This window comes from Plectropomus leopardus, chromosome 8 (assembly GCF_026936395.1).
Source record: "Plectropomus leopardus strain MGB_pleo_1.0 chromosome 8, ASM2693639v1, whole genome shotgun sequence".
NCBI classification, from domain to species: Eukaryota; Metazoa; Chordata; class Actinopteri; order Perciformes; family Serranidae; genus Plectropomus; species Plectropomus leopardus.
In genome coordinates, this window is record NC_142183.1 from 8,219,576 (window position 1) to 8,363,754 (window position 144,179).

At 39.2% G+C, this 144,179-nt stretch overlaps 2 protein-coding genes and 1 long non-coding RNA gene across 4 annotated transcripts in view; 2 read left to right on the forward strand and 1 right to left on the reverse strand.

Moving 5' to 3' along the window:
• Window positions 1-1,369: 1,369 nt before the first annotated feature.
• Window positions 1,370-43,236, reverse strand: glrbb (glycine receptor, beta b). The gene is made up of 10 exons (XM_042493316.2): window positions 42,815-43,236; window positions 35,652-35,790; window positions 31,532-31,638; window positions 28,866-28,933; window positions 21,098-21,324; window positions 18,623-18,705; window positions 17,890-18,030; window positions 13,568-13,720; window positions 7,729-8,021; window positions 1,370-2,819 (listed from the first exon to the last, which is right to left on the reverse strand). Exons 2-10 carry the CDS (start codon window positions 35,771-35,773, stop codon window positions 2,523-2,525), a joined length of 1,491 nt encoding a protein of 496 aa, XP_042349250.1. The 5' UTR covers window positions 35,774-35,790; window positions 42,815-43,236; the 3' UTR covers window positions 1,370-2,522.
• A 10,983-nt stretch (window positions 43,237-54,219) lies between these two features.
• pdgfc (platelet derived growth factor c) lies at window positions 54,220-120,146 on the forward strand. 2 transcript variants are annotated; one of them, XM_042493512.2, is made up of 7 exons: window positions 54,222-54,709; window positions 54,874-55,075; window positions 94,863-95,055; window positions 102,697-102,877; window positions 116,611-116,818; window positions 117,056-117,276; window positions 119,002-120,146. In XM_042493512.2, the coding sequence occupies exons 2-7, from the start codon at window positions 54,964-54,966 to the stop codon at window positions 119,113-119,115; spliced, it is 1,029 nt and encodes a 342-aa protein (XP_042349446.1). In that variant the 5' UTR covers window positions 54,222-54,709; window positions 54,874-54,963; the 3' UTR covers window positions 119,116-120,146. The 2 variants fall into 2 exon arrangements, with proteins under 2 accessions (XP_042349447.1, XP_042349446.1); XM_042493513.2 differs by having other exon boundaries at window positions 54,220-55,075; window positions 117,059-117,276.
• A 23,383-nt stretch (window positions 120,147-143,529) lies between these two features.
• LOC148188844 (uncharacterized) overlaps window positions 143,530-144,179 on the forward strand; it is a 13,450-nt gene continuing 12,800 nt past the window's right edge. The window contains exon 1 of the long non-coding RNA XR_015777122.1: window positions 143,530-143,595. This is a non-coding gene — a long non-coding RNA (uncharacterized LOC148188844). The remainder of the gene's footprint in view (window positions 143,596-144,179) is intronic.

Consider the following 144,179-nt stretch of genomic DNA (forward strand, 5'->3'; position numbering starts at 1 on the left):
CTTGCTTCATTAAGCTGAAGACAGATTTCATATGAGAAGTCTCACAATGATAGTCTGGGGTCACTTTCCAAACAGGTTTGCATGAATAATAGATGGCTGGTTTGGCTGGTGATGGCTGATTAGGAGAGGTCAAGCCTCGGTGGAAGAAGCAGCTGTGTTGTTGTGTGATGTGCAGGATGCATGTCGGCAGAGCGAAGGGGACATGCAGACTTTTTTTCAGGTCCCTCAAGGATTCAAATTACAGACACATGAATGTGAAAAAAGTGCACAGTGAAGTCTGAAAACCTTAAACTGGGTGAGTAGCGTTTAGAGGGATATAATGGCAAAAACTGAATAGAATAATAAATATTTTTTTTAGTGCACCTGAAAATACGAAACACTGTGTTTCCATTTTCTTAGAATGAGCTGTGTACATCTACACAGGGAGTGAGTCCTCAGACGAGATCGACACCAAGTCTTAAGATAAGCCCAGAACGGACAAACCAAACACCGGCTCTAGATAACATTCCCATTTTCGTGTCAGCCAATATAGTCAGCAGCCCCCTCCATGACAAGAGTGTCAGAAAAATACTTTAAAAACCTCCTGAATATCTGGATCCTAAGTTCAGGGTTCCCGCACATTTTCATGGACAAAATTTCAAAACTTTTCCATGACTTCTGAATGACCCAAAATTATTGTTCTTTTTTTGCGGCTCTACTCCCTGCGATTTTTCAAACATATCAGATTCAAACTCTATGCAAATATAATTTCAGCTAGCGGGCAAAACTGAGGGGAGAGAGGGAACGCAGGGAGAAAAAACTTTAAGCTGACAGCTACAGAAAATAAATTTGCCGTTATGTTACATTATGTGAACATCCTCCACAGAAAATTACTATTACAATGTCATTACACACAGCAAAATTTCATGACTTTTCCAAAACCAAATGATTTTTATGATTGCATGAAGTTTCCAGGCGTGGAAAGTGCGATTTTGAATTTCCATGACTTTGCCAGGTTTCCCATGACCATGGGGACCCTCCCTGCAAGTTATCAGAGAAAAAAGGTGAGCACACATTAGCAGGTAATGGGCCAGATACCCGTGTCCGCCATGCCACACAGCGTTGTAGAAACGCTGATTTGTAACATTAAACTTTGTTAGTCTGTGTTTTTATTGGTTTTAGTCATCTGGTCAGAGGAAGAGACCTCGGCGGATAACTCAGGTTTGGGTAAAAACCTCCTGAACAATGAACACACAAAGGAAATCCAACCCGTGAAAAGTTTCAGCTGATTGCAACCTGTAATCATCCGTGCTAGATGTCACTCAAAATCTAAATCTCACACACTGCTCTTTTAAAGCGTCACCAAAAAACAACATACAGTGTTTCATAATTTACATCTGTGTTCATTTTTAATCACGCTCAAATGGTGAAAAGTCATTTGATCATTTATTTAATCATTGCTTGTAAATTTCACAAATACATGGTCACGGCTCACGTGTGACCCATTTACACACGCTACAGGTGATTGATGTCAAACGTTACATTTTTGGAAAGGTGGCAGTGTCACATTACCATCTGAACAGGAACAGGAGTGTTTCACATATCCACATATCTTCTCAAGAGCAAATCATAAGAATAATTTAATAAATACTTTGTATATATCTATATATTTAGATTTTATCTTCATATACATGCAATTCTTTTAACATGCAATGTAATTACAATGTTACACTTTGTATTGAAGCTTAAACAAAATGCGCTACTAACTATTAACTTATTAAATCGCGGGAAGGGTAAAAATTAAGTAGCTATTTACAATTGCTCTTCTATAGATCTGTGCATCTTCAGCTTGAGTGTTACACCATCAATCATTGTGGATTTTTCAATACTTATATCTGCAATCCTGTATTATCCTCGCCAGTACCATTATCAATAAATTAGGTATTTCAATACAAGATGCTATATATCAATTTTAGGTAAAGAAATATTAAGTTAGAATCATTGTTTAGTACACAAGTGATGATAGTTGTCTTTTTTTTATGTAAATATAAATGTAATAATAATTCATAATAATAGATAGAAGTTTTGTTTTCTTTTTAGCAGTTATTTAGTATGAATGCATTTACATGCGCACTCGTGAGCATCCTCATCAGTTTGGCCGTTTCTCGTGTAAACATTATTTCCAGGTTTAAGAAACCTGGATCTGGTAGCGGGAGAGATAAAAACCAGGATACATTGGCATGTAAACACCTGATTCTGATTTCTGAACATGTGTTCATACAGAACATAGAGACGCACCTGCAGGCAGATGATCATAAACCTGGATTCTGTTATGATCATGTGTACAGAGATATGAATAACCAGCTTTTCTATGTTCTGTGTAAAAGTCATATTGTGAATATGATCAAAAACTGGATTCAAACCAGGATACCGGCGTGCAGGTAAATGCACTCAAAGCTCATTTTGGAATTTTAATTTTTTGAATCGGTTAAGAACTCATGGGATTGAAGTCAGGGGTTAACGATAAGATAATTTCGAAATAATCACAAGTATACGGACCAGTAAACCACATTGAAGAAGAGGAAGGAGAAAGGGAAGAGGGCTCGGGCATACAGGTCGACTCTTTTGGCAGCAGACGGGATGACCGGTTTCGGGGGAGGAGGTTTCTTGTTGTTCTTGGCCTGCGATTTGCCGTGAGCGCTGCCGATATCGATGGGCTTCCCGTAGCAGTCAAAGTTTGACAGCTCAAAGTCCCGCGGCAGCGAGCCCACGATGCTGAAGTCGTTGGTCCGCAGGTCTGATTTAGAGGTGCACACTTTCTTACAGCGAGTCTCTGCCACCTGGAGAACATGAGGGGAAACAGAACTGATTACTAAATTCTGCAGCATTTTACCTGAAACATATAACTCATACATATTAGACTAACAGTCTGCAGGCATCACCTTAGGCAGTGTAATCACTCCAAAGTGACTGAGCAGTAGACTGGGATTACTGTGCATAGAACAAAATGGCGCTTACTAAGCATCATCCCATCCTGCAGAATAAATATTCATTAAGAAAAACAGAGATTAAATACAGTCGTTCAAAACTTTATCCTAACTGTTAAGTCTCCAGTTAAGCATCACTTTTATCATGCACTGGCAAACAGTATTTTGTGGGAGTACAGTAAGAATGAAATAAAACCAAACTGGTTTGTGCTGACCCTCATTCATTCCAGCCAATTAAAACAATTTAAAGGTTTGTCCGAACAGGCTCATTTAGTTCATTTTTTTGGCGTTAAATTGTGTTGTACTTTATGCTTTACTTTTGGAGGAACAATTTCTTTAACAAAGTATGGAAGCTTTATTTTACATTTTTGTGGTGTACACTGTTGTTTTATGATTGGTAAGTATTTATCTTTTAAACCAAACCATAAACAGGAATGTAAGACGCTGCAATGTTAGTAATTTAAGTAGGTATGGGAAGTTCACCTGAATCTCATGTAACAGCAGAGCTCCACCAGACTTTTCCCTGCACACACTGTGGTGACAGCGAGCTGGTTGAAAATCAACAAAGTTTCCCTTTAACTGCCCATATTGCTTTTTTCTAAGCAACTGAATCTGCCATATTTTGCAGAGACAGACCTTCAGGGGTTAGACCAGCCTAAGACTCCTCCATGATTCAGCTCTCTCTGGCTTTGTCTTCTCCAAGCAGCAGGGTGTGTGACGAAGGGACCGCAGGGTACGATCATAGGTGTGCTAGCTAGCAGCAGGCTCTTTCAATGGCGCTGGCCAGCAGTGAGCTAGCAGCCAGTAATCGGGCCTTTAAGTCTGGCAGCCTATTTCTGTCAAGCAAAAGTGGCCATGGCTTCATGTACAGTGGGTCGGAGAAACAATACACATCCACCCCCACGACTACCTGCCTACGCGGACATCGTCAAAAAGCACCACTCACTGCATGAAATTATTGAACCACGGATTTGTTTGTCCACTATGACAAAGAATCCTATTTGACTTTCTGCTGGCATTGTTTCCATGGCACCAGCACGTAATCTTAACACATTACGAGCAACAATCATGTAATTTCAAGAGGTGGCTGTCATTTCACGAATTACTGTGAGAGCAGGAGAGAAGCTACACCATGCTGCATTTCCTTTTATCTCCTCTCTCTACCTCTCTACATTCCCAACAGGTGTGTCTTTGTATCCATCCATTGTGCGTGTGCTGTACTGTCACGTACTGGACGACGAGATGTATAGACACACGGATAGATATGTGCACATACCGCCCCGACAGATGGCACAGACAGCTGACTGAGCGCTTGTTGAACTGCAGCCATCTGACTGTCTATTTATGTCTATCTGCTTATTCGCTATTAATCACTCTCTCAATTTTGCTGTCAAATGGGAGGGAGTTTGAGAGTTGGCCAAATTCTCATTTAAAGAAGTATTTCACCGCCATAAAGAGAGTCCTCACATAAAACTAGGCTGTCTATGTAGTAGAAATATGCAAATACTTTTCAAGTTGGAGCTTCATGACCAGAGATAACAGAGAAAAAGGGCTGAGGCATTGTCTTTAGCTCAAAAGGTTAAAAACCTACAACTACCAGAATGCATCAGACCAATAAACAATCCTGTTGGTGGGTGATGTGACGCCATCGTGTTCATTCAACACAACAGAAGCCAGTCTGATCTCATAATACAGTTAAACGGTAGGCTACAACATGTTTCTAACATTTGAGGTGAGATATATGCAACGCAGTAACAATGTCTTGGTTTATTTTTGATCAGCGCTGCTTAGTTTTACCATTTGATCTCCGTTTTTTTGGGCTCCGTCTTCACTACGCAGGAAGCAGCATGTTGCCCGCTTCCTGTTCAAAACTCTGGCTATTACTGTGAAATGGGCATTAAAATATGTTTCTGAGAACATTTTAAGAGAGAAACAGGTAGCACAGTAACATAATCTTGTTTTGATACAAAACTGGATGCAAAATCAAACTCGGCAAAGTATCCCTTTAAATGCACTGTCACCTGCAAACTACTTTTTAAACAACATATATTATTAGTTGCTCTGACAAGATAGAGAGCGTTTTATCAACTCAGACTGCAAAAACTGGACCAACTCCCCATCTCTTACAATACTAAATGTAATCCAGCTTGTCCTTGGTTAACATCTGTGTCCTTCCTTTTTAGATTTCCAAACTGCACAAATCACTCTCTCCAACTCCATAAATCTCACATTGGCAAAAGACAACTGGATGCTCCACTTTCTCTGACTACTGTCTGACACATAAAGAAGTGTTTTGTGTGTACACAGTGGCAATGATGTCTCTTAGACGTCACATCTACTCAACGGGCAGGTTTCATCTGAACTGTGAGGAACATTTAAATGAGGCTGTTTAGGATTGCTGGACTCGACTGAAAGCAGACTGCACTTTGAAAACCCCAGTAAGGGATCTGTTTGATGCTGAAGCTTGGACAGAACTCACGCTGATAAATCAAATCTACTGTTATTTTAAGAGAGAAAAAAAAGAGAATTTAGGAGCCAAAATTAGATTTACTTTGTGCTCTACAATGTTGCCTAATATGGTTGTTGTCTCATCTGGAGTCCCGTATCTCCTCTACAGCCCCCTACGTGCTATCACAAACAGTGCTTTATGAGAACTATCAGCAAAAGGATGCAATTTAATGTTGTCCAAAAAAAAAAATTCCTTTCATCGACTTCCCTGAAGGCCTGCGGGGTGAACAGGATCTAATCAGACTATGGATGCTTACTCACTGAAGTCATTAAGCTCATTAGAGCTTCATTATTTTGATCTGGTTTTGACAAGAAAGCCCATTAAACCTCAATGGAATAATGTAATCCTCTCAAACCAAATGTGGTGTGGACTAACGTACACTCGGAGGTAAATTAATTTCAATTAGGCGTACAATTTAAAGACCCGTACAACATACTGCTCTCCTGATGTGCATGTGAGTGGCAGACTCGAGTCCTGACTGTGTGCACGAGTGTGTTAGAGACGATGCCGATTTTTAATGATTGGACTTCTATGTTTTGCATTTAGATGAGATCTCTATGCCTCACTGTTACAAACCTGCCTGAGGATGTTTCATCTGGAATATGCATTCTGTTATTATACTTTGTGCTGCTGCAGGTGACGTTACTCATAATCATGACCATATACACAATCATACAAACGCACACTGAGCAATCACAGAAAGACATTTTAAAAAGCACCAAAGCTGAAATGTTGTGGCAATAAACTACAGCAACAATACCCAAGGGAAGGCTCTTTTTTCACATTAATACATGAACTTAACACATTCTAAATTTAAATCATTTACATATGTGGGACTTTACGCGCCCACCAATAAATAGAAATTCAAAGTCAAGTCAGAATTGCGTGCAGGCAAATGTCTTGTCCAAATGTGCATATTTGAAAACGTACCTTTTTCTATGCGTTAAGGCTTTTAGTTCAAACGCAAGCAGTATTTTAGGTCACAAAAAAATGGATATTTTGCGAAACTCTGTTTTCAGCATTGGCTTTTAATGTGCGTGTGCGCCGTAATCTTATTTGTTTGGCGTCACATGAGGTGATATTTCATGCAATGGTGGACATGATCAAAATAGTGCTGGGTCTAAGCTTTACATGTACAATTACACAATTACTCGTCCACCAAATTGAGAAACAGAAATTCTGAAGCCCCATTTGTCCAAAAAATGTCCAATTGGACTGAAAGCCCATTTCTCCGAGAGCCCTTTATCCAAAAAACCACCCTTTTTTAAACTTTTTTTAAGAATACATGCTCCCTGAAGTTCTTATCCAAGCAGCGTTTGAACCACCAAACCCGGGTGTTCTTCACTGTCTCATCCTTGCTTTTCCAGTGACTTTTGTGCCATAAAACATGATTTTTTTCTAACCATTTTCGAGTGATTTTAGTGCTTAAACCTAACCATACATTCACCACAGCCTTGGCGACAAATGTAACATATCCATGGTTTACAGATCGGTTTTCCCAGCTAATGGATTATCTAACTGCAGCGAGTGTGTATTTTAGGAGAAATGGGACTGTGGAGCAATAGCCATTTGTTTTTGGAATAACAGGCTGTCAGAGGAATGGGCTTTGGGTCCAATGGGACATTATTTTGACTAACAGGGCTTCAGAATTTTGGGCAACAATAGGCAGTCCCCTCGAGGGACTAGGTCTTTGGCTTCTGCCCAGACATTTTCATTTTGACCATGTGCCCTCTGCTGAATATTACTCATCTATTCTGAACTGTAGCAGCAACATTGAAGAACGTTTTTCACACAGTGGCATGATATTATTGTTAATTTAGAAGAATCTGATTTGATATGCAGCATAGTTTTCTAAGAGTGGAGCATTTTAAACATTAATATTGTAGTCAGTCTTTTTTATTTCATTGTGGGAAGCCAAAATTGTGATTGAATTTAATTGTATTCGATTAGCGGTGAAGCCCTACAATGAAGATCCACAGCTAGAATCAAACCAGGGATGTACAGTATGCCTCTTAAGAAAGAGGGTGAAATCCCCAAAAAAAGTCAAAATTGTGGATGATCTTGAGGAAAGAACTAAATTGGACTTTCAGTCTTAATGGATATTGGGCATACCACTATCACTTCAAAAAGTAGATTTCACTAATGTATGAGGCATTCAGGACTGACTGAGTGAGGATATGTAGCAGATCTTGTAATTTATGAATGGTGACAAACACACAAACACACTCAAGTTATATAACCAAATCTACTGACGTGCAAGGTGCTGACATGAAGCGGCGTCCCTCCGGTCCCGTTGACCGTGTTGTTCTTGGCGGCAGGACTCTTCCCTGCAGCTTTCTCCTTCGACGCTATCTTGGCCTTCTCGGCCTCGATGCGCTTTGGGCTGTTGAGCATCACTTGAACCACGGCGTACTCCACCAGCGAGGCGAAACCAAACAGCAGGCAAGCGATGAGCCAGATGTCGATGGCCTTGACATAGGACACTTTGGGCAGCTCCGAGGCTAGGGAGGTGCACTCGGAGGACAGAGAGAGCACCGAGAGGATGCCTGAACAAAGAGGGGAGGCGATTAACCTTGGCAGATTGCAAAATGAAAGGAACTTGGATATTAAAAAAAATGGGAATGTGAACTTTTCCACCATCTGTTATTTAGGCTTAGGTGATATCAAAGTATTTTGGGATACCAGGGTATTAACAAATGTCGAAAGTACGTTTTTCAATACAGTCATAAATACAGGTGCTTCTCTTTCTATCAAACTCATTGCTTGTAGTGCACAGCACGCACCGACAGAGCTCAGTCTGAGGTCTCTACTGGTGGAACAGGCAGCTGAGCTGAGAGACACACAGACACCTAGTGGTGAAGGGAGAAGTAACAGGACTGTAATCAGCTAGCGGCCAGCAGGCAGAGAGAGGCTGTGAGGAATAACTGCATGTTTTTTACATCTAACTTGGAGAATTCAGGATTTATTTCAACCAAACCAGAGCTGGCGATTGTTGGAACAGAGGACGCACTAACTAGATAACTAGCCAAGTAAACAAGATGGTTTGGGTGACTTTTATTATGCTTCTGTCGAGTATGAAGGCTGTTAAGCCTCGTCAGTCTTCTGTGACTACAAAAAAGTTGAATTTATAAGTGTACATTTTTATTTTTCTGATTAAAAAAGGAAAATAGGTGTTAGAATATTACTTTTTAAACTTTTTGTTGGTGTGTATTAATTAGTCTGAAAAGCTGAAAAAAGCAGCACCATACATTTATATCATCAAATACCATATACCCCAGTGAAATTTCAGGAGGTTATGCAGGTATGAAATCTTGCAGACCCCCCAAGCCTACTATGACTTATACATCTCGTTTTTGATATTTGTCACTGTGGACACATTTGTCAATATTAATTGTTTCCACTGAGGAAAGGAATTCGATCCACCTACTGCAGAGAGAAAAAACTGATGTATTTCCGCTTCAAAGCACAAAGCGCGACACAAATTAATCCTCCAATGTGCACAAAAGTTATAATAAAGGCTCACATCCACAAGAGGTTTCAGAGAACATGACTGCAATTAGAAATTCATGACCGTTCCTTTACCTCCTTTATTAGGACATCTCAGAGAGCCCAGACAGCCTCTAATAGCAGTAATTTTAAATTGTTTTTTATCTCAGATAGCTAACGGGATTACAGGTTAGAGATTCCCCCCCGCACGGCGCAACTCTTTCAGGCTACAGCAGAAATAATTACAACCACTCTCTTTGGAGGGTATTATAAGCACCAATGAACGGCTTCACTCCCCTTTTTCCCTTCCTGTTAGGATTCTTCAGAGAGATAATAAATGCAATGACCGATGGGTTTTGCATCCAGGTCTCATTACGGTCAATCATCAAGGGAGGGTTCGTACAGGGTTCAGATTTTCTAATCAAACTGCTCATTTCTAACTGAAACAAACTGTTAACGAAAGATGCCCACCTATCATCCATAAAAAGAGAAAAAAACATGAAAAGAGGCGATTCTAAAATAGCCTTGTTTGCCTTGTTCCCCAATGACGCACCCCGCTCAGCTGCATGTACAAATAAACCTGCACTTTGTATCAGACCGAAAACTCGAAAAACATATTTGTGATGCCATGGTGAACCCATGTTTACTGTAACATTTGCTCAAACCCTCTCTGTGGACAGAAAACACACAAAAACACAGTTAAATGGACACACGGGCACATATATACACATGTACATGCACACGCACGCACACAGAGGAGCAATAAATGAGCGTCGTCCCACACCTAAATGTTGACTGACCTGGACTGATCCCATTTAGAGAGAAGTCAGAGGAGGCTTCCAGGAGGAGTTGGAGTGATGATGGGATGAAAGTGGTGATAAACAACTGGAAGGAGGACGGAGGGAAAGGAGGCAATGGACAACTGGAGCGGGATGACAATGGATAATCTTATCCATGCCGCCCTGCACACACAGAGGTGCCAACGTGATGCTGTTTTTGGATGACACTGACATATTACACACATGTTAAATAATGGAGGACGAAGAAAACATAAGACATGGATGGACATTTTCTGCAGCAAACGCAAGCTTGATTTGAAATGTTAATATCATAGTGTCAGCCTGTATGTATTGGGAAGGTATAGCATAGACAAATATCTTGAAGGAGCAGTGTGTGGGATTTAATGGCATGTAAAGGTGAAAACTGCAGATAGCAAAAAGCTGAAACTTATCCCATGTGTCAAGTGTGAACCCCGGTTTGTATTCCTTCAGTATTCATTGTTCAGAAGGTTTTCAGCAGGATCTGAATTATGTCCAGAGGTCTCTTCCTCTCCAAAACAAACCGACCAGATGATTTAAACCAGCAAAAACACTGAATAAAGCAATTTTCCTGTGTGTTCTCTTATGTTGTGTCCTTAATGAACATGATGCAAACGGGCATCAGTGACTGAATCTGTTTGATTGCATTGATCTCTTGTCCTAACTGGTCACGACTGTTGCAGTTTTAAGCTGAATTTTTATGGAAAGTCACACTCGCATTGAAAGTGTCAAAGTAGTGGATAAAGAACAGGTGATTCACTGGGTTGAACTGAGGAGTTATCTATATTTTACCAACTTATTTCAAAACTAAAACCTAAATAAGTTAGCATCTGGCTGGAGGGAGATTGCCAGGGGGCTGAACATTTCTAATACGCATTGTTTGGATGCTCCAGCCTGTTATCATTCTGAAGTCCTCAAATACCATCACTTTGTCTGTGATTTCTGCGCCAAAGGCGACCTTTGGCCGTGGTATGATGCACTGCCAGGTGGCATCAGTTTGTAATGCAGCCAAATGAGACCTTTAATGGCATTATGACACTCCACCGAATGGCGTCAGCTGAAAATGATGCCAGTAACAATGTTATATAAGGAGCTGGAAAGTCAGGTGGGAGGGACAGAAGTTAGATCTATCAAATCCTGGACTTTCACCCGAAACCTCAGTGTTTGCTTCCACTGAGAATGTAGAGCTAAACTATGATGTTTTGTCCTAAACTTAACCGTATGATTTTGTTGCCTAAACCTAACCATGTGCTTCTGTCGATGTCCCGGTGTTGGTTACAGCGTCCTAGAAGGTCAGTGCCAGACACAGGAGGATACTTCCTCCATTTGGGCCAAAGAAAAAGTATGAACCTAGTTTGAGAGTTTCTGCCCCTTTTCCATCCTGCAGGTGAAACTAGGCCTGAGCCAACAACCAGCACTCTGAGCAAGAGGGACACTAGAGAAAGCTCATCTGTTTCTTGCCTGTGATTTATTCAGTGCCTAAACAAAAAAACAACATGAATTAAGCACTAGCAGTACTGAACCACTCTTGCATTCCCTCCAGGCTCAGGCTAACAGCATCGTAATCTAGGTGGACCTTCTTCAGGTTAGACACACTGTGTGCTTCTCCAGTTTGGAAAAACAACCCTGCTCCTCCTGCACACCCTTTCATTAATTTGGGTTAATAGGGATCAGGTGTACCTCGTTGGCCAGCTGAGTTTCTCCTGGTTCTCTCTTGTTGCCTTCTCTGATTAACATAGAGATTTACCAGAAACACACAAGAGCCTGTACTTGTTTCCTGTTATCAGCAAAGCCTTGTAGCTGTGTATTTTAAACTTAAGTTGAATTGAGTAGCCAAACATTTACTAAATGTTGCTACATTTTGGCAATGTGGCTAAACAGGCATCACATCTCAGTTCAATAGGGAAAGTGGCTTGCTAGAAGGCTGAATCAGGTGGGATAATGCTTTAGATTTTGGGCATTTACGTAGTTCGATGTGTCTGAGTATGTTGGCAGATCGATGAAAGACATGGAAATGAAATCTGTTCTCCTTGGCTCCTTTCATATGACCAAAAACCAATAAATTTGAGATGGACCAACCAGCAAAAAGCAACACTTAAAAACCTGTATTGATGTTACTTTCTGTGTGTTGTATTCAGACAACTTCACAAATATTGAAACCTTCAAACCCTGATTTGCTTTCTTTTTGAAAACATCGGAAGTGTTGGAAGCAAGTTTCTCATTGCCAATTAGCAACCTGGCAAGAAATGTTCCACAAGAAATCAGTAGATTTGGATATTTTTAAAGCTAGAGAAAGATATCCAAAAACTTTTTAATTATCATATTATATTTAAAATTATTTTACAGAATTATTATTTGATGCGCCTTCTTTCAAACAGTTTCCTTGTTTTTTTTTGTTTGCTTTCCTTTCTTAAGTTTCCCTTTGCCTTTTCCCCACATTTTTTAAAGAAATAAAGCCAATAGAAGTATTTGGACCTACACTAGCAGTGCCGGACAGCAGATTCGGTGCTCTTGGCAAGCATTCCACTGTCCTGATCTGATGACGTTAATGCGACAGGCATTTGATAAATTATTGTTTTTTAAAAGATGTTACCAATTATTTTGAGATTTTACAATGCATGTCAGAAAAAAAGATGAATGACATCCTACTTCCCATGTCTTAGCATTTTAAAGACTTTTGAAAGATTTATTTAAGATATACTAACACCAATTAATGACAGATTAATGAATTCAAAGCCTTTCAAGACTTTTTAGGGATACATGGGAACCACAGACTGTATGTGTAGCTACCATGATGTCACTTACTGGGGTGTGGACGACTGTTTTTGAAGCCTTGATTTTAACATTTTGGCCATTGCCATCTTGTTTTTATGGAGCCAGGAGTGACCATATTTGGGCGAAAGGTTCGAACAATGAAGGAGCGAGGGATGGATCTGACTGGAAGACGCGGACACTATCGGCAGACAGTCTGTCACTCAAGAGGCCTCGCCCTTAAATATACGTAATTTTAAAACCTAATAAAATGTAAAGGGGTGAGTTATAACAAAATAAAGCCCGGTACAGTTGTCATGAGTGCTGAAAATAGCTATAGAGACCCACACTGTTCTTTGTACGAGGCTGTAAACATTGTTTATTTCTGCTTTAAAGTTGGACATTTTGGGGATTTAATTTGTTTTGGTGGCCATAAGAGGAACTTCAGTTTTTAGAACTTCTCCATTGGCTTAATATTTCAGCGTTGGTGGGAACCACTGTCTTCTTGGTTTTGTTTTTTTTTCTGTGCCCCAGTAAGCTTTCGGCTCCCGTCTGGGTCTGTGCTCATCTCTGTCGCCTTTGGGAAGATTCGCCACTGTACACTAGATAAGTGATTCCTAAAAGTACTAACTTGCTGTGGGTCCCATCTGTCAATTAAAGCTACATTTAGTGATTTATCACATATACAACTACACTGGACATGGCACCATGCTTGATAGATAAAGTCCTTCATGGTGTCAGAGTGATTGATGTTGTCGTGATGGAGATGATTGGGGCCACAATGTTAGTGATTCCTAAAAAACATATAAATCCTACAGGGAGAGTTTTATTTTATCAGCTCCATTTTTTTCTCCAGTGGCTTTTTACAGCAGAAATTTTCACACCTAATTACCTCAATAACGCTCTCACCCACCCCTCTTTTATCTAACGTCCAGCTCCGCACTCCACCCTGGTTAAACAGCACAAGAAATATTTACACATGATGTGTGTTGGTAAATGTCAGTGGAAGGTGGTGAGATTGATCAAATAATCCGTACCCAAAGGCACCCTGGCGGCGCTCGCATCAGGGTTGATCCAGAAGGACAGCCAGGAGAGGACTACGATGAGCAGCGTGGGGGCGTAAACACCCATCATGTAGAAACCGACCTGTCGCCTCAGGGTGAAGATAACCTCCACACATGTGTAGTACCCTGCATGAGGAGGGAGAGGATGGTCAAATGTGATTAAAGTAACTTCAGGGAGAAACACAGCTTGCCTTAAAATTAAAAAGTTGGAAGCAGGAAGAGTACACCTGCATCAAGTTATTGTGTTCCTCGCTGAGAATGAGATGACATGAGTTTACCACATTCCAGTACAAGTCCAAGAAAACCAAGACATCACCACTTTTAGCCATTGTTAGACGTTTTTAGCAGTAGCAGCTCATATCATTATGTGGTATTCTGGGCATACAAACACATGCAGTCTTTCCACAGATAGTTGGACAGTACTGTGTGTACAATTGATTTAATGAGACCAAAATAAAATGGAAGTGCTTAAATAGAATATTTCTACAGCTTTGACTACTCGTTACGTGTAGAGGTGCTTACTTGAAATTTGAAGTTAGGGTTGGTGAGGTTATTTTAGACTTTTCCAGAAGGAAATCCAACTTCAGTTGAAATATGCGACTGGAAACTCAGAAATACCAATGTCCCAGTTTAAATGGGGCACACCTTAAAAAACAAAGTGTAAAGCTCCTTTTAAATAAGCTGAATTCATTGTTTTCATAGTGGATTTTGAAGTTCCTCTCAATGACGTCGTCAGTGTTAGAAATTCCCAATATCTGTTTGAAATTACACGGCGGCTGTCACGTTTAAGCTTTCCATGATTTTGGCTTTTGACCAGGAAAATATCGTGAAGTATATAGTTTACTCTCTCAGTTCACAATGTTGGGTTAAAATATTAGAGCTTGGAATCACAAGAGGCCCCAAAATATGATATTTTCACGATACTTTAGTCACAATACAATATCACTGCGATTTTTGTGATAACTTAAAATGTTAATTTAGGAGGATCCAACCCCTAAATTGAAACAGAGCAGGTGAGAAAAATGGCCCTTTATGACTTGGTGTAAGAAATCTGTTTAAGGCATTTAGAGGAAAGGTAGCAGCCAGGTTAAGTCCTGTATCTGATCTGCCTCCTTTTGCCTCGGCACAAAGCGAAGCACAGCTGTGCGCACCATTAGTAACGGAGAAAGCCAAAGAGAAGAGAAAGACAAAGGTCAGTGGGGATGAGGACTTTAACATCATTTCAGCTAACTTTGTTAAAGCTCAGACCTGTTTGAGCACTCAGGGCAGCAACCCAAAAAAGCACTGCTTCCAATTCATAACATGCCGATTATGTAGAGACCTGAATGTGTCCTCTGCCAAACACTAAGTCCCTTTGTTCAGTGGATGGGGACATGTTTTTAGAAAATTATCATTCTTAAGAGTACAGCATAAATTTCCATTCATAAATGATCAATTATGACTGATCCATCCCTACTGGAAATGTGGTCTTCATTAAAGCAGTATTGAATAAACATTGATGCACTTCAGACCTCCTGCGGCAGCATTGTGTTTCTGCTCTTTGAGGCTGCTCGGCGGGTCCAATGGGATGGTAGAGTGGATGGGCTGAAGTAATATTTAACTAGCCCGGGGATCTCTGGGTGAGCTTTCTACGGCATATAAGGGCTGCCTGTGTCGCAGAGCAGGCTCGAACCAGTCATACACAGAGGTGATCTTTGTGTCTGGCCAGGTTGCCACGGCAACCCGTTAAAAGGCTGACTCATTGCCAGCAGAGTGCCTCCCAAGTGCGAGAGCGCTGAGGTCATACCAGCTCTGTTGGCTGATAGAGATTTTCCATTTCATTGCGAATGTCGTTTTGTGCTCGCGCTGGTCTGAATACACGTATGGCAAAGTACCAGCACCTTTTTTTGTACTTTTTATTATACTTTATTACGGGAATACTCAGTATTTTTAGACCTGCCAAGATCCTGGGGAAAAAAGTCAGCGTGATGTGTTGTACATTAGTCTGTCTGAGTTCATTGTGGCTACCTCCACCCTCCACCAATACCTACGTAGCCAAACAAAAATTCGTAAAATTGTGCAATGCAAATCAGATTTTCCATGGAAAGAGTAGCTTCCTGGCAATTCAAGAGCAAGACACACTAAAAAGTTGAGATGGACAGGAGAATACATTTGACTGCAACTATTCTGCTGTTCGACAATGGTGGCGGTAACCATGACACGTAGACATGTGCCAACAGAGGCAGAGACCGCCAGCGAATGATGTATGTAAAGCATGAAATAAGACATTAAAACTACAGCACTGCAAACTTTTGGTTTGACAACTGGCGACTGATTTGAAATACAGAGATATGTAAAATCAGTCTTTTTTTAAGCATAACTGTAATGTTTAAAGATATATAGTTAAACATGATGGTCTGACCTCCTGTAACAGAAAATAAGAAATGAACTGCTGTGGCCAATTTATTTTAGCCACTTAAAAAAATATTTTCAGTCTAAGAAGTTGCTAAATTTTTAATATTTACACATTAACCAATTGAGGTAGCAGTAGTATAGCATCCCCCATGTCCTAAAATGACCGCTTTTGTCAATAGAGTCTGGTGGTTTTGAGATAACAGCTTCAGTTTAGTATTGAAAAAAAAAGATGTATGACATCAAGGAGTGAAAGAAACCTAAATATAACGGAAACTTAAACATATATTACATTTTTGGGGTTGTCCTTTGTTCAGATGGCCAAAAACACAACAGCTGAGGCAGCGCTTGCTCCTTTTGTTTCCTTTTATGTATGTGACGCAGGGTTTTTCAACCCAAAAGTTATAGTGAAAAAAACATTGTGATTCGGCCAATAGGAAAGTGAAGTGCATACAGTTACTTTTTGTAACACTGAATGCAAAAACAGCTTTAGTTTGTTTACAAGAAAACTCTACAGGGCACCTTTAATTTTTCAACTTGAAAACATTTTTGAAAAACTTCAAAGAGCAAAGTTTTAATTTGTAATGTGTTGTGTCTTGTTTTTATGTTTTAATTTAACCATGAGCTCGATGGTAGCAAAGCTTCACAGAGGCTTGTTTTGCAGACTTAACCCACAAAATAACCCTAATTGTGATGTGATAACTTCCATATTGTTCTTGTCAGAGAGGAGTATCTATCGAAATGATCAGTTACTTCTTTCCACTCAGCTGTGCCAGAGCCAGGGCTGTGCACGCTGCCACAGCTGAATTAGACAGAACCATTATCAGATATATGAGTTGTTGTCCTGCAAGTCAAAGTCTCTGCCAGGACAAAGGAAGACACTTTTAGACCATCATTGTGAGCTGCGTTTTTTTCTTGTGGCAATTATTAATTCATATGGAGAGCAGAATAAAGCAACATTTTTGTCATGACTGAGGGAAGTTTTAAAAGACTGTGTGGATGTGTTTCTCTCTTTCACTTGACTGTCTGATCACACATACACACCTTTGTTCTCTGTCCTAAAAGACTGAATCTCCTCACTGCAAAATAATCCTCAGTTCATCTTTCCAATATTGTTATTTATTGAGGTGTTAAAATTAAATTTCCTTGAACAAACAGAAGCAGGAGATGGAGGTGTAATCGTCTTTTGGCCTTTACCAGCAGAAATAAAGAAGTCACACAGCATCGCCTCTGATAAGACAGATGAGCACAGACGGCAATGCTGTGTTGTGACGTTTGCCCGCTGCTGCTCGGCACCTGATCTGCTACGATTTCATCTTTCAATCACCGGCACGAAACTAATCCTACCTGAACAAAAAGACCCATCATCCTCCCCTGATTTTTCTGAAGGAACCTATAAAACAGCTTTTGTGGTGGCTACAGCTCACCACTGCACAGCTCACACAGAGCGTCCAACTAGTAACCAGCTGCGACCTTTTTGAGATGTGATAACATACAAAGTAAACAGAGTGTGCAGGAATGAGTTAACAATAAACTAAAAGACACTAACACTAACATTTACATGAACTACATGGGAAGCTTTGCACTATATGCATTTAGTTAAAAGGTGTGTTTACATTTCCTAAGACAGCCAATCATTTGTGCATATCTATGGTCTGAGGCAGTTCTAAATTTGCTGGCAGATTACTAAAAAATTAAGGTAAGAAAATATTACTCCATGCATTGTTTGTAAATGAAGCCCATTGAGGTTGATTAAAAAAGGAGACTCCTACTTTGTGCTAGATGTCTCTAAAAAGTAGTATTTTTGAACGATTTAACATCTAATTTCCTCACAAATAAGCATAATTGTGTTTTTTTTGTGTAAAAAATATGTGAGAAAATTAAACTCACGAAAAGGACAGTACCTGTTCCTGTGTAGAATTTGGTGCAGTTCCCATAATCAATATCTTCTTGTCTGATGTCAAACTGTGGCAGAGCGATGGCGTCCATTTGCACTGGGTCTCCTGTCTGCCACATAAACTGCAGGTCGTCTGTGGTGTAGCCAACTGGACAAAAGAGGGACAAAGGCACACAAAAAAGTGAACACGTATATCCAAAAAACACTGCTGAAACCACACTAGCGGTTACACAAATACATATGTACATACACAGTCAATGCCCACAATATCTGCTTGCACGTTAAGCACACTCAGAAACATACAATCAGAGTATAAAAATATAATATAAATGCACAGAGACGAGCAGAAAACTATACGTCTTGGCAGTCCGGTTAGCCATTAGAGGGAAATGGCTCGAAGTTATTTTGCTTATTCGAGTCTAAAGTGCTTTGTAAACAAGATGCAAAAACCACAGTCAAGCTCAATTAGCTGTGAGACTTTCACAGCAACCTTAAAATATGATGATTTATTCCACTTCTCTTAGTGTTCGCCACTGAAATTGGCTTCTAAACACAAGCAAAAAGCTTTCATTTAGCCCAAAACAACTATTTTACAAAAACAACAAATATATTCCCAACTCATAAATAATGGAGCTCACGAATTCAAACATGCAGATGAGTTAAAGTCCGACTGAAATCACGTTCACAGAGCTGACATGTGTGTTTTTGATATTACGGGGATATTATTCAGGAGAACTCACAGCTTTCAAGTTGCATTTTACACCTCTGTGTGTCCATCGGGAACAAAGTGAGATCCAGCGGACAGGAGAGGGTGACAGACAACCTGCAGGAAGATAAAGAAAATTCAGTTTTCCATTTTTCTTTTCTTTTGTCCACTTACACTCACACAGAGGCCTTGTTTGTATTACACAACTGTTTTGATATTTTATAGGATTTCAAGGTTTACCCTTGAGTCTTCTTGTTTGAGAGTTGCTCAAAATTACAGACTAAGTCCAAAAGATTATCTCTGAAGACGACTGAACACCAGAGTGTAGGAGTCTGGCTCCAACTAGTTGACATTGAGCTCCTTGGAAGAGAAGATATTTTTTTACCAAATGCTGTGCATGTCAACAGTCTCATTATCTTTCCGAAATACACTCTTGCAGCCCACAGCCTCAATGATTCATGACCCAGAAAAAATAAAATATATAGAAAACCCACATAATGCTTGTAAATTAGGAAAACAAGCCGTCCCTAACTCACTGAGATGCACACAGGACTAAAATAAATGTTGCATATTTTCAGGGTATTAAAAACACAAATGATCAGTTATTACATTATCATATTAGGGAGAATTATGGTCTCCAGGTAATAGTCGTATACATGCAACTAGGCCTTAAATCTCATGATGTGTTTGTTTATTCTTGTGTATACACGATTTTAAAGCTACATTAGGCAAGCTTTGGACTGAGTCTGATAATGATATTAAATTGCCATTTTGTTTTTATTTGGCACTTCACTCATTCTGCCTGACATCGTGGTGGCCTATTTTTTTTGTTTGGAGGACAGTTGTTTTCTTTTTACCCTCACAAATCAGTAGTGAGTGGTGCATCAATCCCATGACGTCTTTTTCCATCAATATGGAAGCTACTATAGGAGCGATACATTGGTCTCACGAAAACTAGCACAGCTGAGATTATATCATCTTTATTTTTCTGTCACTATTTCTTTATAAATGTAGCTATTTAAAGCCCCTTTCACACATCCTGAATTTATTTAGACATTAACCAGAGAACGCAAATGTCTGAATCAGTTAGAGCGGACATTACACTGACTTTACCCTGCCTGCTCCCTATTACAAAGTGTGTGTAATGTCCGATTGAGTCCATGTGTAAAGAGAGCAGGTCATTGTCTGGAGAATTCTCAGCAAGTCAGTCGGCGTGTTGATGACATTTTTGTCATGTGACTGACGTGAAACCAAGAGAAAACAAACCTCCAAGGGTGAAGAAGAAGGTCTGTGAGGGCTGACACCAAAGTTGGGAGGCAAATTTAAGGAACAGCAAGAGACTCGCTTGTTTATGACCAAATTATGAACCCAAAGACCAAAACACTGCAGTTACTGCAGCATACTTTTTTTGTCACTTACTACCTCCTGCACGGTCCACCCAGGTCCCAACCCTCATCTACACCAGTATTTCCAGTAGGTGAGAACACATCTGACACAGCCAGTCTCCTGTTTAGTGCTAGATGAATTTCATATGAGAAAAAATGAAATTATTGTGCTCTGATTGGTCAATTGTTTCTTAGATAATGTCCATTAATTGGCACCAGATCATAGACTGTACCAGACGAACTTGCAGACTGAATCACGAAGCACATCGGAGATGTCGGCTGCTATTAAAAGTTTTTGAAACATGCAAAATTTTATAGCTCCAAACGGAGTGAATATCTAAATAATGCAGGTTCAATTCAAAGACATTCTGAAATGTGACTTCGTAAAGTTCCCACATCAAAATGAACCGAGAGATGAAAGATTATATTAATTATTTCATTCGAGTGCATGGAGACTTTTCTGTGCTTAACAGTGTATTGTTTCAGTAAGGGTTCTCTGTGAGATATGGAGCTACGGCCAGAAATCAATTTCTCATAGTTTCAAGAGGGTAATTTTTATAGTTTATAGTTATTTTTTTTAATATAAAGACCACATAAAGTTACTGTGTGGATGATTTTTGAATTATAACAGACACTTTGATATGACATTTTACCTTAACAGTTACATAACTGTTCAAAGGTATAGTGTCGCTGTTCACAATAGCCAGCGAAAATCAAACTGAAAACCACCAATGGATTCCCTCTGATTTTTTCTTCGCAATATTTATGACTTTATGCGCTGTCTCTGCAATTTTTTGTAGCTTCTTCTTGGATGCGTGCTGCTCACATTCTGGCACCCGGTCTCTAGTCCGAACCTCACCCACACAGGAACATAATAACCACAGCAAAGTACGAAAAGAGTCTCTGCAGATAAATACACCACCACACACTTCTAGTGGTTTATCAGTGATGATTTAGAGGGATTACTTCTGCATGAGTCTATACATTGTTTTGTTTTTTCAGGAAAATCCTGCATACTTTGACTTAAACAACAATTGGAGCTTATTTATCTTTGGATAGCACATTAAATATTGGCTGCCATTTGCACATTTTAACAAAGAAATAATCAAACCAAAAGTCATTACCTCATACTGATGAGGACGTCCCCGTTACGGAAAATGAAGAGGAGAATGTTCTCCTGGGTAACATCGTGGAAGTTTGCGCTCTTCTCGTTGGCGAAGAACAGGTCGGGTTTCCAGAGACATTTGAACATTTTGGGATCGACGGTGAGAGAATCAGACTTGAAGTCCTGCGGTAGCTTCAGCCGGGGGTCGTTCCAGCGCTGCCGCAGGAAGATGTTCACTCTGTAATCCTGTTAGGGACAACAGATGAGCACAAACGTGGTTAATGTCTGTATCATGTTATGGACTCAAGTTGGGTGCTTTTAAAGGGATTAATGACCTCTGTGAATGGAAGTTGGTTAATGCTAATTTTGCATTCACATTTTGCCCAGATGGACGGCAACATGACGACTTGTTATTTTCAATCGCCTTTATTTAAGATCCTGCTCTATAACGCTGCAAGATTTGTCTCAAAAGAAAAAGAAATGAAAAATCCTCAAGACATTTTCAGTATTTACTCAAGTGCTGTATTTTAGAACAAATTTTAATTTATTTTCTTGTCATACCACTTTGTACTTCTACTCCACTACATTTCAGAGGAAAATATTGTGCTTTTTACTTCTCTACATCACCTGATAGCTTTAGTTCCTAGTTACTTTACAAATTAAGATGTTTACAAAAAACAAGGCATGAAAAAATTTACAAAATAAATTTTGATGTAAATTAATCTACCCAACATCTTATACAAGTACAGCTCCTGCAACAATTAGTCAATTATCAATTTTCCAGAAAGTTATTTGGAAACTATTTTGATAAACACTTTAGTTTTATATTTCAGATACTTCTCTGATACTGCTGGTTTGATGTACAGTTAACAGATGAGAAAAACGTGGATAGGACATGTCAGTCCCACAGTACTGACAGGTTACGTTTCATACTTCTTTGAAGTCACTGACAAGCAGAATTTTCTCACAGCAAACATCTCAATGATAACTTCAGCAGACCACTTGAATGTGCAGAGTGACATTTAACAGCTGCAGCGAAAACACTCGACTTCTACTTTCAAGGCAGACAACATACATACAACTACACACAGTCCAAGGGTCAAATGTTATCAATAACAGCAACATGCCATACAGCAAATGCCTCATTAGAGAGCTTATTAGTAAAAAAATCCACATTCTTTTGGTGGGAAAATATCACTCTGTGAGGGTTTGGGATGGTTTTTTTGTGTGCCTGCTTTGATGGCGTGCCTCACGCTGCTCTGGGACCAGGTGTTAGGAAGGACTATTAATGTTGAGTGTGAAGATGGATGACATGTCAAATAAAGCCGCCAAAATACCAGCTGTAGGTGGGTGTGGGTGTGTTTCTGGGTAAGAAATTAACTTCCACCTTCCATCCTTTCATTGTTCCCAGTTTTTATAATAAGGGTTGTTTTTTTTGATGCAGCTGCTCATGTGGAGTCTGCTAAAAGCCAGCATTTGTCATTGCTTTATGCTCTGCACTCAGGTGTTTTCAGATTGGTGCATTTTTTCTCATAATGAGGACACAGTGGATTGTTGGCATTCAGGAAATCAGCAGCAGGGACCATAATGGACCATAATAACATTCGCAGTGGGGTAAAATGGGAACTTTATGTTAACCTACTGCAACAGCAATAATGGAACTAAAAAGAACATATTCTGTCAGGTGGGTTTTTGATAAACCATTTTAAGGTAAAATTCAAATGAATCAGTGCAAGAAAATGCATCCCTTTTAAAGCACATATGTATTAAATATTGAATAACATGTCTACTTGAACCCCTTTTGAACATTATCAACCCATTTAAATGGTCGTTACTAGTAGTTATTGCTACTTTAAGTCACTTCAGATGCGAGAAAACTGCACCTACCAGGAGGCCTGAAAGTGCATCTATCCAATGTTGTGAAATAGTGGCTGTTTAGTTTCACAATGATCAGTTTAGTTTCACTTTCAGTTTTGTTTTGGCACCCAAACTATGTGGCAACATTTCGGAAAAGACCAAGGTTTGGAGTAAAATACGTGAGTATGTTTGCTAAATAACACGACATAACGTAAAATACCATGATGAACTAACCTACATCAGTTAAAATAAGTCAAGGTTGATGATTGGTTTCACATAGGACACAAACAGTGGTATACTGAGTCAAATCCCTGTGTTTGTAAGTCAAGTCTTCTTACACAGTCATTTATTGTGTTGGCCCGCCACTATTAAAACATGTGCTGCCACAAATAGATGTTTTTGTTTTTGGAGGTGGACTATTGGTCAGGAGCACTGTTGAAATATAAATGCCATTTCGTTACACATTCACCACACTCTCGGAGCTCAGAGTGCACTCTGGGCACAGACGGAGCAGTGGAGCACCAGCCCCGTTGAAAGGGAAACTTCTGCTGGGTCTAAAAGTTTGAATTCATTTGCAGAAGCTGCTCTTTTTGTCCATAAATCTGATTCGATCAGGTTTAAATGGATTGACAAATCAATTATCAATTATCGCAAGTCACAAACTTTTGCTGAGGAAAAAAGCACCCATAAAGAGTTTTGCCTGCCCTGTGCTCACTGACCTGCCAAAACGTCTGATTTTAGAGAGTGGGCGCAGATGCAAAGATACACATATATTATGATACAAAGGGAGACACCCATAAAGAAAGAGAAAAAAAGCTTAAGTTTGCTGTCAACACATGAGTCACAGATGCCACGGTGATTTTCAAACTCTCTCTTATTTTGGAATTGCACAGGCAAATATTTCTGAAAGAGTACACATAATGTGTTTGCTGGCAAATATTTTGGTAAAGCCAGATTTAGTGAGCAGAGTGGGTTTTGGTGTCTTGTTTATTTAAATTCTTTCTCTCACCTTTTGTAAATGTATGTTAACTATTTCCTGAAAAAATATATTCCTGCTGGAAACTGTAGTTACAGCCAGGTTTGACAGTGTGAGACAGCCAGCTGACCCAGATGTGGTTTTATAGTGCACCTGTTTTTCATGAAAGTACATTGTAAGTGTATGTATTTCTGTTTAAGCACTATCGTATCTTTATCTCTATTAAAGGTACCTGCTACAAACAGCCTAGTTGCCCGAAGAAAATGCTGGAATTTTACATCTTTTGCAAACAAAGAATACGTTATATTTGTACATTTCTTACATATCATATCAACATTTCTGCATTGACATAATTCTAGTTACATGTATATGAGCTGACTTTGTAATTGGGATGTAAGGGAAATGATTAAGGGTGTGACACCTAGGTAAGATGACTGCCAAGCTGCAGATCACTATTTCAGACTAACAAACAACAAAAGCTGATATTTTTTAGCTAAACATTGTTGGAATCTTTAGCTGCAGCGGATATGTTGAAACATTAATTTTCAACATATCCGCTGCATAAAAACATAGAAATATTACATATCTGGGATTTACAGAAACATAAAAGTTGAAGTCCTGCTCTCCTTTTTCCTTTCTGCTACGCAAGAACATTTTTCACGCTAAAATCTTTCCTTTGCACCAAAACAGCACAGACAGTATTGTATTGTGCAAGTGTTGACTGTGTTATTCTCATGTAAAACTGAATACCATACTGTATACAGTACACCAATTCCTTGGCAAAATATGCAAAAAAGATACAGTATTATTTATCCATGTAATTAGTTTTGGTACACGCTGATGCAAAATGTCCACGAGGAGACAAGAATGAAGAGACAGCTTTCCCTCTTTGTTGTATATACATTATGAATAAGCAGGAACTATTTCAAAAGCTCAGCTAACACCATTTTATACACAGAGAATTTAAGATGGTTTATAAATCCAGCCATAACCCAGAATGTGCTTTATTTTCCTGCCAGTAAACATTTTTGGGGAGAAGGCACAGTGGTCAAATTGTTGATATCTCATTTTGGAAAGCCTGCCGTCATTTCTATACAACCTAATTTTAGACTCCAAATGTCCAACTAGTCCTCGAGCGACAGCACGAATAGCTACTGCTGGCTCTTCACTGTCTGTCGGAGACGCGGGCCAATTCCCACACCTTCGCCTTTCTGAAAACCAGACAAGGAAATATATCTTCCCTCTGGCTCACCATCAAGCTGCCTGTGCTGCATTCGATTCCGGAGAGATTTAACACCACCGCTCGCTGTAATCAACCAGGAACACTCAAGCTGAGAAGCAGTAAAAGAAAACACCGCTATTATTTATTTCATCTCAAATTAGTCATCCGCTCCTGATGAATATAATCATAAAGTGAGAATAGAAATGTTAACTACAGTGGATGTGAGGTGGGGTTTTGCCCAGGGAGGTGTCAATGATGGGAGAGGGTTTCCTGAGATCAGATACCCCACAGAGTGATAAATTGCGGGGGAGAGGTGGCCAGCTGTCTCTTCCTTCTCCTCCTGGATTACGTTTTGAACCTTTTTTCACTTTCATTTTCTTTCTGTTTTTCGTTCAAAGTCCAGGGGGAAGAGGAAAGACGAATTTGTCATCTGGGAGTCCCCATCTTGGCTATCACTTGTTCTTCTCGATCGTATCTCTCCTTTTTTGGTGTTTCTCTTTCTTTTTTGTCTTACTTTATCACCTCCACTCTATATAATTTCCTCCAACCTCCCCCTGCTCAAGTTCCTCATTCCTGTCTTTTTCTATTTCCCTCCTTCGTCATCTTTGGTCCCCTTCTGTCTGGTTTGTCTTCATTCTGTGGTCTTTTTTATTTCACTCTTCCCCAAATTTTTAGGGATGTCCCGATCTTTTTTCCCCCCTCCATTCTGATCCCAGTCATTTGATATTGAGTATATGCAGAGTCCTAATACCAATACCTGTATTTACCTGTACAGCTGCACAATGCACAATTCAAGCACTCTTAAGTTATTAAAATTCATTGCAGTGTATATGCGGGACAGTTTAATAGCTCTGCAGTGCAATAAGAGAAAAAATCTGAACAGTTACTTAAACCTAAGGTTTTTTTTTTTATCTTACTTTTATAAAATAACAAAGTTAACAAACTAAAAATATTTGTTTAATGGCTATTCTAATTCTACTTTGTGCAAAAATCTTTTTAATAAAATAATCAAGTAACCGACCTAAAATGTCTAAAGTATTTGATCTCAAATTCACTATGTATAGCATTTAAACATGTACACAAGTACAGAACAGTACAGAACAGTATTAATGAGTAATATAATCCAAATTCCCCTTCAAAGTGGTGTTATAGTTTAACTTTATAATTTCCAATCACAACAAAGAGGAAAACGGTCACAAGTCCGCTTACAACAGCATTATAGTAAAACTAGTTCACTAAAAATCAACAAAAAAATTAATTCCCCTCTGTGTAGCAGCTTGAACATGAAAATGAAAACAGTTTCTATTTTTTGAAGTAGCAGCATTACAATAAACCTGAATATCTGCCGCAAATCATGCTCACCGTGTACATCATTACACATTACACATGCTCAAAATAACCGATTAATTAAAAAATGCATTGATCGGGCCTGATACCCATCCTTCCTAAACTTTCTCTGTCTTTCTGTCACTATCTTTCAATTTCTGCTGTCTGTCCCGTCCCCGTTTGCCTCCTTAGCTCTTATAAAACCTTCTTTCTTCCCTTCTCTTGATCTCTCATTTTCTCTACCCCTCTATTTTGCTTCCTCCTATTCTTTTTTTTTGTCTTCCACCATCCATGCACCCCCTGCTGTCTATACTTTGTGATTTAAGGATTTCCCAATTTCAGCATTTATCATCCTAATTGCTCTGTAATTGGTCATGGTGTGAAGCTCTCCACTGGAAGATTTTACAAGCGGACACACTCTAATGATCTGCAGCCAAAAGAAATATTTCCAGAGTACATTTTCATGCAGCTCCAATTCCACCATATAGGATCCAAGACTTTGTTCAGAGTATCACTCCTCGTGAAATCAAGTGGAACATTGATCACCGCTTTGGCCAGAGACACTATCCAAGACTCTGGGAGCAAAGGTCTAAAATCTAGCACTCTATCTGTTCTTGTTCCAGTATATTCCATGACTCAATTGTTCATGCAAGAAAAATATCAGGTTTGTGAGGAATGGCACTGAACTGGTCCTTGGCTGCCACACAGTTCACACATGGGTTGCATGTCTTTCAAGTCTTAAAGGCTGCTATGCTTTGCTATGGTTTTGTGTTTAGCTGTTTTGTTTGAGGAGCATTGAAATTGTGTTTGCAGCCCATCACAAGTTGAAGTCCTCTCTATCTGGCATGGAAGCCACTGACCAAACAGTGCCAGTACATTCACATTGGGGAGCAAATGGGATTTGATAGCAGTGCTGCATTTGATAGCAGTTTGACAGCTTTCACAAACACATCAAAATATGTTCTCATTTCAGTTTTTAGTTCAGTTATTTTTGTAAAAAATAAAAAACAAAACAGAAAAGCTCTGTGTTTATTCTTTGGTATGCCAAATCAAAAAGTGCAACTCTGGTTTTAGACTAAATCTGATTACGTAATCCTTTTGGTCAGACTGTTCTCCTGCACTGTTCGTATGAAAAGTAAAGCACCAGAATTTGTATATATTCCACACAATCATAAAGGCGGACCTAACATGACTAATGTGCTGACACGAGTAAAGAAGGAAGTGGTATGAAGGGTGAAAATCCACATACGGAGGCATTTTGGGATGGTGGATGGATCAAACACACACAGGACTTTCACACAGGAGACGTGTGTTTGTGTCTTGTGTGAAGTCAAGTGAACTTTGAGCTATTTTTAGGTACTCCATCACGTTGTCATGCTATGTTGAGTATGTTACTTTGCGTAAATTACATAAGATGTCAGCAACCAACTATCATTCTTAAACAAAACCTATATAACTCAACATTATGTAATGCAACAATGCAAAGTAATTTTACTTTCCTAAACCTAACCTGCATATTTATTGTAATGTGCATTACACAACATTACCTAACTGTGATTCTTTTCCTAAAGTATGCAATGTGACAACGCCTGACCATAATTCTTTTCCTCAACCTAACCAAACCAGTGGGGGTGCTAATTTGTTGGGCGACATTGCGGTAGATATCACACACACACACCCTTGTCTCATGATATGTTTTTTGGCTAGTATTCTGAATAAGACAAATATTGCTCTAATTAAAGGTCAAAATTTCAAACTAAGATTTGCATTGCTTTGAAGCAACAAGATTGCTGACCCATCTTGTTGCATATAAGTTAAAAAAGTGCCTGCATGATTTATGCAAAACAACAGACTGTGCTTTCAATTTCAGTTCTTTGGGGATAACACTCTAGATTTCATACTGTAAAACTGCACTATATCGAGAAGGTCATGAGACAGAATCAAGCATCAAACTGTGAAGTCTGCACTGCATTAATTTCTCTTACCTTGTCACATAATTGAACATATTTACTGAGACAGAGACACTTAATGTTTATTGGCTCCTCCCAGCAGCTTGAAATTAAAACACACCAGTAAGCCGGGCTCATTAGAAACCTTCAAGAATGTTCCCTTTATTCTTTCCTAAATGATCAAGAGTCGACCCAGCACCGTCCTTGAGTTTAATCTGCATTCAAACTGCACTTCTTTATCTGCAATTAAGCCATCAGATAAATGAGGCATGAAAACTCCGGTCTTCATAATGATTTACCACTAAATGGTCTGATACTGACTACAACACATGCTCACGCATCCTCCTTAAAAGTTGTGGGATGAAGCAGTGTTCAGCTCTTATCCACTACTTCTGACTGGCAGAAGTACTGATTATCAATAGAGTCAGGCTGAAATGGGACTGGACTGGATTCTCACCATGGTCGTTTCTTGGATGGAGCCAAAACTGTTGATGAAGATGTTCACTCGGTCTTCCACAGGAATTCCTTAATTGAGAAAGAGGAAAAAAAGAGTTTGTAGTATTGGGTCTGTTTGTTTAACAGCTGCTTTGCGATGAGTACATTTACACGCACAAAATATTCCCCTATTGTTTTATTTGATGAGGGTCATGTAAATGTATATTTTCTTTAGGATTTTCAGCTTAAAACATGTGGGTTATGTTGTTATTATTCAGGTTTGAATAGCAAAATCTGATCACGTATACAACCAACTCACCAACTGTTTGCAAGGCTCAGGGTTCCCACACATTTTACTGGACAAAAATTCAAATCTTTTCCATGACTTTTCAAGGACCCATAAAAAAAATTCATTTTGGAAAAGCACTCACTCAACTGTGTCTTTAGCACTTTCCAACACACACAAACACACACACACACACACATACACAGGAAAGTCCTGCTTCCCATAACAAACGTCGCCACACTGTCACATTTACACGTAACCTGTCTTTAAAGGGAAGACTTGTCCGGAATTAGTCATGGAAAATGAAAACCATGTGAGTTTTTCATGTGTATCAAGCAGCAAATTGTTTGTTTGAGTGAAACTGCTCTGTCCTTGCACAACACAACATCGATGCTGAGAGGATATATCGTGCAGCCCCAAGTTGACGTGTTAGAGCTATGACTTTTCCAGGCCTGGAAGACAAGATTGTGAAATTTCATGACTGAGGTTTTCCATGACCGTGGGAACCCTGAGGCTGTGGTAGAAATGCATACAGAAAAGCTACACATTTCTGGTCGGAACAAGAAACACACCTACTTTTAACCATCATCGAAGACTTTGATATCAACAGGTTTTTGGAGAGGATCAAGTATCACAAGACAAACCTTTTTAAGGAAGGGGCTTAAAGGAATGAAAGAGGTAGGCTGAGCTCACATGGTTCAACAAGTCCGCCACAGGTAGGAAACTTTGAAAAAATCCTATCTTTATGCAAACATGTAAAATGACAAGAGACTCCAGCCATTGTCCTTTTCCATATTTTGACATGATAAACGACATCGGACGAGTTAATCAGAGTATGCACAGCTGCATGTAAACAGGAGTATTAGTGGAATATTCATTTTCATTAGACATGTAAACAGCTTAGAAGGAATACCATCTTTTTCAGAAGAAGAACAAAACCTGGAATATTTTGTGCATGTAAATGAATTCAATGAGAGTGAAGCACAGCTGTGTTTGTAGCTAACAATAAGTGTCAGTTTGCTTTGTAAAGCCCTGTAAGTCTTTATTTCTAAATGTTATATCTGCATTAGATTGACTGCGTTGCTGATCAGGATTTGTGGAAGATGTTATCAACATTGCAAGGTAATGAAAACCCCCTCTCATCCCCTCTGCGAAGCTGAGGCTGTAAACATATATATCGGCATCTCTCTCCACTCGGCCTTTAACATAAACTAATGAAACCCTTTATGAATGCAGACTACTCTTCCACCTTTGAATAAATCATTTCCTTTGAGGTGTTTACTGGAGGCTTTTACAGGATAAATTCTATCATGCAATTCACAAATGAATGTGCATAATATGGAGGTGGCACAGAGCTCACAAACTCCATGCATTAATGCAGACAAGCAAGACAAACCAATATTCAGCAAACACTTCTGGTGTGAGCTTAAAACTCTCTATAGGGTCCATAAAATCTGCTCACCATTTTATAGGCCAGGGCAGAGTAATGCACAAGGCACAGTTTAGGATGTAATTTGGGAGATTATGACATGGATGTTAATGCACGGGGAGCTTTCAGCCCACCCTGAAATCAACAGCAGATGTTTGGCTGCTGGACCGGTCTCAGGCAGTCAGAGAGGGAGCGGATCCTGCTCACGATATATCAAAGATTGAGTCCCAGATTCAACTTCTGCTGCCAAGTGTCAAGAGGATGGAGACTACCTGAAGACTCGTAAGTTCATAAGTCAGACGTAGAGGTCGTCAATCACCTCTTTTGTAATTTTTATGGCTGTCTCTGAGAGACTGAAGCCTGGTGCAGCGTCACATTTACAGTGTAAACACTGTATGGATACTTGGACAGTAAAGAATAAAAGAACTGGCAGGTTCTAGAGGCAGAAATCTGAAAGAACAGCAGTTAAATATCATATCAATCCTCACACTGTGTGTTATTTTTTTAGGATTTTAGACTGTTTTAAAGTCTTCTTTTATTCTTCTTCTTTCGTCTTTTATTTGGATATCCAATCAGTGTCTGTAAATGTAGTCCACTGACGTAATACAATCTGTGTGTAGCTACACTGATCAAGAAAACAACATATATAACATATTCAATTTCCAGAACAGCCTGTGTATCACCATCTTGTTAAATTGTCTTTTAGAAAACACAGCCAAGCCGAGAACATGGACTCACTGTAACAGTGTTGTACGTGTTAAATATGCAAGTGTATGCATGCATACAGGAAATCCATTTTCATTTATGTTTCATGCACCATTTATGCAGATACCTGTTCCTGCTCTGACTCTATAGCAGAAATATGGAGGTAAATATTCATCGTACACTCATTAATTTAATTAGTATGACAGCGCTGCCACAGAAATGTAAATCAAGAATAGACAGAGACAGATGAAGAGGAAAAGAGACTTGCCTTTGAAGTTGGGCCTTATTCTGGGATCATAGGTGATCAGTAACCTGTTCAAGATGTTACTGGTTGAATTTGCAGGGACTCGGGCCAGATCCTCAGATGACAGCTGTCTGCAAACAAAAAGACGGAGACGGAGGGTCAAACACGATTACATTAGCAGGTCAAATTCCTGACAGATGAACAGTGCAGATGCCGAGCACACCCACTTCTGCTCCGTATACTCTCTGATTAAACTATAACCTGAGAGATTTACCTGTTAGGGATTAAATTAGCTTTTAACACTTGGACGATGTGTTGACCTTCAGGCAGATAGGGGACATTTTTTCAGCCTTCTAGGACAATTGACCTATCGCTCACCCCCACCGCCTTAGCTCACTCGCTGCCTCAATTAACAGTGGAGGCTGTCGGTGTCAAAGACATAATCAAAGATGCCTTACAGAACGTTTGGGGACAAAAAGCTCCTTATTTCACACAGAAACCATCAAAAGGGTCTTCACTATACCGCGGTGTTAGCGTTAGCCAGCCTTTGCTTTCTTTGTAATGTGACAGCTAAGCTAACGTTGATAGTTTTCAGCCGGGTGGGTTTAAACTACAACCTTCTGCTACAGTCAACACTGAAATCTGACTGTCAAAGAACCAAAATACCAAGACAAAGTTGAACAGATGACAAAATTGAAGTTGGCCATAATGTTAGCGGCTATTAGCAAACTTAAGCTAACGTTATCTAGCCAATTTTGCTGCAAGGTGACGTTACACAGGATTTTGCTGACATAATGTATGAGGTTATATTGTCACTTTGCAGCAAATTTTGCTAACACTATGTTGCTTTACCTTAATAAATAAATGTAGACATCCTTTATCTTCTTTACGTTGAGCTGCTTAATCCAAAGGACATATTTTGTTCTGTTTATGTGAGAACACAAGAAAATATACTACGTTCTCTATCCTCTCAGAATACCTCACGAACATCGATGAACCATTTTTATTTTATAACTTCATAAATTTAAATAAAAATGCGGGAAAACCTAAATTTCTAATGCTTTTCTGTGGAGGTCAACAAGCAGGATGTCCGAGCACATTTTGCAGCTGCACAAAATTTGATTGGCTTGCAGCGTTCAGGATAACGTTTGCTAATTAGCAGGAAACACAAGAGTTTAAGGACCCTGTTTTTGGTTTGTCTGGGGAAAGTATTAATGAATACAAGCCTAAAATTTGGGTAACAGTTACTCCGACCCTCTGAAATATATTCTAAAGGCATACAACTAAGTAACATTTTCTAGAACAGTTTTTATTTTCTTTGTGAAAAATGCTTTAAATAATTGACTCATGTGTTTGGCAAAGAGTATAAATGACCTGTCAAGACAATCCGCATTTTTTCTGTGTATTTTACATTTTATTGAAACCAAAGTGAAAGTTTCCCTTTGAACAATTCTGCAAAACAGCTAAAAACAGCTGTCTACTAACAATTACCAGAATAACATAAAGTGGTGACTTTCAGCAAAACATCATTTGTTGACTGAGGTTGACGGATGAAAAAACAATGAGGGAAAGGGGAGAACAGGATCTGGCAGGAGAGAAAGGAGGAGAAGAAAGCCTCCTTGTGGGTGGCAATGATTCTCCTGCCAAAGAATTTCCCCCTCTCAAAGCACTTTACATATCATTATGTAAACCTTATCATGCACTGAGGATGAGTTAAAGTGCTCCACAGGAATGCTGCGCAATGTGTGTATGTTCTGCGGTTCCTCTGATCAAAGCGAAACACATAATTCCCATCCACTAAACCTCTTTTTTCTCTCTTTTAACAGACCCTTCTGACAACCTCAAGCACAACTGCTAAACTGGAACCAAGTGGTTCCCTTGATCCACAAAGGCCTCCGCAGCACTAAACTCGAAATATGTCATACAGCTTACACTTGCCAATACTGGGACTACATCAAACGGCTTCTCATTTCAAGAACTTTCATTGTCGAGCCATTTGTTACCATTTAAGGAAGACGGGGGTGCAGCCCGGCACAGAGAGACCACGGACAGTCCAAAAGGCATATTAGGACATAGTAATGTTCAATCTGTCATTAGACATGTACAAAATCTACATTTTTGGGCTACCTGACAACCTTATTTAAAGGAATACTTCATCCCCTAAATGACTATTTTAATCTCAGTCACTGACACAGTGAGTTTTTCTGACATGCCTCCTGTGAACAAAATTCTGAGAAAATTCTCGATGAATCAAAGTTGTCTATTGTTCCTTCATATATATATATATATATATATATATATATATAATAATAATAATAAATGAATAAAACTATATCAAAACACCTGTTTACAAAGTCTCACACAAGTCCTGCAGTAATAATTCAACTTTCATTTACCCAGTTGTATGCTCAGTACTTCCCAAACAGGTCGATAGGGAACTGAACTGAAAGTGAAACTTTTGCTCTCTTCAAAGCCAGACTCCACTGACAAAAACAGTGCTGGACCGTTCATTGGGAATGTTATTGGAATATATACACTGTTCAGTTATGCATTGCACCGCACTCTCAAAGCACAGAGCGTACTCTGTGCACGGATGGAGAACAGAAACGTCAGGCGCTGAATCCTAACGGTTCCTTCAGCTGGGTCAGAGTTTGCATTCACTCGGCAGCTGCTCCTCTCATCTATCAATCTGATCTGATCTGATCAGCTCTGAATGGATGCACACATCACTTATTCACCTCATGAGTCACAAACTGCTGCAGACCTGCAAAATCCTCAAAATTTAGCAAAGGGGGCACAGAATGGTGCAAAGTGTCACACGCATTTAAAAGAATAAAAATGACAAAAGTTTGCTGTCCTGATCAACGCCATTTGGTGCTGATTCCTGCGACGCCCATTGTTCCCAGTTTACTGCGTTACTCTGTCATATCAGACTGTAAAATCTGTGCAGTGAAGCAGCTGATGAGCTTTGTTCAGACATGAGTAGTGGATAAAGACTGCAAATAAGATCCATCAGGTGTAAGATAGACAGTTATGCTTTCACTGAATGCTTAAAGAGTAACTGTTACTTTTTACAACTGAACATTAGTTTCCCATGTTTTCTACGTAAGTGACTCATGAACACGATTATTTTTTTTTAAACTGGTACACAACTGAGAGAGTGTGCCGCAACCGGCTGCAGCGAAACAGGCTGTGAGGGGCATTTGTGCACCATCAATGTACGTCCACTAAAAGTGTTTGTTTTTGCCACTGACAGGCTCAGATTACTGTTTTAAGTGTCTGACAACATTATGCAGAGGACCCTACAGAGATAGACATTTATGTTAAAAAGTAAGATCCTCTCTGTTTAACCAGAATCAGCCCCGACATTGTCACCAGTAAACCCACCAGACTACATTTATAAATAAGCTGTAGTGTTAGCTTGCATAGAGTCAGCATATTTTCAAATGTAATGGGTGAACTGGGGGTTTATTTCAACCAAACCAGTGCTGGTGGTTGTTGAAACAGTGTAAAAACGAACAGAGACGGTTTCTGTGAATTTATTTTGTTTCTGTGGACATTGAATAAAGTGTGCTTTACAATAATAACATAACTGTTTAAATTAGGTCTGGTGGGTTTGAATGGTAATTTGGGGGCTGTTTCTGGTTAACAAAAAGGAACTTACCTCTTTAACAAAAAGGTCTATCTCTGTAAGGTCCTTTCCATAATGCTGTCTGACACTTATAATAACAATCTGAGTCTGTCGGTGGGAAAATGAAGCATGTTTAAGGAATGTAAATAGATAAAAAATGCCCTGTAAGGATACATTTCAGCCTGTTTCACGGCTGCTGGCGGCGCTCTCATTCAAACTGGACCAATTTCACAAATTGTTGTCTCTATTAATGACTTAGACACAAACACACAGGAAAAGTGTCCAGGTTGAAAAATACCAAAGTTACCCTTTAACTGCCAATATTGGTGCACCTCAAAAGTACATAAAGGGGGAACTTCACCAATGTCAGACATAAAGGTCAGTTTATTGGTCAGCGGGGTGCTACCCAGCCGATGACAACATCTGTTTGATGTCTTTTGTGGCTACATGAAGCACATTTTGTTGTCATTTGCACTGTATGACAGCCCATGGTGTTGTTGGCCTCGTACTTACGATGGACAGTAAACCTGCTTCCCTTTCTTCTTTCCCTTTTTTGTCCCTTTTTCTTTGGCAGATGCTCCCTCTAGACAAAGAGAGAGGATGAGGAGAAAGATGGCGAGCTTCTTAATGCCCATTCTGCTGTGGGTTGAGCCTGTGGAGGCAAAAAACAAACTGTTAAAATAATGAGAAGGGGGACACAGAATTTAAATGGCTCAAGCTTAATGGTGCGCAATTTAATAACCCACACTGAATCGTATTCTCGTCACATTCGACAAATCTCTGCATTCATTTGCACATGTGACAGAAGACAGGGCTGCCTGGGCTTCGCTCTCACTCGAGTATGGAGCCTCGGGGGTATCCAGCGTTCCTACAGCTTACAGCAAGTGGTATATAAGACTTTTTCAGACTTTTTCAGTGCCACTCAGAGTGAAGACTGATCTCACTATAACCAAAATTGGGGAGAAAAAAAAGATCTGACACCAATTATTAAGGGTTAGAGAGAATTTTTGCCCAAATATTTACTTTAATATAAAACATGACTTTTGGGTGACGGCCATGCAAATGGTATTGTGTGAATTTTTATTTTTTTTTCAATTACCTTTTATTTTTTGATTTAATGATGCAATGTCAGAAAAGAAGGAAGAAGAAAATTAAATTGTACCTTTTATGTCTTAGCACTTTAGGACTTATGAAAAATTAATTTCAGACATTTAAAGACCAATTAAGGCCTTATCTTTTACATGAATAATTCAAGACCTTTTCAGACTTTTTAAGGATCTGCGGGGATCCTGGTATCTTAAGGGGATAGTTTGGGATTTTTTAAGTGGGGCTGTATGAGATACTTATGCATAGTCAGTGTATTACAAACATGAGTGGCGTTTGCAGTTTGCAGAAACAGACGGGGCACATCACAGCTTTACCATGCTGTTTAGAGGGGTTTATTTTCAACATTTAGTTTCACTTCAGTCGGATCGCATAACAGCCGTTAACAGCACTTTCTGATCCAAACAGCTGACCAGCGACAGATGACTAATGTAGTGCCAAAGAAAAGCTGTGTGACAGCGAGGTAAAGTGGTGAAAACACTCCAAATAAAGCGTCCACTTAGACAGACATTGATTTTTTAGGTAGGCCTTATTTAAAGTGGCTAAAATATGTTTTGATATCATCATATGTTTTGATATCAACCCCTGTGGGGTGCACGCTCATCGGCCTCTGCAAACTTGAATTACACCGACCAAGTGTACTGTATTTAAAACACTGACTACCTCATTCAGCCCCACTTCAAATATCACAAACTATCTATTTTCTGAATGATGTGTGTTTTGTCTTTCCCATCACATACAGTAAATGTGCGCAAAGTGAATGACTCAATCTAACATGGTTTAATCAGGTAGTACAAGTTCAAGCACAAATCCAATTAGTTGAGTAATGCACGTGAATAACGATGGTCATTCAGGACTCGTCAGGTGAATGTGACCCTGAAATATCCTCTACTTCAGTCTAGGAATAAAAAGGGTAAATTATGCCATTTCTTTCCCATCGCCACAGTTGTTTACCTCGATCTTTAAAAGCTGTATAATTAGGTTTGATCTATGATAGCTGCCGTGATATAATTCAATCCTTTCTCACACAACAAATACTAAATGTGGGAGATAATGTAGTTTGGGTGTTCGCTATAAATCTGTTTGTTAGATAATGCAAATCCAGGTCAACCAGTAACAGAACTATACATATACAAATGCACACTTCTATGCACAGGGAGAGCGCTTTTGCATTTCTTGATAGGGGCCATTAATCAGCTCGCAGGCGTATAGTACCTGTGTTATTCATTCCCATTCTAGGAAACCGGTGCCCTTTCATTGCAAAGGGACGCTGAGACAAACAGCTAAGCCAACCGTCTCAGTCTCACCCCCCACCCCACCCTGCTGGCAAGACTGTATATTAACTGAAGCACTTTATTGTCTAGACAGAGACACTCTCCCTCACTTTCTGTCCGCCATGGCCCAGTAACTCCCCGACTGTTCCTCGCCTGCACATTGATCATCATCTTCTCTAGTGGAAATCGTTTCCACCGCTCCATTCAGCGCTTTTTGTGTCCATGCAAAACACCTTGCCTCAATCCAAGCTAACTACACATCGTTTTTTTTATTGATTTGGAAGCTTCCTGCAAAATGTGGGGTCGGACTGAGGAGAGAGTGGCCGACATACGTCAACACTGACCCACACATATCGAGTGGCAGCAGCTGGAGTGGCGGGGGATGTTTAACTTGGCAACGGACCACACACTCTTGGAAACGGCGTCTTATGTGACCTACGATTCCTATGTCTCATCGACCTTCTAGCATTTCTCTGCATGACAACTCAAAATATGACCGCTGGCATGAGCACACAGCACATTATGGCAATGTCCCAGTCCAACCCTCTGTCACAGGTTATATGTGTGTCTCTAGGATGTTGGGCAGTTTTATCAGTGTTCCTCCTTTCAGGGATTTTTTTAATTGTACCTTTTTCACAGCAGACATTTTGACATGTTAAAAGCACGAGTGTATTCAACTCCTTGAAACCTCGGTCGATATCAGTTTTCTTGAGCTGCGTTTAGACGCTTTTCACAAGCTGTTTGAAACCTGCGCAAATTGGTTTGATTTCTTTCGAAAACATGAAAAAATGCCCCTCAAATTGCAATTTTCTAGCTTTTATTTTCTCATATTTGTTAAAACGGAGAAGATTATTAGATAATTACTATGAAAATGATTAAATAACAAAATTTTCTTTTATCATTCTAATAATTCTATATTTAAAATCATGTCACAGAAATAATTATTTTTTTTAGTTTTTGAAGTAACTTTCACGATTGTTTTTGGTTTTGGTTTTTTAACTTTTTTTTGTTTGTTTGTTTGGTTTGTTTTTCTTATTTTCCATTGAATTTCTAGTAACGTTTTTACTAATTTACAATTTTTTGCTAATTTTTTGGTAACGTCAACATCTGTGCGTTGCCTTCTCCCCATATTTTTTTTTAAAGAAATCAGGTTTTTAAAGGGTTAATAACATTACAAATAGCTCATTTCCACTTAGAGTAATCTCTTCTATTGTGTATGCTGGCTTACTGGAAGCTCACTGGGACACACAATCAGAGTTCCCACTTTCCTTAAAAAAGTCTTAAAAGGGCACTGAATTCATTTTTCTAAAAATAAGACCTTAATTGGTATTCAAAAATTGTAAAAAAGTCCTTTAAATGTCTTAGATATGCTCAGATACGGGAAGTCCGATTTTATTAATCTTTTTTTCTGACTCTCACTCATATTGTGAAATCTCAAAATAACTGGCAACATCTTTTTTTAAATAAATATTTAAATATTAAATATATGATTAAATATATAAATATTTCCTAAATATCTCTCACATCAATGTAACCACTTCATGCTCTGAGCAGAGAATTCATAGTCTGTTTGCTGGCTGTCACTGTTCCCTGGACGACATGGGGAAATGCAAATTAAAACAAAAACTGGCTATTAAACCAAAATTTCACAGCATGGCTGAAAGCTGTACAAAGCACTGCACACGAGGTTTAGTATATTTTCGGCACAATGTAGATCTAGGCAGAGTGAGAAGCACACACAGGTATTTCTGTCCTCCCCACGTCTCCACTGAAAGACAAAAAAACTGTCCCTAAGTTATTAATTCCGTTTATGTTTTATGTTTTTGTCTTAAATTTCATTCCGAGTCCAAAAATGTCTTCAAATTTCTTAAATCTAACTTGCCTTAAGCTGTAGGGACCCTGTAAATGCAACTGTGTCTTGTGCTTATATGCCAAGTCTAAATGTCTGCGGTGGAAAAGGTCTTTTGAGTCCGAGTAAATCATGAGAAAACATATTTGAAAGTAGAAAAAATAAATATAATACACATATTTTTGGGCATCAGAACTGTTTTGTCTTATTGTTAAGCCACTACCCTTTATGTGTAATTATCTCACTACCCTAAAGATTTGCCTTGGATTACATCCCCGTTAAGGGCAATGTTGTGACCTTAGATTTGACACTTTTGATAAGCTGTGAAAAGAAATAGCTCTTAGCTTTCGTTGTGGATCAAGTTGTGACCCGAGGATTTATCAGTGTATTACAGACTTCATGCAGTTATGACAAACTGTTGATAAAAAACTGATGACCTACACGATTTTAATTTATACGATACTAAAAGATAAGTTCATTACAATAAACCTTTTTCACAGGAGACACTTTGTCATAGCAGGAAAAGCACAGGTGAAATTGATAACATTAACAATAAGTCAGCTCCATTAAGTGAGACAGCATGGACAATACCAGGACCTCTCCTAAATGGGATGCAGTTATCGTTAATGTCACTGAATAAACCTGTGCTCTTCCTACTCTGACATGTAAAAACGCCTGCTGTGAAAAAGGTCTATTAAGTTCCACTGCTCTTCAATACACAATGCTTTTTAACACAAACTCCTTAATCAAAGAGTTGTTTTCTGGTTTTGGGGTGACTAATTCATTATAGATTGGAGAAAAATTTAGTGGCATGTTTAATTTTGTTAATCTTGTGCATTTTGCGGTGTGTGCTATAAGTGTTTAGCTCAGTGGTTTTTAAACTTTGTCTATCGTGTCCCTCATCAGAGGCTGAAAAAGACATTATGCCCTCAAATCTACAATTTCAATCAGAAAGCTCTGAGTTATTTTCCCTACATAAGTCAGATTTATTCAAATTTGTTTCACTCCATATTCTTCCCCTGGTCATCCACACAGCCACCCACAGTGGCTCTGTGCCCCCCCACTGTTTGAGAACAACTGGTATAGCTACATTTTAAGAAATAACAAGACCATTGTTGGCACCCATGCAAAAAACTGACTCCTGTGCAAAGAAATGTGGGTTCAGCAGAGACTGAGTCCATAAATTGACCTTGGCACTGCCTGAGTCAACTGTGCCACCACTGAAGAACATTACGCTCGCTGTGTTTTACTACAGGCGATGTTAAACTGCAGAGGCTTTGTCATAAAGTGGCTGACAGTGACTCAAGCGGCCTAACATGGTGAGTCCCATGGGTGCAAGGTCAAGAGGCAATTCTGCTCTGCTGCAGTGAGATTCCTGAGGGGCATCTTTACACCATCCAGTCACGCCCACTAAAAAATGCTTCTTTTTGCACCTGACGGATTCAGATTGTTATTATAAGTGTCTGACAGCATTATGAGAAGGATCCCTCCAGAAAGAGACCTTTTTGTTTAACAGTAAGATCCTTTTTGTTTAACCAGACAAACCCACCAGAGTTCTTTTAAAGTAAACAGTAATTTTATAGCCATGAAACGCACTTTATCCAAAGTAAACAGGAACAAATTAAACTCACAAAAGCTTCCTTGGTTTGTCTTTCCAGTGTTTCAAGGCTCAATAACTCTGGTTTGGTTGAAATTAAGTCTAAATTCACCCAGTTAGATATGAACAAAACAACAAAAAAGATCTTACTCCTAAATGAAAAGGTCTACATCTGTAAGGTCCTTATCATAATGTTGTCAGATACCAAAAATGCCTATTTTAGCCTGTCTGTCACATTTTAGTAATCACACTGTACTTCTACCGTCTGCAGCTCTCTTTTTTACTACATTTGCGATGTTAAACTGCAGAGGCTTTCTCAGTGGCTGCGGTGGCTCAAGCATGGTGAACCCCATGGGTCCAAGGTCAATAAGCACTTCTGCTCTGTCCACGAAATGTCCACTTGCTGTGCATTTTCTTTTATTTCTTTTTTATAAATCATTTTTTATTTTTGCGCAAAGCCATTTTGAGGCTGTTTCTGGTTACACAAATAATGTTATCAGACAGTCAGAATAACAGTTTGAGCCCGTCAGTGTCAAAATAAGCTGTTTCAGTTAAACAGCCTTCATGTACAGTGTCCAAACGCCTTACGTTTAAGTGCTGAAATGCTAATAGATATCCGTTTTTTAAGACTCATTCCTGGAGTATCCTATATGGGTCCAAATTCAAAAATTGTCCGTCTCCCCTTTTTGTTTTTTGTTTGTTTTTTTACTATTCTACCTATTTTAAATTGCACACACTTGGTCATAAAGTAGTTGGCACGTTCAAATGGACCTCGTAACCTCGTGGTTACGACATGGTAAGTCGTGTACACAACACCGCTGCCAGACAACGGCAACATGGATTTGAATGTTGAAGTCTAGAGACCACCACCACTAACGATTTAACAAGTCAGCGCACAGGTCAAATACTGCAGGTAATGCAAAGGCACAGTGTCAGAGGAAAAATGAGGTCGTTAGGCGTAGCAACATTTTCCTCAGACGCATTATTAAAGTACAACAACCAACACTCTACAACAAAAAGTACAATACAATAAATTGCCATCTGCAGAAAAATCAGAGTCCATGGCCTTTGCCATTTCTGAAAACATCAGAAAACACAACGCAACTCGTAAACCCCGAGCTTCCAAAATCGTTGTAAATACCACATGAGGAGGGCGTTCATATGGACTTATATCATAAACACATCCCCAAATGAATACACTACGTCTCTCAAGCAGCCTCAGAGTGTGTCCCAGGGGTCCAAGGTCAAAATCCAACCCCATGTAATTTACACTGGCTGTTCTGGACCATAATAATGCTACTGTATTAAAAAGAATGAATGTAAGAAGACCATAATATTGGTGATTATTATTTATAAGCTGTTGGCGTTCACTGTAATGCAATAAGGCCATGTGATCTAATGCATATTATATTTTTTACACTACATGATACACTTCAGTTGTCTATAAGGTGCTCTTAGTTAACTGCTAAATGCATTAACGCACGTGCTATGCTAGGCCCGTGCTATGTTCATCAAAATACTAATAGGAAACCAATACAAAACACCCAGTTTATGCCGGGGGCTCTCACAACCTGTGGCTGCTCGTCGCATTGGCTCTCTTTGGAACAAGAGAAAAGTAAAAGTAACAGACACGAGCCCTCAGCTCGAGCATCAAAGGAGCGCGTGAGAGCTGCCCTGCCTGCAAACAGCGACCACCATGACGGCTGAGGAGGAGGAGGGGAGGGGGGTGTAGGAGGAAGATGCCAGCACATATGAACGCGAGCATGCGATTACACACACACGAGCGCACGTTTAAAGACATAAATAACACGAAAGTGGTTGATGAGAAAACGCGCCACGCGCTCCCACTCACCTTTAGGCTTTGTCACCTGTCAATTCCTCAGGAAACAGTGAAGCTGACAGAGCAAGTAATCGTTAACACAGCCTTGCAGACCAGTCGCTGTCTTTCTTTCCCATTCTTGCCTCCGCTCTCTCCACTGAAGCAATTTGTTGAATTTGTTGAAAAGTTACATCTCGGCAAATTGCCAATTTTTCTTTTTTTTTTTCTTTTTTCAAATCACCGCGCCCGCTTTGTTGTTATTTTGGTGTGTGTATATGGCTGCTGCTGCCCTTTCGCCTCAGCTCGGGATGCCCAAGATGGAGGCTTGCGTGGTACCTGTCATGCAACATGCGCAGTAGCGGCTGTGCACGAGCCGGAGAGCATCATCAGTCCTCCCATCAGCAGCAGCAGCAGCAGCGCGGAGGACAGCAGCCCTCCGCCTCCACATCAACCTCACAGCCGCTGCTGGAGAAACGCTCCCATTTACGTGATGGGGGAAAACGCCTCAGTATTTATGGCGGTGTCTGTGTGGTATTTAGCGGCAGATGGACAGGAGCAGGGAGGGCAGAATAAACCATAAAGCACAGAGAGAGAGAGAGAGGCGGCAAATTATGCATGCAATATATAGTTCAGGCCCGGGCTATATAGGCTGAGGGCTTCCATTGGTATTTATTATAATGCATTCAGAGGTATTCAAAGACCAGGCTCGTTTTACATGGAGTCATGTTTTTAATCCAGTGGCTTTTAGATGATCTAAATGAAAGTGAATGAGAAAATGGCTGAGAGAAAAGGACCAATCTGTAATTTTTTGACCATAGATCACCAAATACTTGCATGGGCGGATCATGGGACAATAAGCATTTGGGTGCAGAGTCACAAAAGGCCCCACCACCTCGTCAGCATAGGACACAAGACACACTTTTTTTGACTCATTTGTATGTTATTTTTAAATTCCATGGCTTTTAGATAATCTAAATTAAAATGTCTGAGAAAAAAAGGACCAACCTGTAATTTTTTGACCATACATCATCACATATTTGCATGGGCGGATCATGGGACAATAAGCTCTTGGGTGCAGATTCACAAAGGGCCCCACCACCGTCAACATAAGATACAATAATTTTGTGGGGTTTTTTTCTTTTCTTTCTTTTTTTCTTTTTTATTTATTTTTTTCTCTTTGTGGTCATTTAGTGTCTCTTTGTATTGGTCTTTCCTGATTTGTAGTTATTTTGTGTCTCTTTGGGTTTCGTTTGCAATTTTATGGTCTTTTTGAGTCTCTTACCAATCAGTAGGTATTCATTTGAAAGACATTTAATTAGAAAATAGGACCAATCTGTAATATTATACGACCACACATCAAGGTATATTTGCATACATATAGGGGTAGAATATGATATAAAAGGCACCAGGGCACAGATAGCCTTTGCAAAAGGCCACAGCACCTCTCCTACACCGCACCAAGACACACAGACTTTGTGATGATTTTACCCCTTTTTTGTTGCTGTTTTGTGCCTCTTTGTGGTCATTTTGTGTCTCCCTGTGCTTGTTTTGTGTGTTTTTGGGGTGCCTTAGTGTCCTCTTTGGTCATTGTCTGTGTCTTTGTGGGGGTGTCTTGTGTCTCTTTTCAGTCTCTTACCAGTCAGTAGATGTGAATTGAAGTGACATTTAATGAAAAAATTACTGAGAAGAAAAGGGCCGATCTGTAATTTTGTTTGACTTTACATCTGCGCACACATGGGCAGATTATGAAAAAATGGGCCTCTGGACACAGATGTCACTCTCCTACAAAGGAATGAGACAAACAGACTTATAGGTGGTTTTGCCAAGTTGTTGCTGTTTTATCTCTTTGTGGTCAGTTTTGGTCTTATTGTGGATCCTCCGTGTTTTTTTGTAGTCATTTCATGTTTCTTTGGGGTAACTTAATGTCTTTTTAGATTATTTTGTGTCTCTTTGTTGTGGTTTTGCCATTTTTTGTGTCAAATATTACTAAATTAAACAAACATTTAACATTTTATGTTTTAAATACATTAAAGAGAACACATTCATTGCATAAACTAGATGTTACAAGAGCTTTTAATCACATCATGTAGCCTTTATCAGCATTAAAGTCCTTCAAGTGCTTATAAAAAACTTAAGTCAGCCATCTATACTTTCATGACAAGTGGATCTAACTGTTCCAAAACAGCTACTAAATGGTGCAGAAACTGTTTTCCTACTGCTGTTTTTAAGTCACTGTTAGCAAGTGTGAATATATCTGTCAAACACACACATCAGTTTGTGAGTCATGATGTGTTTTTCATCTGTTTTTCACTCGTTGACTTCAGTCTTGAGCTTGTGAATGAATTGAAAGACAGAAAACAGAGTAAATGATAAATTAATGAATGTCTTACAACAGAAGCCTGAAAAATATTTGGCAAAGGACCAAACAGTTATAGGCTCACCAAGAAGTGTCGCTTAATATAGGCTCATCATCGATTTTATATAAAGTCTATGAGTTAAAGGAATTTTATGATGCAAGCACTGGACTTTTATGCGGCACGTGATTGATGTTCTTCTTAAGCACAAAGTATTCTGTAGGGAGCTGAGCTGCTGGTGAGTAAAATCTCAAGATGTCTTTCTGCTTCACAAATTGGAGGCTGAGAAGCTCAACTAAGAAAACTCTGTGTGTGTGTGTGTGTGTGTGTGTGTGTGTGTGTGTGTGTGTGTGTGTGTGCGCGCGCGCACATGCGTGTGTGATTTAATAGGCTTAAATAAGCTTATTGTAATGTCAACAACTGTTCATATGATGGACTTCAAGCACATACTGTAGATTAAATCATTAAAATCTTGTTTAGGTGGATTACCCTGCCTGCTACCTTGCTCAAAGGATTTTAATTTATAAAACATCATAATTATGAAATGTATTGGTTTTGAATAATAGCTACAATAATGAATCAATTAGTTCTAAACAATTAAAGTCACTGGATACTAATGCAAAAGGACTTTAAAAAATTGGAAATACTCAAGTACAAGTACATCAAAATTGTGCTAAAGTACTGTACTTGAATAAATGTACCTTCTACCACTGTTATAGTAAATACATTGAACTTTTTTCCAACTCTAGTCACTATTTTTTTAATGATAGCAGCTGCAAGTATTCTGTTTCTAATGACTATTGATTATTGAAGACTAATAATAATCTAAAACAGTTTTTTAAGGCTAAATATGATTCCACAGTGCATTAAAAGCATCAAAAGAGCCTTTCTGATTTAAAAAAGAAAAAGAAAAATTCTTGGTGATGACGTGCACCTGGATTTAGTTGTGTTTTTTTTCTTTTCTACATAAAGAACTTCCTCTAAACATCAGAAATGTTCGTGTCAGTTTTCATTCATTCTCTGAGGTTTGTTGAAACACTTTAAAAGATCTGAACAGGAAGCCGGATCTTTGTTCTCTCAGTGAAAATAAAATCTAACGCAACAGAGCTGATTTTTCCCACAATTTCTGATCTATATCTCATTCATCACTTTGTGTCAAACAACTTGGGAGGCCTCTCTGCGCGTCGATCCCTGTAGTATAATTTTGACTGACAAGGCATTCCATTTGCATACACAAATTAATCAGCAACACATGCATGGAGATTAACGATTTATGTCACAGGGCATGGTTCTGGTGTTACAATCAAGGGTTTTGCATCAGAGCACAAGGATCCTTTTGTGTCGTCTACAGAAATGTTCGCCGGCTGGCTCTGAGCCATGTGTCTGATGGACAGCCATGTGCCATTCCAGAAATCTGTCAGGGCTGGATTGAAGCAGTCTATCGTGGTATTGTACCTGGCATTCAGAGAACATTTTTCTTACTACTGTAGCGCACAAGAGTTTTATGTATTGTCACATCCTTATTCAAATGAAAACAAAGCTTTTGACGGGGGGGGTCGCACAAGTGTTGCTACTAAACATCTTTTTCACCGTTAAATAACATGTTTTCAATTCAGATGTGATGGATCGCTCTTTAACTGAACCCAGAGAAGCATCACAGACGTGAACTTCAGATCGGTGACAAGATAAATCGCCTGGAAGAAGAAGAAGAAGAAGCAGATGTCATACGCTGTTAAAGTGAATGAGACTTTAATGTAAATCATGAAGGATGAAGATGAAACAAAAGGCCGCAGGACTGATGGGATGTGAATATTTTCAATGTGAACTTGATGTCGGGTTTGGAGAAACGTTATGCACTGTTGTGGGCATAGAAATAAAAAGGAAATGCTAAATAGCAGTTTTTATTTGGAAATCATTGTTTATGGGATCTGATGTGAACTCTGCAAGGGGAGTTACACAGTAAAGTGCTTTGCCTTGCTGAGCTATCATATTAATTATAGATGAGGGTTTTTATTCTGTTAGCCTCTTAAAAAACACCCCATGCCCAGAATAAAATGGTTACTGTTCTTGAACTTTTTACTAAAGTCCTGATCTATGGTCTCTTCTGAAAGGAAATCTGTGACATTTACATTAACATCAAAATTACAAAAGGGAAAAACAAGTTTTCATTTGACTGTTTTGCCTTTTTTTTATCTCCTGCTCCACAATAAACAGCTGCTGTTGCAGTGAGACTGGGTTTTGCAAATGCTTTAGTGTGGTTACATTGACATAAATAACCCATCTATGAGGCTATGATGGTATTCTGGTATTGGTCTAGTGTGGCGCATTGCATTCTGGTAGCTGTAGGTTTTCTACCTCTAAAGTATACACAAATGCCACAGCCTTTTTTCTCTGTTTTCACTGGTTATGTAGCACCAATTTCAAAAGGATTTGCATCTTTCTACTGCAAAGACAGCGTATAATTTTCTAAAAACATCATTTTCCAGTAGTGAAATACTTCCTTTTAGTTTAGAATTTTTCTGTGATTGGGTTTTTTTTCATTTCAAATTGTGCATATAAAGAAGTAAAAATAATCTGAATAAATTCTGCTGGCCTGAGAAAATGGCCCCTCTCTCTGGGTCAACGGCTTCATTAGAGCAGCACAGTAAACAGGCAGTTTCACAGGACATGGACATGTTCAGGTATTGGCATCTTGGTAGTTGCTGAGTTCTCCCTTTATTTATTGATCGAGGTCTTTCCCCTCTGTATAGTGCTCCCTTTAAATGACCTGCAAACAAAATATGTACGAAGCCATATTATTCATGCCAAAACTGAAGCACTTCAACATGATTTGCATCATTTTTCAACAACACAAGTGTGCATATATCAAACTGCAGACATTCAGTGTGCATACTCTATAAATTCACCAGGTAACAGTAGACATGCACAGAGTTTCAGGCTTGCAGATGCTCCAACAGTTCATCACTGTGCAGTGCTGAGCTCTAGTACAGTGCTGCACTGATTGAGTTTGGCATATAGATTTGACCCCTGCATCATTAAATAAACAGATTGCCATAATTGAAGCTGAGTCTTCACCGTCAGCAGATGTTCAGTATAAGTGCAACACTAACTAAGATTATGATGGAGGCACCGAGCCAGAAAGCTCTTCAGCAGGAGAGTTCCCTCCCAGTGTTTTTGGACTCTACTCAGGTGTAAGGAGGGAAATCCTCGAGGAACAAGAGGTTTTACTAAAACGTATAGCAAACAAACAAACAGTGGATTTCTCGCAACATAATAGTCAGATTGAGGGAATATTAAAGTGGTTGAAATTACTTTTTTCTTCTTCTTTCACATTTATATGATTCCAACTTAACAATAAAACACATTCATTCAAATGAGTCATGATGTTTCCTCCCAGCTTGTGCTATCACACTGCAGACTTCCTACTGTCTCATTTTCACAGCATCCAGCAGCAATAACAAATAGAGTCAGACAGCATCCCAAAAGTAGCAAGTGAATCTAAATTGAATTCTGTTCAGGTTCTGCCGTGAAACACCGGCTGCAGACAAATGTAATGGATAAATGCATCAGACAAGAATATCTTTATTTTGGTGTAATTAATGGGTAAAGCGCAACACTGACATGCTGAACTCAGATGGTACTGCTCCGCTGGGGCCACATGTACAAGTACTAGTGGAGGAGAGAAAGAGAGAGATGTATAAATTTGTGTTTATATGTGTTATTTTTACCTTTGCTCTGCTTTATTGTCTTTGATTTAACGCTATGTCTTTTTCTACATATGTGCATTTTGACAGCCCCTATAGGGTGTCATCTCTGTGCTGTCTGTGTGCTCTCTTGCAGGCAGGTGCTCGTTCGGGCAACTGGGAACACCTGAGAGTGCTACGGTTAATTGAGCCCATGTGCAGCTCAAATCTCTCTCTCTCTGACTGAACTCCCCAATCTGCTGCTGCATCTCCTTCCCCTCTTTGGTTTGGTTATGTTTTCTTTTTCTTTCTTTGTTTTGCTTCTGTGCACCTTCACCTGCACACATTTTCCATCAATCAATCAGACTTCATTTGAATAGCACATACAAACAGACTGTAACACAAATTGCTTTATACTATGAGTTTTCACATTTTGTTTTTTGATTTTTTTCAACCCTAGAGCCCCTGGTAGATCTCATCTCTCTCTATCTTGACTCTGTAGTTGCAGGCTTGCTAATAACAACCTTAAACAGTGTAACCAGGTTTTCTTACAAAGTAAGGCAACAGCAGAATACAATGCTAAATGTCCAAAGTATCACCAGCCAAAAAAAAATCTTGTAGATTATTTTTTTTCTTCATGCAATGTCCAGCCTCATTTCAGAGGCAGCAGGTTCTCATCATGATGACTGTGTGGTGTTTCTTGGCAACTAGAAACCGGACACTGAAAAGCAACATTATAACCATCTATACTGTGCTAATGATGGGTGATTTTAGAGTTGGAAATCATTTATGCTTGAATGTGAAGGCTCTAGCTTCCCCATAACACTGAACTGAATAAGCAGATCAACCCTTTAAAACCAGGACAGACATCAGTTTTCTTGTGCTGTGTTTATATGCCTTTCACAAGCTTTTAAAACTTTGAAAACTGAACAGACTGGTTGGATTTTTTTAAGGAAACATGGAGGAAAAAGACATTGAACAACTTGACAAGAAATTGAAAGAGAAAGAAAAAAACAACAAAAAACTAGGGAAATGTCTAGTAGAAATTCTTTAAAAATAAACTACAGAAAATGAATACTTTTATTATTTGATTACATTTTCTGCTTTTTTTCTCCCACATTTTAAAGGGTTAGAAAAAAACAGATGGATGGATTCCGTTTCACATTAGTCAGCATGCTCATGCTTTACCGAAATTCATTTGAATCACATTATGACATACTTTTCTTTAGAAGAGATTTGACTTCAAAACAAGTTGTCCACAACTTAGTCATTTTTCCACAGAAGCATCAACAAGTGTTGATAGGCCTGACTGTAGCCCTGAGGGGCACCACCAGGGGGCTCTGGTTTCAAAGCCAAGTGCAGCCAGGGGCAATTAATGACCGTGATGCCACACTTTGCACATCTCAAACTCGAGTGTCAGATCAAGGGCATAGGTAGTGTATTAACATTGGTGGGGGGGGCATATGAAACAAGGCGTTTGGGGATTGTCTGCAAAAAAAAATTTGAGTACCAAGCACTAAATTCCCTGCATTCTGGTAAATTGTATGCATCCATTTGTGCATTTTCTACATCCATTTTGCGTGTGAATGTCTTTAATTTCGTCAAAATAAAAGTCTTCTGCTACTTTTGTGTTTTTATTGGGCGCATGCTCTTAATTTCTAGGGGCTCCATATTGTGTCCCCTGCAAAAATCCACACCAGTGCATCATATTTTAATATTCACACAACTTAAGGACACACTGATGTATAAAAGTGTGCCCAAACAGTGAAGGGCGCCGCACCCTTTAGAGCAAACGTTAGCATAACCTTGTAATTCAATGATAAGAACTCATCAGACATAACAATGAAAGTAAAAGACTTCAATTTGTTATAAATTCCGAGAAAATGTGAGTCATCTCCCTCTAAATTCCCCTGCTGGCACATTTCCCACAACTCCTCTCAGGACCACACAGCGGAGGCTCCTGCTGCTGCTACAGGAGGTTTTTACCATATAAATGAAGTCATCTCAAAAGCCTTTTTCTTCAAGCTGCAATAATAAGCTGCGATCTGGATGTAGCAAACATGTCCGCTCCCTTGTGTTTCACTTCATTTCACCTGGAACAAAACTGGCGTTTCATAGACACTGTGACAGATGCGTTGTGTAACACCGACTGATCAGGGAGAGGGCATTTGTTTGTTTGACAGTGTGCCCCGAAAAGGCAAGCAAATCTAATGGGATTTAGCCCGGGAGCCGACGACTGTGAATTCTCCATTGTATACATTTCCATCTCCAGTGTGCTCGGCGGACACAGAGCCCTCCTGGCTGGCATGTCTCTGTACGTTAGCCGTGACCCAAAAGGTCTGCTTTGTTTCTAATTTCCTCTGTTTATTATATTTCTTTGTATCAAAGCCGCCGCGTTTCACAAGACCACCATGGAAGCGGCAATCAAATGTGGACAACGAGACAAAATACCCAGCTTTTACAGACAAAACCTCAAGGGGTGAATGAGTGTGTATGTGTGTGTGTGTGTGTGTGTGTGTGTGAGAGAGAGAGAGGGATTCCACAATGTGAAGTGCTGACATCTGCTGCAGGCCCTCGCAGGGCTGGAATGTGATACTCTCCTTTACACAGAGGGCCTTGGCCCTTGCAGCAGGCACAAGAAGACCTCTATATGCCCCTCTCCACGGGGGCAACACACGTATGAAATGACTGTATCAGTGCTTCATGCCTTCTTTTCCCAGCTATAGACAGTGGTGAAAAGTATTCAGAACCGTTACTTCAGTAAAAGCACTTATACCACACAGTAAAAATACCTACAAGTCCTGCATTCAAAACTGTACTTGAGTAAATGGAAGTAGGTATAGTCAGGAAAAAGTACCTTAAGTATTTAAAGTAAAAGTACCAAAATGCAGAAAAAAAACAAACAAGACCCCCTCCCCCCCAAATAATAATAATAATAATAATAATAATAATAATAATAAAATAAGAATAAGAATAAAATAAAAATAAATAATAAAAACTAAATCAAGAGCAAATTTTAAAATATATATGATAGAAAAAACACCCCAAAAATAATTTCATTTTTCTAAAAACCAAAACTCAGTTATTTAAAAAAAACTTCCCCAAAACTCAAAATAATAAAAAACCCTAAAAACTCTCAAAATTATTTAAAATAAAAAAAGCACCCACAAAACTCAAAATTCTAAAAAAAATAAAATATTTTTTGGCTATCAACTGATTGATTAATCAACTAATCATTGTAGCTCTACTAGTACACATGGTGAGGAGATTAAATTTATAACCAAAGATCATATTTTAAAAACTTTTCTTTTTTTTTCAATGACAAATCTTAGTTTGTAATGTAAGTAATGTTGTTAGATAAATGCAGTGAAGTACAAAGTACATATTTCCCACTGAAATGAAAATAAAATGCTTAGTAAAGTAAAGTACAAGTACTTGAAATTTGTACTCAAGTACAGTACTTGAGTAAATGTACTTAGTTGCATTCCACTGCTGGTTATTAACTGATTAAAACCACAAAACCTTCCCTCATACCTTGCTGCCGGAGAGATGGCCGCCCTGCACTCTCTTTGTGGTGGTGCTTTCTGAGCTATGTGAGACTGGGGGTAAATTGCTGCAGCATTGCATCATGAGTCTGGCTCAATGGGTTCAATATGTCTCCAGCTCTCCTTTGATTGTTGTGTCTGTGCTGCAGCAGACTCACCGTACAGTGGGGGGATACACTGGTGGATTTTGCCAACAATAGAATGGGAGGAACCACATGAAACACAGTTGATGAGGTACAACAGTGTGCAGAGGAGAAAGGAAATTGGGAACAGGAGGGAGTATTGTTCCAAGCGGTGTCTCTGCTTTGATATGACAAATTGAGAAGCTCTTAAACATTTCCTTCCACAGAAACATTTAGGCAGAATGCACAACAGCGTGTTGAGGAGTCTTGTGTGGGTACACATTCATCTTTCATCTCTCTATGGGGAAAATGAATCGAGGCTTTAAACAATCACTCCATTACAACAAGCTTACTTAGGCTTATTTTCTTGTGGAAAGTTTCCTTTTGAATGATGAAGCTCCTGATGTGGATTTCATTGTTTAACCGTGTATATGTTATAAATTTGATGAACCATGATGCACCGGGCAAAAAATGTAAGCGGGCCACAGGGGCCAAAATGATGTAGCCTAATAGAAAAAGCAAGGAAAAGACATTCATGAGCATGAACACAAAGGGAGCAAATGTGATACACACGGTAGCAGCTTTTTGTCTTTTCAAAAAAAGGACAAATTGCACAACTTTTTTTTTTTCACTGACATTGGACAAAGCTTTATGGAAAAACTATTTAAGTCATACACAATGATGAGGAAACGAGTAGTGAATTACTGCATTCTGCACGAGAAAAAGCATTTTCTCTTCTTTAGCCTTAAAGGGGCAGTTCCACCCAAATCAAAACTAAGTATTGTTCCCTTTTACCTATAGTGCTATTGATCAGTGTAGACTGTTTTTGAAAATATCGGCTCCAGAGATGTCTGCCTTCTATAGTAGTTCCTTAGTGAAACAGCAGAAGGATGTGAGCATCTTTCATCCACAGAGGCCTCCAGGCCCCCAGGAAAGCAGCTCAGCCTCGCTTCCAACTTTTACGAGTGGCTACTTGCGATATTGCAGAAAAAAAAGCACATAGACCATCACTGTAAAAGAAACATCTTTTAAACTTTTAGGTAAGATGAAAAAATAATGTATTTTGATTTTGGGGTAACCTGTCGCTTTGAAACTAATTTTTGACACATTTTGTGATACAAGGTTTGGTTTCTTTAATTTAGTGGTGTTAGCAGTTGTTACAGGTTTATTTTGAAAGAATAGCAGACTGAGGCATGCCTGAGAAGATAATACTGGTAAAATCAGCGACATCTTTTAAATCACTTCTTAAAACTCCCCTTTACAGACTTGCTTTTATGTGATGTCACTTTTAATTATTTATTTACTTATTCATTTATTTGTTCATTTTTTATCTCCCTCCCTCATTCATTTTGTTGCTCTTACCTTTTTTTTTAGAAAATGTATTTACCTGGTCATCTTTTTATATCATTTCTTTTATTAGGCCTGTTTTATCGTGCTATTTTTATTTTATTTTATTTTATTTTATTTTATTTTTACTCTTAAAATCTTAAAATGCTATCGTTTTTTACTTTTATAATATCCAAGTTTATTTTGTATTTAACTCCATTCAAAATGATTTAATTTTGATTTGATAATTAAAGTAACTTAAAGACTTTAAAAACTTTGTATCGATACTCTCTTCTTAATAACAGACTGTGCTGAGTTTCTTCACTCTTATCTGGAGACGTTGACACTTTTCCTGGAAACTGCCGGAAACATGTGAAACTATTGAAACAAGTGGAACTGCATCCGGCAATTTGCTCCTGAAAGTGAGTGAAACACCTCATTGGAGGAGGCAGAAACGGAATAGTTAACATGCCGGGGAGTTTCCTCGGCTGGGAAGTTGTACTTTATGTATAGCACCTGTTGTGCCGTCAGTTGGCAGTCTCCAAAAACCCAACCCCGGCCGCCGCAGCGATATTTTATCTCAGTCTCCACCAAGTTATGACTCGAGACTTCTCCAGACAACAGAACCCGTGTCGGTGTTGGTCTGTGGGTACAGACCGTATCAGGTTGCTGGACTCTCTCGCTGTCTCCGTGTGTGAGCTTTCGCTGTAATGCGTAAAGATCTGCTGGGATTTACTCAGACGGAGGCAAGAACGCACCGTGGACGCGCGCTTTAGCCAAAATGCATCTGTGCTTCTCCAACGACCTCGTACCATAGATGATATGCCCGCATACGGACGCTTTTACAGCTAACTCCGGGATTATAATCACTTTGTCCAACTCCAACTTTCCTCAACAGGTGCGCACTTGCATTACGCAGAGGCGGCGAAGTCTGCGAGCTTTGGAGGAGGATTTGTCTTGATTTAGGGGAGATATAAGTTTCATTTTTTCCCAGAAGGACTGATGATTAAGATTATGTGGATTCTACTCTGCCCTTATCCTCTCCAAATGTGTCCAAAACAGCACTGGTGTCCTGTAAACGACGCGTGTGTGTGGTGATACAAACCATCCCGTCTACAGCGCTTTGTGATCGCCGACCACCACTCCATCCAAATGATCCTTCCATTAATATTCCTTCTTGCATCGCTTCTCCAACAATATGGCTCGGAAGCTGAATCAAGTCATGTCAGCAAGTTTAACCCTCCAAGCGTAAAGGAGCAAAACGGTGAGTTTCCATTTACTGTTTCTAACATTCACACACAAAAAATGAAGTTATTGAATTGCACATAAACTTTACTAATTCTCATGCACATAACGGCGTGCTCATTCTTACTGGGCTTCAAGCCATTCTTAAAAAATATGCACATCTTGCTTGAGTTTAAACTGCAATGAATGAGAGTGTTTCATTCAGTTTAAACAGCATTATCCTGGATAGGAAGTGCAAAATTACCTTTTACCTTTAAAGTGTACCCGTGTATGTTTAAGGGGGAAAACCCCCTGAAATTCCAGGTCCCCCGGGGGAAGTTTTCCCTGTGATCATAAAAAAGGCTCCATTCATGCAGCAGCAGCTCCAGGCTATGTAATTTGCTTACCCTCAGAGCTGCACTGAGCTGCACTATCAAATTCACCAATGCAGTTTTACTCAATGTTTAATGTTCAAGTTGATGGTGTATCTACCTTGAGTTGCATTAATTTCCCTCCGGTGATTTCTTTCCAACATGTGCAATTTGGCAATCACGTTTATTTTGTTGTGTGTTGGCGCGCGTGTGTGGGCGAGAGCGTGTGTGGTGAGGAGCTTAGGGCCATCTTTTAAAGCAATTTATTTTTGTTTTCCAGTGATGCGCTGACTCATGCAGATTGTTTCCTCATCTTGAATTTTCTTCATCCACTTACTGTGTACTTTGACCCACAAAGCACTAACTTAGACACATTGGTGTCCTTTATATTAGTCTAAGATACTAATTCATTACAAAATAAGGTAGGAATAACTTTTTGGTTGCTATGGTCGTCCGGACACTTGCTTTGCCTCTTAAACACTGACATTCATCAGGAAGATCCATGAACTCATAGGTGTAGATTTTGGGGAATCTCAACACATTCTCATCCTAACTCTCAAATATCACGGCATGTCTAGAGGACGTTCATGTCTACATATGACATGGTGTCCTCCTGCATCTGTTGTTGGTGTTCTTGGACACCAAGTAACTTTATGCCTGTTTAATGCATTGTGTCTTGTCAAAATACAGTATAATGTTCAGAGGAAATGTATGTTTTTTGCTCACTGGATACATACTTTTTTTTCTTTTTTTGATACATTTATGTCAGTAAAACACCTCATATTTATGTTTATTTCCTTGTGCAACACAAACACGTGGTTAAGTGTAGAAAAGACACATGGTTTGGCTCAGCATTCATACCTGAAGTGAACAACAAGCTCCCAGGTGAAGTCCAGGGTGAGCTGCATTGTTACCAAAAGCTTTTTAAACTAACACCATCTGGGTTATAAACTTATACCACAACCTAAACCTAAACCACTCGGTGGCTTATCATACCACCGTGAAAGGTGCCTTTTTGCGTCTGATGCTGAAATCACTGACCAAGCATTGGTATTTGCCGAGTGGGGAGTGAGGACAGGCTGTGAGAACATCTGCATTTAATTGCCACAATGATAAAAATTAGTGCTGACTTTTATTTTGACAAAATGTAGTAGATTTACTCCATAAAATGATGCAGAAAAGGCACAAATTGGTGCATAAAAATTCACCAGAATTCAGGAAATTCAGTGTTTCATGCTCAAAATGTTTTAATCTTTATTAAATGTGATCCCCCAATGGTGTTAAAATGACACCAACACCCTTGAATACATTTTACTATTAGACTTATTTATAAGTTCATGTTAGTAAATTGTTGATAGGTGGATTTTGGACCAGATGTTAAGTTTTTTGGAAGGTTTAAGTAATCAGGTAGATTGGCAAAGCAAAAGCTATGCATTAGGAGGATTTTCCAAAATTTAGAATCTAAAAAGTTAGTGTTATCTTAAAGGATTAACTAACAATAACAAAATTTCTGTCAATAGTTAAACATTTTTATCGGACTGATATATTGACAGAGATTTATTCAACAACACAAAGAGGCAACAGGACCCCACAGGCTACAGTTCAAAGTACCGGTATCCTGCAGATGTTGCTCTGGTCAAACTTCATTCATTACTCAGCCCTCTGTAGCCAATGGCTCTGTCTGGCCTTGTGTGAGGACATGCAGCGCTGACTTCACTACAGTAACAGTCAGGGCTGGGAAATCAGAGCCTCCCGCCGGGATCTCCAGGTTTAATCAGGACTGGCTGAGAAAGGAAAACAACAGTGAGGAGAGAGGGGAGGGCAGGCGGTGAAGGAGGTGGACGAGGAGGGGGGAGAAGTGTGGGGTGGAGAGATGTTAAACTGTCAAAGAACTCTTTGAAACAGCGGTCACACATTGGCTGAGGGCAAAGCTGGCCAAGCCGTCTGTAACCTTTGACTGGAGTGTCTGAGCGCTCACCGTTCTGGCGCGCTTGATTGCTGATGCTCTGTGAGACAATTTGATATCGATCGGAGGGGAGGGGAGGGAGCCAGACCTGTCTGGCATGTTTAGTAGTAGTTGCCGAGAGAGTTATGGTCCCCAGTCGTATTAAACTTGGCAAGCGGAGGCTGATGACTCCATAAGATATCAGAGGGGGCTGTCTCCCATTGAGGGCCGGTGCTGTGTGAAGTAACCATCTGTCACAATAAATGATTTGGACAAAAGTCTCAGAAATGCAAACAGAATGGGCATGAACTCTAAAATGTAAATTTTGTGTGTTGTGGTCATAAATAATAAGAACATTTCCTTCCTCCACCGCTGAGGGTTATATTACAATAACATGTATTGCATATGTCTTTTTCATGTGTTTGCCACATGGCTATAAGGTTTCACGGTTATTAAGAAAAAACATTGCTAGAAATGACATCTGCAGTTGCACTACAAAAATGCTTTGTATGGTTTCAGGCATGAGGGTTAAAGGCAAATGCATGTACCCATCCACCCCAAACACCACCGCAGTCTCTGGTTGTCTGTGCAAGTTACACTTTTCCTTCCCTTATAATTGTTTTACAGATTTTGTTATTTGCATTTTAGGATATCAGACTCATTTTTTTCAAGATGATTGTTAAAAAGCAAATGCATTCTCCTAAAAATTACATTTACGCACAACTACTTTGCATCGGTTAATGTGTTTTGCAAGACACGTAATGCCTCCGAGATCAAGTTTTAATTGGTGTTAAGTATTGAAAAAGTCTGTGATTACCCCAAACACATTTATTTTTTCAATATTTAACCAAATCTGCAATCCCTGACTCTGTTACACATTGAATTTAAATGTGTTTTTTATGATCCGACTACAATTGGATGTGCTTGACCGCATCAAGTACAATACAGGTGTAAATGCATCCAAAACACACTGTGGACGGATTGTGATCTGATCACCTGGAGAGGTGGTCAGGTACACATAGAGTGGTGAGGGGATGACGTATTTTTTTAGGCCAACCAGGAAGTTGGCTTCGCACTGGTTCCCTTGTCAAAATCCTTATGGGATTTTTGAATGGGATTTGCGATTATCACCAAAAACAAACTCTGTGACAAGCACGTCTTTATGAGACTTACACGTTTTGTTCAGCTTGACAATCTTCAGACGAACACCACTTTTGTGTGTTTTGAAGCGTATATCACCAGAAGCAAAAAGCTATTGTTAGGCTATACACAAACTACTTCGCGGTTGCACGACTTAAACATCACAACTACAAACACTGTAAAAACACATTAAAACACGATTGAAAAATGTTATAAAGATATAAATCTACAAGTGAGAATGCAACTCTGTAAAGCTGTAAATGCGGACAAGTGGGTTTATTGAGTTTCTGTGTTTGGTGTGACGACGTCTAACATCCCCGACAAACACTGTAGTCCAATTTAGCCACTTATTAGCAACCGCCTTTTTTAAGATGAGTACAACCTCATTCACTATTGTGTACACATGTGCAAATGCAATTGACCTATCGATTAGCCCCGCCCACGAGTGCCACCAGCCAATCAGATTTCATGCCGCTACACAATGCACTCAGACATCCTGCTCCTCAGAGAAGCATCAGGAATTTGGATTTTCCTACAGTTTTATTTAATTTTTAATTTATGCAGTTATAACTCAAAAAATGGTCAAACAATGTGCATCAGGTAAATGTAACACTGATACGAGGTATCCTTAGAGGATAGAGAATGTAGCATATTTTATCTCATTCCTTAAACCTCACATAGACAGAGCAAAGTGTCTCCTTTGGATTAAGCAGCTCAACGTAAAGAAGATAAACAAGGATGTCTACATTTATTCTAAGGTAAGGCAACAGTGTTAGCAAAATTTGCTGCAAAGTGACAATATAACCGTGTACATTATGTCAGCAACATCCTGTATAACGTCACCTTGCAGCAAAATGTGCTACGTAATGTTAGCTTAAGTTTGCTAATAGCCGCTAACATTATGGCCAACTTCAGCTTTGTAACGTTAGCTCATTATGTCACCAGTTCAACTTTGTCTTAGTATTTTTGTTCTTTGACAGTCAGATATCAGTGTTGACTGTAGCAGGCTGTAGTTAAAGACCGCCCAACTGAAAACCATCAGTTTGCTGAAATGTTACAAAAAAAGAAAAGGCTGGCTTCTGCAATTTCATTGAAACAAATTTTGCAGTAAAATTACAGTATTCTACAGTAGAATGTGAGGTTTACAGTGTAATACTGTCTTCAAAAAGCATAAAGATTTACAGGTTGTAAACATGTTTGCCTGTGCTGTAAAGATGGGTATTTTAACTTGGGGGTCTAGCCTCAAGTGGCAATTAGAGGAACTGCAGTTTTTGGCATTTCAGTACTGCTCCTCTTTTCAGCCATTTGTGTCCCGAGGATCTTTGTCTTACCTAAAAAAAGTGTTTTAGTTCCCTTACAACATGTAATGCAGGGCCTGGACAACTAGCAGTGTTGTGTTTCTACCAAGAGGCATTTGTAAAAGAAAATTAGTAATAAATAAATGTATTTTGTAGGAGATGTGATTTGTTACAGCAGTTATAGTCTTTATATTTAATGGAGTAGCCCTTTTATAGGAACTTCAATCAATATTATTCTGCCGTCCAAGTAAAAAGACTCATGCATATCACAATAAAGCTTTGGCTGCACCTTGTCTTCAGGCTTATTAACTAACAGCCTACATAAGCTTGTTTCATTACACTGAGATGGCCTCTGTTGATGCTACAGTGTTTACAATGCCTGTTTCCATTAGGCTGTAATTTGCTGGCAGAGCTGACAATCGTATAACGCTACACATCCAGATGCATCTCAGCCTCACAATCATACAGGTCACCTCAGGTGGCCGCCTCTTTGTATCATATCTCTTAGTTAAGTGGTCTTGCTGCACTTTCCCGTAGAAGGCCACCTAGCCCACCCAAAAGCAACGGCCCAGGTCTTATTAGAAAAATCCGGCTGCAAATATTAGTAGGAGATGCGGATTACCTGCAGATATTCCCGCATATCCCCCCTGAGCACCACTGGAGGAAGGTATGCAACGCGTTAAACCTGCCAATGATCACAGAGGCTGCTGTTCCACTAGAGATTACGAGATTAGGGGGAGGACTGGGGGTCACAAGGGTCACGGGCCTACAGGGAGCATGTGCAGCTCTCTGTGTATACATACATGGAGGGCTGAAGGTACAGAGGTGCATTGTGCATTTATTAGATTATGATGCAGAAAAACACGCAGTTTAAAGTAGGAACTTAAAAACAGGAAAGAGAGTGGGTGGCCTTTCAGGTGCACTGTGAAGTGTACCTCACCCATTCATTCATTCATTCATAGGTGGCTGTGAACACTTGTTAATGGCACACTTGAAAGAAGGAAAGTAGGGGGACTTGTTTTTGTCATTCAGAGCTCAACAAGTAAAAGTCTTGTTTCATTGTATGATTACTTGAAAGTGGCAACCTGCAGGGCTGAAAAATAAAGCCAGTGCAGAAAAAAAACTGCACTTAAGACTGCACTCTAAAGAGGGTCAGTCCCCATCGAACCTCATGTTAAAATGCCCAACTTTACAGAAGAAATAAACATGTTTACAGCCTGGTTTAAAAATTAATTAATTCATTAATTAAATTCAATTTTAAAAAATGGTTTTGTTCTCTCAGGTTAATTTCTAGGGCTGCCCCTTAAAGTCAGAGTTTTGAATCATCAGTTGGAGACCCCTCTGTCAAATTTTTCAGAAGCATCATTGCAGGTGTTTTGTTGTGACCTCTGTCCAAAGCAGTACGTTGCCGCTTCTGTGCTGGTGAATTTGGTTCATTAAAGACGCAAAGCAACACAGTACATAAAATTAGCAGAGCAGAAGTGTCATGCAGTTTGGAACGCTGTGTTTAACTATTTATCTTTAAATGTTACAGGTATGGCTGAAAATTACATCAAAAATAAACAAGTTTGACAATGTCCTATTATCTGATTGTTATTGTCAGCACAACTTCATGGTGATTTGGTCTAGTTATCTAGTATTTAGCGTAATCTCTCATGCCAAACTGACAGAAGAACTGGAAACTAAAAAAATCTATTGGCCATAACATTATCCCATTCTGCTATTAAATAACTAAGGAGACTCATGCATATCTGTATTGAGGAAATTTGGTGGAATAATTAAGAGAACATTTTTGAATGGGAATGTGCAATGATCAAATTTAAGTCCTCCCAATTCACTAGTCTGATCCTTTTACAAGAAAGCAAATACTTTTTTACTTACAAAGTCAGACAGTATTATGTTGCTTCAATATACATGTAAAGTCAAGAAAACTTTAAATTTTCTCAGCCAATCGTTACCAAATCGGTCCTGACTAGACCAAACATCATGATTTATGTACTGTAGGTGTAAGCCTCTCCTCCTGTGGCAAGCTGGCATTCCAGTTTCCACTATGTTATTTTAAGTGGTTTCCATAGTGCTTAACTCTATGTTTAATTTGAAATTATGATACGCCTCTTAAAACAGTGAAACAAAACTAGCCCGTATTGGAATCTCCATTCATTCTTTAATACAGGTCAGATGTTTCCGGAGCCGGTTTCCCTGGGAAAGCCCGTTTCTAGTTAAAAGAAGCTGTACTTTGATGGATTTGCTTGAATGAGTGACTGCAGCACTCTGCAGTTTATCATTGTAGCGGGCCGTGCAATAGCAGCCGGTATACTTGGCTGAATGAAAACCATCAGAGGAAATGGACAAGTCGAATATTCAATGAACTCAAAGCAGAGAGAGCAACAATTACACTACTGTCAGATGAAAGCTGCAAGATGTTTGTCAGGATGGTTGAGATGATTTCTCATTTTCTCTATGAATCTTGAACAATGGATTTTTTTTACTGGCTTCACATCTTGTCCATCCTAAGATTAGCTGAACGCATCATTTCCCATGTAAACATTCAGTGTAAGCAAGAAAAAGAAAATCCCCAAATCTGCAGTTATGTGATTTTTCCACAAAAGCGTCAGTAGAAACCCCCAACCACTGAATACAGACAGGTCTATGTCTACTGGCCGGAGGAGTTTTTCCCCTCAACATCTCACTCCAGAGAGGGGGACCCTGGATAACTGTGTCTATGTTTTCCCTGTCAGCACTATTTGAACGTGGAGTGCTGTATTTGGCAAGCAAAGCATGCCACCGCCTGCCTGCTGTTTGTCATTTCAGTCGGCGGGAGCACCGTCTCCCCCGCCTCCTCATGCAGCCAAGGGAGTTTTCAAGGGATCTGGGTCACAGGTCTACTGGAGAAGAAATGTTCTGCACAGACACCGAGTGTGTCAGTGCTGGTGAGCTTTTCTTACAGTAGCCTACAGTCAATGATGTGGACTGTGAGAGTCTAATGAAGTCAAAGGTCTCTAGAAACTAGATGATCATGATGTTTTCAATCTGCAGTAATAGATTTTTGACCACTTCGGGGAAATTATTAGATATTCCTGTTTTTCCAATGTTTTGGCCAGGAATAAATGAGACCTGACTGATAAAATAACCCATCATGCAAATGTTGGATTGATCTTTTACCATCACTTTGTGTTTAGATGCACAGCTAAGCTCAGTGATACTGATAAGATTCAGTTTGCCTTTAATTTCCATTGCTAAAATAAAAGCAAAACTTTTTTAAGTAATTTCTTTGTCATTTTTAGTTTGTTTTAGAAGACAAAGAAGAAGGACAAGAAAATGAAGGAAATCAGGTTTGGTGGAAAATTGTATTTTTAGGCCATATCGCCCAGCCCTAGTTGTCATCTTTGGCAGCGTTTCCCAAACCTCTCCTCGAGTACCCTTTGTCCTGCATGTTTTACATCTCTCCCTGCTCTAGCACAGCTGATTCAAATGATCAACTCGTTATAAACTCCCAAAGCTGCTTGATAACAAGCTGATCATTTAATTCAGCTGTTGCAGCAGGGAGAGATCTAAAGCATGCGGGACAAGAAGTACTCAAGCAGAGGTCTGGGAAACGCTGGTCTTTGGCATTGCATTGTAGAATATTTCTGCCAGCATTTAGTTTCCAGTGTTTACAAACTAGAATATTTCACCGCAAATAGTTTGCAAATTGTTTTCATGTACGGTTGCTGTCATATTTAATTGCATGTTGGTGGGGAATTTTGGACCCACTGGAACTGTGTCAGTAGTGGTTGCAGTTAGCAACAGATTGCCCAACTGAACCCAACTGCTAGTAGCAGAATATAATCTTTATTTTTTTGGAAATGCACTTCATGCTATGAGGCACACCCTTATCTCATAAGCCACTACTGAAGTGTCCTTATGCAAGGTTCTTAACCCTGAGCTACTGAGTTGCCGATATCAAAAGTTCACTGGGTGTATTTGCAGCTCCCAGGTGTGTCTGGGACAGTCTGAAAAGAAATCAGGGTGTTGGTGAGGAAAAACATTCATGCTCGGCAAATACTGCCTGGATAAATAATGTCCTTAAAGAATATCTTTGATGTTGCTCCTAGTTTCTCCTCTTTCAGTCTCTTATCAGTTCAATTCTGGAGTGGTCTCATTGTCCTGCCAATATCGGCTGCCCTCCAAGAGGAAACCGACTTTCTGAAATATTACCAGTTTGCAGATAAGGATTGTCAGCCCGTTACACCATCAGCTTGGCAATATCATTTCAAATGTTTGGCTTTGTCAATGTTTCATTGCAAATGCTGAACAGCCACCATTTCACTGACAGTTGTAAAGAGTTGATATGACCACTTTCTCTACAAATAAATACAGATAACATTTCTTTCATGTCTTTTCCTTCCCTTATCTATCAGATGAAATTACCTGAATTGAAAAGCAATTTAGCCTCCTTAGCGGAAGGACTTGGTGAATGTTATCAGCTGTTTCTGCACAATGACTCAAGTAACTACAGTCTGACCAGCTGGCACCAAGCAAAGCAGCTCCAGACTGAATAAAACAAGGCAAAAAAGGAAAATGAGCAATTGTGAGTCAAGTGCATGCCTCTGAGACTCCCAGAGTAGAAAAATGTACAATTTATAAATTTAGACTTCTAAACACGTTACTGTAAATAGTCCCAAAGCTAACATTGATTCTGACAGGCGGAGGGAAGAGTCTGCCTGCTGCAGTCTAAACATGAAGGTTGGAGTATGTCTGCCTGAAGTCAAGATTACTTGTCAGAGCAAATACCTGTCATTCACTGTGAGTTAGCATTGTTTCCTCAGCTCCCTTAGTGTTTTTGCCCGGGCAGATTGTTCTCCTGACCTTCTGTTTCACTGGCCTCACTGACACAGTGCTGTGGGTCAACAACACGTCTACAGAGGAGGCTGCTTACTTTTTTTAGCAGCTCTCAAGGCCATGAAACTTAACTCAAAACAGTTTCAACATTTCCATTCAAAAACAGAAGAATTATACAGTTAGAGCCAACCTAACCCAACCAATATATTCCTCAAACATATTCATCATAACATATCACAACTCCATAGTTTTATATGTGCATAAATAATTGTAATTTAAGGTTCTATGTAACTTTTTCCAATTATTACTCATTTGTTAAAGCCAATAGGTGATCAGATTCTAGCGTGACTTAATACTTTAACTGTCTGTCGCTGCCACACACAGGTTAGACCCAGAGGTCAAGCTGGCAAAGCCACAAAGTGAAGGTCCATTTTCAGAGCTCTAGTCCACTCTTGTACCAGTGAAGTAGCTTTGGTAGCTTGGGTGCACTAGCTAGCAATTCTTGTCTCATTTTTGGTCTGATAAACAGTAAATTAATACAATTCAGTGCATCAAATCATAAATTCAATGCCAAATAGCTGACAATAAACAACTTAATAGTACAAAGCAAAGGTGTTTGACTACCAATGTTTCGTAATAGTAGAGACAAATGTGAGAAAGAGGCCGCTGCTTGCTTCTGTTTGTGAGTTAGCGTATGGTCTGGGTATTGCAAAACTTAATTGCCCTTCTGGGATAAATAAAGTTGTCTAAATCTAAATCTGAAAGCCAATTATCTTTTATTCAGCAATGTGAAACAGATTTGCAGTTGGTTGAGTCATGACATTAACTGATAACTTGCAAACAGCAAGCTATCTTGAAGCCACTGCTTTCAATAAAATGTAGGACCTTGACAGACAGTAATGTTGTTCTGAATAGGATTATAATTAAAATTCTGTAACATCACTGTTCAGGCCGATGTCAAGGTGCAAGTGCAAGCAACAAGATGCTGGCTGCAGATCACTTTTTGGCCACTAGGGTTTTCTGAAAGTGAGCCTATATCAGCTACAGAGCCTTTTAGGGGTGCCTCAGAATTTGAGTAACACAATAGTAATTTATGATGGATGGATGGATGTTTGAGAAGGAAAATCTTTTTTCACATCAGGTGCATACATAGCACAAACATGTAAGATAAATGAGACTAAAACATGTACTGGCATTTGACGCCACAGACTGAATTTCAAGCCACATGTGCATTTTACATTAAAAATCACACATGTCAAGGCAAGCAAAAAATGAGGAGCTCTGAAAGGTTGTTTGATCTACTATAAATGCTGGCAAGAATATCATTCTTGTTGTTACAAAAACGATTCCCTCTAAAACAGAGGCTTCCATTGATAAAGCATTTGGATCAGATTAAGGCTGTGAGTTTGAAACTTTGGCAGGATGGCAGTGTTTTTACACAGACCTCAGTTGTCTTGCAGAGATGGTTGTCTTTATGGAAACTGGAATTTCACTGGACTAAAAATCTTGGCAGCGGGATGAGTTGACCTTGGGTTATCTTCTCTGGAGGGCATGTCTGCATAGCTCGGTAGATGTCATCACCTCCTATCAGAGAGGAATTTCAAAGACTCTTCTCTTTAATTCAGTGGGCGTCATGGGCATCACCTTGAAGCTGACTGACAGGGAGCTTGACCCAGATCAAGTGGTGAAGTATCCCACAGCTGTGTCTTTTATGGTAGAATAAAAGGTGGTAACACTTTACAATGAGGTAGATTTCCTGAATCAACCCAGTAGGCTATCTGTTCTCAATATGTTAATGGACCAGTGGCCACTTTCCTAATGAATCGTCCCTGAAAAGCTCTTTATCAGGTGGTAAATGAAATGTAACCAACAACCAACCATTGGGTACTTTGTGCTTATTAGTCACTATATGTGCTCCTTTCCATTCCTATTTGTGAAGAATAGCTACATGTTTCTGGAACTGCATTATAACAACACATTGTGCAAAGAAAACATTTATTTAACATGTTTGCTGTCCATCTCCTACAAGACTAAAATAAGGTGTTTATGTTGCAAATTTCTGCGAGTTCTCAGAAACACTGTAGACAATGTTGCCACACTGCTTGATAGCAAAATCTGCACTGTGTCAGAGGTCATAGTATGCAAACCCGTCCCTGTGACAGACACAAAGTCAACTAGTCTCACTTTACTATGTCTCCTTTTCTCTTTGTCATGATACTGGTGGTTTCTCATGTGTGAAACTGAGCTACTAGATTCATCCGATGCAGCAGAGACATTTCACGGTTATCAAGCACCATCATTAATGATGCTAATTTTAGAAAGCCGCAATGAGAGTAAGTGATGCTGGAGAAGCTTCATACAGTTTAGAATACCCACTGGACCCCTCAGTGCAGATATGATATGCATGTTTCGTTTGAGCAGTGAAAGGAGAATAAAATGAAGATGTGACTGTAGTTACAGCTTTTTACAGACTTTACTGCAGATAAAAAGTGCTGTACTCACAGATTGCATTAGGGGACATTAAGTGCTCTCTGCCATGGGCTTAGCTTGGCCAAGATAATTAGCTTGACCGATAGAACAATGAATGTGAAACCCTTTGTGTATGTAGTGTATCAGGATGACATGAAATCAAACTAAGAAGCTGTATACAAAAACAAGTTTAAAATCATCACCAGTGCAAAAACTCAATGTAGGTTTAACCATAATAGTCAGGGTCAGACAGAATTCTACAGGTTTAAAAAAGGTGTGTTTTTAGTTGGAATTTGAAGGTGGAGGGAGTCAATATTGTGAATGTCTTGTGGGAAAGAGTTCTAAAGAGCGGAGGGCAGAACAGCTGAAGGCTTTAGACCCCGTGGAAGTCAAGCGGGAAGATGGTGAAGTGAGTTGGACGGCAGAAGAGGATCTGAGAGTACAGTAGGGTGTGTAGATATGAAGGAGTTTTCAAAGATACAAAGGGACTTGGTTATGAGGGGGCTTAAAGGTGAGAAGCACTATTTTGAAATCAAACAACTCCACTATTTGCTACGCCATTGCTTCATAAATGGCTCAGTTGCAATATGAATTGGCACGTTTTGCTTGTAGACTTTAGCTGGAATAAATGCAGACATTTTGTCTTGTCTTGACGCTATTACATCATTCAGATTTTGTGATTACACATTGTTAGTAATAAACTTGCCCTTTGTTAATGATGGCTTAACTTAAGTGCTATCATTTTTTTTTCTTAGTAGTAACCATTCCTCTCGCAAACCCAGCTGTTGAATTGAACTGATAACCTTACATTACTCAAAACATTTTACTGGTTAAACTTTATTTGACGTTATTTTAATGCTAAAATGCTTTAGCTGTATTCTAGTGTGATCACTGCCCATATGGACTGTAGATCGTACCTACAAAAAGTAATGCACCACAATTTGTGTAAAACCCATATGCCAATAATTTATGTGTAACCCATGTTATCGGGAAGGCTGTGATTGGGTGACCAGTGCGCTGACAGGAGTGTAATTAAGGAGGGACACTGTGTATGGAGGCAGGTTTGGGTTGTGGATAGGTCACAAAGCACAAGACTATTCATCAGGTTCAAACTGGTGTGTGCACATTTTTGTAGGATATCTTACAAAGTATTGTTGGAAGATACGTTGACTTTTCTTTTCTCTGTTTTATACATCAGTACAGGTCAGTAAGATTTAGAAAGCAACAGCTAGTTGACAAGGATGAAACAGACCGGCCTGATTGCAAAGACTGTGAAGAGGGAATACATTACAACTGAGAGACCACAGTGCACCCTGATAGCTTCAGCATCAGGTGAGAGAGAGTCACTTGCATACCTCCCTAGTTTGGAATAGTCACATGTGATTACATACTTCAACCTAAGTAGTTTTTGAAAGTGGATTGAAAAGCAGTTGCATTTGTACTCATGTTCGATGGGGTCAAAATGTGTCCCTGACTCTGGCGGTAGTTTGGCCAATCGGATCACAATCCATCAGCCATCATTCTGGGTGCATTTACACTTGTACTTTCATGTTGTCAAGCACTCTAGCAGTCTGACTACCCAGAACGTATTTAGGTGTAAGGTGCAAATTTGGTCTAAAACTATATATGAATGATTACTCACTGGACTCATGGTGCGCTTCTGAAATCTGTGCTCAATCAGATCTTAATAAGTAATAATTGTAATAATAATAATAGAATAAGGATTTACAAGGCAGTACAGATAGCGACTTGCTTGTCAGGTCAAATGTTGGCTTATTTTTCACTGCATATATTGCCAAATATTGTCTTGAACATCAAATTGCACATAAGGTGTGCAATTATACTCCTTAACTAAATTACACACATAATGTGTAATTTGATACTTGTAACATGGCAGGTTGCTACAGAATAGATGTCTAGTAAATTTAAATAATAGAAATGTGTAAACTCAATAGTAAACTTATATTTCCTTTCTTTTTTGACATTTCAATTACTGTACAATTAACCTCCTTTAAGAGGGTGTTGAGTATCCACGACTGGTTTGCTTCCATTTTGTATTTTTTTAAAGTTAATACTGGTTTGGCATTTACTTTTGAGCTCAATCAAATTGTACACGAGATCTGAAAACAAAGAAGGCTCGCAGAACTGAGCTTATTTACCAACAATAACCTTTCTGACCCTCAGAGTTTTTTACTTTATCTATTAGAAATCTTTAAGACTCAGTACTAAAGTAAATCGCTTAAGATGTGTATTTTCTGCAATACAGCCTCATGTTCTTATGTTCAAAATCATTCTGGGACACTGGGCTTGTTTGGCTTGAGAAAGCTCATGTATGCGAAGTAAATTGCCTTTTTTCGCCATGTATAGCTCATGTTGCATGCGATGCATCTCAGCGGTGCATCATCAATCAAATATTCATCCTACCAAAGTTTATATGGAGTCATTTTTCTTGCTTTCAGTTTCCATTACCTAAAATACTTACAATACTAACTCATATATCGTGCATGCCAATGGAAATCAAACCACCACTGTATCTTCTTTACATGCCATCGGAGGCGAGTGAGAAAAGAGCCAAAACCTATTAAATGGAGATGTGAAATATCCAAGCTGTAATGCATTTTAGTGGGGGAGGAGATAAAAAACACACCTGTCCCAGTAATCATCGACATAGTGCCGTCCCATGGTGGCTGGATTATGTCACCTAGCACATGGTGAGATGTGATATACGGCACTATGCCAGTGGCATACAGAGACGGTAACCCAATCATACATACTATTTTGAGAATGTGTGGCTTTTCCCAAAGCACCAATAGGTTTTCGGTGCTGACTGGATACGCTCTGGCACGGCATGCTTACACTTGGATCCCCACGGGAGGGGTATCCATTTCTACGGCCCAAATGGAATGAAAATGCACATTAGGTATTCGGTCCTATGACTGACTCGAATGATTTTACCAACTGTGTGTGTATAGCTGTCTGTACGCTGAACAGGATCTGCAGCTACTTCATTTAATAATATAAGACTGAAATGACCTCTTTATTATTCAAGCCAGCTCCTCTGTACTACATGATTTTCGGTGGTACTGGAAAATGTTTTGTCTTGGAGCTACAGCTTCACTTCCTCTGACTCTGGCAGCTTCTACTGTTGGGGATCTGGAATTTTACTCCACTGTGACACTTAATATAAAGGGCAATTGATACCAATGGTAGTAGAGGACATACTTTAATACCCATTTAATGATTTTTAAAAAATATTTTTTAAGAGCAGGCAGAGGTATGGCCACATCACTTGGACTCAAGTCAAGTCACAAATTTGATGACTTTAGACCCTTCTGGACAAACTCAAGATTTGCAACTCAACTTGGACTTTAACACCAAAGAACTCGTAACTTCTCTTGAACTTGAGCCTTTTGACTCAAAAAATACTGGATACGTACCAACATGCGAGTCATCATGTACCGCCACTTTGTCGGTAGATTTCCATGTCTACAAAGTACTTGCTAGATATCCTGCTGCTTCTGCTGTTGGCATTCCTGGACACTGCAACCAAAGCCACATGTCAACAAAAGCACGTGGTTATGTTTAGAAAAAAGTACATCATGGTGTGGCTCTATATTCATACGGGAAGAGAACACCATGTTCTGTGGTGAAAGTCCGGGGTTTGCTGGACCCATCCACCCCCCCTCCTGCCCTGTAGGGACCTTCCACCTCCGTATCTTATGTCATTACCTGCTGTGTTTTGACCTAATGTCATTGAGCAGCATATCATTCGAGTGCGACAGGTGCCGTCCAGCTGTGTTATTAACTGACGCCACCCCTCCATGTATCATACTGCTGTGTCACAAACTGATGCTGCCCGGTTGTGAAAGGTGGCTTTTGGCATTGTTGTCACTCACCGAAATCACTGACAAAGTAGCGATATTTGACATCTTGAATGAGAAGATTAAAAACAATGTTATTTAAAAAGTTTGCCGGGAATCAATTAGTTTTCCTTCCTGAAGCATCTAACATTAATGCTATTAATTCCAAACAAGTCTAATTATCCAGTTCACTTGAACAAGTCAGACAGCATCCAATCAAGTTTCAGGAGAGGATGTTATGGTACTGAGTCAATTAGTTATAAAACGGGTACTGGAGATGATTTTGTTTATTTACAAAAATGACATGGTAGTAAACAAAAATAAGAATTAATAATTTTTGTTAATTCATTATTCTGTTGTGAAAGTGACTTTACATATGATGAAGAGTGCACTGTACATTTAGAATATGAAATGCAATGTTTAGGACATGGGACTTGACTTGGGACTTGTCTGTATTGACTTCGATCTTGCAAGTCTTGACTATGGATTTGACTCTTGACTTTCAAAATAATGACCTACTTCTGAGACGAGGGGTATGGGCTACGTGATATCCTGAGTCTTTGCTTTGTCTTTTCTATTCAACTGTCAGTTATTTTTCGAGGAAACTTCAGTGGTGAATATGATACAGTGTACTTTGTTGCAGCATGAGGAGCTGCTGTCCTTGCACAATGTAAAATATAACTTGGCAACCCTGTCTGATTTACTGGAAGAGTGCACTTTATTAATTTAACAGTCAAGTGACAACACATGTGGACTCTTCCAGTAAGTCAGTCAGAGGTGCCGAGTTATTTTTCACATTTCGTTCTCTTGATACTTGTTGACTGCTAAAGTTAAGTAGTGGCACTCTTTCTACACGTCCTTGCACTGTGTGTCAAATCAGCTACTCGTACGATGAGTAGCTGATTTGTCTCTGCACACGTTGCAATGCTAAATGCTTGTAAATGTATCGTACTCGATGATTAGGTGGAACATGACTCGGGTTGTGGTTAGGTACTTGGTGCAGAGGTGTGGAGAGGAAGCGGCGCAGCGGCCAGATGTTTCTGCTGCTCCAGTTGAGGCATACAACAGATGACAAATTCAGTCAAGTGGTGAAAACACAGGCAAGTTTAAAAAGGATCTGGAATTACACACAGGAACTAGGTGGTGTAATCAGAGGATGTCAAATAAGCTTAGACCTGGAAGTAATGTGATTTATGCCAGTTTGTTGATAGTTTTTTGTGTGGAAGCCCACCATAAATCATCACACCAGCCAGTATGTAGTCTAGTAGGAAGAATTAGGCATACTGTAATTTTCTAGAAGGTGGGCTGCGTTTTGACTACACTGTTCAACAAATAATAATAATTCATGGAGAATTTTAATCCTGGAGGGTTTGGCTCGCTAATAGGTATTTCTCCCAGCAGACATTTTGACTTGTCGCAGCAGGAAAAGCACAGGTGTAACTAATAACCATAATTATGGCTCCACTCCATTTAGGTATGCCAGTGAGTTGTGCCAATAGGCCAGAAAGCACAGCACAAGGGTCCTAAATGGCATAACTAAATGCAACTCAGCCTTTATCAATGTTTTTAGTAAGCAGTGATGGACAGGTGAAAGTTTTCACTATGAAAAAAGGATAAATTTGTGTTGTTGGTGACACAGCAAAGTGTTACAGCTGGAGAAGTTAGTAGAAATAAGAGACTGTCTGGAAATCCTTAAAAATGTATTAAAATGTCAGTGTTTTATGTTCTGTAAGTTCAAAGCTGTAAATATTGAATGTAGTTAAAGATTATGTTCTTGGTCTGGAATGAGTGAGTGAGTGAGTTTGTGTTTCTGTCCAGGTGATAATTAACTTGACATAAACTGGGCAGTTTGCCACTCAAGTTAGTAATGGGCATTAGGAAAAGGAAAACATTATTTATTAATGTTTTCATTGTGTTTCCAGCCTCGGCACATTTGATGTATGTTACACACAAAGCTGCTGTTCTATCTGTGGTTGTTTTCAAGTTTATCTGCTTTATGCATACCATACACTACAAATACTTTTAAAACACTAAAGTCTGAGACTTTGCGGCATGAGCAAATTGGTTTGATTTCTTTCAAAAACAAGTAAAAAAAAATGCAGTACACAACACGTAGAAGGTGACAAGAAAATTACCTAAAAATGAGCTAAAAAGGGAGCGAATCATTAGAAAATTATTCAATTTAATAATATATTTAAAGTTAGGTTACAGAATACATACACATATTTGTTGTTATGTTAAAATGCATTTTTTTAATTTTAGCTTTTTTTTAGGTAATTTCTGTTTTTTGTTGTGTTGATTTGTTTTTTTGTTTGTTTTTTTTTGCTAATGTCTAGTAATATTCTTGCCACTTTTTACTATTGTCTTGCTAATTTTGGGGTCATTTTTTGTTAACTTCATTTCCTTCTTTCTATGTTTTTGAAAGAAATAAAGCTAATCTGCTCAGGTTTCAAAGGGTTAACAGAGTTAGTCTACCAGAAAAGCAGCACAAACATGCAATGACAGGCAGTCACTGCTCAGATTAAATAAATAATACATTGAAATATGCAGGTTCTTCTGCAGCACACCATTTTGAAGCTATATGAAATGGACAGACCAGAATGAATATTTTACTGTCTGTCTCTTTATACCTTTCCAAGACTTTTTTTTCACTCCCTCTTTTCCTTACAGGGAAGATTGTGTGATAACAGCTTGAAAGGATGCTATGTGAATGAGTAATGCTGAGAGAGACACAGACTCTGTCAGAAGAACATGACAGGTTACAAACCAGTTAGTAGAAAAGGTGTTAACCCCCCTCTTTCACCTCCTCTTTTTCCTTTTCCCTATCTTACATCTGTTCAGCTGCCTCTAATTAGGGCTTTTACAGACGACGGCACTGAATCGGCCCCGGAACCACGCCAGCTAATGAGATGCCATTGACAAGGCAGATCTTTCATGCAGAACTCCGTTTGTCAGAATCTATCTTTCATTTTCGGCCTTGACAGCCAAAGTTTGTTCAACACTTTGTCTGCCTTCACACCTGTTGACAGGCGCGAGCTGAGATTTTAAGCGGGGTCACTGAGTTGGCTTGTTTTTGGCATAGTTTGCAGCATCGGATGCTCGTGGTGATGGATTTTCTCAGGCAGGTCATTGACATGTTTGCATGCGCGCTGTGGACATGAAGCGTTTTTCACCACTCTGCTGCTGCCAGTATTTGTATTACGCAGAACGGAGTCGATTCATCACTCCGCTCTTACAAAGCAGTTTTGTTTACAGATGCAGATGAGAACAGGCACTTGCGTTAGTTTGGTAGCAACATACTTTTTCTTTTACATGTCATTACATTTCAAAGGGAGCACTGAGGCGTATGATGAATATCCAGAACACAAGCATTTTGTGACCAAAATACAAATTATAATAATGAGACAAGTTGAATTCATGATAACGTTGTCTTACATTATTAAAACATGGGCATTAAAATGCATATAACTAACATTTTTAATGATTGATAGTGAAAAGAATCAAACAAATGATGATGACATTAAAGACCACCAACATGATAAACACATTTTGGAGAAGTTGCCTTTTGGGGAACATGAAAAAGGTTTTCATTCACTGCAAAAATGCATATAATTGACTCAAATAACTATTTTGTAGCTATTATAATAGTTTAGCAGTTCTCATCAGGTCACAGAATATTGCACTGAGAATGACAGGATTTTTTCAAGTTAGGAGTTGTAATTACAGGACAAACAAATGGATATTGTAAACAAAGATGCATTAATAATGGGTAACAAATAATCGGCTAATTGGCTTTTCACAGCAGACATTTGGCTTGTCAAAGCAGGAAAAGCACAGGTGCACTTGATGACATTAAAACTGACTGCAGAGGCATCGTTAGAGAAATTAGCTTCACCTGTGCTTTTCCTGCTGTGGCAAGTCAAAACAAACTCTGAAAAGATACTTGATTCCCAGCTGTAGGATTAGTGGTGGTCTGCTGGCAGCTAAAAAGACTAAACAAATTTATACAGGACAACTCAGAGTAACTTGCGAGCTGTCTTCCCTCACCTGAAGCTTCTATGCCAAGCTAATTCGTCCCGCACTGCCGACCGATTTCTGGGAAGACAGCAAACAACCCTCCAACATTACTGTAACATGTTACTCATTAATGTCTTGCACATGTGTTGAATACTGACTTTACTGTAAACTTAAATAAGGTAGTATGGAAATGTTTAGCATGTTGTTGTTATTTTAGTGACTGATGTGACAAAAAAATTAATACTTTATTCAATATGCAACAATTGTTTTTTTTTGGGCAGCACGGCAAGGAGTAAACACAGCACTCTGTTTCCATAAACATATTTTTATGTGCATTTTGAAGTACCCCATTATAAAAGCTGTATGGAAACAGAAAAAGTCATTAAAACTTAAACTTACTTAATTGTTTAATTTACACTTGCTTGAGGCGGTTTTTGCCTTCATCCAAAAAAAATCACATTTCTCTTTTGCAACAAGTCAAAGTTTGCCTGAAGTTTTGCTTGACAGTTGAATGGAAACACTAATACTGATATATCATCTCAGTGTATCCTCCTTAAACAGTTTGCATATGTTATGATCAAGTACATTAGTGGATTCAGGTGCATCACTTTTACATACAAACAGCGCATAAAAACAGGCTCTATCACCTTATGAAGATGATTCCTTGTACCTGTAAATAAGCAACATTATCATTTATTTTGAGACAGTTAAATAGAAGTCCAATATTCACCCTCCGTTAATCTCTGTTTTGGTTTTCACCAACTCTTAAGTGTCACTTACTGTGTTTGTCTGTTGTTTGGTGCTGGGCAGAGTACTGAGTTCATCATTACAAGCAACATCTTTCACATTACACACAGTACTTGGATTCATTGTCAATATCAAAATATTGACTGAAGCAGCATTCATGTTTAATTCTTATTCATTTTAATGATAGGTGCATAAATATTCCGTTTTTGTGGTCTAATATGGAGCAGCTTTTCCTGATCAGTCAGCCACCAGTTCACTAATCACTAAAACATTTGGGATTTATTAGAAACTAACTCTGCATGCTAATTGCTGGTTGCTGCTCAGTCCACAGCTTGTGGTTCCTGAATTAGTTCAGGAACTGAATCATGAAGTTTCAGTAAGAAGTATTTTCTCCGATGTACCACTTTGGTCAAGCAGTAGATAGAGAAAGGCCTGTGTTTTGTATCCATTTATCTCAGGAGGTAATTACACGGCTATTGTTCCTTAAGTGCAGCTTCATGAATATTTATTAGTTCCAAAGATAAAATAAGGCTTTTAGAGGGTGGCTGTGTACTTTTTGTTTTGCTGATAACAATTGCTTCGAGCAGTGGGGTTATGTTCGGAGGTAAATGGACACAGATGATTGAAAGGCGTTTTTTTTGTTGTTGTTTTTTTTTATGAGCAGTCAGGGAGGAGTGCCAGGAGGCATTTTGTCATATGGTGGACAGTCAGCAGCTTAATGACCTGTGTAGACTATTAAAAAGGCAAACTGGGAGCTAAGTGCTTAGCGTCTCCATTTATTTGTCATTTCTCAACACAATTCCTCCAAACAGGCACATAAAAATGAGATCCACTGAGATCGGTGACATCGCAGCAGTTAGTCATGGTGACGTGTGTGTGGTCTGTCATAAAGGTGATTGAAGGTTAAAAACAAGGGGTTACTTGCAGTTCATGTGCTTAAAGAGACTTAATGAAACATCCAGTTAAATTAATGGTTTGATGAGTTACAATTACATCTACAGGGCAAATGATTAGATAGCAGATAACTGGGTGTACTATGTGTGTGTAAATTATAATCTCGTTCCTTTTTCAGTTGCTGCAGGGTTTTTATTTAGCAGCACGAGGTGTTTTATCATTATCAACATCAACAATCATTGTTTATTCTGGGAAAACTGACTGAGCATTAAGCTCTTTCACAGCAGTGATCTGAATTCATATTCATAGAGGCTAGAAGGACCACATTAAAATGATGATGAAAATGTCTATAAAAATGAATAACTAGCAGCAGTGTTGGGCAAGAATGTTAAACAGCAATTAAAAAAAAAATTGGCAGAAAAAGAAATTATTAACAAACAAGTCTGTTTATATGGAGCTGACGTGTTTCAAATGAGAAAGTTTGGCTTTTCAACATGGTGGTCTTGACTCGCTTCTGGAGCCAGCCTCAAGTGGCAGTTAAAGGAAGTGCAAGTTTTGGCTCTTTGTGTTGGCTTCACTTTTCAGCTCTGGAGGTTGCCGTTTGGTAAACACAAAACCTTTCTTGTGAATATTGCTAGGAAGCTAATTAACTGTGCAGGAAGATGATGTCCTCACTCTCACTGAAGACACATTTTAGTTCAAGAGCAAGAATTTTGCTTTACGTTTTATTCTGCGAACTTTATGAACAACTTCTGAAATCAAAAGTCAGATTTTTATTTTCTGAAACCAATTTCAACCTCATTTCCACATCTGTGGCTTTTATCAAGAGTAACTTCAAAGAGTGCAATGAGTTTAAGTTAAATAGGAATTGCCGGGGTCAAAGCCATATCATTGATGAAATATTTTTATGCCCATATACTGTTTGCAGTTTATAGCAAGGCTAAGAGCAGAGTAAAGAGTCAGAGGGAGCCTGAGATGAGGCAATTTATCAAAAGATTTGAAGTTTCAGAGGTTGCAACTTTGCTTTCTAAAACTTGTATACATCCAGTGTATTCCTTCAAACAGTGCTGTTATGGTTTTTGAAATGTGAATCCTTAGGAAACCTTTGGATGAATGGAACCATAACGAGCTGCTCTGTGAGCAACATTGCTATTATACAATAATTGTATTCCCCTCTTATGGGAATTAACCTGCAGACACTAAGCCACTGCCCTCCCCTGCAGACGTTTCCCCTCAGAAACATCAATTTTCCCATTTTCTAATCCTCAAATTGCTACTCATGTCAACTCTGAGGATCCAGGTACAAACTTGCTTGGTTTAGCAAATCCAGCCCTTTGGCAAGTTGTTATGCTGGGATGTATGCACAGACATTGTTCTCTGAAGTTTGGAGGGCATGCATTTGGTTTTGGCACTGATGGTGGAAATCAGTGAGCTGGGTAGGTGCATGGTGGTGAATGTATTATTAGCAAAGCAAGCTTTTGACCAGGGCGCCGTCAGTTTGAATTCTGTGAGAATGCTTGGGCACAGTCCTCGCCTCTTTAGGTGCTTTTTAGTGGTGGAAGAAGTATTCAGATCCTTTACTTAGGTAAAATTAAGAAATTATATTTAAAGACAATACCCCAAACCTCAAAATCATTAATAAGAAAAAAACACTCCAAAAACTCAGAATTATTTACAAAAAGAAAACAAGAAAAAAAAAATTTTTTTTTTTTTAAATGAAAAAAAATACTGAAATGTTCATCAAAATATTTGGAAATTAATTTTCCATGAATCGACTGATTGGCTACTTGACTAATTCTTGCAGTTGTGTTCGTATAAACTGAAATTTAATTTGAACAAAACATTTTTATTTTATAAACCCTTTGTATGCTTTTTATGCAAAAAAATGTAAATTAACTAAAGCTGTCATAAAAAATAAAGTGAAGTAAAAAATACAATGTTTTCCTCTGAAATGTAGCAGAGTAAAGAGTATAAAGTAGCATGAAAAGAAAATAGTCACGTAAGGTACAAGTACCTCAAATTCATACTTAAGTACAGTACTTGAGTAAATGTACTTTGTGACATTCCACCACTGGTGCTTTTGACCAAAGCATGAAACCGCGGCTGTCGTGGGCTGCAGCAGGCCTGTATCTGTGTGAGTGAGTGCAGGATGTTACAGGAAAAGCACAGTTGTGCTCAGCAAACCCTCCCTTGGTAAATAGAGGTTGAAAGGAATATACTTTCATTACCCAGGGCTCTGCACTGCAGCTCCCCGTCTGTAGACAGCTGGGCCAAAAGGTTACGAAGGCTTGGTGGGGTGGCAGTAATTAGAGATCCAGGGCAACCCGCTTAAAGAAATCGATCTGTATCTGGAAGCCGGGCCAGAGACCAGAGAATTTTATTCTTAAACTGCCACAATTAAAATGTTTTTTCTCTCTGCTGTTTTGGATTAATCATTCAATTTGCCACAGCTGAAAATCTCATCAGACCTTTGACGGTTTTACCTAGATTTGCCTGCATTGCTCCAAGCTTCTTAAAGGGTTGTTCGGAGGTTATGTTTGCTGCGTAAATTGTTTGATTTTTTGGAATTCCACACAGCTGTTGTGATTAGATGGATATTGCTTTGTGGCTATAATGCTCTGCATTCATAAGAGCGAGCAAATTTAGCACAGCGAGCACTGGGAGGTCTATGTTACTTGGATTCTCATGATTTAAGATCAGATTAAAGTAATGGAATAAAGGGAGTAAGATGCATGAAGACAGATTGAGTCAGTGAGCAAACTCGGCCGTAATCCAAGTTGCAACCTAGGTTTTACTCCCAGATCAATCTAGAAATCATTATTTGGATACATTATTGACCTGTTCCAAACTGTGCAGATTTGAGTGTTTCTGTCCCGGAGCCAGGCAGCTACAAAGTGGATTGTGATCAGCTATCAATCTTTTGAGCTACATTCATTGCAAAACCTGCATCTTTGATCGGTCTTAATCGCAGTGTCGGGATCTGGTTTGGCAAAGTTGTCTTCCAATCTGGCACGCCACAGATCAAACTGTAATTTTCTCCAAACATCCAGCTGTCCGGCTCACAGATGTGACTACAAAGCCGCCCGGAGCTCCCGTCCACAGCTGTGGATAGAAGTTTAAAAAAGATGTGGTTCATCTGTCAACGCCTGGTTCCCAGCCAGGAGGGGAGGTTAGGCCCGTCTCCCAATGTTTGTGAGAAACGTCTCACAGCGTTTTTACTTTCTTTTGTTGTGCAAAAACTATTATTCAATCCACTTAGTAATTCACTTTGATATTGATTCTGAGCTTGACAACTGACAAGGAAATTGTGGTTGATATGGGGCACCCTGCAGTTATGTTCGTAGGTGTACGCCTTGATTGTAATTTGGAAAGAGAAGCAGAGACTCACAGGCCTATACACTGTTGTAACTTGTTGTATGGACTTTCAGTCAAATAAACATCAAATATATTTGAGAATTTAGGATTTTTGCTCTTTAATAAGGGCTTTAGCCACTGATTTTTCTTAGTTATTGCTTTTAGTGTATCTGCACATTTGCCTATTTCTTCGAGATCCAAAAAGTCCTCCAACCCGTACGAACACATACGTTGTCTGTTCCTACTTTCTAATATGACCACAAAAGTGTTTCCTAAAATAGCACCCTTATCATCGTTATACCTAAAAGACAGAAGACAGTCATATATGACTTAACAATTGCAGTTTGAAATACAAGGTAGCAGTGGCACCAAAACTACTTTGTTGCCCATTTTATAACAAGTTAGACAAAGTCGTTTTTGCCCCATTGAAGAACTTTTTTTGTATTTTGCTGATATATCCAGCTGTACAGACGTGAACGCTAATGTGACTTCTGAGCATGCAGGCAAGCAACTAGCGAGCAAAACATAACATAATAATTGTGCACAGGGCCCTTGGATCTTCTAGCACAAGTGAGTAAATCTGAACACAAGTGGGTCCACTGCAGATTGACACCGGTTTGAACAACAATGTGTCTCGGCTGTCCACTATGTGCAGATCATTTAGAAAAAGGATCATTGTTTGGATTAAAATATGTATGTTCATTACTAATGTGGTCTATGTCCAATGACATACTATGTTATTCACTTAAAATAACTCAACACTTTGACTTTTGGTTTCACGCAGGACACAAACGGCAGTCTTGTGGGTGAAAGTCTGGTGTTTGTTTGACTCATCGACACTCTTCCCTCCTGCTTTGTGCAGACTTTGTTGCACTTCATAACATGTGGCCAGAATTCCTCCTTTGGTCCTGTCATAATGAACAGAGGTCACCGTAAATATGGGTCATAATAAGCTGCATGTACACATAAGGTACGTGGTCACATTTTGGAAGAGAACAGTCTCTAGTTATCACTTATTTATCAGTTGTACAGTGACTTTTTGTCTTGTGAAATTTTCTTTTAGGTGCCACACTTGTCTTCATCTGTGATACCAATAGCTTGATCCCTTTTTATTTAACTAAAAATGAATCAATGTTAATGCTACCTAAACATTTTCCTCCTGTATAACTCAATGGAGAGTAACAAAATAGTGATTTAATAATGATTTGATTTTTACTCCAAATAAGATGATACATTGGATTTGCTTGAAACTGTTGGTGTATTTCATTTTATGGTTGAAAAGGAGAAGTACTGAGGCTGAGAGGGTTTATTCTTCAGTTTATGGCTGATTTTGGTGCTGATATAATGTCTAAATCCAGGCTTAGGGGCTCAGACCCAGAATACCGGAGGGTCAACACAAATAGATGGCTGTAGTGAAAAGACTGACACTCAATCTTCCTTTCGCCGGATGCCAAACACAAGTGTGGGCACTAATTAGAGGCTCCAAGAAATCATTGAGGGGCGGGGAACCATTGTAACCCGAGGAGAGGCTGTTGTGTGGTGGCAAGTTTCAGTCGCCGTGTTGGACGGGCCAAAGCCTGAGGGGTTGAAAGACTTCAGTTTAGCTTTGGTGTGTCTGCTTTTCACACAGCATCACATTTGCTTGCACACTACTGTGCATTCACTATCATTAACAGCCTGCAGCTGTGGCTTTACAAAACCTTATCACAATTTGTAATCATTTCTCAGATAACACTTTGTGCTTTGCATTAAGGGTACATTTCATAGCAGTTATGGAAGTTAAATCCTTTCGTGGGCTCGAGGGCTTTTTCTGTTTTTCAACTGTGGCTATTTTTAATAGAGGAATTAACAAGGTGTTGTTTTGTGTTTTAATTGTTTTGTAGCAACTGGGGGATAAGTTTAAGGCTCATTATATTGTGTTTTGGCAGATTTTCATCTATAAATATAAAACTTTTTCTAAATGAGGTGGGATTAGTTTAATCTGATTTTTTTCCCCTTGTTTTCCACCTACACATCCAAAAGTTGGTGTGATTCCTGCTGCAGAAAAACAACAACCTTGTCCCAACTTTGGACAATATCTTATAAAAATGTAGTTTGCAATATGTGCTTGTATCCATTGTATATTGTTTGAGCAGTGAGTGTATAAAAATCATGTATTTTACCACTTTTATTTACATTAAAATGATCCTGAAATAGCTTTATATACTATAAAGCTGGATGAAAGTCTTGTGTTCGTTTGATCTATTTACCTCCCCTCCCTCTATCCCAAAGCGGACTTTGTTGCTCTATATACCATTTTAAATGTAAAATACTATTATATAATTAATAATATATTATAATATAGTATTATTAGAGCCACTAGAGGACACTCCTTTACAAATAACGTAAATATGGGTCGTAATTTCTTCTTGTACAAATGACCTATGTGGTCATATTTTGTCAAGAAAGTCAAGAAATAATATAATTTTATATAATTTTTTTATAATCTCTTTTTATAATTCTTCATTTTTGGCAAATATAAACATGCATCCTCTGTGGGACCTCTTGTGGGAAAGCTGTAGATAGAGTATGACAGTGTATACAGACAACATATGTGCACACACACACACACACATAAGCTGGTGGTATCAGGTTAGGCCATCTGATATGATCTGCAGATGTTTTACTTTGCCTCTGCAGCAGGTGTCAACACATGTTCCTCCTGCCCACTTCCAGGTTGACCCTCATGTTTAGGAGAGAGACCACCCTTCAGTCAGGCGTCCTCTGAGTGCAGCGCTCCCACTGGAAATGATAAGCTCCCCTGTGAGCAGGTCATTACAGCCCTGCCCCCCCTTCAGGGTCTCTGCTCCCGCCTCCCTGTAGATAAAGGGCATGGAAATGGAGCATTTCATAGCAGGGATCAATAAAGCGTCACATTATTTCATTACGACACAGCAAAAACCAAGAGGCTTTCCAGTGCTGGGACTGATTACATTTGTTGTGACTTTTGACCTCCGCACTTAAAGGGCTTTCACGGGTCATAACTGTCCACCTGTTGATGACAGGGCCTGGAGTTTAAGGGCTTAATATGTGAAGTAGACAAAGGTAGCTGCACTCTGGTCAGCAAAGATTTTTAGAGTGTGTTTTATTAATTCACTATCTGTCAGAAGGAAAATAGCTTGTATTAGAGCTACTGTTTGTCTTAACAGCTATTCACAAGTCTCAATAAGCTTTCTGATATGCTCTTATCTCCTTAATGACCAGTGATGTAACATATTTGTCATGGATATCATCATGCACAGATTATCCTTCATCATATTATTTGTCTTTCTTTTGAGGTAAAGCAGGTCAAACATTTTCATTTGTTTTTGTCATAAAAAAGTGAATTTACTTAAAAAACATGATTTAAATGTATTGAGTAAATAGTATTTATATTTTTTGCATAGTGGAGCAGTTGTGGGTGTTTGGACAGTTTGTATTGGTGAGCCCCCTAGAGGTTTTGGGAACAATTGCATTTTCACACTCTACATGTTTAATAACTGTGTTACTGGAGCTTTCATGACATGTTGCATAATTTCAGGTGCCAAACTATAATTTAAGGAAAGATATACTGGAGTATAGATCGTGGATGTTTACTTGCCAACAGCGGATGCAGTGAAACAGTTTGACTGTTGTTTACATAATTTACTCACTATAATTTTCATTTTATTTCATTAGTAGAAAAAAGAGTTCAGTGTTCAGTTTAACTTAAGGCGTTTGCACACCAAGTCCTTGTTTTCCATACATGTTTTTTAAATCTGTCATCCAATAAAAATCATTACACACAGAAGTTTAATTCGTTGCATAAATCCAAAATACAAGACAAAAGAAAGACAGAGAAAGAAAGACACATTATAGAAACACAGATAGATAAACACAGATAGAAAGACACATTTCCTCGCTTGCTTCTCTCTACTGGAGGTACCTACCTGACTGTCACCACTCTGTGCCCTCATCCTGGCACCTTAAAGAGCTGAGCTGTCCTCCCGCTCTCTCTCTCTGTCTCTCTCTCTCTCTCTCTCTCTCTCTATCTCTCTCTCTGTCTCTCTCTGTCTGTGTGTTGTCCTCATCCTTTCTTGTATGTGTCCCGGCTGCAGGTTACGTCACATTTTCTGCACTGATTTTTGGCCAAACAACTCTGTCTAGGCAGAAAATGCAGAAAATTGAACCTGTTCCAAAAAGTTTAATGAAGGCTGAAACTTTCTGAGTCAGTTTGTGAAAGTGATTGACATAACGAAAGGTCGTATCTATATTTATAGTATATAGTCCCAAAATTGAAAACAAAAAATATAGACTTGGTGTACAAAGACCTTTAGACTGTATTCAAACCAAGTACAGCCTTGTGGCGATTATCTGCAGGTTTGTGCGGCGGTGTCGGAGTGTCACTTAAAAGGCCCATTTATGGCCCATTTATGATGTTGTAGAGAAGGTCAAAGTCCTCACCTCAGCGACTGAGTATTTGTCTTAAATCTGTTTTTGGTGGCTAAGAAGATCTGTAGAATACTTTGTGATAATCATGACTGTAGTGTCTGTACTGCCACACAAGACGCAAGTGCGGGCACTCACCAAAAAAGATTGTGTTCTCCTTTTAAGGATGGTACACACTGGCTGTTAATACATGCTTTTGCCCTTTTACTAAACATAATATTTGACAAAATAAAGACATTGTGGATTGCAGCCGTCTTCTCGATGTGATCACAGGTTACGTATTCGACCACGATAACATGAATCCGACATCATGCAGGCTGCTGTGTTGTTTTTTTTTTTTACTACAGCTTAGCCACATAGAAAAAGAACTATGTGTGGAGAGACATTGATTGTTGCCCAGCCAGCCATTAGAAAATATTGACGGGAGGACAAAATTTTCCCAATTTGGCCCCTCATCACAAGCACTCCAGCACCACCAGTCGATCATAGACCTGTGCATGGGCCCCCTGAGCCTTGGACCTGGGTAATCTGTACCCTTTGACCCCTCCCTGGCAGTGGGTCTCATTGTTACCATGTCTAAACAGCAGATATTTTATGATGTTGGCCGCAAACTGCTCTACATGAGAGATGCTGCCTGACCAGTGAGTCGGGAAACAGGTGTAACATAAGAAAATCGAAAATGCACCAATAACATAACATATTTACTCAATCACTAATTCATTTATGCATTATTATCCATAAATGCATATCCTTATCAAGCCAGCTAACATTATTTAGCAAGCTAGCTTTCAGTTTTAGTGATATTTGGCATTGCCAATATTCAGCAAAAGGCTATGGTCGCTCGCTTGCATTCGCTCTTGTGTGACTGTACCTTTACAAGAAGTATGTGAGGTTTGCTCAGTGGCACTTCAGCAGCTCAGACAGTACTTGCAGTGTTGATGGACACAATGATCGATAAGAATTTCCTGCCATGAGATTGTGCCTAATGACTGGCTCAGTCATGTGTGGAGATAAGCAAGTGTATCCAGCTCTGATCCAACTGTCAGTCAAACTGTATTGATTTGAGAAATAACTCAAATATAGAAAGAATTGTCCAAAGAACTGAAGATACCCCGAGCACAGCCGTGTCTGTCTCCTGGGTGCCAGCCGGTGCCGAGTTAGAGGAAATCAAAGCTCGAGCACACAGGAGCGTACTCTGATTGACACTTATTTTATGGACAGCTTACATTAAAAATTAAAATTCAGTAAGCTACACAATTTGCATGTGGATTTATCAGATCCGTGCTGTGCTTAATTTCTACCAGGTGTGCCTTTCAAATAATTGTGCTGATTAGCAAAGAATTCAACAAAATGTCAAAAATTACTTCACCTCTGTCGTCATTAATGGGCACAGTGATCAATATTATCTGTAAAATTCCTTCATTCTGTCTCTAATCACCGGCTTAGTCGTGCGTTGAGATAAGTGAGATCATCCAACTGTCAGTCAGACTTCTTTGATTAAAAAAAATCTGACTCATGATCCAGGTTCATTTTGTGTAATCCAGGTACTCACATGAGGCAGGAAAAACTTTAACAAGGTTTATTGTAGAATACAAAACAAAAATTCGTCATTACAACCTCTGAAGTCATGCGCATTAACTGCCTTACAACATCATACCTGTTGAAAATAACACAGAAAATATATAATCAGTAATGTAAAAATAAGCAGAATCTTAGCATAGCTCACTGCTATAAACTGTTAAACATTTATAGAAACTATTGTATTGAATTGTATTGTAAAAGTAAATCATATCAAAACCTGTATAATATGTGAGTTACCAACATTAACATTTTTTACCAAATATAAAATATGAGATTTAGTGGCAGAGATAGTAATAGTAATCTCTAAAAGACTATGCCATTTAGAGAAAATGCAAACCGACAGAAACCTTTCTTGAAGTAAATATACATCTAAATCCTAAAATAATGATGACAAAATAATAGCTTCATTCAAATAGCACATTTCATGCAAAGATGAAGTACTTATCAAAACAAGATCAGATGGAAATAAACAATAACAGAAAAGGAAAAAACGAACATACCCTCCTGGGGAAGGAGGGTATGTTCGTGGATAATAATATATTTTATGCACTTTAACATGTATACATTAAACAGTCATTAGATTGTTAAGATGAGCCCCTGCTATCTTTCAGCCCTTATTTCACTGAAGGGAATTTTAGTGTCAGACCTTTCACACCTGCTTCCTCTTCAGCACAACGCACAGAAGCATGTGCATGGCAGATTAAATTGCTACAGAAGTCCCACGCAGCCAAATTATTTTTTAATGGTATGAAAGATTCCCATGAAGTGTTTCAGCCCCTTTTTTGCCCGACCGACTGTAAACCCAAAAGCAATAAATATCCTAAGCAGGGTCGGGAATTTACTGCACCTGCAGTAACCACTGCACCGCCTTAATAAGCAACAGATGTTGCAGTGATTGCATCGAAAAAAGAGAATTCTTTGTTAGGTACAGTTTCATCACCTGACGAAAGCCGCCTTGACTCTGTCGCTCAGGGCCTCAACTTCATTTTGATAAGCAGGTAACGGGGCTGAAATTAAAAACAATCTGGATTTAGTGTCACAGTGACTCGGCTGTCGATTACTGGACAGGAAGTAGCTGTCGTGAATGGTTATCCATGATGCATGAGGCTGCTGTGGGAGCACAGTTTAGTACCAGACCAATCTTTAGCCCATAATGTGTAAAAATAACAATTTGGCCAATTTACTGAGCAAATACAACCCCCCAGGTTGTAATCCATACTAATTTAATTCGGCCCCCAGCGGTATGAAAAGTTTAAAGCTTTTTTTGTGTTTTTGATTTTTAGTCACCACTTGAAGCTGTAAATAATGGCTGTACCCCTTTTAAAGTATCTTGTCTGACCTCGTATTTAAAGCAGGCAGACATATTTATTGCTTTCTCAGGGCTGAATAGTGGTGTGGCCCAAATGTTCCCAGTTTTCCAGAAGAAAGGCATCGTTATGTCTACTATATCATGCAGCATGACCACCAGATAAACTCCAAAGCTAAGGGCCGATTTAGTGAGACAGTGTAATGATATCCTGTGAGGAAAGATGAATTTAGTGGGCCTAACAGAAGCCAGAATGAATGGTTTTCATTCCCTCTGCTCCTTTTTTTTATGGGAAACATGCAGCGCTCTGGACAAAGGGGCCACTCTCATTAGTTAATCTTTGCTTGAAGGCAAGTAACATTTATTAATGCATCTGGGTATGCATGCAGGTCTGTCTGTGTGTGAGTGTATATGTATGTGCATTTGCGTTGTGAGTGTGTATGAGGGAGTGGGGGATTGGTTGTGTGTGCATTTGCTAATGTACAGCACTGTAGCCACTGTACTGTATAAACATTGTGGAGTCTACTGTATACTACTGTATACATTAATATGTATATTACACCATTAATCATATTATAAATGCTGATATTATCATCATCATTAGTAGTAGTAGTAGTAGTAGCAGCAATACTATTAAAGAGAACCTATTATGTTCATTTTCAGGTTCATATTTGTATTTTAGGCTTCTACTGAAAGATGTTTACCTTTAATGGTCAAAGAAACACTGTATTTTCCTTGCATCGTCTGTGCTGAACACCAGTATTCAAAAGCTCAGTCTGCTCGGATTGATCAGCATTTCCAGGTCTCCCGAATCTTGGTGTCTCTGCACCATCATTGCAGTCAATGAATGACTATAACAGAGAATAGCAACACTTTATACCATAAAAGGTACCAATCAAAGCTTTTTAAACACAGCCAGACATGTTCCAGCTGGAAAATTATCAAAATCAAGTAAAAATTTACATTGGCAACATGTTTCCCTGATGTTAGCATGTTGCTGCATGTACATTAGCAGCATACTTGCAGCTGGGGTATGACTGTTGTAAAGAGAATTGCCTCCATGTTGTATCCAGATCTGCTTTATACATCCATGTAGATAACCATGAAAAGAAATCTGGCACATTGTGACATCATACTGTAGCCAGGGTAGAAAAAAAACTGTTAAAAGTAGAGGACAGACAGACAGAGATTTTTGCTCACAGGAATTACTTCTACATATGTTTACATATTTGAGACATCGGCCACGTTTAATGTGAATATTTTTCATTGTAATATCATATATAAGACACAAAATATGTTAAAGTATAATAGATCCCCTTTAATAGTTGTTTAATGCCTTTGCACTCTAACAGTGTGCACATCTACGGTGCTCTGCATGTGCGCTCCAGTTTTGTTTTGGCAGGGGGAAGGTTAATGTTTAACAGCGTGAATGGTTCACCCACTAACGTGTGAACAAAGCACAATGGCTGCACTGTATAGGCTCCTATTTATTCAGAGTCACTTCCTCCCTTAATAGTCGGCTCTACTTTCCTTACAGAGGGAAAAAAGTAGGTCAAGGAAAAGTCATGTTTGAGGTAATTCACTCTAGGGGACCGCTACTCTGATCATAAGATGACATTGGTTAACCCCGAGAGTGAGGTCATTCTCGAGTCAAAGTTACACCCAGAATCCGTGCTCGACTGGTAGCGTGTCTTTACATCTTACAGTAGTACAGAGGGTACTTTATTAATAAAAAGGTTTAAAAGAGACAAGGATGAAAAGACAGTTTATTTAGGGAAGAAATATTTTTTAAAAAAAGCTTTAGGAGAAAAAGGAAGGAGGCTGGTTTGTGAACTTGTGGATCTTGATCAAATATTGGTTTGCAGCCGTTGTACTCTGAAGGAGCTCTTAAGGAGTTTCTGCTTTGATGCAAGCGAACAAAAGATCCACAGCGGAGAATCACTCGGATAGTTCATTCTTGAGCTTCGTGCACAAAGACCTGAACCAAAGAGGAATGCAAACACATTGTTCCCCCACCTACTGCAATTACTTGTGATGAGTGTGCACGGATTAAGCAGGATATTTGCAGACTTTTTGGATTAAGTATGATTTCATCCATGCAGGTCTCTGGAATACCTTTTCATCAGGATCTAATGCTTTCATGTGAAGGCCTTTTTTTCTGTGTTTTCTCCTTTTCTCTGCAACAGCAAGCTCAGATTTTCCTTTCACATTCTCCTTTTAATTAAAGTCTTAATAAAGAGGCAGTGCAGTCACCATTTGACAAATTTTCCCAATGAATCATGCACAGAGATCCCTTGAAAATAGACATTTATTTATATTTGTGCAGGACTATTGTATTTTTTTTTTTGGCCATTTCTATTAATACCATATGTACATACTATCAAATATGCAGTACAGTACATCTGGAGGAATGTTTTTCGCATTATTCATTATGCTTTTTATGAGCCTGTATGTTGGAGCCCACAGTAATGGGGATGTAATTAAAAACATGTCAATGTGATGGAGGGCCAAGCTTTAATAGTATGAAAGCTATCGGCTTGTTTCCGCCTGAGCCAGTAAATGAATGTAAAGACAGTCTATCAAACTGGGTGCTTTGGTGCTACTTGAGCCAAAGATTAAAAGAGCTATCAGCCATTTTTTATAGTTATATCTGTAAAAAAGTCTAAGAAATATTGACTGCGGGGGCAACATTTACACAAATGAAGATGTGGAAAATGTTGTCTTAGGGGCTTTTTAAACCCAGTGCTAGATAAATTGTCTATTTTGTATTATTTTTCAAAGAGTTTGATTTGCCAGAAGAAATTTGGTCTGTTTGGTGAGGCAGTTTATACTTGAGGCTAAACTCTTCTCACAGTTATGAAAGAGGCCGTTCATTGAGAAGTCTTGCCTGGGTTTTGTTTTTCTTTGCAACTGGCACACTGTCATTCAATCTGTTCCCACCTGGCTCGCCACCAAACCCGAATAAAAACATCAAAGTGAGATCTGCGATCTGAAGTAATTGTTTTTAAAAAGAAAATGTCATTGTTGTTTTATCTACGCACTCATTTTGATAGACAGCATCAGTGGGGATGCCAGAAGAGAAAGTCCGGATGTCATCAAGTTACATCTTGATAAAAAATGCCAGGTTTTTTTATTGGATCAGAGAGGGGTTGGGCACCTTTCTGTCAAAGAAAAAAAGCAAAATTAAAAGGAAATCCAAAAGGACTTCAATAATGTCATGAGATTTGGAGTAACTCAGACTTTAAGTATTATTGTATAGTGAAATGCTTATTTGTACCAATATTAAATAGATAATGATTGACTTCTTTGAAAACATCTGTGCATTATTTTTATCAGTTGACTAATAAATCCATTCACTGAACAGCAGTTATAGCTTATCAACTGTAACTAGGTACAGACAACCTTGTTGAATGTTGAATGAAAGAGCAATATTCAGCATTTAAGGAACTTGAGGGCCATTTCATTTTTTTATTGCCTTTCCAAATCCCCAAAACAAACCTTTAGCAGCTCTGTCCTGTTCCTCACCAATCAGTGGTTACGTTGTGTAACACACTGGACAGTCCTCATTCTGAAAGCTTTTTTTCCCTGTAACATTAAAAAAGAAAATGTATAGACTTCTGTTTGAAAACATGAACAATAAAACATAAAGCTTACTTCTTGTTTGACCAAGTACAGACGAGGCGCCAGGAGAAACTGGCATTGTACATTTCTGCAAATGAGGAATATGTTACATTTGTAAATTATTTTCATTCGAGCTGACTTTGTCATCAGGTGGTAAAGGAGAAGGTGGATGGCGTGTCACCTAAGCAAGACACCTGCCAAGCTGCAGAGCAATATTCGATACCATCAAAACTGGTTGTTTTAGTGACTCATCATTGTGTTTCCAGCAGCTTTTAGGCCACCAAATTTGTGTGTTTTTCAGCAACCCGTCCCTGTTTAGGTGCCATGATTTTGTTCTGATGGCCTACAATTCAAAAGACCCATTAGTCTGAAAAATGTCCAGGTGGACTAAAAGCTTTTTTCCCCAATAGTCTGTTGTCCCAAAAACAAACACCCATCGCCCAAAACTCCCATTTCTCCTGCAATTAGTTCTGGTTTCCCAGTGGCATTTGAGGCACCAAACAGGTTTTTTTACAGAGCATTTGTGTTGTTTTCATCCCAGGTGTTTTTACCAAATCCTAATGGTTTTCAAGCAGTATTTGAGCCATGGATCACAGGTGTTTTACCAACCCTTTGCAGCATTTCCCAGTTACAGCCTCTGATCCTGGATGATTTTATCGACTCTTTGTAGTGCCTCACAGAAGCATGTGAGCCTCCCATCTCAGGTGTTTTTACTGTCCCTTCACTGTGTTTCCCAGCGGCGTTTGAGCCACCAAACTTGAGTGTTTTTCACTCATACCCATCCCTGCTTTTCCAGTTTGTGCCTCCCAACGTGAATGTTTATAGCCAAAACACGATCTTTTCCCAATCATAACCAAGTGGGTTTTGTGCCTAAACCTTTCCATGGTAAGCAGAAACATACTATGTCAATATTTTTTCTGATGATTTGGTTGCTAGGAAGCCAAGCAACCGATCGGACTAACTAGCTCTACTTTACAATATAGAAAACAAACTGATAAAAATCTGCCAGCAACAGCTGAAGTTTCAGCCTGCTTTTGCCTACCTGCTGTCAGTCCGAAATCAAGGACACGTTGTTTCAAAAGTTACTCAGAATTTCAAGTGATAAATCCACCACTTACTCCCAGTGAGAATGGAAAACTTGACAGGCGAAGCAACACAGGACCAAACTTTCAAATCTCTTTGAATTGTTACTGACTTTAAATGATGTTGAAAACCAGACAGTACCTTACTGAAGTTGGTTTTGCTCACTTATTTTGAGTGACCACTCCTTCAGACAGACATGTTGTCCTTGGAACCGCACTGAGGAACTCAGAGTCTCTGTGGAACTGTTATTTGACATTATGCAGAGTGAGAACATGGCACAAACATAACCTGCCGGTGTTTATGTTTCTATTGCAAGCAAATAACCTCAGAATGAATCAGCCGCTGGGTATGAATCACATCCTTAAATCAAATTTATGGCAAAAATAAAGAGTAATCAAGCTCAAAATGTGTTCCTAATATAAATTTGTCTAACAAGTTGCACTGGGGAAACGGTTACTCATCCGTTTAATGCAGTAACAAACTTCCAGCAGCACACTCCTTTCTCCTGAGTGCATTAAACCCCTGCTGGTTCTTCTGATGGCTAGACATACTGGATCAGTTTATGAATACTGAATGATCATCAGTGGGACAAAAATAAATACTGCTTAAGCAAATTGAGGATAGGCTGGGGATGGGATAAACTTATCATTGATATCTCTGGGACAGCGCGTTTATATTGAGCCAGTATTAAAGTTTATTGTTTTGACAATTATGCACAACAAAGTATATCAAAGGGTTGACAAATACTACATGTGGAATTTAAACCGCAACAATATAAACATCAGAACAAACTTTTATCGCCCCAACTGTCAGCATCTGTACTCAGGTCTTTTTTTTTTCTTTTTTCTTTTTTTTTTTTTAGGGTTATGGAGCAATGTATCTCTGTCAAATGTAACTACAGCAAACAACATGTGAAAAACTATTTTGTTGTACCCTGTAAGATTCATTTCAGCTGTACTTTCAATAAATAGTTCCACGGTAGGTTTGGCTTAGCTAAGCAAGCTAGCTTTTTGGACAAGAAATACTCATGTTTACTTTACTGTATATGTTTACTGGGTGTTTTTTGATTTGTTTTTTTCTTAATATATATATTTTTTGTAAAAATCTAATCTAATCTAAGCACAAAGATTGGAAGCCTAGCTTAAGAAAGAGTGCATTCCAATAACTTAAAAAGCAATCTTAAACACTGTGTGTGTGCTCTTCACAAGAAAACATAAAAAACAAACATTTTGTCATGTGGTTCATATCACTCTCCTTTGCATTTCAATTCATTTTCTTGCAACCAGCTGACAGTTGATTACTAACGTGAAAACTAAATAGATGCAAAATATAAATAAGTTGCCAAAAGGCATCATTTTTTAATTAACCTGACTAACTATGCACTTAGCACTACAGCCTTGAGACCCTCTGTTCCTCTGTGCTTGTGCTAAACTAGGATTAACATTTTATTAAGAAGAGTAGCCTAAGAGGCTGTTTGCATGGCAACATGGAAACGTCTTTGCAGTTTGGCCTTTTGATCACATGACAATGATGTTTTGGGGGCCTGAAAACAAACTTTTGCAACCAGGTTCCAGAGTGTAAGCTTTTGAAAACGCCACCCCTTCTGTTGCCGTGTAAACTGGCAATGTACAGATCCCGTGAGAACGTTGACGTCATGGCAGCACTTTGCGCCTCTGCGTTGTGTTCTTCTATGGTGTGTTGTTACAACGTTACACCGCGGACTACTGGCTGTAATCAGCGTTGCTTCGGGGTGTTGTCATTACGATGGTTGTGAGGCTCAGGTGGAAGTATGGCGGCAATTTTCCTCCTGAAGGTGACGCAGTCTGATGGGGCCCTCGGGGACCAAGTGACAAGCTTCGTCATTTTGATTAAATCCTGCAGCCACTGGTCCCAGTGGACCCTAATGGCTTTATGAGAGGAGCTTGGTGAAACCCATCAGGCAGCACGTTGCCTTTGAAGTACTCTGCATAAATGTTTTATGTTTGTGGAAAAATGATAACAACACACAGTTTAGCACAACAATACATACATACAAGTAATAAGGCACTGTACAGATTAACGATGGTAGACAGTTTAGCCTAATTTTCTTCTGGAAGACTAATTTGCTTGTTTATATTTCCTACATTGTCAGCTGATTTTGGGGTATTTTTGCTGTTCAGCTAAACCTGTTTGATTTGTTTTGTTCAGATTGTCCTTTTCCATCCCTCTTTAAGCAAACACACCTCATATCTACCTTTAACCTTTTGTGTTAATCAGAGCAAAGAAACACACGATTGTGACTCATCTGCTGATCCACGCTTATTTTCATGAGGTCTAAAACTGTTTGCCTCATCAGCAATTTTTTCCATGCAATCAATGCAAATTTAAATAATATCAATAATGACAAATTTCCCTTAAAATATTTTCGTAGAATTATTCAAAGGTTTATTTTTGTAATTTGTATGACAGTTTAAAGATGCTTTTATGCATGTGTATATTTCTTGCATGTGCAAAAAGACAAACCCTACTGGAAAGATAAAGGTTGCCAGTTTTTTAAACTGTATAATAATTTGTGTAATATAACATGCAGGGCACGGTAACATGTTTAAGTTGGACCCAGATATGTCGAGGTGTTCCACACAAGACTGTCTAAGATGAATAAAGCATGAAAGGAGCGTCAATCTTGGGGTCTGTTTTTTAAGTGTCACCTTTTATATTGGACAACATGTTAATATTTCATACTGCATCATATCTCTCTGCAAGGTGCTTGACATGTCTATGTTTCAGATCATATAATCGGTGTCCTCTCCAAACCAAGGCTTTGTCAAATGCATAACTTATCTGAAGCAGTCAAACTGCTACAAAGCATAAAACGCAATGTGAATTCTGTTTCAGGAGTTCAAGATTCCCAACAGGAGAAGATCATAACAGTGTCTGGAGAGGGAATGGTCCACAGCCCAGACTTCCCAAACACTTATCCCAGGAGTACTGTGTTGGTCTGGAGACTAGTGGCGGCCAGTAACATGAGGATCCAGCTCACCTTCGATGAGAGGTTCGGTCTGGAGGACCCAGAAGATGGCATATGCAAGTAAGAACACGAAATAGTTCTTAGTTCTTAGTAGCAGTATTTTTAAAAAAAAAAATTTTAACAGATAATATGTACACAACAATCCCCCTCCCCCCACATCCTCTTGTGGTAACAGTTAAAAAAATAAATTAATAATAATAATAATTAAATAAAATCAAATAAAAAATAATTAAAATAAAAAGCAACGTATGCACATGTATACTAAGGTATACATACACATGCAAAAAATAAATAAATAAATAAAGCAGTAGATTTAAAGGAGTATCCCGATATAAATACAAGCAAATGAAAGTTGGCAAGGCAAAGCGAGGCAAATTTATTTATATAGCACACTGCAAAACCAAAGGCACCCCGAAGTGCTTTACAGATTAGTCAGGTCAAATGAAGTTCATTATAACCCAATCACAAAGCATGTCTCAAAGGCCTGTACCAATAATAATTTCAGTTCAATTTCAATTTTGTCTGAAAAGCCCAATATCACAAATCACAATTTGCCTCAGAGCCTTACAGCACATGACATCCGTCTGTCCTTGGACCCTCACAGCGAATACAGAAAAATTCTACAATTTTTGCCCCATAAAGGAAAAATACATTTAAACATACAGTTCATCCCAAAATCAGAAGCACATATTTTTCCTTTTACCTGTAGTGGTAGACTTGTGGTGCTCAAAGCGTCAAAAAATAAATTTCAACTAGACCTGTATCCAGACCTGCTGGTCATTTTATCTGTGTTGTTCTACGTTAACATCCTGATTAAAAGCAGTTTATCTGAGAATTGGAAGAAAAAAGAAGTCAGCTTTGTATTTGTAAGTATTTTAATACATCACATTATTTTGTAAAATATTTCTGTCATGTCTTTGTTCCTCTCCTCTAACTAGGCTGCTTTTCTGGGCCATTGTAATGTGTGCTAAACCATCAGCATGCACCAAAAATAATGGAACACGTGAATCTTTTTCTAGTTGGGCTCCTTAAAAATGATTTGACAAATGTGCTGATGTTCATAAAACTCAATTTATTCTTTAAAAGGTTTTCATTGTCTAAATGAAAATGTTCTGCGTTACACTTAATGAAATGGATCATCTCCTTTAGTACAGATTTTCATTAAAAGTTTCCTCTGCTCGACCAGCTCTCATCAAACAGGGGCTTCCCCAGATGGCATGCCTGATACGTGTTGGTCCGGGGCAAAAATGTGTCCTGCCTGTGTTGTCGTCCATCTTTAAAGATTTAGAGTCAGAGTGTGGCCATTTGTGAAATTGCCTTTGGTGTGCCTTGGAAGCTCGTGAATATTGAAAACCCAGCAGCGGAGTGATTTGTTTCCAGGACATCATGATGACGTGGTTCAGCTCGGCATATTTTACGCGATGTGGTCGATATTTTAAGCCGCTCACGTGATTGTTCGAAAGACACACCCTCTGACCGGCAACACATAAACACAAACACACACATATGTATTCTTTGCTTTATTGAGGAGCCCACTTTCAATTACTGCCTGGGTTTGATTCTGCTGCCATTCCATTTAAACAGGGATCCCGAGCACCAACAATCGATTTACCCTCAGTACATTATACTCAGTGCCCTGCTGTCAATATATTACAACTGACTGGTTAGCAGCCCAATCACTGGGAGGACTGGAGAAGAGCTGGGGGAGGGTGACCTCGCTACTCATTCCTTGAGAGCCCCCTAATGGATGACAATGTGAATAACAGCTGAGATGTTAATGTTTGGGAAGCAGTGGATGTATCTTTGGAGAAGTCATCTGTACCGACCAGAAAAAAGAGAAGATGCATCAGTATGTTTCTGTTCCAGTGACATTCAGCATCATTTAATGATCCAGTGTCTGTGATTCTGGCCCAGAGTCTGATTATTTGTTGCTTTTTTTGGGGGGTGGGGGGGATTAGTTGCTCATCTCCTTCTTTCCATGTTTTTGAAAGCAGTCAAGCCAAGTTGCTCAGGTTTCAAGGGGTTAATTGTCTTTAGCGGTTGGCTCATTCATGCTTCTGTTTGACGTTATACTTCCTGTCTTTATTGGGGCAAAAACAGTATGTAAGTGCAGGTAACTCGAGCCCCTTCAGTACACCTCCGTGCACACTTTGACGAATGAGGTTAGTGTTTCTGTTGAATCCCTGTGAGGGAAAGTTCCACGGCGGGGCAGGGTGCAGATTGACAACTTTTGTGCCGTTCTGCCCGTGCAAGACTGCACTAGTTGCCGTCCTCGGGGAGAGGGGCAAGAGACAATAACAACATCCTTTTCCAGGGTCATGCAAGTCATCGCCACGTCTCCTGCTCCAGCTCTCACATTTTTCACTCCTTCCCCCAGACTGAGGCCCAACAGGTTTTGATCGGATCCCAGGATACACACTCTTGGCAGGGCTGGCAGACAGATGAATGCAGCGTGCAATCACAAGCAGAAACAGACACACATTCAATTTTCTCTCACCCTTTTTCCTCCGTTCTCCCTCAAACACACACACACACACACACACACATACACACACACACACACTCTGTCCCACATACACAAGCCTCTGGCCTAGTCTGCATATCTACTTTATCTTTCATGTGTGTTTAAAAATTTATTCACAAAATCTCCCCTTAGAACTCCATTCCGCTGTTATGGCACAAAAAAAAAAAACATTCACACACACTGTTATTGATATGCTGCTCTTACCCTTGTGTCACTGCACAATGTGATGCAAATAAACAAGACCCGTAATCTCCCGTCCAGTGATTCACAGCGATGGCAGGGGATAAAACAAACAACAGTGGGAGATGTGTTCAGCTTTGGTAGCGAGCCTGGAGCGAGAATCCTTCGCTAAGATGAGAGGGAGGCTGTGTAGTCGAGATGCTCATCTGCTATTCTGTTTGTCTGTGGCACGATGAAAAGCATTCTTACCAAATCCACTGGAGGAGAGGCATATTGGAGAGGGATTGGTCTTGCTGCTGGTTGGCATGGCAGCGGAGTCGTGCTTGACAGCTCACAGACAGGACTGTTCTCAGAGAGCGTTTATGCACTCTGTCTAAAAGGAGAGGACTGAAAAACAGTGTTTGTGTTGCTAATCTGCATCATGACAGTGGGAGATATTAATAATGTATAGGGAAAAAGATATGTAGGAGAAAGCTTTGTGAAAGTAAAACAGTTTCCTTGCAGTGTGCAGGAAGGTAATCCTAGCACTGCACGTAAGATTCCTGTGTTGTTCCGACCCCGTTCACTGTGACTGTACGTAGAGTTTGGTATGTATGTCAGTGCATTTGTAAATCTGAGAAACCGCTGTTCGACATGGTGATTCTGAGCACATGGCAATGTGTAATGATCAGGGCGTCCTGCATTATTGATGAGCCATCTGTCAAAGCTCCAGAGCTGTCTGAGGGCTGATTTTTCGAGAGGAAAGCTTCTCTCTTCACTGACCTCCATCCAGAATGACAGAGAGAAGCTAAACTGACATTTTATCCTCTTCCAAAATCATTTCATGCCAGTCTGGTTGCAGTTATGTAAATTAATGTTTTACAGTTTATGCAACATTTGTACATAAAGTCGGGGTAAAGTAAAATTGAGATTTCTTTCTAAACACATTATACATGTTGGAAATACTTATTGAAAACAGGAAAAGACTGTGACCTATCAGCCCGTTCTCATTCCAGAGTTGTCGAATACTGCCCCATTGCAGTGCTTTCAGCGTAATATTCAGACGCCAAAAGGAACCTTTCGCATCAGTGTGACACACCACTGGACATTGTCGGCTGAGAACACGACCAGACAGAACCATGTGTGGTGTTATTATACGCCGCAAGAAAGCCCAATGGCACCTGCCACGCCAGCATGACATGTAGACGGCCCGCGTCAGTTGAGAGCACGGCTGGACAGAACCTGTCGCGTCCACATGATACTCCACTGGACAGTGTCAGGTTGAAACACTGCCAGTAACAACACAACATGTGTTTTTTTTATTTTTTCTTCAACACCTTACCATGTGACTATTTTGCCTAAACTTAACCATCTGTGCCCTTGTTGCCTAATAGTAATACTAATACTAATACTAACTAGTATACTAATACTAATAGTAATCGTCTATGCCAGTCGGTGCATTTGTTGATGTCCCAGCATCTGCAGCTGTGCTTGTGTTGCCTAAAATAACCATGTACAGCGTAATCCCACCATGTGCTTGTGTTGATATCACAGTAGTGGCATCCCAGAAAGTTAACAGCAGATGCAGAAGGATACCCATGTAGATGTCCCCCGGAAAGCAGCAGCATGTAACAACTTGAAAACATTTTAAACCCGTACGATGTTGCATTGTGGAGTTAGATCATTAAACTGTTATTTGTGTCCAGGATGTTTTTGGCCGTTCTGAAATCATGGCTCGATTACACACTGGAGCCCTCTTTATAATCACCCCTCCTCTATATCCCAGACAATATTTGTAAGTTGTTGCTGCCTGGTGGCTTGTTTTTCGGCTCTCTCTTCAACTTGGGATGTGTTTGCTTTGTGCTGCTTTGTTAGCTGCTAACAAGAGTCTGTCGCTTTGCAATGGCTTGTTTGTTTCAACGCTATCATCAAACATGCCTTCTCTGTTCCAGAGAACAAAACAGTGCTTACTTTTTACCATTTGAAAGCGAATTTTATGTACTTTTATGACTTTTTTAGTAACTCAAATGCGGCTGGGTGGTTAGTATTTCATTTTTCTGTGGTGTTAGAAACTCATAAAATATTTATTTTTGCTGTATGGACATTAAACTGAATATATTATTTACTAAAGAACACTTTCAGGTTTGCCTTTTCCAATATGTTTGTTTGTGCAGATTACAAACTTCCTGCAGAACTTTCCAAATCAAAGTCAGCATAGTCAGTAAATTTATTGACCTCCCCTCCCCTTCAGTTTATTTAACATCACAGAAAACCCATTTTTAGCCATGCTCATGTCTCTCCATGTTGTTTTATTGAAACCAGCTTGAACTGAATCTGTCAAGCCTGTGCAAAATGTAAACAATGTCCTTGAAATCCAAATATCCGAATTGGCAGCACTGAATGAGAGGTTAGCGTGCCTGTTGACGCAAATGGCAAAGTGATTAATCCCAGACTGTGAAGAGTCAGTGAAACAAGGCTGTATTGAATGCAGTGCAGCCACTGGTCACATACACACACAGACACACACACACGCAGGTATAAATAATAAAGACGTGAACTCCTGAACTGCGTGTCTTAAGTGCTGAGGTTGGTCGATGTTAGCCTTGGCACACCAAAGGAGTCTGGAGCACGGCCATATGCTCCGGCACTTCACAGTGTTTACTGGTATTATGGGTTGGCAGGGTGGCCAGTGAGGAGAGAGACTGTCGTGTAATTACAGGGTCGCAAAGTTAGATCCCCACAACAAGGAAAATGCTGCTTTTATTTATATTTTTCTCAATTGACATTTATATGGTCATTTTGTGTAGTGAAATTCATGACGCTAAATCCCTGAGTCCGTTAACCCCATTATGTTAAAACTAAATGTTATTTCGAAAAGTGCATGTGTTTTTGCAAACACAATATTTGACTTTTAACTACCAATAGCTTCTGCAGTCTCCAGGGATTGTTTATAGTCAGAAAAGTACCGGATAATTTAAACTCTGTTGCAGTACAATTACAGTTGTTAACGGTAAAAATAGGAATACTAGTCTGAATACTCAATATAATAAAGGTTAAATAATAAAAGCACAGTTATTTTCCAACATACCCTCACATAGCTATCATCGACCAGGAAGAGACTCAAAATGACCACAAAGAGATACAAAGGAAGTACACGAATACACAAAACAAATGCTAGCATATGTAAAGGAACCACAAAAAGATACAAAACAACTTCAAAGAGACACAAAACAACAAAAAAGGCACAACTGTAACTCAAAGAGACAAAAAAGGAACACACAGGTATGAAAAGAAACTACAAAGAGACACAAAATGACTGCAAATAGTTGCAAAAGAACTAAAAAGAGACACAAAACAACTATAAATAATCACAAAATTACCAAAATAAATGTACAGATACATACACAAAATGATTGCAGTGAAATACAAAACAAGTACACAGATAACTACTGCAAATGGACACAAAACAACAACAAATAAAACCTTCACAAAGTCTGTGTGTCTCCTGTGTAGGAGAGGTGGCCTTTTGTCTGTGTTGAGGGGCTCAGTGTCTTGTAATCAGCCCGTCATATCTACTCTGTATATATTATAGTATAGTATATATAGTATATTTTGTTCATTTTGATATCCAAAAATAGAAGTCTCTGCAGCACAAAACAGCAACCATATACATTTGATGATTTACGAAGTGAGTGAGCTCTCTCACAGTCACCATGCACAACAGTATAATGAACTCAAGGTTTAATTAAAAGCTATATTTCATTGACATGTAGCATCAGTGTAATAGGCCTGTCAAAAGGCTGCATCAGCAGCTGTAACCGCTAAACAGTGAGAACAGCTGCTCATGCTCCTCCGTCAACCAACCTGAGGTTTGTCCTCAATGCACTGGCAATATCCATTCATTTAATTCAAGCAGTAAATAACAGATACAAATCTCATCTCTCACAGCTCAGATATTATAACTTTTTTTTTTTTTTTAAATTAGGTTAAACCTTTATTTCCCTGGGCAGCTTTATTGATATTAAGAGTCTCACCTTCTAAAGGGCAGAGAAGAGGAGACAGCACCATGGTAAACAATAAAGCTGACAACAACCAAAAATACAATTAAGGTCAAGTGCCTGCTATGAGCAGACCTTGAAAATACTTCTAAAAGACTAAAGTCTCTCAAATCTAAAAACAATGTGTCTTTTTAGTCACAAACTGAAAGATTTTGCAGGGTCACTGTTTGAGATTATTTCCCATCCTGCTCATGATGGAAAACATTATGCCAAACTTCCTTTAAGAAATATGTCTATTCAGCATCGCTTTAATCCCTAAAGATAAACTGCATTTTGAATAGAAATTCTACATTTGCTTTTGTCACATCAACTTGTTACCAGTACTGTTACTTAGCTGCACTATTTTAGTGTTTAGACAACAACAGCACACGGCAAACCAATACTAGGACATGAGCAATTGCACATGCTGGCACAGATGGATAAGATTAGGGTTAGGAGGCTCATGGTGAAGAAAAAGAAACATCACATTCAGACGGGAAGCAAACACCAAATTCCCGCATGAAAATATTAAGTTTGTTGAACCCTTCCGGTAGGCGCCCTCATGCTCCTTGTAACACGTAGTTACCAGCAGCATTTTATCTTATGCTGTTCACAGGCATCATGTGGACACAACTGACCGTGTATACTCATATAATGCCGCCTGTCTGATTCAGGCTGCACAGCAGGTGTTGTTTGGCCGTCTGCCGGCGTATAATAACACCGCGACCAGTTCTACCCAACCGTGTCGTCAGCTGATGCCATTAAGAGGCATATCATGCGGACACAAAAGGTGGCTTTTGGCATAAGGATCATATGCTGTAAACACTGGAATAACAACAGATCACCATACACCAAACGATCAAGATCACTGGATTGTGCATCTACTGCAGTCAAACATTACTGATTTTATTCCAACATTGGAAATTTGTCTGCATCAGTTAAATAACACTGCACTGCACTTTGTCTGTCAAACTCTTCCAGGTACGACTTTGTGGAGATGGAGGATCCAGCTGAGAAGACCATCCTGGGTCGCTGGTGTGGGTCACAGTCTGTACCAGCCAGTCACACTTCCAAAGGCAGTCAGATCAGGATCCGCTTCATGTCCGATGAGTACTTCCCATCTGAGCCTGGATTCTGCATCCACTACTCCCTTCTTCCTGTGGTACGTACAGTGTCCATAGTCAGATGGTTTTCAGTGACCTAAAATGCACTTTGCATGTGGACAAAATGCCAAAATGCATTAAAGACATTTACAAAAATATCCTCGTCCATGTAGACAGGGCCTAAAAATGTGCATTGTGAGTTGAACGCTGAGCTTCCAAAGGATTTCTCTGCTTCTATCTCAGACTTCAGGGTGTTTACATGTAAGCAATGCCTCCCACCACAATTAAAATCGTTTGCTTGTTGCATAACGCAGCGGCATAATTTGCAATCATTCGTTTCTGCTTATGTGTCGGTTTGAAGCATCGCTGGGGAGAAATTATGTCTAAGCACTTCAGAACATCTGGCACCTGTACTATCATTTATTTTAGTTATGGTAAAACTCACAAGACGAGGCAGCTCACAAACCAACAAAACAAAATCTCCACAATCTCTGCAATACCTTCAAAGATTAAACTGGGATTTTTTTTGTTATGAACCCTGGAATAGTTCAAAACAGGAAGCAAAAAATCAGTTTATTTTCACTTCAAATGGTTTAAACTGTAATTTTCTCATTTTCTGGGGATAGTGGTGTTTCCATTATAAGTAATCAAACTCTTTTGTTCTATATTACTGTTCTATATAAAAGCATATATCCCGTGAACCTGCTTTGTACCTTTAGATCTGACAGCCGAGGTGTCGCCATGTCACTCAGGGTGTTGCTTGACACTGAGATGGAGAAAAATAAGTGGCTTCACATTCACAAAGAGGTCCTCTGACCCTCGGGGGGGATTCATTCAAGCCCCTGAAATGAAAGTAGGAATTAAGTGATAGAAGTGCTTTTAGTGTGGAAATTGGTCACGCTGTTGTCTGTTTCATTTTCTCTCGTTTCTCGTTTATCATCACACACAGAAAGTAATACCCCTTTTATGTGTTTTTACAGCACCCTACGTCACAAAGATACACACATTGTTTTACTCTAGTCTGAATATATTCCTAGCAACAAATCAACCTGCCCAGCTTTCTGCTCTTTCCTGATATTTATCTTGTCTTTGCATGTAAAGTAAATGATAATCTTTATTGCCATTCACCTTTTAGACTTTTGGTGCATAAACACACATTAAAATTTAAACTTGAGCAACAATGTAGCCTTGAGGATGAGTCAGAAGTGTGATTGTGTACTATTATGACAATGAAAGTAATAAATAGAGAGACGTAATGAAAAAGTACACCTGTACCTTTTTAATAGTCCTTAACCCTAACCTGTCCCTTCATGGGTTTTTCTCTAACTTCCATCATACATGTAAGAAGTTTCTCATACATGAAGTATAGAATGGAAATAACATTTTAAAAAAGTATGAATACAATGTTATATTTCTAGCTAAGTTGAGCGCCTCCTCGCAGGCCTCAAACATAACATGCCCTGCACCATTCATCCGAGCAACAGAGAGCTCCACAGATAAAATCTCAATTAAAGAATAAATCCACTGTTGAATAGAACGAGTGTGTGGCGGCTGCCACCACCTGACCGACAACATTTCTTTAGCAACAGTGCATGATGATAACCACAGCAGCCTTTGACTGCAGCTAAAGCTCTTCTTTGAATCATCGTTTAGTAGCACACATGCTGGAGAGCAGTCTTGTTTTGTTATTTGTTCCCAAAACATTTTAACTGATCGAAGAGTCCCCAATAAATTTAAATCACACAGGGCGCAGTTTGGAGAAGTAGATATATTCATCATATTATATCGCTTTGGTATCAAATAAATCTGATATATGATATTAAAGTTTGTTAATTATTGTTTTTTTTTTTGTTAATTATTTAAATTTTGTGAAGAATAGGAAACTTTTTCCCAAAATCTCCAGTCTCAGATTCCAAAATCTTTAAGACACCAATCAGAGTTTGTGTTCTAACAAAGTGTTATGAAATGATGAGACCTGTCCTTAAATTAATCCTGATCATTTCTTAATTAGATTCATTATTGGATGAATAACAAGTTGGCAGTCACTTAAGATATTTGCAGCCTGCATAGCAGAACATAGCATAAAAAATATATTAGCTAAATACAGATCTTCATCAGAGTATACTGTGAGCACGAAAAGTGACTGACAGAGAGAGACGCTCTCATCAGCTTCTTCTTTTCATGCCTCATGACCTCCCACTTCACTTGAGTTGGACATTAACCCGATAATCATGATAAATTGCCATTTTGTTTCTCTTCATTCATTCAGCCTGACGTGTTTGTGGTTTTTGTCAGGAGGAAGGTTTTGCCCAAACCAATGAGTCACGATTGATGTATTTGTCTTGCTGATCTCATTTTCAGTTGACACAGAAGCTGCAGTAGTGGCTGACAAAAGACATTTTAAGCGTTTTTATTTCCACAACAACTTGTGCAGCTGCATCAGACCCAGTTATAGGCTACTTGTTGTCATTCTTGTGGCCATTCTGTCACCGTGTTTCATTAATATATCAAGCTCTGATAAGTTGATTGGTTTTGTTTTGCAACTAAGGGACATATTTAGTCTGATATGAAACAGAATTGTCAACTCATTACACTCTGTTTCCATCTTCAGTCTTACACTGCATCCACTTTAACCGATTCCATGGGGGAGGGGGGTTTGATTGAGAGATTGCAAGAGACCAACATATCCGCCTGAATCTAATATCAGTGGACACATTTACATGGAGCCTACTTATCTGATTGGAAAAGGTTTAAAAGCCCAAAAAGGTTTAACATGATTCATATAAACTACTAAATCAGTTAAACAGGCCCAAACTGACTTAAATTTCAATCGATTACAAAAGGGTAATTCAAACCCTTTTCATGAACCGATCAAAAGAAAATTTGTATCATGTAAACAACAAAGCTGGTTATTTCCTGCTGTGTTTTTTCTGCACATGCTCCGTCCTTACATAAGGGGACGTGATGACGTACATTTCACTTCCAGAAAATGGCAGCTTCAGAGGAGAAGTGATCTACAGTTTGTTGTTCATCCAAACTCTTAAATCAATCAAACAAACAGCAAATACTGCGCTGAACAGACAATAAATGTCAATTTTAGTTGGAAGTCTTTACTGAATAGCAGCATCTTGGGGCCCAGTATATAGTCATTATTGACGACGCTGATGAAGACCGTTGGTTAAAACATGTTCATTGTGTTGCTGTCATAGGCCCAGAATTAAGCATCTAAAAAGGACATTATTGTGTGCTGACGGTCAGTTTTGTCGTACTCTAGTTATTATTATACCAGCTAGTTCTCACTCCAAGCTCGTGAAATAGTGTTGCTTTGTCAGTGCTTTCAGTGTACAAGTGTGATGCCAAAAGCCACCCTCTGCATCCAACCAGAGCGGTGTCGCTTGAGAACACGGTTGACCGGGATTGGTCGCATGTGCCTGAAACACTGAAGAACAGCGTCAGGTAATAACGCTGCTGGTAACCACATAATGAAAGGAGCGCAAGTGCGATTATAAGGCAGGGAGGTGGATGCTTCCCATAAACAATTGACTTTTGTGTAAGAATTTGAGTTTGTTTACCATGTGCCTTTTTTGCCTAATCCTAACCATCATGACAGTCCACGCTGTTGTATAAACATAAGGACCGTGCTGCTTCATCCCACCATGTGAATTTGTTGACATCACAGTAATGACATTATCCCGCCACCTGCATATGTTGACATCGCGGTAACGGTATCCCAGAGCGTAAAGAGTTGACGCAAGAGGATACTTAAAACGTCATAAGTAGACACGAAAGGTCACTGACAGAGCGGCACCATGTGATGAGTTAGGGTGTTGATTATACACCTGTTGCTTTGGCGCACTGCTTGACAACAGTTTGACAATGATGTCAGACCCACTCCTGGAGGTGATTGGCTAATCGAGTCTCTCCACCTAGCTTTTTTAATTTAACCAAGAAACCGCCGTGTTATGTCAATACGGCAGATGAATCAACCAACTCAAACTCTGTGAAGTGGGCGGATTCAAAGGTCGGGACCCAGGCGAAAGAAAACAACTATCTATAAGCAAATGAAATTGCTGAAGGAACCCAAACTGCAGGCGGTGATTCAGAGGTCAAGAACATTATTTTACCAAAAAAACTAAAGTTCTGTGGCTCCAGTCTTTGAATGTTAACTTTATCAGTGAGATAGCGCGGCTCACAGAAATACTTGCATAACTACTGTAAAAAATGTATGAAAACGTATCAGAAAAAAACTTCTGTGCCTTTCCACTTCCAACCATCTTTGTCTTGATCCATCCTCTCTCTATTCCTCATTCTCTTTCACTCTTTTTTCTGTCCTGGTCTTTGGACCACACACACGCACACAGAATCCCTTCGTCCCCGCTGCCTTCACTGACAAAAGCCCCGAGATAAACTGAAGAGACGACTGCCGTGTTTTAACCTGTCATGTTTTAGTTCTGTTCACTTGCTTTAAGTAAACAGCTCTACTGCTCATTAATCCCTAATGGCCTGCAGCACTGTGAAATCTGACAAGCACAAATAGGCAACTGAGGTCACTGATGGCTCTTTGTATTCTGTCGGCAACTTTTCTCTTCTGCTTCAAAAGCTTTTTTGTCCTTTTATTCCTCACACAAAACACAGTATTATTGCATTCTTTCTTCACCCTTAAAACCCAAAACAACTGAAAACATACTGAGTCTTGCTAAGAATCAAAGCTGTATTTCATATATAACACGTATGTTACAAGTGAGAAGATAATCATGGCATGTTTTAGCGCCTTACGGTAGAGTCAATTCCTTAGGTTCAGCTATTAGACTGCTAAGTTACTGAACAGAAGGTGGTGATGATAATCTTTGTTCTGGGAATCAATCGTATTAAATTGTGCCGTATATTTACCACCAACAGACTGCAGTGGATTGTGATGTTTGAGCAACAAGCTAAGCCTTGCTCTATCTAATGGAGATGGATTAATCCAATAAGACACTGTTTCAAAGAGTTATTCAATTCCAAAATCCCATAAATGGAGGGAAGTGCCATCTGATGACCAATTTCCACAGCTGCTCTTTTTATTTGAGCAGCAGTCTGTGCTACGGCAAAGTTTTTAGAGGGTGCTGCATTCATTTTACACGTTAAACATCTTAAAAACTAGTTTGGGTGTCATTTTAAGTGTCTTTATTAGTGTTGATATGATACAGCATATTAGTGCCATCAAGCCAAGTAACATTTCATCACTTTAAGCCCACGATCAAAACGTTTTCTCAAAGGGTTTCATCATTTTGGGGCAAATTCTGTCAGAATGGTATGGGAGGTGGGCAGAAACACAAAAGTGATAACCAACTGAAATGCTGAAATGGACCCGACCTGCAAACTGATAAATTGATCAATTTCACGGGCACAATTATCAAGACTGAGGAGTGACACAAGGACAGAGACAACAGAGTTATGCAGTCCAAAATCCCAGAAATGATTTAGCATTTCAGCACTTCACTGGTGTGAATGAGAGCACATTCATGATCCGCCCTGATCGCCTCTCTAGGACTTTTTTTTTCTTTGTTTGAGTTTTCTTTCCATGTTTTAGTTTGTTCCTCACTCCTCCTCTCATTTCAGATCACTTCACTTCCTGCCCTTGTGTTTTCCCGCCAATTTCCATTGTCTGCTGTGCTCCGATTAGTCTCACCTGTCCCTCACCAGTCCTGCAGTCAGCTCACCTGTTGTCACTCTCCCAATTAGTGTTTCCCTACTTGTAGCTGCCCAGTTCCTCTGTTCTGTGTCAGTTTTTCATTTTTGGTTCATAGTTCTGTTGTCTGAGCATGAGTAGAGAATAATCACTCAAAGGGAAAAAACATGACCTCCAGAGGAGTTTAGGGCAGATCATTAGAAGCTAAGCTGACATTTAAATCATGCCGGGCATATTTACAGTGTGGCATCTCCATTTTAAATATAACACTAATGAAGGGTATTTCTGGCATATTTACATTAAAAGTCACTTCTGATTTTTGGCGATAATATTGTGGAATACAGGATCAAAGTACACATGTGCAGCATCCCTTTTTGGCTCGCATGGACCATATGAGCATTAAAAGCATTATCTTTCTTTGGATTATTTTTTTGTACTCAATTTCTCATCATAGCATCTAGTGAAGGTGTGCTTTTTGTAAGTTTTTACATTTTTATACTATATTATTTCTAAATGATGCTTGTTTTAGTGTACTTTGTTTTAATGGCCTTTAAATCTGAATTACTGTTATGTCTTGTTTTTGAATTTTCCATCTGCACAACAAATTTGACCTTTGGTACTAATAAAGAGACCAAAACTATTGAGTAATACACAATAGAAATCACAAGAAATAACAGTAACATGCAAATACAAGTTAATTTCATTAAATATGACTGGTTTAGAAAATAGGATTTACAAGGTAGACAGGGTAGACACTGCCTAACCTGCACACCCAGTCGCTGCTTCGCTGTTATCCATACTCAAGAGACATTTAAAAAAAGGAGTTAGGTTTGATACCCAGCCCTCTTAATCATCTAGCTAGCTAGTTATGTTATATCATTTAATGCTGTTTGTTAAATAAATATAACATTTTCTGAAATATTTACGTTTGAAAGTAAAACACCCCACAAAGCTGTGGATGTTTTGGGATTTAAAAGTCAAAATTAATTATGTTGAAGTAGAATTAAACTATTCTGTGATGCTCAAATGTCTGCAACTAACCGCATTACGGAATAAGAGACAGCGTTTGTCTTTCATATTTCAACTCTCGAAGGTGTGGAAACCCTGAGGGAGAGAGAGGAAGCTTTGGCCTCCGCACGTTGGGTCCAGCTTCCCTTTGAACTTTGCTGTGACAGAGGAGGAGCACGTTAGAACAGCAGCACTCTGTTTCCTCTGCGGTCGACCGGCAGCTACTGGAACCTCGTGCCACGCAGGGGCCAGCACTTTAGTTTATATTTAAACAAGCAATAATTCCTCCCCACCACTTCCACGGCATGGACAGGGGGAGAGAAGAAATAAGAAGCGGTCTGTAATTCACAGGAAGAGATTTTAGGAAAAGCGAAAGGGCCGAGGCAAAGAGGTTGTTAAAACATAGAAGAGAAGGAGTCTGTTGAGGGGAGCATGAAGGGTGTTGAGTGGTGGGTTAAAGGAGCTAACAAAACATACATCATTGTCTCGCTGAGGTCCCAAACCAGGATTAAACCCCAGTGCTACCTCGGCGTGAAGATCGCTCCACCAGCTTTGTTTATTTTAACGCATTGAAGAGAGTTTTACACACACAGACTTGATAGGACGGCGAGAGTAAGGAGTAAAATCCAAGTAGAAGCAGATGGCAATGACTGGCAAAAGCCGCGCAGGAGGCTTACCGTTGGCATGATAAAACTGCTCCGTTTTTACACCAACCTCAATTGCAGTGTGTGGCGCATAGTGAGAGAAAAAAACACTTTCTTCACGCACAACAGCCCTTGTTGCTTACTCAAAGCTCTCTTGTGCAAGGAAGTGGTTTGCAACTCCATGTGAAAGAGAAGATATTGTTTTCCAGAGCTCTCCCAGGATGCTATTTCAGAAGTTTCATCTCAACATAGTTAGCTGAACCTGTCATTTCAGTTACCAGAAATAAGAGCATGTGGTTGTGCTGTGTAAGAACAAAGAAAGCTGGAAATGAGGTAATCACAGCTTGAGAGCGAGGTTATTTCGTGAGGGGCAGGGGGTTCACAGGGTTTGGCCGCGATAAGAGGTGCATTACCAGCTTTCACACTTTGATCCTGTCATAGGTCATCTAGAAGAACAAAAACACATTCTGCCTCTTATCGTTAAAACAGCAAGTGCTCTTTCCAAAATATACAATTATTTCGATAGAATTGTACTTTGCAATCTTGTTAAATATCCTACCGCTGCCCGTGCATTTCTAAGCATCTGCTTATATAGTAATGTTCACAATAGCACATATTTTGGAACAGTGGTTTAAGCAGATTAACTCCACTGAGTCGGTAATTTCTACTTTCAGTCTGTCTTGGTCTGCTGGCTCAGCTTTTTCATAAGAGATTGACATAAACAGCAACTAACGGGAAACTCCTCTTCTTCATGCAGCTGAAGCATCAAATACCAATTTAGACTGAAGTTTCATACATTGAGGTTAAATTAACAACAGAAAGTTGTCCCTACAAGAATATTTCAACCCCCCCAAATAATCCTTTGTATGTCAATGACTCACCACGTGTTACTTTTAATTCAGAAAGAAAAGTGTGTTTTCTCACATGCCTCCAAGGTGAATGAAGCATCCAAAACCTGAAGAAATAGTTCATAAATTGAAATCATATTAATCCACGTTTGACAACAGCAAAATCATATCAAAACATGCATGTACAAAATCACACAATGCATGCAATGTAATCCAAGTCTCATTTATCTAGTCCAAGTTTTGCAGTCTTTTAAATAGTTCCTGTGAAAAAAAGCATGTGCTTGGGAAGTGCTGAACATACGACTAGATAACTGAGACTATAACAATAATAATAATACATTGGATTTATATAGCACCTTTCAAGAACTCAACGTCGTTTTCGAGACTATGAGACTATGATTTTAATGCGCAAGTTGTGTATGAGTTTGTAAATAGATCACTTCATTACAATTTTGATTCATCAAGAATTTTCTGTTTTTGGATTCTTCGTTCACCATGGAGGAATGTGAATTCACTGAGTGAGTAATTGATGTTCATTTGTAATTTTAATATGAGCTGGGTATGTGCATAATTTTGCCCAAATAAAAGTTCTAATTTAGTCCAAGCTCATTTAAGATCATCACCAGAATCTTGTATTTTACTGAATACTTAGAAATAACAATCAGTGACCTATTATCTCTTTTGCAGCTGCCTTTTTGCCAGTGATTGTATTTTAAGCCAATTCATGATCTTTTCCAAATCATATCCAAGTGTTTTGTTTTTTTCAAAATATTCACTGCATAATAACATATAAACATTATGTATTTGTGGCATGCAGAAACATACAGTTCTGACAAATTCTCTGGCGATTGTGTTGACCACATGGCCTATTTTTTGTAAGAGACTATTAGATTTAGGACATTCCTTACACAGTGTACCTGTCTTTTAAGTGTCAGCTTTAAGGAAACAAGCAGTTTTGCACATGTATGCCTTTCGTTTCCTACTGTCGGGGCAACCTAGACACAAAAAAAATACCTGCAGCAATACCTGCAGCAGGACCTGGATTGACCTGTTGCCACAGTGGTGGATCTACATCTGTCATCTCAATGTGTCAAACCAGCATCCTGTCTGTTTCATGTCACTTGTGTGTAAATCTTCTATTTATATGTCCTTTAAACTGCCTTTGACACATATATGGCAACAAATGAACTTTTTAGTTATGATGATTCAAAATTACTCCTCTTTTTTTGGTGTACTTACTAAAAATCAGTCGTATTGGTTTCAATATGTCAAATCACAGATATAGAATTATTCATTTTTGTTCAAATTATTCCATTGCTGCTCCAATACTGTGTGTCCAAGCATCAAGTTTTTATGTGCAAATGTGACACATGGACGCTTGCTGAATCCATGCCATCCAGAAGTCGGTGGTCTGTTTAAGTACTTTGTTTGTGAATTTCTTAAACGGGAGCTCTCATCTGTTACTTATAGTTTAATTCACACCATCTTGATGCGTCTCTGAAGGATTGCTTGGCTTCTCTATCTAAAGTAAAGCTTGCAGAGCGCCGCTAATTGGGGGAGTGTTGCACCATCGACATTCACAAGCTGTTAATGGCTTCCAGTCCACGCTGTAAGCCACTGCCAAGGCTCAACTAATAAGAATCACAGCTCTCCTGTTGTCTGGAAATACAGCGCTGCTCAGAGAAAGAACTGCTCAATATACTCTTAATAAATATGACCAGTCCTTTCTCCACAAATATTCCTTTAACATTTGGGTCTGTTTATCCCAGTAGGTGCCGAATAAACCAAAGATATGCTCAGTGGTTATGAGGGCAGCCTCATTAGAATGAGTCAAATCAGTGGTACGAACGCAGCTGCACATCAGCTGTATTTTTGTAGCCTGTGGCACAGCCATGTCAAACCACTGGCATCTTATTTTAAAATCCATGCCAAAGAGACTTGCAGTTAAATTGTACTGCATGGACTTAGACTGTCAATAAATCTCATGGCTGCTTCTTGTGTTACACCTATTACACAATGTACAAATGCCAATACATTATATGTTTTACTGATTATCTGCCTTTCCATTGTCTGCAGTCAAGCTTAAAGGACTATCTTTTATCCAGTAAACATTTTGAAATAAATTACATGAGACACTTGATGGATAACTTTCAGCCCAGTTTCCAGTGCAGGCCACTGTTTAAGACCAAGAAACAACAAAATGGGATGTTTTTGAGCAAGACATTGGTGGCATTTCCAACCGCGGTTGTGCCACCAAAAGTTGGTGTTTTTTTTAGCAAGACATCTGTGGTATTTCAAGTTACAATTGGGCCTCCAAAAGTGGATGTTTGTAAGTTAGACATCGTCAGCATTTCCAGTGGCAATTGTGCCACCAAAAACTGGTTAGATTTTTTGCAAGACATTTGGGGCATTTGAAGTTGTAATTGTGCTACCAAAGTCTGTATTTTTAGCAAACATTGGTGGCATTTCCAGCAGCCATTGGGCAGTCAAAAGTTGGTGTTTTTGAGTTAAAACATTGCCAGCATTTTCAGGGTGTGTTTTTTTAACTAGACACTGGCTCTTCAAGTGATGATTGTGCTACCAAAAGCGGGTTTTTTTCAGCCAGACATTGGTGGCACATCAAACGGCAATGGTACCACTACACCTGTTTACTTTGGGTTTTTTTTAGGGGACATCGGCCAAATTTCGAGCTGTGATTGTGCCACCAAAAGCAGGTGTTTTTAAGTGAGACATTGGCAGCCTTTTCAGCCATGATTGTGCCACCAAAACTGGTTGTTTTTGGCAAGGCATAATCAGCATTTCCAGCTGTGATTGAGCCACCCAAAGCTGATGTTTAGCTAGACATCAGTGGCATTTCAAACAATTGTGCCACGTCACCTGGTGTTTTTTTCTGGAGGCATCAGCCACATTTCGAGCAGCGATTGTGCCGCTAAAAGCTGGTGTCTTTAAGCTGGACATCCCAGCATTTCAAGCAGCAATTTTGTGACCAAAAGCGGATGTTTTCAGCCAAGCCGTGATCTTTTTTGCACCAAAAATTTTTGGGCCTAAAGATACCCACACATTACCCACAGCATTGTTGAAACCTAAAGAAATGTACAAATTTCCAGCTAACCACTGCATAGTAATGCACAAATGTTATCTGGTTTGGAGAAACATACAATGCCAACATATTTCTGGGGATTTGGTTGTAACTTGTGCCCAGGTGGTTTTATAGTGACATGTATACTAAGGCTTTAGCATAAGTAGTAAGTAGTAAATGAGAGTGAAACCACAAATCTTTGCAGTGTTAGTGCCACGGCCTCTGAGGGAAGGAAAACTTTTCTAACCCCCATTTCTCACTGGATCCCTTTCAAAGGGATGATACAGATTCCTGGAATCATTTTTTTCTTTTCAAACACTTCTGCCCCAAAAGCTTAGAGACGCAGCTGCCAGGAGCCGATGTTTTCAATGCACCACAAGCTTTTTTATTTTTTGTAAGTGTCACAATGTTGCTTTCTAACTGTCAGTCACATAAGATTAGAGAGACCAGCGAGCTGACATGTTGGACAAACGCAGCGTCACAGGACTGAAAGGTTTAACAGATTAGCCTCTTCTCTCGTGGGAAGACCAACACCCCAGGTATCAATCTTCTCTGTCTGCACGCTGCAGCCTGGAGGGCTGGGAGCTTGAAACAAATAATGCTGCCTGCCTGGGAGAGCTAAAGGGACAAATGTTGTTATGCAAAGTGGGCAGAGGAGGTGACAGAGATGAGATCACATTTGACAGCTTAAAAAATGATGCCATTAATTCACCGTTGCCTCTCGACTTCAGTGTAAGGAAATATTTCAGATAAAGTCAATATCATGTGGGCCTCATTGGAGTTCAGATGCTTGAGACCTTGCTATCCTTTTAAACAAGAGATTATAAGTGGAGTCTTATCATTTTATGCAGGATAAGAGACTTAAGCTGAGGCAGACACACACGGGCCCTCTCTCATTACCAGGGCGTCAAACACAGCAGTCTGGTCAGTGGCCCTTGGCTTCTGTTACCATCGTACGTGTCTGTATGAGACCCATCGGGGTGCAATTACAGAAGGAGCGAAAAAGTACGAGTAAGGCAGGAGAGTGGGAGAGGTGATGGATAGGTTTCACACACACCAGACTTTCACTAAGGAGATCGGTGGTCCTTTACCGTGAGAAACCAGAGGGCAACTTCAAACACGTCATACAGTTACTGGCACGCATCGTGTGAAATAGTCATCACATGGCATACTTGACAGAAATGTAGTTGTTTTAACCAAAAACATGATTGTTTTTCTAAATCTACCCAATAGGCTTTGTTGCCTAAACCTTAAGTAATTTTGGTGGCAAAACCTACATTTCATGTGAAGACAGAAGTTTATTTTCAAAGGCACTGTAGCGTGTAATGAGCGAAAATTGACACGGAAACTGACAAAGTTTGAACAAGAGAGCCACTGATGCATGCTATTGTTTCAACAGCCCAAAATTCCAATGCCCCATTTGTCTGAAAATAGACACTCCCTGCAGTTAGTTTTAGTTTCCCAGTGGTATTTAAACCACTGATTCCAGGTGATTTTACCAACTCTTTGCAGTGTTTCCCAGCAACGTTTGAACAACCAAACTCAAGTGGTTTTCACCAGCCTCTCCTTACGTTTCCAGGGACTTTTGTGCCACTAAATTTGGGTGTTTTAAGCTCAAACATGGTCTTTACCTTAACCATAACTGTGTTTTTTGTGCTTAAACCTTGCCACAACTTTATCACATGTATGTAACATATACAATGTGTGAGCAACAGTTCTTTGGAGCAGTGGTCATATGTTTTTGGGAGAACTTTCTTCCAGAGAATTTGGCTTTTGGTTTAATGGGACAATTTTGGGCTAACAAGGTTTCAGAATTTGGGCTGTCAGAAGAATAGGCAGTCCCCCATTGGCCAAACTGCTGTATTAAATGAGTTGGGAGAACTCTGTATATCAACAACTGAATACAATTTAAACTGGAAATATCTACAGATGTGTATTTATCTGTCGGTTTTCTACTTCCCCACTAGTTCTTAGACTCAGGTGTTTATCCAGTTTATTAGCCAGTGTAGGAACATTTTTTGAAAATATCAGCCTGTCTGTAATCAGGAGCTTTAGTCACAGCTCCTCCACACATTAACGTCCAACACATAGAACTTAAATGAGGTCCCAGCTGACCTGGACAGTCATGGTTTCTGTTTAAATCCACTCAGGTCCAAACCACTGTAGCATTTAATGAGCCTGAACCCAATTTAAACCCACATTTTTTACCATGACATAAACTCTACCAGTGTCAGACTCCTCTTCTTTTTATAGCTTTATGCTATTTCACATTGCAGAAATAAAACACGTCACGTCACCTCTGACAAAGTTCTTCCTTCTGTGTAATTTTCCTGTTTAGTATTCGTTACCTAGAGCAAGCTTTCGAGCTCTTAAATGTCACAGAAAGTTTCTGCTCTGTGACTATCCTGAAGCATTTGATGCAATAAGGTGCTTTTGGGTGTAGAAGCTACATCTTGTTACTTTATGGACAAATAGTGTATTTACTGAATAAATGACCTTTCCTCTCCGTCTCTCTCCATCTCGTCTGCTGGTTTTCCCGCAGAGTGTGTCAGAGCCAGAAGTCCCTGCAGTTCTCCCTCCCTCCCAGCAGGGTATAGAGGAGTTGTCAGACGCTGTGGCGGGCCTGAGCACTGTGGAGGAGGTCATGAAGTACCTGGAGCCGGAGCGATGGCAGCTGGATATGGAGGAGTTGTACAAACCTACATGGCATGTGCTGGGGAAATCCTTCATCCATAATAAGAAGGCCAGAGGTAGGACACTTTTACACTTGTGCATCATAATTGAGGCAAAATACAGAAGTTAAAAATACAATATGATAGTTACAAGAGATACAAGAGTCATGCATCATCAAAAGCAGTAATATTTTAAAATGTGTGATCTTAGAAGAGCCATTGAATATCATGCACATTAAAAGTGTTATTTGTGAAAGTTGAAAAGTTTTTTTTCGCCAGAAGTGATTGTGATCATGTCTTCTCTGCGTATTTGAGGAGGAGCCGATCTCAATCTGTTGAGGGAGGAAGTTCGACTGTACAGCTGCACCCCACGCAACTTCTCTGTATCCTTGCGTGAGGAGCTGAAGAGGACAGATGCCATTTTCTGGCCAAGCTGCCTCCTGGTGAAGCGCTGTGGCGGAAACTGTGCCTGCTGCTCTCACCGCTGCTATGACTGCCAGTGTGTTCCCGCCAGGGTCACGAAGAAATACCATGAGGTGAACATCAAGTCTGTCATGAAATATGAGGAATATGTAATCTGTTTGTTCATTTTTAGACATTTACCTATGTTCTCTGAATTTTTAAATGAATGCCATTTCAGAGGTTAAATTAGGACGTTACTGATTAAGAATTTGACTCTGCTTTATTTCCAGCTGGCATAAACTCTGGAGCAATTTTTTGATTTGATGTTTTATGAATTTAACTAGCTGTTACATGTGCACTGGCTTGGAAACCAAATAAACCACATAAAAGCAGTTTGTTTGGAACTATAAAGGATGTGATAATAACTGTAGGAAGACCTGCAGAATCCCGCTCTCAGAAACAAAATAATATCATACTGTAGGATTAGCTTAACTGCAGCATCACACCAGAGTTTAACAACATGGAAGTTCAAATGAGAAAACACAAGGATGTTGCAGCTCGCTTTGTTCAGGGACATCTAGAACTTTTTCCCCTCAAGCAGCAAAAACTGAATTTGGTAATTTTGGCTGATGGTTAAATATTTACCCTTGCAACAACCTGAGACCAAATTATCAGATTAACTACAGTTGTGTGCCTCTGCCAACCAGTCAAGTTGCATCCGTGTCTGTCCAGACTCATGTGTAGCCATGTCAATGCTTCAAATGTGGATGTTGCTGCTATAAAGCCACAGATTCTATAACATGAATGTTTTTCACACATCCTCAACCCTGCAGCACAGAGAGCTATACAGTCAGCACAGTTATTACAGTTAAGATTATTGTTGCTAATTCAGTATCCGACCAAATGTCCTCCATACTGCTCCTGAGTTGTGATGTTGAAAAATGGTCAGAAAAGTGCACAGAACATTGTAATGTCACAGTAACTTGACTTTTGACCATTTGTATATTAAATGTCATCACTTTCATCAGTTTATCTGAGAAATATGTGTAAAAATTTTGTCGTTAGTGTATGAATTATTGAGTTTGAGAGAGTCTTTTGACTACTGAAGTCTAATCAGTTCATCCTCGAGTCCAAATGGATGCCTGTGCCAAGTTTGAGAAAATGCCCTGAGATATCCAGTTTGCAACAATTGGACGGATGTGAGGTCAAAGTGTCCATAACCTTTGACATCTGACCATGAAATGCTACTTAGTTAATCAGGGATTCTAGGTAGAATTTGTGCCAAATTTTAAGAACTTCCCTGAAGACATTCCTGAGATATCACACACACCTTAATAAGGGACATGAGGTCACAGTGACCTTGACCACCAAAATCTGATCAGTTCACTCGTGTGTTTAAGTGGACGTTTGTGCCACATATTAGGAAATTCCCTCGCGTTTTTGAGAATGGGACAGATGATAAGCCTAAAAACATAATCCCTCAAACTGTGATTGCCACCAGCATTTCGGCATAAAAACATTGAATTTGCTGTGCGTATCTTGATATTCTGTGGCCTTTCCTACTTCCAGTATAATATAATAGACTGAATGACATGACATTTGTTGAGCACTTTCATACTTCAATTTGGTATCTAATGTGATTAAATCATCGGTTTTGTCAAAATTATCTTTTTGTGTAAGGGGTCAAGTAAGATTGTCCTTTAGGCCTTCAGTAAAAACCTTTGAAATATGGTAGAAGCAAGAAAAAACTGCATAGGTACACAGACGGGTTTTGTTTCTGAATAACGTACCTGCTGAGCATGCTTTACATGAAATGTTTGACACCCAGCTGTTAACTAAAGCGTCCTCATTTTTTACAGGTTCTACTGTTGAAACACCGAAGCGGTGTCAGAGGCCTGCAGAAGTCCATGACTGATGTGGCCTTGGAGCACCATGAAGAGTGCGCCTGTGTGTGTAAAGATGACTTGGACTGACCTCAGACATGTGTAATAGCTGCCACTGGAACCACACAGGACTTTAGAAATGAACCTCTGCCGCTGTCGCAATGTTCTGTATCTCATCCACTTCCACTGGGAGCTAACAAGATTGTCCCTTTTATCCTGTTGTCCTTTCGCTAATTGGATGAAGCAGAACAGACTGGAATCTAATAAATCTTCCAAATGGATTTGACTGCTGTGGAATACCAATAGTGTGCTCTGAGTGCATTTTAGAGAGACAAAAATTCACCGGAGCAGATCTGGACTATTACCACCGTGCTCTGAAGACTATTTTCTTCAGCTCACAGATAAGAACATTGAGGTGTTTTTGCCTCTTCTTGAGGTCTCTTTTAAAGTTCAGCCAGCGTGGGCTGATAGTGTCACGGAAAATGGGAGCTTCTTTGTTCAAGTACTTTATAATGTGTATAAGTGAGCTGGCTCCAGCTGCCTTACTTCCTCTGCTCCTGTATTATTACCATCATGGCAGAAAAGAAAGGTGCTTTTTCATGAGCAGTTTTCCTTTGCGGCCCTCTTATTTCACCACAGATTAAATCTTCTGCAACAGTATCGCTGACATGCCTTGCTAATGAGACTTTATTATGTGTAAATATTTCATTTACAATTCTTTTCTGTACTATTGTGCCTTTTCTACCAAAGATTCTCAAGAGAAGAAAGACGTTGCACATGTAGAATCAGGTTTCATTCGACCCATCTCAGCAAACTCACATCTGCTTCCTTCAGGAATACCTAGCGTCATGCAATTCTTGCTACATTTGAGATTACGCATATTAAATATTTATTTGCTTGATGAAAGGGAAATTTAGGTCCAAAATGCCTTGTTTGCTACATGTGTCACTGTACAGTACTATTAGCAGTTTTCATTCTTTGTCATTTTACATTGCCATTGTGTCATGGATGTTTTGTTTTTTTCATTTTCTGTATGCCAAAGTTATTTATCTCTACTTTTGCAATAACTGTTTGTGTAATTCAGTGTACTGAACATCAAAAATAAATTCTTCCATTTCTAATTGGAGGTACAGTACTTGGGACTGCTGAGCAAACTCAACAGAGAAAACTTAAACAATCACAGAGAACAAAAGCAAGCCCAACTAAATGATTGCACTTACGTAAAGCAAAAGGTATCCAATGCTGGACATGTTTTAAAAGATGTCACCGGCTCCTGGGTCGAAGTCCTGTGTTTGTTTGACCAATCCATCCATCCATTTCAAAATGAGTACAGCCATCAGCGGTTGCAGCCTCACAGTAAATGTAAATATGGGTCATAATAAGCTGCTTGCACAGACAGTCAAATTGTTTCTTATATCATCTTAACTTCATATTGCAAGCATTACCTTTAAACCTAAAGAGTAAGAACTTCAAGCTTTATCTATATTTCATTTATTTCACAAGCTCCTTATCAGACACTGAGTAGGGTTGTTCCTTCTCCCCCTCTGCCATCAGGTCACACAGGAGGAGGCTCTCATTTGTCCATCTCACGCTGCTGTCCTGGCCAATTATTCTGATCTAATGTGCGCCCTGGCAGGCATCTGCGGTGACGCCAGATGCTACTGCATAAACCCGCCGGCTCCCGCTTCCCAGTGTGGTTTTCGTAATATTAAACAGACTGCCTTCCTTAGTTGGTGCAGTTTTTCTTTTCAGAGGAAACCTCACTGCATTGGCACAAGATGTGACACAGCATGGGCAGTTGGTCTGCTTCTTAGCATGTTTGTGTATGCGTGAGTGTGTGTGTGTGACTACAAGCCACCGCTTGACGCTTCCACCCTTCACCCACATGTCCCCCGCCTGCTCACTGCCTCCTTCCTTGTGAAACCGAAGCAGCCTCAGTCAGGCTGGACCACAGCATCACGGTGCAATTTAAGTGTCTCTCCTTAACGCAAGAAACGAAACTTTAATTCATTTTGTCTCTGAGGAAAAATAAACTCTTAACCTGCAACCGACTTAGAAGTGTTGTTCAACTTGTGGGCTGAAAAGACGAGGACGAGGACGATGTGAATAGAAACCCAAACTTTTCAAATAAGAAATCCAACTTGCACTGTCAATGTAAAAAACATTTCACAAGGTAGTGCAGACAATACACCAGTGGCTGCTTTGCACCACAGATATTAACAAAAAAAACTCACCAGATGAGGCACAATGATGGTCTCTGTATGCCTCCTCCACATCATCTCTACAACATGCACAGCACACTCTGCTCCTCCTACAAAGACTCATTTAATGAAATCACAGGACTGACCTCTAATAAATTACAAGTTTGACCTTTCCTGTGCATATCCCAATAGCTGAAAAGATGAAGCCTCCTACACCTCTGTACACGTCATTACGGAAAAAAATAAATGCAAACTCAGTGCTTCGCAGATAAGATTTGTCCCTGACATTTTTCTGTCAATGGAAAGTGTGAAGGTGTTTTATCTCATCTTTCTTTCTGCTCCTGCAAATCCATTTCAATTCATCAGGCACAGTTTGTCACAGACATGAAAAATATGTGATTTAAACTGAATATAACACAATCACAGGTTTGTGAAACCAAATTGTAAAACCAAGGGCCATGTTGTTATCACGAAAGTACAAAGTGGGAGGTCCCGCTACTGTGCGTGTGTCTCCAAGGCTGAGGGGCTGGGTGAAGGTGAAAATAAATCGGAGGATGTGGTAATTACACTGTCAGCCAGTCACATCGCTCTGACACAGCTGAGCCAGTCACAGAGAAGCATGACAACAATAAGTCAGCGAATGGAAGGACGATTCTTGAGGAAATCATAGTTTGTCTAAAGCAGTATGATGCGGATACATAGCGCCACAAAGCTGCAACCAAAGGTCTACATTTTTATCTACTTTGTACAGCAATGATAGAAATAGATGATAAATCTGTTAAAACAATCCAACGCTATTTTAGTTTTAATTCTTGCATCTAATGTCATTTATGGTCACACAAAATGCCTTTTAAACATGTGTTTCAAGAATAAAACATTGAATGCTAAAAAGAAAGTAAAGGAGGGTGAGACTGAATAACATCACATATTGAAATAGGAGCATAGAAATAGAATGAACAGAAAAGATAACTGTTCGTGGAGGTAATTTAAGAAAATGCCGACTGTCGTTATTTCTTGTCGACAAGCGTCAGTGAGGCCGTAAAATATGACTAACTCACTGGTTTAAGAATTTTGTTTTGGCCCATTCTTACATCTATCTTCTTTATTCCACAGAAAAATACAACCATACACAGTTTTTCTCTTTAACCGAACTTAGACTAAACACAACCTAATTGCTTTGTTTACTCATTGTAAAACACTTCATTCTGAAACAAAATTAAACTCAGAAAAACCGTCATTAGTAGCTTTTCATCATGATAATTAGTCCAGTGTTCCAACAATCACCAGCTCTGGTTTGGTCAAAATAAATCCTTAACTGACAGAGTTAGATGTGTAAACATGTCGATCTACATGCTGCTCATCCTTGCAGTCTCTGCTTCTCAGCTGTCCGGTGACTCCTTGGAGGCAGCGATGTCACATTGCGTTTCAACAAACGTCAACAAAATAAACAGGGAAATAACAGTTACAGTAATAATTTAAAAACAACACATTTAAAAAAGATGTCCTACGATGCTGTGCACTGCACATGATGTTGACTGTGTGTGTTTTCCTCTCAGGTGGAGCTGCTCATTGATTGAGGGAAACCTTTAAAGAGGTGGCAAGGATTTTTGCTCACTCTCTCATCCTCCAGCCTGGCAGCAGCAGCACTGTGGTGACTGCTGTGATTTAGTTTTCAGTTTTTGCTATATTTCTGTTTTTCAGTGCGCGCGGCAGTCCTGTTTTCGTGGCTTTATTTCTGTCAGGTTAAGTTGTTTTGGTGTTTTAGGTTAGAAGGAATTTCCTACGACCCTTTGTGGGTTGGTCTGGGTGTCTTCCCTTCTTTTTGTTTTTGTTTTGGCCAGTCCAGCAGATTTCAATGGTCACCCTGCTTGTTTTGTTGATAAATTGAATGTTGATTTCTGTTTATCCTGGTTCTTAAATTATGTTAAAACTCTTGGCTATGAGTCAGTCCGGGGGTCCTAACAACTACTCGTTTGGTCATTACTGCAAAACCTCCCCTCCAGTCAGTCTGCAACTTACTGATTGTTGCTTTGTTTGTATGAAAGTTTATATTGAAGTTGACCCACTACAATGGTTGCGATGGAAAGGGTACCAGCCTGTTTTCACTTACAAACTTGTACTAGCACCACTCTTTCAGTGCTTGTGCATGACGCCTTTTGCGTGCCTATAGGGTATGTGGGAGGTGGAACAAATCCAGACTTTGATGAAGGAGTTCAGTGTTTGCTTCCTGTTTTAATATGACGTTTTTTACTACACCTTACCATATGCCTCCTTTCCCTAATCCTAACCATCCCTAACTTTGTCACCTAAACTTAACCACCTGTGCCAGCATGTGTGTTTCTTGACATCCCGGCGTTAGTTGCCATGTGCTGTTGTTGCCTAAACATAACCACGTGCAGCATCATCCCACCATTTGTTCACATCACAATAGCGGCATCCCAGAATGTAGATAGCAGATGCAGACGGATACCTAACTCGTAATATGTAGACGCAGAAGTCCACTGACAAAGCAGCAACATTTGATGAGCTGGGATGAGAACGTGTTGATGGTACATGTAAAACTAGCTGCCTCTCTGGCCCTCCTGCTACAATGATTTGCATGGGAATGTCCAGTCTACTGTCATTCTGTTTGTTTGCACAAGAGTCTTCAGTGATTTCTGATGGGAATTGAGGGAATTGGTAAATGGACATAAGGATAGCCCTTTAGATTCAAGTTTGGACATTTGCTGTGATACTTTGTTTCTGCTGGTTTTGCAGAATATTGAGAATAAACTCCATCTGTCACACTTGTCTGTTCCCAGGAGCCTAAAAAGCCTTCTGGCCCTGTCTCAAATCTCAACCACCAGCACTTCAGCCAGCAACAACTGTGGTCTTGCACTTTCCACTTATCTCTGTCATTTCCCATCGCTGCAAACTATTCCTAGACTACACTGTTGCTAAGTGCATATGCACTACTTTCAAATGCATGAATCTAAAAGTACTTTCAAAGAAATCTGACATTTTGATTCCCACTCACCTCACAGTTCAGGGATATTATGACATTTTTATGTCTTTGTATCTATCCCCCAAGTGTTTTCCCTGAAGTGGCTTGCAAGTGCTGTTAGCATGCCCCAAATAAAACCAGGGGTCACACCTTGCTGCAAATGCATAGTTAGCTGTGTCTGTATGTAGAATAGCAATGACGCCAGCAAGCCATTTTAAGAACACTGAGGCATAGATATAGACACTTTTCTTTTCCCAAGTGAATGGTGAGAAAAATGAAAATGTAAATGTCAAAGACACCCTCCAAACAAACTCAACAAAACATTCAGTGTGAAACTTCATTACCTATGCTGCAGAAAAAATGTAGATGTGGTACAGAAAATATGTTTTACAGTCTAGTTCTATCTTTTTTTCACGTAGCATTGTTGTATCTACAAGAGGAAATCTTGGACGAAGCACTCCAGCCTTTGCAGTGCCCTCACATTTGCACCCATCCATCTCCTGACAATGGCAGCTGACTATAAATTTCAACATGCAGTCTGTGAATCGATCACAACTTGAGGTCATTTATAACAGTGCTGGGTCTTTGAGCACTGACTGATGGGAAAAATATGGCAGCCCCATCCAGATGACATCTCCAGCATCCCTAATTGGTTCACAGTATATGGAGGGAAAGGCCAAATTGACGGGTGCATGTTATGTTTTGATAATTATAGGGTTCTGTAGTAGTGGTTTTCAGAGAAACGGCTGTTGTTGCTGGGAATGTGAGGTCTTCGACTTTAGTGTAGTATTAATCATGGGTCAGGAAATCATTTACAAAGCAGCCCGGCAGAGGAGAGCTCCATGTTAAATATACTGTATGTTGAATCATTTGACAGATGTCTCCAATTTCAGCCTTCATCTCCTCATTACGTCTAACGTTTAACCACTCCACGATACCACACCAAGATGAAAGGTTTGTACTCAGAGCTCTATAATACACGATGCATTAAACATCCTGCCGTAAATCAGATACGTAAGTGTGCAGTATATACAGTTTCACCAAGCTGAGAAACCACAAGCAAAGTATAGTACTTTACCTGAATGTACAGCCTGGTCTCACGTCCACAGCATCAAAATATGTCACTTGGAGTGTGTCCCCGTCGTCACTACACTGATGACACACACCATTTAGTGTCTAGCAGCTTTCTACCAACTCCGATTTCATCCCATCTGCGTCATTATTAGATGCTCAGAGCAACAGGCAGAGTTTAAAGAGCTTAACAGTCTGCTTGGGTGGGCGGGAAGGGAAGTGAATGCATCCAACAAACACCAGACTTTCACTTTGAAGGGGAGTCCAACAAACTTGGACATTGACTGAAGAGAGCAGACTAACAAACATTAAACTTTGACCTTGAAGAAGAACCCCGAACCCCAGTCTTTTACCTACAAGAGTGGTCCAAGAAACACTGGACTTTGACCCAGGAGAGTGGCTCATCACACACTTGACTCTGATTCAAAAGAGGAATGCAACAAACAACTGAATTTGACCTAAGAGAGGGGTCCAACAAAGACAGGGTTTTAATCCATAAGACCTGTCCAACAAACACTGGACTTTGACCCAGTAAAGTGAGATTCAAGACCAACAAACAACATTGATTGTGGCATTTGTGGCACTCAAAGCTGTGTGTTTTTAGGCAACATCCACAATTTTTCCTAACCAAGTAGTTTTGTTGCCTAAACCTAACCGCTGACATCTTCAGTGTCAAGATACAACACAAAAGGGCCGCCCCCAGCTGCATCTTAGTAACACCTGACGCGTCTGCCTGAGCTGCAAATATGACAAGTTGGTATTAGTCATGTTGAAATGCACTGAAACTGCTCAAAATTTCAACATTTAGATTCAGTAGCAATAAGTAACAAATTTCATCAGGTGGAAATTGCATTAAGTCTGGGAAGATGTCATCTCCTCTGCCTCAATTGTATCATGTCACTCTCAAATCACTCAGCAAATGGCATCGGACTGAGACTTTCCTCGAGCACATCTGGGCCGCTGATAGTGTGTGAGCTACATTTATGTCATAGCATCTCCAACAATACACATACAAGACATGGTTGCAGTGTTGCAGATATACCAAGGGCCCGGGACTGATGCGCTCTGACAAGCCTCTCATAGCTGATGCTATTACTCACAGGCGTCCAACCCTGCCAACGGCCATAAGGGAAATGCATCCTTAATAGTAGGCAAGGTCAAAAGTCAGTGATTCCTGTGTCATCCAGTTAATTGGCAGTGTTGCTCTAACCCTGGAGGAACACTTTCTGGTTTTCTAATGATAAATTCAAACTAAGGGGAAGGCAGCTCGCTCTTTTTTTAGTCGATGGTGTGCTATTTTAATATTCTAGAGGGCAAAAATAAAAAGTACAAACAGAATGAATTAGGTTAAACACAAATTCTCTTATTCAACAATCATTGTGTCCTCAGTGTAATGGAAAGTGGTTTGGGTTTGGTTCAGTCAGTATGAATTACTGATATTAATGTGAAAAAGCCTCAAATGTGTGAATTTGTAAGAATTAATCTTGTACCACCTAAAGCAAACACTTTTATATGCCATAGCAGAAAAAAAACACAGGTGTAATTCACAGCGTTATTAGTGCCCAGTTCCAGGACTCAGGTTATGTTTGCAGGCTCATTGACAAGGCTTACTAGAAATAGAGGCATGGTTGATGTTATTGATTACATCTGTGATTCCCCTGATCATTCAAACTGACAACTGTGAAAATAATCACTAATTAAGTTGTACTAATTTTGTTAAATGTTAAAATACCCCATACAAAAAGACATTATTTTACCATCACTTATTACTGTTTTGGAGTTGGACACAAGTGACTGATGTGCTGTTGGCACATAGATGACACATGCATGCTCCATATGGACTTCTAGGCGGTAAAGGTCAAAAGATCTCCCAGGGGTCTGTGGGTATTGGAAATCACCCTCTGACACTGACAGATATCTAAGCAGATTCTCCCTGACACTCTGGGTTGTACATGACGCTTATAAGTGTTAAGAAAACATAGAGACAATTTATTTTATGTTAGAAATTCAATATGTGTTATACATTTCTATACATTTGTCTGTGTTAAGATGTGTTTCGCTTTCAAATTAACCACATTAATGTGACTGAAATGGCAAAGAGTGATTTATATTTTGCGTAAAACATGCAATTTCCTTGTGTTAGTGAGATCGTACAAAAGGAATGAGCATTTAATGGGCAAGTTAATGAAGAAGCTTGAATTGTGCATGTTAAACATATGAAGGAAGGCTGATTTTTTTCTAACTTTCTGGATCAAGTTTTAGTTTTACTTTTGCATCACTTGCCCTCTGACATACCTCCATTTAATGCGTAATTCATTGCCAGGTAAACATCACAAAACCATGGCTATATGGTACTTGTATCATTTGGACACAAATTACTATATTTTTAAATATTCATAAAAGTACAAGACATTAAAAATCCTTTGGCTGAAAAAACACACACACATACTCATAATTGGCACAAAATATCTACCAAAATATAAATTATAAACTCCTTTTCCTTTACCTTTTCTGATTCCCACACTTTCTTTTAACAAGTGCACCAAATTTCAGATTAATAAGTACAAGTGGTTTTACAGAGCAGTTAATAATCGGTGTACACTCTTTTGTATGCTAAATATATCCAAAACCTCCCCAAAATGGCTTAAATGTGCTTTTTTGATATTTTAAGCAACAATGACAAGTAAAATACATTCATAAGAAATGGGTATTTCTGTTTGGTTGTCTGGCACACCTAAATACCTAAATACCTAAATGCCTAAATCGAACGGAGTCTTTGTCAGTAATATTAGTTGTACCTGGGCTTTTTCTGCAATGATGTGTCGAAATGTGTGGCCAGTGGTTTCCCTGGTGGGGTTAAGTGTTTTCTTCTCATTATTGTTACTAACTACGCAATAGGGGTGTTATCAGCACATTCAGTGGCCACAATCTGTAGTCATAAGCCTCAAAGATAAAAGGTCAGCAAGCGCCTGCTACACCTACTATTAGTTTCAGAGAGCTGTTATCGTCTGTTAACACTTAATTTGGTTTCACTTTCCATATTGAAGCCAAAATGATGAAGAATATTGGTTTCAAATGGGACTCAAATCCCACTCTCGTGGATGAAAGTTCTGTGTTTTTGGCAAAAAGTTTCACTTTTTATGGCCTGATAATGGCCTTCTTAACTTGTAGTAGGTAACCTGATTCAACCTGATTTCACCTGTTTCATTAAGTCAAAATGTCTTCATGTTTTTATTATTCTTCATTAGCTGTTGTTGTGATAGCCGTACATTTTACACTCACAATATTACTTTTCTGTAAGTTACAGCCACAGTGACTGCCTCCTTTACTCAACCAGTCAGGACATGATCCACAGAGAAAAAAAAGCTCTCTGCTGCTCCGTGTTAGCTTTTACATCTGAGTTTGAGCCAAACACAGGGCTCTCTGTCACACACTAGACAGAGATTGATGGTTTCTAATGCCACTTTATGCTTCAGTCTGAGGGTGAAAAGGTGACATGGTACCATATAAAACAAGACTTTTCTGTTATTATCTTAGAGATGAATAAGAGTATGATTGCATGGATGTCCTCTGCATTTTTATCCTGTAAACAGACATGAAGGGAAAAGGAAAAAATCGAGAAAAGTATGATTTTATTTAACTTTTATTCAAGTGAGTTACTTAAGCAGATATTATAAAGCTTAAGTAGAACTAATCTTCTGTGTTATCTGCAAAGTTCTTAGAAGTGACAAAATGCCCTGAAGTTAAAAATTTGGCATAAAAATTATAGATAAAAAGATGACACAGTTAAATTAAGAGGAACTGTTTCTAATTGCAGTATCTCTGTGTGAAATTGTTGTTGAATAATTTCTATGTCCAAAAGAAAATTGTGTAAAAGATTCATAAAGGATTGTGTGTCATATTCTGATTTCACATTTGCAGAAAGCACCGGAGACTCTGACCATCAGTGAATTGTTTTCTTTTCTACTTGCCTGGACTTGCCCCATTGCCTCACTTTTGGTCACACGCACAAATGGGCCGAGTCAAATGGTTTACGCATCCTGTTTTCTTTTTTTGACACTGTTTGAAATGAAGGTCACAGACCACATGTGAGGCGCAACACAGGTCCCAGTCAGCAGTCCTCTAAATGTCCCATTCATGTCGAGGCACCGCTGAGCCAGTTCTTAAAAATCTACCCGACTGATGTGGCTGCTGGGAAAAAAAACACAACGGACGGGGTCAGTTTACACTCCGGTAGCGAAGGTGTACAAATTTAGGAAACCCGCCTTTGGCTGATGACATGGGGCGTCTTCTTTCCTGCAGACTTTCCAGGCATTCAGTTTCTGGAAAATCTCAACACAGCATCGCTCATAATTATACGAGGTACCGGTGAACACCCAACATCAGCGCTGATAGCATCAGCGCGGCACTAATCTGAAGCAAATGTTTGTCTTTACTTAAATCAGTGGAGCACACTGTGCAAACTAGAAATTAGAGGCAGCCTTTAAATATCCTGTTTTATATAATGAGACACACACCAAAGAGGAGCTCTGGATAAGTCAGCCGCTCTGTGTTTCCTCTCTCTGTTAACAATGTGGACAAAGTATTTCAAATTAAGTCCTGAGTGAAGCTAAAATAAACTCTCCCATCACATAACCTTATAAACATAGAGCGGCCGGGCTCCTTTTAAGGAAGAAAGAACAATGTTTGAACATACCACCATTTCTGAAACATAATGGTGGGCATCATGAACTTTGAAGGGAGACCAAAGACAACATGCCAAGTGCTTGTCTCCGCTGCCAATCTCTTAAAACTATCTCAGCCTCGTTCTCGTTTTTACATTTTTAATCTTAGCACTATACCACCACGTTTTTTTCTCGTTGCTTACATTTTTCCTTATTGAGTTTATGTTCTGTGGTAGCATTTTCATCCATAAATGGCTCAGTCTGGTCCTGGGGGGTGCGCTTGACTTTGATCACCAGCTGTGCCGCTCTGAGTGGCTGTCAGGGGACACGAGCTTGGTCGTACACGTCTTAAGCTGTGATTATTTGAAGGCTGTGAGAGGTAACTCATTAAACTTCATGTTCCTGTGTTAGGCAAAGTGATTAACCGTTTTAAACCTTCCTTTAAAATCATGGAAACAAGCAACTTAACTAGAGAACTGAAAACTAGTCAAAAGTAAGAAGAAATTTACCTGAAAATAAGTAATAAATAAATAAATAATGGAAATTTTACATATTTAAGGTATCAAACATTAAAATTATACCAAGATTGGTGTAGAGACACACAAAATAAATTAAATTACATTTTTAAGATTTTTTTAATGTACAAATATACTTATTTTTGTCTTATTTTTGTCACAAATTTGTTAAAATCTGTGTTAGTGAGCACTTGAATAGAGTGGTTTAGATGTGGGGATGGACAGGCATTTGCTTCTGCCTCCTTCTTTTTGGAAATGAAATGTTTATATATGTTGCTTATTAAAAATGTGTTATATATGTTCACTATTACTTTACTTGTGAAGTTCATTTATTATTATTATTATTTCTTTTTCTTTTTAAATTTTCATAATAAGTGTATTCGAATTAAAAAATAAAAGATAAAAACTCTATTTCCAAGATTATCCAGCCACCTAACCAACAGGTGATGCATATCGAGACACTGATTAAACAGCCTTGTTACTCCGCAGGTGTGCCTTGGGCTGGTCACAATAAAAGGCCACTCAAACATTTGCAGTGTTTTCATTAACAGAAGACTTTTACTGGATTTCACACAACTAGCATGACAGAAATTTGGGGGTTTTTTTGGTGACAGAAAGCCCAAAGCATCAGTCAGTATCTGGTGCGACTACCATTTGCCTCATGCATTGTTCCACATCTCCTTCTCATGGAGTTAATAAGGTTGTTAATTGTGGCCTGTGGCAATGGTGCTGGAATTGGCAGGGCAGCAAGACTTTTTGTCCCTCCACTTTCTGCTCACACAGACACCACAGACTTTACTATCATGAACCAAGCTGCATGGCCAGATTACAGTTTAAATTAAAAAAGCCTTAATCTAAAATTTAAACTTGGAAAATTGGGAGCAAATATTGTAGCAAGTTAATCATGAATATATCCATTTTACATGCACCCTCCAGTCCGTGGTGCAGATAGTTACATTTTGACTGGTGTCTGATGACTATTCTGATTTGAGTAAATGAATCATGCATGTATGCTCCAAACTGAGCTGAAGGAAGGCTGCCTTGAAATGGGACGGGCCTTATCGGGCTATTATGATGTTTACCGTCTAGAAATGCAGACTTTGGAAAATTTGGTCCCTGAACTGGGGCAGCGCCATTGTTTAAGTGAGCACTGTTTCCATCAAATGCAACTGAGACTTCTGAGTGTGTTTGCTTTTGTTCTCTGTACTGTAATGTCTGCAAACACTCCCTAAAATTGGTTGCTGACCAAAGTGTTCCCCAGATCTCTGGTCCAGTGTCTGGACTTTTTTTATTTGGGTGGCCCAAGTGAGGCAAAGGGTTATGCAGGGGTGGCATGACGTATGTGAATGCACATGCACTAATCATACCTACTTTATTACCAACATTATAGTATCTAACTTTTTAAAAATATTTTTTTTACATACACAGTCACAAACTGACAGTACAAAAACACGAATTTATATTACAAATAACTAAAAAGTAAATAAGTAAACAGACAATACAAAAATAATAAACAAAAAAATAAATTTGCACGTAAAGATTCACAGAGGGAAAGAAAGAGGATGAGAGACAGAGACAGGATAGACAGGATAGTCTTAGCCATAATGACATGGTCTATTCGTACTTTATTCTTCTTTGAAAGAAATTGTAGGATACCAATACACATTCAAAACGTACAGTCACAGTATATAAAGTACCAACAAAGTCCAAATAAATAAGCCGTTAATTCCACCTCCAGCTGCAGCCGATCATAGTGTTAGAGAACACAGTGGCACCTGGAGTGGCCAATCAGATTTCAGGGGTGGCCAAAGCAAGACACGCCCCTGGTGTGGATGTACTGCGAACATCAAGGCTGCACAATAAAAATATGAAAATAAGTAGTTATATTGACTACTGCAGTCTGAAAAGCAAAAGATAGTTCGTTTAACAGTCCAATAAAATATGTCAAATTGCTTGAGGTAGAAAGTTTTGAATGAAATATTAAGAGTCTCTTTTTGGCATCTCATGTTTCTCTGAAAATATTTTTATATTGCTGAAATAAAATGAAATGAAAAACTGTGTCCTCAGTTCACTGCAATTCATGTTGCAATTACTGAAACAATTGCATCATGTTTTGGTCGGTAATGTGGTGCAGCTGTGGTAGTTACCCGGTGGAGAGGATCATTTCAGTAAATTGATGCAATCCTTTGTTGCAGGTGATCCTCCAATTTTCAAATGAATGCATTTGTCAAAACCTGTTGAGAGATTTGCTATCAGGATTTCAATATGTTTTATAGAAAAATAACCTTTGATGTCAGAATGACAAAAATCACCTGTCAATATAAAAGTTGTCTTGGTTTTCTGGTTCCTTTTTCTCTTGAGACTCTCTGGCATTTAGTGCACTGCATGGCTTTTATACAGGATCAGCTGCTGCAGTTTTCCTAATAAAAATGTCTTTGAAGTCTGACTCAGATAAGATCAAACATTCCAATATGAAACTGTTACAGAATTATTAAATACAGAAAAAAAACGTATCCACCGGCTCTTTGTCTGAAAAGGCATCAAAGCCCTCTGACTCCCTCAGGTATTGGCTTGAATAGGTTAAAGTATCATGATAGGACTTGTGCATTAGTAATGTGCTGTCTTATAAAAGCCACGTTTCTCCAACAAGAAACTTTCTGCAAACAGATTTTTTCAGTAATTGTGTGCGATTTTGAAATTATTCACCAAGTTTGGAGAGCTTGGGTTAATGAATGCCACAAAAACTGTTCAAAGGCGCCTTTGTGCTTTTGTTTCTGTAGCATCACAACGTTTTCTATGTGCTGAGCCACCCGGCAAATCCACAGAAACATTCAACAAGGGATCAAAATTGTCATCGAGCTCTGTTATAATGGCATGGCCAATAAAAAATTGATTTTCTACCAACTTAGGAGTCTGTATTTCCCTTTGCCAGTTGTTAAATAGATTCTTATAGTGGTAAAATTAGTGCTTTGGCATTGGCAGGTCCTTTAAACAGAGTCTTGGCCTTCTGTAATTTATATTGACTGTTCAAAGAACAAGTACTGACTTCTCTTTACATCTAACTATGACTTTTGCCCAGTTTGCACACTGTACATGCGCAGCACTGCATGAAGCTGACGGGGCGTGGAGGCTGTTTTCATCCGAAAGCACAATGTGCCAAGTAACTGCAGCTTAAATGAGGCTGTTTTTATTGGCTCCTTAGTGCTTGGCTCTCGGAGAGTTTAGCTTGAGCAGGCATAGCCCGCAGTGTCTTAAATAGCTTGTGAGGTCCTGACTTTGCTTTCAACCTCGCTAGTGAGTGAGTCGCTTTGTAATTATTTTAACCGCGAAACAATTATTTACATTCCATCTAATTGATAAAAGCTTCACCTCCACATGTGTTTGGGTTTTTTTACAACACTTGGTGATGCACGAGGTGCTACTAGCTCATACCGCTGAAACCACGTAATACATCGACTGAATATTACTGTGGCAAATGTGATGGGACTTTTCATTTAAGAAGACCCAGACTCAGCTACCTCATTTACAACTTAATGCAGCTGCGGTAGGAGCCTGTGTTTAATGAGAAAATAACTTCAGGGTAGCGTAAGTCAGATGCTGTTGCTTTATGCTTAAAAGATGTGAATGGTTCATTTACTGTGCTGCACTTTCATCCCACAGCACTTACAGTACAGAAAGCCTCAAAGAGAAGCCCCTTCACCTAAAAGCATATTACTGAAATGGATTTCAAATAAGCCACCAGCACTACTATATTGCCACAAGATAATATTTCACCTTTTTACCACTGAATATCTGATATATACTGGTGTACAGGTAATATTGGTGTATTTCATCAAATATGAACTTTATTCCTTGCATATTGTATGTATAAACTAGACTATCAAATATACTCTAGAAAGCACATCCTAGACAAAGAAATGATGGCTGAATGCTGATGGGAGGCTTTGTTGTCGGCATTATTATTTATTTCTTGATTTATTTCACTGCATGTTTTCCCCCCTTTACTTTTGCTTTTGAACTTTGTGCTGTGCTGTGTGTGCAATTTTAGAGTGACCTGTGTTAAGGGATGGGAGTTATGGGAATTTGCTGTGTGTGGAATTGGTATGGGGTTGATATAGGTAAAATAGGTGCATACGTTAAAAATGATTGAATCCACAATTAATATTAGAGATATGTTCCAGGAAAAAAGAAAAGAAAAGAAATGCCCCTGTAGACATTTCTAATGATGTTGCCCAAACGCAGACAACATCAACTCTTTTCACGTTGTCAACGCATGATCATGCGGCAACCTCCATGGCTGAAAATTTAGCTAACAGAAAATTGTCAAAGACTGCAGTTCCTCTAATGGCCACTTGAGGCTGGCTCCAAAAGCAAGTCAGTCCTCATTGACCCCCATGTTAATGACCAAATTTACAGCAGAAATGAACATGTTTATAGCCTGGGGTTTAAAAATGTCTCCATATCTAATTTACCTGTTCAGTTTCATGGTAAATATTATATAACACGCCCAAACATTAGGCTGGTCACTGTGATAAGCAAGAGGAGGACATGCCATGCTGCCATCCCCCACAATAATAAGGTAAGTTATGTCTATTTAACAACCGGAAGTGTGTCGTTATCAAGAGAAGTCCTTTTATGGCCTCCGTATAAGTAGTATCGCCCTTCGTTCATTAAATTTCCTGGTTGGTAACCAACATAAGGTTATAACCATGGATGTATTATGGTGAAGTGGGTTATCACTGACTTGAGATCAGCGGGAGAGCTGGGAAGTTTGGACACGTTGCGTCATGACGTCACTCGCGTATGCCTTTACCAGTTAACATTTACTGCGGTTAAAACTAGAAAATGTGCCAAGCATGTTGCATAACTTGTCATCCACACCTGAGGAGGAACAGGACAGGGAGGAGCCCGCTTCCTCCACCTGCCACAGCCAGAGAGTTTAAATACTGTATATTTTAATTTCTCTATAAATCTCTCTCTCTCTCATTTATTGTGTGTGTGTGTGTGTGTGTGTGTGTGTGTGTGTGTGTGTGTGTTTGTGGTAAAAAAGGAGTCAGCGCATTGTATTATTTCTGGCTGTTGAGAGGGTGGTATTACTTTTCATGGATTTATATTGAAACTTAGACTTTGATTTGAGCCCCACCAGTGTATGAGTTAGTCCCACCTTTATACAGCCAAAAAATTGTCAGCTGGTCACTTCTGGTTCTAAAAATCCAACATGGCGGCAGCCAAAATGCCAAACTAAGCTTTCCAAAGGAGAGTGCATAAAATAACGAGTGACATCAAGGTGACTATGTCTATTATTTCTCATCTATGTGCATGACACCTGGGCATATCTGATGGTTATTGAGGATGAAGGCTAATGAGGTCTCTGTACTCATGGATATTATCTGTGGATACCTCAGATGGAGAGAAAAGACATTGAAGAATAAAAAAGAAAAAAAATCTATTTATGTAATGTCAGTACAAACTGCCTCATGATTATTCACATGTTTTATGAATAATTATCTAAAATTCAGTTGCTGCAGATCTCCTTACATTTAAAAAGTGGTAAATGAGAACTACACGGTATGGTCTTAAACAAGAAATTGAGTGATGTTGACTAAACATTTGATTTTTATGAAACAGGACAGGGTAGTGTGAAAGACAGATATTCATTTTGTCAGTTTGTTTTTATAATGACTTACATATTGTCACATTTGTTCCAGCATCCTTGTTTGGATTGTGTTTTTTAGAATCAACAAAACACAATAAATCCTCACATCCTCTGAGGAAAGTATAAATAAAAAAAAAGACAGAAAATAATAGACACAATAAAGTGAATGAAGACAATGAGGAAAAAAAAACATATATCAAAAGAAATTATGACAGGAAACCTATATTTATTTTTAAGAAAATCTCACATAGCCACAGCAGTAGGAAACTTCAGACCTGCAGTTCAAAACCTGTAAACATGCACCACCTATAGATCATGACAATAACTGCAGCAGCAGCTTATATAAATGTTTTTACATGAAGGCATGAACTGTAAAGGTGAGACCATATCATTTAAACCAGGGTCAAATAGTAAAAGTAGGTGAAGAAATATAACATTAACATTTAATCATGAAATCTGAAGCAAAATAACTACCAGGCACTGCAAACTCTCGGAGGGTCCTGCAGAAATCTACTGGATAAGAGCAACTAATAGGAATAGAAACTACCACATCCTCATACAATAATGAAGAATCATCATAATGAGTGAGAAGAATTGTAAGATCAAGATGCTACAAAAATGTGATTATGAGACCATTTTCTGCCTTTGGGGAAAAAGTTTCTCACTCTGGTGTAAATGTGGACCTGAAAACTCTTGCAGGTAATGGTTTCCTATGATAACCTAATAAAAAAGCGTGTCTGACCATCCCAGTGGAGACCGAGGAACAACAGCGCTCTGTCTGAACAATCAAATAGAGCAGGCAGCAACGCCAGACAGGTCATATCACCTGCCTAGAGACCAGTCTTTCTTGAAGCATCACTCAGGCCGGTCAGGCGCAGTAAAGATCTGTGTGAATGAAAATAAATTATTTATAACAAAACATAGCGTCATTTTAAGCTGATGTAGGTCTTTAATGACACATATTGATTACATCAACATCAACCACTGTGACATGACCCACTGGTTTGTGAACTCCTGTTTGAAACCTCAAGTTGGTTTTTCAAGGTCTTTTGGCCTTAGCCATCTTGGTTTTTGGAGCAGGAAGTGACCATATTTGGATGCAGATAACCCTAATGCTAACCGTTAGCTTGGTTAGCATGATGTATTTACAGTCTATGGTTTACTGTGTTAATAATTATGAAAATGATTACCATTCAAACAAAATTTACTTTTCAAAGAAACTTAATATCCAACTCCTTGGAAGGTCTTGTAGTACAATCAACCATTGTTTGTCTTACTGATTGTAAGACCCTAAATGACATATTAAGAAAGGTTTTGGTGATTTGGGTTCCAAGAGGCTTTAAGCCTTCACATTTAAATGGAAGGATTATACAAACCATTGTCATCAATGAGGAAATTAGCTGTAGAGGCCAAACTGTCTCTTGCACTAGGCTGAAACATAATATTTCTGCTTAAAAGTTTGGCATTTTAACATGGACTGATCCGCTCTTGGAGCCAGCCTCAAGTGGCCATTTGAGGAAATATTGTTTTTGGCTTAATTTTTCGGCCCTGCAGGTTGCCGCTTGTTTGAATGACTTTGCAGTAAAACACGGTTGAGAAAATGTAAGATATATGCCTTCATAGGAAAAGACTAATCAAGGTACATTAATAAACACTTTGGCCAAATGTCCTCATAGCAGCATATACACATGGTGTGTTATTAGTTATATTTTAAATATTTATGCCGCTTATAAATGCGACATTGAGGAACTTAAAGAAAAGTTTAACATTATTACTGTACACTATTATATTTTTGGTGTGAATTTAAAAAGCCTGCTTATTACCCATGAGCCAGAAGGACTGAAGAACGCTACCAAACATGAAAGTGCAGTTACAAAAGTATAGCCATAACCACACATACTTTTTATTTTTAGTCTGGCAACCATGCAGCGTTAGCAATGAGTTGATCCTCGATGAATCCGAAGTGTGAGTCTGTGATTCATATGTGCAAATCTGTAATGTGTAAAAATCGTGCAGTTCTGCAGTTTATTTTAAGATCACAGTGACGTTACACTTTTTTTCTGTAGTAAGTCTACTGTTGTTTGGTTCATTGTTTAACTTGTTTGCATTGAATAGGAAATCCTGTATGTGGTGAAAGTACAGACTGATGATAGGGCAGAGTTGATATAAAAATGAACTCTGTGGGAGGAAGCATGCAGGCATTGGTGGTCTGCCACTGCTGGCACCGACTCAGAGTGTTTCCACTGGAGGTGCCAAATACAGGCTGTGCCAAAAGAGAGATGGATCAAGGCGACGGGCCGTGGTATTCCCATGTCTCTGATCACAGAAGGTAGACTCTGCAGGGGAACCTGGGAAAATCCGGAGGTGGGAATGGTTTCTGATTTGCTCTCTGAGCAGAGCTTCGACTCGCCCGCACTGCAAACCTCTGTGGTGCGTTTTCATTTAGATCAAAGGGCCCAACCCCAATTCCAAGCATGCAAACACAGTGAAACATCTGCAGCAGAATCCATGATATTTCCCCTGAGGATTTTCCAAGTGGACATATTAAAACAAACTCCTTCATGCAGCCAGCCCCACCCCTGACCACTGGAGCTCTGACCACTGTATGTCCACATCTGTGCTGGTTTGAGAGGAAAATAACAGAGAATGGCCTTCTTAATCGTGAGAAAATGAGCACAAAGATTCAGCATCTTGTGAGTTCACTTCATCTAAAATACCGTAGATAAAATGTTGCAGCTTGTTGACATATTTACAGCAATGCCAGGATGGGAAAAGTATTTTTCTTCCAGTGAGCACTACAAACACTTGTTTCTCATGCATATCAACTGCCATTTCTTACATACTTGAGGGATGATTTATGCTTTGCTGCCATGTGTCAAAAAAATATAAACCAGATTCCCAAAACCACAAAACTGCAGAAAAAACATCAGCAGTTATGTCAACCTTCTGGCAAATTCCATTCACATTTTTCAGAAAAAGATGACAGAATCACTGAATGAGAAACTAAATCATTTTTTATGGACCTCTTGACCTCTAGTTTTGAATCATCGTAAGCATCTGAAGCAAACAAATCTGTGGAAAATCTGCATTGAACACACCATCGTCACTCTTTGTATGTCATGCCCCTGTGTTAGTGTGTTTCTAATTAATAAAAGACTTGTCCTTGTCTTTGATCAGATATGCATTACAAACGACTGGCTGGCGGGGATGGTGCAACAGCCTGCTCGTCTGGTAAAAGCCTTTCTCTTGCTTTCTTGGAGATAGCGTTGCTATGGAAATGGGCATCCTGGCTGGCACACAGTAGAGACAGCCTCTATAAGCAGAGTTACTGTATGCAAACATCTCCCCCAGGCAATGCAGAAATGAGACTGAAAAGCTGCCTGAGGGCGTTGCGGCTGAAAAAGGGTCATGATGGCATCGTACATGGCAGGATTTACAATGTGCGTGTGAATGGCTTATATGCTCACAGAAGTGAATAGGAAATTATTTCAACTCTTTTTCTCTTTCTCTCTCTCTCTCTCTCTCTCTCTCTCACAGACACACACACACATACACACACACCGATAAACACAAATGACAGATTATGTGAATAAAGTGGAAATTTGGAAATGGGTGCAAAAACAAACAATGCAACAAATCTCTAAAGCCGCGGCAACAAGCAGGAGCCAAACATCCATCAATAATTATGAAAGATAAGTAAAGAATTCTTACAAAAGTTGAGTCGCCAGAAGAAAATGTAGGCATTGTATGTTTCTGCAAACCCTGAATATGTTACATTTGTATGTTTCATGCGAATAATATTAGTGTTTGTAAAGTGACAGTTTTCCAGCAACTTTTTAAGCACAGACAGAGATTGTTTTTTACTAAGACATTACTGCTCTTTATCCCGAGATACTGACCTGCAAAGCAATTGTTTTTAGCAGTTCAAAAAGCTGTTGTTTTTTTTCCACTGCAACATCACTGCATTTCCTGACAGGAAAGTAGCCTGTAAAGTGTTTATTTTTTATCGTATCATCACTGGTTTTCCTGCCAGGATTGTGCCCCCAAGCTGGGTACTTTAAGCAAAACCATAACCAAGTGGTTTTTGTGCCTAAACCTAATCACATGTCAGCAACAGTATTGTTGAGATTTAAAGTTTCAACGTATCCACTACATAATAATGTGCAAAAGCCAAGTGACTGTTGGAAACAAAAATGCTTTGTTTGAAAAACTTTGAGTAAAGCAGCAGCTAAAACAATATGAGGAGCTGAAGATTTTATACATTAAACAGAGTTACTGCGGTTATAGAAAACTGTGAAAAGCATTAAAAGCTGAAGTAAAGTGAGAAAGTGTTGTAATGAGATGTGTCTGCAACTGTATGAATGAGTGAAGGGTTTGAAAGTGCCAGAGAGCCATAAAGAGCAGAAAGACAGGTGTTACTGTTGGCGACAGAATTTGTTTATGAATTTCACATGACGCTTAAAATCTGCATGGAAACAACTCAAATGAAACACAGCAACAGGGACACTTGAGTGCCAGTTTGGCAGAGAGGAAACTCACTTGGTAATTTAAAAAAAAAAAAAAGAGTGGGTTTATATTTTTGAGACTGCAGCTCTGGTCTGAGACTACACAACTGGTTGCCAGGCAACCACTCTGGCAGCTCCTGGAAGTGAAGTCTCTTGAGCGAAACCTTCGTGCACGGTGGGTTTCATCGGGAAGCCTTCCAAACACAAGTCAGACATTTCGTTTAAACGAAACTTAGATGAACATGGTGTCAGTCTGGAGTTTTAAAGGCCAATTAAGGAGACACACACACACATACACATTCAGCAAAACACTGAAATATGCCACTGCAGTCAGATTAATACATATATATTTAAACACAGCAGGTAAAGACAGAGGCTCCTGACTCACAGCTGCATCATGTGCATATCTGTTTAAATCACTGCAAGACCTCCACACCAATCTCACTCTCATTAACACAGAGTGTAACAAACATCAACTTTCTACCTCTGCTTCTTCTCTTATTGATGGTCAGACCTGGAATCCCGGAAGGCCTTGCAAAGCAATACGTTTGCATCCCAAATCAAATAGGGTTGAACCTTTCACTATGTCATACAAACACATTTTACTAATTTACTGCAGGAATGCAGGAATCTGGAAACAGCAAAAAAAAAAAAGGCAGAATTTGAACATACACCCTGATCCTGCAGCTGCCTCCTCTCTGTCCCAAGCTGTGGCAGTCCAGTCCTCTTGTCCACAATTTTGCATTTACTAGTACAGGAAAGACATGGCCCACCCTGCTCTGCCATAAGGCCTTTGCACACTGAGTCTGTGTTTTTCAGATTCATTTTTTACGGAAGCCCTGAGGGGCAAGTGAGAAAAAAATCTGGTGATCCATTTTATAAGCTAGGAAACTTTTTTTTTTTCATGTGTGGAACCAAGTGGAAAAAAGTTTTTTTGGGAAAAAAAAAAAAAAAAAAAAAAAATGTTTGCACTCTATTTTACACTTTTTTTTTTTTTTAACTTGGTTCAAATGGATCACCGGGAAAAAAAAAAACATTTCTCAGTTGCCCCTCTGGGCTTCAGTAATTTTTCTAAACCATCATTGGGAAAAAAAAAAAAAACTTTACGCACAGACACCTTGCACACTGAGTCAAATGTGTTTCATTGCTATTTTTTGCAAAAGTGTGCAATGTGACAGCTCTAGCAAACATTATCTATATAAACAATAACCTGAGGCTGCAACAATGACTCCAGGTTAATGAAGGCTTAACATTTTCTCTCCATCTCTCAAACGTTTTGTTGTTACTGAAGTGTTTTGTTTGGTTTATTATCAGAATCTCTATTAGACTCTCTTTGATAACTCCATGATCCTTTTTGGGTTGTTTTGCACTATAGGAAGCTGTTGTAATGCTGGAGCAGTGGGTCTAACTTTCTGTGTAGGATTGAATCAGGCTTTCACCAAAGGGACGTGCCTGCATATCTGCATTTGTGGAACATCGAATAGGATCACCCTCTCTCTGATATGATCTGTGACTGATCAAACTGCCCTGTCAAAGGTTAGATTTTCAAAAACCTGACAAGAACCAAGAGGAGGTGCAGAAGTCTGCTTTTCTCTCAGTCTTCTTGAATTACACTTTGTTCAAAGTTTAGTTTCTTTAGTTTCTGATTTGTACCTTTGAGAAATGTTCATTCTTACCCGAGCATCTACAAAACCAAGATTGTGTTTTGATTAGAGACCCTTAAGAAAAAAAGTTGAATTCAATCATCATCTGCAAGAACTGAAGGAGCTGTGGCAGATTATCCATGTCTGTTTGCAATTAGTGACTGTTGTATGAAAAGTGTGAGAGTAGCTCAAGGCAGAGTTATCAATCAATACATATCACATGTGTTTTTTATACGATTGTATATGATCGTATTACACATCACTGGCTCTTAACAAAATAACACATTTATGATGCAAGGTCACGTTTCCACTCAGGTGCAAATTTCAGTAATTGCATATTTTGTGCATGAGACGTGAAATATATGTAATTAGCTTAAAATGATGGGTTTGAGGGAAAATATATGAATTTATGAATTTTTTATCCCACTTTCATGTCCTCAGAAGAGCAATGCATCTGCTTCAAACAACTCTTTCTGAAACTGTTCACACAAATCAGTTTATTTTAAAGTTTTTACAATGACAAGCAAACCCAAATTAATATGGTCCCTGTCTGTACCTGTACCTAATTTTCTTTTAATTAATCATAGTACTCTCTCTTTTGATACGAGGCCATTGCTCAGAGATAACGACATCATGCTGTGAATTTAGTTTAGAATACGAGGGTTTTTTCTCCTGCATTTGGCATGACATTATACATGCCTGTTGGAGAGCGTTGAGACCTGGAATATCTGCCCATTGAAATCTCTGGAGATTATTTCAGGCCTCGTTAAAGATCTGCTGTCTGGTCAGGAGATGAATTCCACCCACACCTTCTTCTTCTCCTCTGTGTTTTTCTTCTCTTTCTGTCTTTGTAATCATGCTCTCTCAAAGCTTTTGATATGAAAGTGGGCCGACGGTTCGAAGGGTCTCAGGATGCTTCATCAATTCTTTCTGACTCGATTTAAGCAGGGTTAACCGTTTCTTCGCTTGTTTAAGATTCTGTAGCCCTGTCATCCTGCTCATGTCTTTATTCCATTTATCTAAACCCGTTTCTGCTTCCCTTTTCACTTTCACACGACCAAATTAAAGTAGTAGACTCTGCATTTTCATTCCAGTGCTGACAGCAAAAATGGCAGGTCAAAGCTCTCTTGATTTTCTTTTCTCCCTCCCTCCGCTGTTTTCTCTCCAGGTGCTAACAATGTGATTGTTTCCACGTGTGCAGTCCAGCCAGTCTAATCATTGGTTCACCCAGACTTAAAGCTGGCCTATCATCATTCAGAGTCCGAAATAAAATCTGCTCTTTGTCTGCTTGAACTGCTGCTGAACTCTTGAGGAACTTGTTGAGGACTGTAGGTGAGTTTGGTAACTTTTTCACTCACATAGTTAATTTTTGTTTAAACACCGGTATTATTGAATGATGCCACCTCTGTATTCGCAAGTTTGTTTGTGCTCTTGTTCCCAGAGGTTGAGATTAGTCAGGCCTAGTTCTGTTCTGTTGATTTTTTTTTTATTTATTTGGCACAGCCAGCTTGTCCTGCCTTGTGTCATGTTTGCTGAGCTGAAAATATATCACTTTTAATTTTTAGTACCTTCCAATTTTTGGTTGTGTGGTATCGTCTTCTTCTAAAGAGGATGTAACAAATAAAGTTGTATAACTAAGTTTGGGAACAAAGATCATTCACATCCTATTTCCGCACAAAAGTATTTAAGCACATCTGATCCGTTTTCTCTCCTTTCACTCAGTTCTCACAGCCCTCAACCCTCCTTCCAGATAAGTAATCCATCAAACTCAATAAACTAATTTAAATCTAGATATCTCTCTTGACACGGTCTTTGTTAGTGAATTTCAAAGTAAGTGCAAATGTAAAATATTGCTTTTCAACTAGCCAAGCTAGAGTTTCGGTGACATGTTGTCCAATCTTGCCAAAGGACAAAAA

What these genes read in the sequence shown, in the direction of transcription:
- glrbb (XM_042493316.2), bottom strand. Translation starts at nt 35,773, where the DNA reads ATGGGCATTAAGAAGCTCGCCATCTTTCTCCTCATCCTCTCTCTTTGT. An exon ending in GACGTCCTCATCAGTATGAG is followed by an intron (nt 18,706 to 21,097) that starts GTAATGACTTTT and finishes ATCTTCCTGCAG; the next exon opens with GTTGTCTGTCACCCTCTCCT. An exon ending in TTCATGTCAGCACCTTGCAC is followed by an intron (nt 2,820 to 7,728) that starts GTCAGTAGATTT and finishes CATGTTCTCCAG; the next exon opens with GTGGCAGAGACTCGCTGTAA.
- pdgfc (XM_042493512.2), top strand. Translation starts at nt 54,964, where the DNA reads ATGATCCTTCCATTAATATTCCTTCTTGCATCGCTTCTCCAACAATAT. An exon ending in CCAGAAGATGGCATATGCAA is followed by an intron (nt 95,056 to 102,696) that starts GTAAGAACACGA and finishes AAACTCTTCCAG; the next exon opens with GTACGACTTTGTGGAGATGG. An exon ending in CCATAATAAGAAGGCCAGAG is followed by an intron (nt 116,819 to 117,055) that starts GTAGGACACTTT and finishes TGCGTATTTGAG; the next exon opens with GAGGAGCCGATCTCAATCTG.